The sequence below is a fragment of the Pseudophryne corroboree genome, chromosome 5 (assembly GCF_028390025.1).
Source record: "Pseudophryne corroboree isolate aPseCor3 chromosome 5, aPseCor3.hap2, whole genome shotgun sequence".
NCBI classification, from domain to species: domain Eukaryota; kingdom Metazoa; phylum Chordata; class Amphibia; order Anura; family Myobatrachidae; genus Pseudophryne; species Pseudophryne corroboree.
The window spans coordinates 260,274,916-260,419,094 of NC_086448.1; positions in this window are offsets into that span (position 1 = coordinate 260,274,916).

The window sequence follows — 144,179 nt, forward strand, 5'->3', positions numbered from 1 at the left end:
GTAAAGTGAGCCGTGCGGCGAATGTGCAGAAATACAAACGCTTTTGTGTTCGCAGTGGTCCAATGACAAAGAGGTGTGTTGAAGGCGGTGCGTGGGCATGGCTTCGCTAACTCGTGAAAAGGGGCGTAAAGGTGGGGGTCTACTGTGGGAGTGTGCTATGGGTAGCAGGTGTGTTTTTTTCGCCCTGCTGCAAAGCTGATAGTAGCTGATACACAACAAGCGTTCGCAGCAGGATCACAGCACAGGAGTAGGTTTTGAGCTACGTGGAGCTAGCGAACTCGTGCTACAAGAGGCTGACAGGGCGTAGCTAGCTAATAATTGCTAATAAAATGCAGCTGGTGAGCATAATTTGCTCCACCTGTGGACCTTTTAAAATGTGTCAGTGAATAATGAATACACCTGTGCACTTGCTGGGTTACCTGCAAAACATGCACTGTGTGTGGTCCTGAGGACCGAGTTTGAGAACCCCTGGTGTAGAATGTATGGCCATTGCCTAAGTATTTAAGCACACATTTTACTCTTAAAGGGGCAACCCACATACATGCCATGTTTTCAATAATCCAACCTTAGTTTTGTCACTAATATAACAACATTACCCACATAATGCAGGCTAACCTGTAATGTTTTTTACCTGCTGATGTACCTAATACATTGTTATGGCTGATTTGGCACACTTGTCAGTTGTTAAAATATAGCATGTTGCCCCTAGTAACTAAACAGCTTTGTGGCAATATATTGTGTTTTGAGGCACAGAAAAGTGTTGTGAATGCACTGCATTTAGAGATATGCGATATGCAATGATTGTGGGGTTTGTCCCCACAGGGGCGGAACTAGGATTTTCGGCACCCGGGGCAAGGCAGTAATTGAGCGCTGCCCCCACCCCCCTCCCCGGTTAAAAAAAAATAAAATAAAATAAATAATAAAATAAAATAAATAAAAAAATTCAAACTACGCCACACAGTGGTGCAAGTTTATTCTCATTACGCTGTACAATACTAGTACCCCCCACAGGGGAGAGTGGGGGAGAGAGAGGAGGAGGGTAAGAAAGGAGAGAGGGAGAGGGGTGAGTGAAATGGGAGAGAGGAAGGAAATGGAAGAGGGCAGAGAGAGAGAGAAAATATTACAGACATCCTTCAGACCGCCAGTAATATACACACAGTATATGCTTCATAACAATTTATATATATATATATATATAACACATATACTGTACTCCTGCCCGGCCTCCCCCCTCACATTGCCCACTTGCCGGCTGTCTTCTTCCTCTTCTCTACAGATGCTGCATGCCACTGGCTGTCTGCTGTGCAGGAAGGCGCTGGAAAGGCAGCCAGGCAGGTGGATTGGCAGTGGAGGTTGCCAGACTGTCAGGCAGTGGGAGGCTTTGCTGGGTGGACATGGAGAGGGAGGCTCTGGCGGGCGGTCAGGGAGAGGGAGGCTCTGGCGGGCAGTCAGGGAGAGAGAAGCTTTGCCGCGCAGACAGTGAGAGGGAGGCTCTGGCGGGAGCTTGCGCAGATGGATGCGCGGGAGGTGACAGATGCTGACGTGCAGCGGCGCGGGACTGTGACGGCATTGTTAACCTGACAGCACAACGCGCGGCTCCATAACAATGGGCCGGTTGCCCTGACTACGGGAGATCGTGGCGGGAGTAGTAGAGTAGCAGCTGGTCGAGGGAGCTGGACACGGTTCTCGGTGCCCCCTCAAACCCAGCGCCCGGGACATGTGACCCATTAGCCCCCCCCCCATAGTTACGCCCATGGTCCCCAAGCTTAATATTAGTGATACAAATTTGTATGTCACCCCCCCAAAAAAAAACCCACAATAATAAACACACAATATCGACACAAATAATATTTTGTTATTTTTTATTTTTCACGTAGCTTGCACTTTAAACAATTAAATAAACAAACATGGCATAGCAATAAACACCTGCCAGTGCACAAATTAGGAAGCCATTAGTCAGGGCCCCCCATCTAAAATGGGGAGAAAATACTAAAATACACTTCTGTTATGACCCTGGCTGAGGATCATGTGGGTCAAATTGAGGAAGATTCAGGCCACAATACCCCAACCCAACTAGCCACACCACGATATGCAGAGGAAGGTGGATCAAGTTCACAGGATAATGCATCACAGGCTAATAACAAAAAGAGAACCCAGTAAACCCCATTCAGCATGAGGGAGTTGGGGATTCTTGCCCCACAAGCCATAGAAAATACATTTTTAGAACAGAATAAACATGGGTGCTGGGAAATGTGTCCGCATCTGGAGAGAAATTACTTTTCTTCTTTTTACGTCCCACCTGAAGTGGATGGTCACTGGTTGGTCTGTGAAGTGGCCTTCGAGGGCCATGCCCAGTGGGATCTTCTTCCTGGGCAGGGGTAGGGGATGGGCCAGGTGTTGGTGCCTCCCTGACACTGTGAGAAATAAGGGCAGCGATGGCCTGTAGACCTTGTCCAACTGTGTTGTTGAATTGTTGGACAGAGGAGGTGATTTCGGATAGACCTTGCCTGATTTCGCCCACACCTTGCCGAACACAGGTGGTCTGATCAGTGAGCTGAAAGGACATCTCACGTACCTCCCGGGTCATTACACCATGGAATTGGGTGATCCGATCTCCATGACTGGAGATTTCCGTAAGAATTGCCGGGAGAGAGGGTTGGGTGGGAGGGCCAGTGTTTGGCTGGCCTGGTGGAATATCTTGGCCCACACTGGAGGTGTCACTACTTCCCCCCGCCTCAGCCTCCACAAGATGCCCCTCCTGTGACTCATCAAGCTGCCCCTCCTGTGCTGTGTTATGGATCAAACAGATATATTAATTTGAACCAAAAGGGAAGAAAAGAAAAAAAAATACTATCAATTTCAAAAATTAGACAGAAAACACTTGACTATATATGTTATGCAACTTACTGGGCAAGTCATATGGGCCTAATATCTCAGGCATGTCTGTGTCCATTTGGGACACACCAGCTACCTCCTCATAGGTCACACAGACCATCGCTTGCTCCTCTAGATCTGTATACTCCACAGTGTCAGGGGCTGGTCCTCCCCCTGTTGCCCTCAAAGCATTCCACTCTGCAGACATTTTCTGCTTCAGGCGGGACTTGAAGTCGGCCCAACTACATATGTTGTTTGGTTTGGGGGAGAGGTGAGGAAAAGAAATATCAAGAAATTTCACGCTTACTTTTTGTGCACGTCATGGTTTAGGTTGCTATAGGCAACCTCACATTTTTAAAAAAATGTAGTAGTTTTTGTAATTGTGTGTCAGTATGTACTTACCGTCTTCGTACTTCCTGTGGCATATGACAATTGGGCCAACCTCATTTATGCGGTTATCTCTCTCCAGATGCAGTCTTTTGTCGCAGCACCCTTGATTTTTCTCCAATAATGTATTTTCTCTATGGCTTGTGGGACCAAAATCGCCAACTCCCTCTTTGAAAATGGGGGCTGGCGCTTTCTCTTTTTGTTTGCTGCCTGTGATGCATCTGCCTGCAAATTGTCACCACCTTCCTCTTCACTTTGGCCATGGCTTGGCTGGGTTTGAGTATTGACCCCAGAATCTCCCTCAGTTTGTGTGTCATCTTCCTCTGGCAGGGCACTCACACCAGCCTCTTCTGTTTGGGGAACAGTAGATGGGGGGTTTGAGTACTGGCTCCTGCTCCTTCATCCTCTGCACTGGCAGGTGTTGGAAAGATACGTTGCTGTTGCAGCCTCTGTCTCCTCGTTACCATCTCCCTTATCTGCTGTTGCAGTTCAGCCACCTCCGCATCAATTTCTCTGATAGAAATGCAAAAAGATATATAATATATCAGGAAGCGCTATAGTCAAAAAGTATTAGTTTATTACATAGTATTCTAAAAACAATAATAAAAGGTAGACATATAATTCATAAAACTATAATAGATATATATCTCTCATAAGCATCTCCAATATTGTCCAACCGCACCAAAAACCCTTGATTTCAATGTTCTTTATATTCAGGATATGCGGTGCTTATATGAAACATAGAGTCTTAAATAGACAGTGAGTAACCCATTTGTCACTTAGCTCCTTAGACCTTATATTTGTTGTCAGTCAAGCAACAGCGTGAGGATTTTAGTGGCAGGCAAACCAACATGCAGTCATTCCTCCATTAATTGATTATTACCGCTGTATAGACGGTCTCAATTAAACCCATCCAGAGAAGCTGTCTCCACGGCTGTGTAGTAAGGACAGCCGATCATGGACAACACACAGCCGCCGCCTATACGTGAGTCCCTTGCAAAGACTCTACGGTGATTGTGGAATATACAAGTCCGGTAAGAGTGACCTGTTGTCCTGCACCATATACAACTGGACTCTGTCAGCCTCGGTCGGACACAGGTGTAGCATAGCGCCTGGTTACCATCACGTTGGCGCATGTTGGTTTGCCTGCCACTAAAATCCTCACGCTGTAGCTTGACTGACAACAAATATAAGGTCTAAGGAACTAAGTGACAAATGGGTTACTCACTGTCTATTTAAGACTCTATGTTTCATATAAGCACCGCATATCCTGAATATAAAGAACATTGCAATCAAGGGTTTTTGGTGCGGTTGGACAATATTGGAGACGCTTATGAGAGATATATATCTATTATAGTTTCATGAATTATATGTCTACCTTTTATTATTGATTTTAGAATACTATGTAATAAACTAATACTTTTTGACTATAGCGCTTCCTGATATATTATATATCTTTTTTGCATTTCCATTTTTTGTTTGGTATCTCAGTAGTACCACTTGGGAGCAGCTTAGTGATAATTTTTTAAAATACTAATTTGTGTGTAAAGTGAAAAAACGAGCAGGATAGTTGACCATACAAGCACCAGGGAATTCTTTGTTTTCTCTGATAGAAGCCATATTGGTGATGGCATGTGTATCTGAATGTGTGTTGGGTTTTTATACCTGCGTATGTATGTTTTTGCGGGAAATTGCACAGGTGATGCATCCTCAATTTTTGGGTGTACTTTGATTACAGACTATTTAAACGGCCTCCATGCGGCCTGTGTTTGTGGGTGTATGCAGGAGTTGTTGTGGAGTGTAGTGTGGTGTTGCGTGTAGAGGAGAGAGGAGACAAGAGAGAGATAGAGTTGAGAAGCAGGGAAGGCGTGAGAGGTAAGAGTTGTTTATCTAAGTTATTTCAGCTAACAGGCTTATCCGCGGGATCCGGTCTGAAGATCGACAGTGTCTAGGTCGACAATGTTTAGGTCGACCACTATAGGTCGACAGTCACTAGGTCGACATGGATGGAAGGTCGACAGGGTTTCTAGGTTGACATGTGCTAGGTCGACAGGTCTAAAGGTCGACATGAGTTTTTCACATTTTTTTTTCATACTTAACGATCCACGTGGACTACGATTGGAACGGTAAAGTGTGCAGAGCGAAGCGTCAGCGGAGCGAAGGCACCATGCCCGAAGCATGGCGAGCGAAGCGAGCCATGCGAGGGGACGCGGTGCACTAATTTGGGATCCCGGACACTTTACAAAGAAAACGACACCGAAAAAACAAACAAAAAAACTTCATGTCGACCTTTAGACCTGTCGACCTAGCACATGTCGACCTAGAAACCCTGTCGACCTTCCATCCATATCGACCTAGTGACTGTCGACCTATAGTGGTAGACCTAAACATTGTCGACCTAGACACTGTCGATAAAACGAACCACACCCTTATCCGCTTTGGATGCTGCGAATTATTGTAGTGCGTACGCCCTGCATTATTTTTATTAAATTATTTTTTTATTTTTTATTTGATTTATATTGTGCTCATTTATTTATACTATAGCAAGGAAATTAATGTTCAGAAAAACTGTTGTGGTGGGGTTGTCCTTCATTCTAATTTAAATGTGTTTCCCTTTATTCAAATGTCATCAACAGTATAAATCTAGTTGCTGGTAAGTATGTGCATGTTGCTTGCTGTGTTTTGGGTGGAGGAGTGTAGTTTTGTCTGTGTGAATTTACACTATTCTCTGAATCTGTTTGTTCTTCTGTAGGGTGCATATTTTGTTTCCCCCCCCCCCCCCCTCCCCCACCAAGTGAGGCTTTATTTGAGTTGGTTAGAGTCCTTTCTTCTTTTTGATGGTAAGTATGTGCATGTTGCTTGCTGTGTTTTTGATGGAGGAGTGTAGTTTTGTCTGTGTGATTTTACACTATTCTCTGAATCTGTTTGTTTTTCTGTAGGGTGCATATTTTGTTTTTTTCCCCCCGCCAAGTGAGGCTTTATTTGAGTTCGTTAGAGTCCTTTCTTTTATTTGCTGGTAAGTTTGTGCATGTTGCTTGCTGTGTTTTGTTTTGGTGGCTTTTGGGTTGTATGTCTTATTTAAATTACCCATGTATGTACTGTATCTTTGTGTGTAAATTCTTTGTTTAAGATAAGTATATGCCTGCAAAGTGTGTTTTTTCAGTGTTTGTGGTGTGTGTTGTATTTGTGGCTTATTTTGTGGGTTATTATTTATTATTATTATCCTTTATTTATATGGCACCACAAGGGTTCAGTAGCGCCCACTTACAGAGTACATAAACAAATAATCAAACAGGAAAACAGCAATTTACAGTTGACGACAATATAGGACAAGTACAGGGTAAATAAACAGCTACATCAGCAGATGACACTGAAATAAGTATCAGGTGGCAGAAGACTGCTGGATGTGGTGCAGTTGAAGATTATTAAAGTAAGAAAAAGGATAAGCACATGAGGGAAGAGGGCCGTGCTCGTGAGAGCTTACATTCCTAATTTTTGCTTTTTCTTGCCTCCTGGTGTCCGAAATTTAGATATGGATAATCATCCGGAAGTAAGTTGTATTTGTGGATGAACCATATATGTAAATGTTGAAATGTTGTGAACATTTTGGATGTTGTATTAATATTTTTTTGGTCATTTTAAAGATGCTGTTTGCCACATGTCTAGCCTCCGAAGCCATCCAACCCCAACCTGCCCCTCATCCTTGAAGGCAACGGAGGCGTGCAAGGCCTTGCATTTTCCGTACCCGTGTCACCCTTTTTGGTATGCCAGATGATGAGGTTGTCCGCCGCTATAGGCTGCCCCCTCATGTCATCCTAGAAACTTTCTCCATAATAGAGAGTGATCTAGATACATCAATTCTGTATCCTACAGCAATACCAGCATTGACACAATTCCTTGCTGTGTTACATTTCTGTGCCACGGGTTCCTACCAGCACGTCGTTGGGGTGCTGGTAGGAATCTCATAGGGGGCATTTACCAAAGTTTTGCATCGCGTCATAGCTGCTTTTTTCAAGCGAATCAAGCAGTTCATATCAATGCCATTGGATGCTTGGGCCCTAGCTGTGTTGAAGCGGCAATTCCTGGAAGGGGTAGCTGCTTCCCACATGTTATTGGGGATGTGGATGGGACACATGTTCCACTTGTGGCTCCAAAACATAATGAGGAAATCTATAGAAACAGGAAACTGTTCCACTCTCTCAATGTGATGGTTGTTTGTGGCCTGTCTCTCCAGATCCTGTCCCTGAATGTAAAGTTTCCTGGTAGTGCCCATGATGCCCATGTCATTCGGCAATCAGGGATCTGGCAAAGTTTAAGAATGATGGAAGGCCAAGACATGTGGCTATTGGGTGAGTAGTATTTGCATCATGTATTTGTGGTTTTTTTTTGGGTGATGTTCTTTACATTTGATACTTATGATTGTATTGTGTTTTTACAGGAGATCGTGGATATCCTTGCACCCCCTGGCTCATGACTCCTTACAGCACACCCAGGCTAGGGCCACAGTCTGAATTTAATTCTGCGCTTACTGCCACTAGGCAGCTGGTGGAGCGCACCATTGGCGTCCTGAAAGGACGCTTCCGTATGCTCCACTGCACTGGTGGTGACCTCATGTATTCTCCAGAAATGGTAAGTAAAATTGTTGTCCTGTGTGCCATCCTGCACAATATTGCTTTGAGGAGGCGGGTGGAGCTTCCTTGAACAGAGGAGTTGCCCAGAGAGAATGAGGAGCCAGGGGTTGGGTAGACATTCAGGCGAGGCATGGAGGCCCAGCGTGTCCATGCCGTTAGGGCAAGAATAGTGCGTCAGCATTTCAGGTATGCTTATGTCCTGCACACATTATCCAATTCTTTTGCTACTATTGTTTTGGTGAAATGTGAGTTTAAACATATGTCACTGTAATTTAGAGGAGTTTTAGAAATATTTTGTTATGGCTGAAATTTTGCAAGACATGGCTGTTATTAATTGGTAATGTGTATCTGTTTTGAGTACTATCCTGACTCTCAACTTCCTACGTCTGTAAATGGCCATTGAACAACAGTATTGTTGCGGGTTTACCTCATTATTTTTGTGTTCTGCTCCTTAACGTTTGGTCATCTTTAATTTTTTTCGGATGATAACATAGAAATGCAAACATTTTTGTTGTTGCTGTTCACATTTACCATGCAAGGTTATGATTTTTTTTTTTTATATACAACCTACCCATCTGCACACACTAATACTACAATCTGGGATTGATTAGCTGAATCATGGCTCCAAATGTGGTGAGTTTTCTCTATTTATTTAAAACAGTGAGTTTTTTTAGCAGTGCGACAGCCGTGAACAATCGCTTCTGCGTACACAAGGGAGGCCACACCTCTGTTGATGTAGTTATATTAATAAAGTTTATCAAGACTGATGACACCATCAAATTTTGGCCAATCAACATTTAGCACACAGTATAAATATTAGCCCTTCTTGATAAAATGCGATTGGCACCATGCGAGCTGCAGCTTTAAGCATGAGGGAGCTGTGGCTCCTCACAGCCATTATGGACCGCCGCGTAGGCCACGCGGGGCCATACATTCCTAATTCTAGGAAGTATGCGGCCTACGCAGCAGTTCTCAGAGTACTGCGGTCGAGAGTCCGCACTAAGCGGACCATCATCCAACTTGAGCGGTGGTGGTCCGACCTCCGCTGCTGTCAGCCAGGATTGCTGGCGCAGCTGCGCCAGCAAATCCGACAACGTGAGTAATCCACAATAACACCTTTGTTTGTGTATTTTAGCGTTTAAATGATTAAAAATATTTGCAAAAACCATTACACATAAGATTTATACTGTATGTTTAGAGACTGTGTGGGGGTAGGCCTTACAGGACACACTGGGGAACAGAGTGGGAGGGGACCATGTGTAGGGGTGTGGCCAGTCTCCACAGAGGCTGTGGACAGACAGCACTTTGGTTTGAGTAGTTTACAGTGCATGGAGTGTGGGCCTTCCTAAATATATACAGGAATTCCAGCAAGCAGGATCATCACAATGCATCACATTAAATTGGCAAGACTCCTGCGTTGTGTAACTAATTATATGTGTTAGGTATCATTAAAGTGGGCAAGCTGAATTTGGAAACCTATAGGGGAAGGTGGTAGGCCAATGCACAGTGGGCCGCAACACAACTCCCATGTACTCCTGTGGCACAGTACATTCGTGTGTGAGTGTGTGTGTGTGTGTGTGTGTGTGTGTGTGTGTGTGTGTGTGTAAGTTATAATAGAGTAAAAAAGGAAATGCACAATTTGGTGAAATTTAGTGAAAAGAAAACAATTCACACCAACATACAAAGCTCTTTTTATTGTAAAAAATAGAACATGACAAAGAACGCAATGGGACCATATGGCCAAAATATTTACACCACTACAAATGTATTTTATTTTCCTGGAGAAAGAGGAAGGAGCCACCCCCCCTCACCACCCTGAACCACATCCAACATCCTCATCCTTGTATCAACCACCCTCCCTCTCTCAACAACCCACCCCCCAGCAATTACCATCCTCCTCTTCCTCTGCCTCCTCCTCCCCCTCACAAAACCCCTCCCACTCAACAACCCGAACCCCAACAATCAGCTACCTTCTCTTCCTCCTCCCCCTCTCAACCCCCCTCCACCCATCAATCTCACCCCCTTTTCAATCCCCCTCACCCTCTCAATCTTACCCCCCTCTCAACCCCCCTCACCCTTCTCAATCTGACCCTCCTCTCAAACCCCCTCACCCTCTCAATCTGACCCCCCTCTCAAACCCCCTCACCGATCCAACCTCCATCCCCCTTTCAAGCCCCTTCCCCCATCCAACCTCTTTCCCCCATCCAACCTCCCACCCCCTTTCAACCCTCTTCCCCTAGCACAACCGATGAAGGAGAGTGGGCAGCAGAGGCCCCTGAGGCGGTGGAAGGTGCTGTTAATCCGTTGGGGAGAGTAAGTAATTTCAACCACAGAAAAGTATTTGTAAGCTGTTTGTAATTTAGAGACAGGTACATGTGTTTTAAAACTGTGACCCTGCAAATGCTGTTCTGAAACACATACCAACATTCCCTGTCTCAGCTTATGTATTAAGGCCTGCTATCACTGAGTCAGGATATGCTTGGATATCTAGTTCAACCAGCAGATGTAGAGACAGTCTGCTGAGACTGGGCCTACAACCGAAATGGTGTACACATCCCAGCATAGCCTGCACCAGTTTTTGCATGGCTATTTTTAGATTACATTGCAGCCCATGCTGGTATGTATAGTTCATCAACATCTGGAAAGCAAAACGTTCAACATCCCTGACGTACCTAGTGACCGGTTAAATTGTGCTTTGTGCCTTTCTTGTATATTGCATATTGTGATTAAGTAATTTGGTATTTTTTACATTAATTACAGATGCTGCAGTTGGAGATCCCAATGTGGGAATCCCACAAATTATTTTACTCATGGAGCACCACTGCTGTGGCCTCATGCAAGCCATTCAAATGTTGAAACAAAATTTTAAGTAATGTTTTTTTGAATGTCTAAAAAAAATTTCAAAAATAAATTTGTTTAAGGGCAAAATTGATGTGTTGTGTTATTTATAAAGGAAGTAACATATGTAGACATGTATCATCACTTTGAAAGGGATAAAATGAAGGGGGTCATTCCGAGTTGTTCGCTCGCAAGCGGATTTTAGCAGATTTGCTCATGCTAAGCCGCCGCCTACTAGAAGTGAATCTTAGCATCTTAAAATTGCGAACGATGTATTCGCAATATTGCTATTACACACCTCGTAGCAGTTTCTGAGTAGCGCCAGACTTACTCGGCATCTGCGATCATTTCAATGCTTGTCGTTCCTGGTTTGAAGTCACAAACACACCCAGCATTCGCCCAGACACTCCCCCGTTTCTCCGGCCACTCCTGCGTTTTTTCCGGAAACGGTAGCGTTTTTTCCCACACGCCCATAAAACGGCCTGTTTCCGCCCAGTAACACCCATTTCCTGTCAATCACATTACGATCGCCAAAACAATGAAAATGCCGTGAGTAAAATTCCTAAGTGCATAGCAAATTTACTTGGCGCAGTCGCAGTGCGGACATTGCGCATGCGCATTAAGCGGAAAATCGCTGCGATGCGAAGATTTTTACTTAGCGAACAAATCGGAATGACCCCCCGAAGAGTGAGAAATTAGTAGTTAAACAACTACTAACAGACACATTTTTAAAAAAAGGCGGTGACATGACAGTATTGAGCTGATTGTTTGGTACTTTCTCACTCCCTATTTTGCAAACGCTAAGCCGCCGCCCTCTGGGAGTGTATCTTAGCTTAGCAGAAGTGCGAACGAAAGGATCGTAGAGCGGCTACAAAATAAGTTTGTGCAGCTTCAGAGTAGCTCCAGACCTACTCCTAGCTTGCGATCACTGCAGACTATTTAGTTCCTGTTTTGACGTCACGAACACGCCCTGCCTTCGGCCAGCCATGCCTACGTTTCACCAGCCACGCCTGCGTTTTTATCTGGCACACCTGCGTTTTTTCACTCACTCCCTGAAAATGGTCAGTTGATACCCAGAAACACCCAATTCCTGTCAATCACTCTGCGGTCAGCAGTGCGACTGAAAAGCTTCGCTAGACCTTATGTGAAACTACATAGTTCGTTGTAAGAGTACGATGCGCATTGCGCTGCATATGCATGCGCAGAACTGCCTTTTTTTGCCTGATCGCTGCGCTGCGAACAAAAGCAGATAGCGATCAGCTCGGAATGACCACCTTAATTGGACAATCACATAACAAATCCTTAGCCTAATTGGTTTATTAATTGAGAAAGGATTGGGATGAATTGTTTAGCAAAAAACTCCCACAAAACTGTGCGAATATTTGCAAGCTAACGAAACATGTGTAAGCCTGCAAAGGTATTGCACATGTACGACAGTGTTACTAGCGATGCATTTGGCAGTCATGCGAATGGAACACTACCATGTGTGGCTAAATAATACACACCTACTTTGTGCATTGTTGCATGGTCGTTTGCAGTATTGCGTGGTGGGCGTTTGTTTGCAGTAGTGCGATGTGTTCGCTGCTGTGCGTATGCTGCTTGCGTGTGAACCAAATTGCGAACAACTCGGAATGAGGGCCTTTGTCCTCTTTTTAACTATTATAAGTAAGACATGAAAAAAAAAGATGGAGGGATAGAGCAAGACAAAAAGCATACGTAGATATGGGATCTTACATGTATACTATAAAGCGGTGGTATAGCTAGTCTTTCTAATTTGCATGAGTAGTACAATATGAATTGAACTGTAGAGGGCACAGGAACATAGTGTAGGGTTTAGCAAAGTGGTGTACTCAAATAAATTGTCTTACTTTGACATTTAAAATGGATTGTAGTGGGGAAAGATGGATGAGGGAAATAGCAGATACAGAGAGGATGGGAGATCGGAGATTGGATAAGAGTTTATGCAGCACCTCTGGAAAGAAAATGTGGTATTCTGGCAATATTTCTAAGGCAGAGGGGATAGGTCTGGTTGATATACGGTAATCTATGTGAGGAATAAAGCAGGGGGTTGAGTCAAGCGTGACTGCAATGCAGTGGGCTTTAGAAATTAAGGAGCAGTGAAAAATATTTGAGGGGAGAGGAGGAAAAATGACAAATTCTATTTTAGACATTATTATGACAAGAGGTCCTAATTAGAGAATTAGAGTAATAAGGCAAAAAAGTATGGCAAGTAATACATTTTCCTTTGCAGTTGGTTGGTCTGCCAATCAACAAGGGACGTGCGGTGAGCTTAATGGCTCAGGAGGCACTGTCTAGCACCACATCCAGATTTACACACAATATATGAGCCAAAGGATACATCTGTGCATTATACATAGCAGGGACGTGCGGAGAGCCTCACACCACCGCACGTCACTGATACACAGGTGCAGTAGTATAAACTCCTGGAAATTTTGTGAGTTTTGATCAGAGATGTGCAGAAAAAATAGGCACCTGCCATAGACTTTTTACTCCTGAGTTTTGGCTATAAAAATGATTAGAATAATGCAAAGAAGATATTTCAAACAAATTATTTGTATTTTTCATATACTTTATACAGTAAAAACTCTGGCACAAACGTTAGTATGACAGGAAAGGCTCTGCCTCACCTTCCTCACACCACCGGACGTCACTGCAATCAACCAATTATCCACAGAGAACTCTAAGCTAACTGATAGCAAACCTGGAGATATTGGAATGTTAATTAATCTCAAAGACATTGCTTCAGTTTTAGTTAATAAAATTACAATATACTATAAGTGTTATGATCAACAAGAGAACCCAAAGCTTATTGTCCTCCTTCCCCAAAATAGCCATTTCAAAAGTGCAAAATGTGTTACTCTTGACATACCTATATTAATTAACCATACAGCACAGGCCTGTACATTTCAAATAAATAAAGTTTGGACTGTTTTTGCCACACTTCAGCACACACATAATACATAGTTACTCCCTCACATTAGCATCTACCCCCGATTGCCCAACCAGGTACAGTAGGTGTATAATTTATATCCTTTTGATAAACTATTAATCTGCCAAATCTGTTACTTTGATTAAATAGATATACTGTCCATTTAATTTCTGTATAGTTGCTGTTACGCATTATATTGCATGTTTTATCTGTGTAATTCTCATCTTTACACTTGTATATGTTATTTACATGTTTTGTTATTATATATAATGCTCTGTACCTTGTTAAATTAAATATAAAATGTAATGTATTTGTTTCTGTTACTTTAAATTAACTTACAGGCATGTTATGAAAATAATTATTGCTTGATCATACTAAGCTACTGTATTTCTCTTTCTCAGTATGTGGTGCAGAAGCAGGTGTTTATGGATGCCAAAAACTGTTTTAGAGACTAGTGTAAGTCAACCAATCTGTAGCCTTTAGGTGAGTGAATGCAAGATTGAGTTAATTACTTTAAATCATGATATCAGGACATTGTAGTGTTCAGTGGTGGCAAATAAGTGGAAAATAGAGGTTCATTTATGTAAAATGACATTCACTGACAGAGATGATGAGCTTTTGCTAACATTGGGACACGGGCTATTGAGACAGCCACACTGAAGGACACATGGTGAAATATGGGAGGCATGGCCACACTCCCTCCAGAAGGAAATAATGAAAAATAATAGGCTCAGCACCAGGAAGAGGCACTCAGCAGCTGGCCTGGGCCCCCACCAGCCCCTCCATGAGGCCTGTACCTGGTTAAGTAGTACCCACTAACCCCCTCTTGGTGGCCCTATGATATACTGTACATGTGGTGATAACATAGAGAGAGAGAGATAGCACAGAAGCAGAGAGGTTAGGGGAGGAGAGATAGATTTGAGCATCAGTAGCATAGAGGAGGTAATGAGGCAGAAAAAAGGAACTGGTTCCTCAAGAAAATAGGTGAACAAAGAAAAGCTAAATCCTGAGAACAGACAGCTGCTGGACCATAACAGACATTGGGAGTAGATGAAGTATTTGTTAAAGATAGAGACACTAAAGTTTAAAAGTGAACCAGGAAATACTTGTGCCACAAATGCCAATGGATAGAAATATGTACAGGAGATCAGGGCAATCAGAGGTGCAAAAAGCAGTAGAGTGATCTGGTAGGATGAATATAAAGAAATGATCCACAGACTTTGCTATAGGTGACTCATTATTCACTTTTGAGAATGCAGTCTCATTGGAGTGCAGAGACAGACGCAGGTTTTACTGGGGGATGTTTCCTGGAACTCAGTTGAAATGTAGCAGCATGCTCTGGTGACCTTTCTGTAAATAGTAATAACTGCAAACCTGTGGACGGCACTTGGAGGCTCACATGGTGCATACATACAATGACACAGCAAGTTTGAATGCCAAAGTTTCAGAGCTGTGGCCCATCATCTTGATAAAAAGAGCCACAGTTCTGAAACATTGGCATTTAGACTTGCTGTGTCATTGTATGTATGCACCATGTGAGCCTCCAAGGGCACTCAGAAACCCACCCTGTGTGTGCTACTGGAGTGTGTGGAGCTGATGCCCAATTACATAGAGTCAAGAATGTACTGTAGTGAGAGGAGAGAAATGCAACAGATGGGTGAACATAAATCATTGAAGAGATATAAAGAAGAAGAAGTTAAGAGAAATAGAGTGATAGGAAACAACAGAGAGAAAAATAGTTCCCTTGGGTTTGGTGAAATGAGTACATGTTTAAAGAAGGATGAAAATGATTCTAGAAGTAGGCGGTCCACTTTATTAATAATATGTTTTCACTGCATTTGACTACCAATTTACTGGTGTATCTGGGATCTAAGTCCAGACAAGACAACTAAAATTTCCCAACTCACTGCTTTTATAACAGTGGCAAAAATAGTCATTCTTATACACCAGACCGGGCAATCCTCCCCTTCCCTTAATGAAGTTCAACAAAAGATGATGCAATTACAGTACTTTACTATGACTGATGATCAACCATACTTGACATCAATAAAAGGGTAGAGAAGTTCTATGCAAAATGGGAACTTTATATTAACATGTTGGATGTTTCTTCCCAGAACCATATAGCCACGCTATTTGAGAATACCGACTGTTACCTACTTAAACATATATTTTAGTAATGTAGCAAACATAATCTACCTCTAAATACCTTTAAGCTATATTCTACTTCTATCTCCACTGGAGTTATCTGATCTAAGCTGTTTATGAAGACCAGATCGTATATCTTCATGCTCTAGTACTCTTTCCCCTACCTTAAGCTCCGTACACATGGGGGAGGTGTGTGCTGAGCGATATAGCACAGACCGCTCAGCACAAATCTCTCCTCCCGCTCAGCACACAGCGCGGTGTGCTGAGCGAAAGGGGGGCCCTCTTTTCACCCAGCGGTGAAATGAGCTATGTGCTAGATTTGGCATGCAGGCCAAATCTAGAGCCAGCGATAGCGACGTGCTGGGCCACGCATCGCTATCACTATGGGCATACGCATGGAGAGTTCTCTGCTTAATTTCTAAGCAATCTAGTCAGATTGCTTTGAATTTAAGCACGGATCTCTCCGTGTGTCACCCCACTTTACCCGGTGTTGTTTTCCTAGTGTGTTCCTCCTCAATTGTCATCAAGCTGTCCTTGCAGAGTGTGCTCAGTTTAACAGACAGATGTTCACACAATAGAACATCTGAACATACTTTTGGCTGCTCAGAATGTCCATTGCAACTAAGCTACATACAGTACAATAAGGCAGTTAAAAGGTCTTGACACATCTACTTTTGACAAGCCACATCTTTAACCTCCCACACCCTCAAGAGTTTTGGTTCAGATTCAGATTTGGTTTTAGATTTTTATTTATTTTTTAAAACATCTAAAATCGTGTCATTTGGACATGTTTATCGGTCTAATTCAGACCTGAATGCTGTAATGCGAATTCACAAGGTGGACGACTATCGATCGACTGTGCATGCGTATGGATCGTAGTGCACACGCACAAGGCCAAACTGTGAAAAAATCCAATGTCTCTTTTGATCACTAGGCATACGCAAGTTGACTGACAGGAAGCCAGTGTTTGGGGGTGGTAACTGGCTATTTTCTGGGTGTGCCAGTAAAAACGCAGTCGTGCCCAAGCGTTTTCAGGGAGGGTGTGTGATATCAGCTCCAGCCCTGATCAGCCTGTTTCTATCACAATTACACTGTAGGAGTAGGTCCTGGCCTACACAAAGACTGCACAGACTGTAAAAATCATTGGATGGTGAGTGAGTTGCGAATGGATTTGCAGCTGTCCGGCGTTCGCAGAGATTTTTGCAAGGCGTACGCAGACTTACATGAGGAAGGTATTCACTCTGTCTGGGCAGCAACTATCTGATTGCAAACCTCTGCAAATTTGCAGAGGAGCAATCATGTCTGAATTAGGTCCTATGTCCCCATAGTATTATTAACATCCATAACATTCATTTCCAGCCATTTCCAGTCAATTTTGCCAACCAAAATGGCACCTAAAAAATTTCCAAAATGGAAACCAAAACTTTACTCGGAATTCCAAGAGCTCTGAATGAGGTCTTGGTTCAACTCGGTGCCCCCAAATTCAGGTGGATTTGGATTTTTAAAGAACCAAACTGCACATCTCTAAAATATAGACATCGCATCCACCTTTCAAATGAGGTTGAAGATAAATATTAGGTTTGTCAGAGAGCAAGAAGACCATGTTGGAAAGGTTATTTAAAATGTTCCTACTCATCATATAGATGGAACAATACTCAAGCTTCTTAATTAGAGTGGATTTTATCATGCATTACAACTTCTGGAGTATCTTCTTTAGAGTCTAAACCAAACATTGGTACTTTGTTAGTTGCTCACAGGATATCAAGTCTTGGAATTCTAATAGGCAAGTTATTCATACAGTATATGGAACTTCAAACATATTAGTGGTTGTACCCCCATTAGCTGGAGGTTATATATTATTGTATGTTGGAAATTTGCCTTAATTATAATCTAAAGTCCGAGATGAGCAATTTAGCTTTGTTCAAAATCGAACTCACCCGAACTTTGGAGATTTGAGTAGAGCCAAATCCTGACTCAGATCACTTTTGGGGATCCTAGTGGACCTAGTCCAGAGACAGATCTTCCCTTAAGCTTCAGAACTCAGATTTCAAAACTGAATCTGGGGTTTTGGATTGCATGTAAGTATTTCCCTTGTTATTTCAGGTACCATTTCACTCACTCAGGAGAGTACATGGCGAGGCAGGCAAAATTGACTGGAATTGACTGGATGTTATTGATGTTAATAAAACTACAGGAACAAAAACAAGTCCAAGTTGCATGATTAAAACTAAGGATGAACGGGGCCGAACCTCCCCCCCCCTCCCTGAACTTCACGGTCCGAGCCGGGATCCAAGTCCAGCTCGGGACTTCCATCCTTCCTCAGACCCCAAAACTAGGCAGAACGTCATTATCCAGCTGTCGGATTCTCACAGGTTCTGGATTCTATATAGGTCCCGGAGATCAGTGCCATCTTTACTCCAGCATTAAAGAGTAAAAGAGAGAGACCTCTGTCTATCTGTGGGTGGTGGTGTCAGGTGGGGTCACTGTGTGTGTGCTGTTAGGGGTGCTGTCCTTTATGCTGTTAGGGGTGCTGTACAGGTGTGCTCTTCTGATGTACTATCCTGTGGTGTCCTGTGTTGTACAGGGGTGCTTTTCTGTGTTGTTAGGAGTGATGTACAGAGGTACTGTACAGGGGTGCTGTCCAGTGCTGTTAGCGGTGATGTCCTGTGCTGTTAGGGGTGCTCTACTGGGGTGATGCTTTCCTGTGCTGTTAAGGGTTCTGTACAGTGGTGCTGCTGTCCTGTGCCATCCTGTGCTGTACAGGGGTGCTGTCCGGTGGTGCTGTCCTGTGCTGTTAGGGGTGCTGTTGTGTGCTGTTAGGGGTACTGTACAGTGGTGCTATCCTGCGCTGTTAGGGGTGCTGTAGGGGTACTGTACAAGGGTGCTACTGTCATGTGCTGTTAGGGGTGCTGTATGGGGTGCTGCCATCCTGTGCTGTTAGGGGTGCTGTCCTGTGCTGTTATGGGTGCTGTCCTGTGCTGTTAGGGTTGCTGTACAGGGATACTGTACAAGGGTGCTCTCCTGTGCAGTTAGGGGTGCTGTCCTGTGCTGTTAGGGGTGCTGGTGTCCTGTGCTGTAATGAGTGCTGTACAGTGGTGCTGTTCTGTGCTGTTAGGGGTGATGTCCTGTGCTTTTAGGGGCACTGTCCTGCATGCTGTAAAAATAAAGGGGTGCTGTCCTGTGTGCTGTAAAAATAAAGGGGCACTGTGGCGCTGTCCCATTTGCTGTAAAAATAAATGGGCACTGTCCTGTGTACTGTAATAATAAAGGGGCACTGTCCTGTGCTGTTAGGGGTGCTATAGGGGTCCTGTCCTGGGGTGCATTCCTGTGCTGTACAGGGGTGCTGTCCTGTACTGTTAGGGGTTCTGTACAGGGGTGCTTTCCTGTGCAGTTAGGGGTGCTGTCTAATGCTGTTAGAGGTACTGCTGTCCTGTGCTGTAAGGGGTGCTCTACAGGGGTGCTGTCCTGTGCTGTTAAGGGTTCTGTACAGTGGTGCTGCTGTCCTGTGCTGTACAGGGGTGCTGTACAGGGGTGCTGTCCGGTGGTGCTGTCCTGTGCTGTTAGGGGTGCTGTTCTGTGCTGTTAGGGGTACTGTACAGTGGTGCTGTCCTGTGCTGTTAAGGGTGCTGTAGGGGTACTGTACAAGGGTGCTACTGTCATGTGCTGTTAGGGGTGCTGTACGGGGTGCTGCCATCCTGTGCTGTTAGGGGTGCTGGCCTGTGCTGTTATGGGTGCTGTCCTGTGCTGTTAGGGTTGCTGTCCAGTACTGTTAGGGGTGCTGTCATGTGCTGTTAGGGGTGCTGTCCTGTGCAATTAGGGGTACTGTCTAATGCTGTTAGAGGTGCTGCTGTCCTGTGCTGTAAGGGGTGCTGTACAGGAGTGCTGTCCTGTGCTGTTAGGAGTGCTGTCCTGTGCTTTTAGGGGCACTGTCCTGTGTGCTGTAAAAATAAAGGGGGGCTGTCCTGTGTGCTGTAAAAATAAAGGGGCACTGTGGTGCTGTCCTGTGTGCTGTAAAAATAAATGGACGCTGTCCTGTATACTGTAAAATAAAGGGGCACTGAACTGCGTACTGTAATAATAAAGGGGCACTGCCCTGTGCTGTTAGGGGTGCTGTACAGGGGTCCTATTCTGGGGTGCTGCCCTGTGCTGTACAGGGGTGCTGTCCTGTGCTGTTAGGGGTGCTGTTCTGTGTGCTGTAAAAATAAAGGGGAGCTGTGGCACTGTCCTGTGTACTGTAAAAAGTAATGGGTGCTGTGGTGCTGTTCTGTGGGCTGTAAAAATAAAGGAGTGCTGTGGTTCTGTCCTGTGTGCTGTAAAAACAAAGGGGTGCTGTCCTGTTTTCTGTAAAAATAAAGGGGCACTGTCCTGTGTGCTGTGAAAATAAAGGGGTACTGTCCTGTGCTGTTAGGGTTGCTGTACAGGGGTGCTGTCCTGTGCTGTGCATGGGTGCTGCCGCCCTGTGCTGTCCTGTGCTGTTAGGGGTGCTGTACAGGAGTGCTGTCCTGTGCTGTAGAAGGGTGCTATACATGGGTGATGCAGTCCTGTTAATTTTTAACTAGTGCTAATATTAATTAGAGATGTGTTGTTTGTTTTTTATGAAATATGAACACATCTGAACTCAGGGGTTCTGAGTTAAATCAAGTCCCAGTTTGGAATTACCTTGGGGTCCCGAGTGGAACTGAGTCCCGGCTCAGGTCTGTTGTCAGTTCGGGACTTGGATTTAAAAACTGAACTCGGGTTTTGGATTGCATATAATCAAGTTGAAATTACATGATTTTAGCTGTTTTATCAATTTTTATCAATATAGAATCCAAAACTGAACCAAAAAACACATCCGAAGAAAAACAATTGAGAGTGTTTTTTTCCAAAACCAAAACAAGTGGGTCCATGCACATCTCTAATTTAAATAAGATGCCCCCTTGCTGTTTATTATTAAATGCTGACATTCATATTGAACACTATAGTCTAGAACAATTAAAATCTATTTTTTCTATGTATTTTGCTAAGCTTTCATTCAGAGTCATATTCAAATACCCACAGGATTTTGCCGGCAAAAACAATAAAAAAATCTTGTGACCAAATTTGAAGTACAGTGGGCAGGGCCGAAACTAGGGGGGGGCTAGGGGGGCAGGCGACCTGGGCGCCGGATTGGAGGGGGCGCCGAGACCCCCAAACACCGCCGCGGCACTTTTAAACCCCCTTCTCCCGAGTGCCCAGCTCGGGGGGCGGGGTTTCGCGGAATGACGCGATTGCGTCGTGACGTCACGGCGCAAACGCGTCATTCAACGAAACCCCGCCGGAGGAGGGAGAACTGAAGGGGGAGCCCGGAGCCGCGCAGACGAGGAGGGAGAGGCGGCTGAAGAGCGGCGAGAACCGCTTCAAATGTAAGTCAGCCCCTCTCCCTTCCTCTCTCTCTCTCTCTCTCTCCCTCCCTCTCCCCACCACCTGCCGTAATGTTTAAAATGGGGACCTGTGCCTGCGTACTGTGTAAAATGGGGACCTGTGCCTGCGTACTGTGTAAAATGGGGACCTGTGCCAGCGTACTGTGTAAAATGGGGACACTTGCCAGCGTACTGTGTAAAATGGGGACCTGTGCCTGCGTACTGTGTAAAATGGGGACCTGTGCCTGCCGCAATGTGTAAAATGGGGACACTTGCCAGCGTACTGTGTAAAATGGGGACACTTGCCAGCTTACTGTGTAAAATGGGGACACGTGCCTGCCGCAATGTGTAAAATGGGGACACTTTTTCCTGCCGCAATGTGTAAAATGGGGACACTTTTTCCTGCCGCAATGTGTAAAATGGGGACACTTTTTCCTGGATATGAAATTTATGTTAGAAAAGGCAGTTTTTCAGGTTAAAAAGTTCTGAAAGAGATATATATATATATATATATATATATATATATAATATTTTTATTCATTTATTTATTTATTTATTTTTTATTTTATTATTTTTATTTATTTATTGTAAAATAATTTTATTTATTTTTTGCGGGAGGGTGTCGGGGTGTCAAATGACTACCTTGCCCCGGGTGACAGAAATCCTAGTTTCGGCCCTGCAGTGGGTATGTGCTTCTGATACCCAGAGTATTACATTTTTTTTGTAAGTGTTTGTAGGTTTTTTTGCATTCAACATCCCATCAGGGCAATGGAAAATGCAGCAACGGAACACCGGTTACCCTGTCAGATCCCCCCCATGCTGAGTCATCCTTCCCGGATGTTAGGAGGAGAGGAGGCTGCTGGGGGTGGAGGAGGTTTATAGGAGATGTAGATCTCCCTGCTGCTGACACTGGACACACATCGGGGGTCATACATACACACACACACTCTGGAGGTCACACACACACAGCAGGGGTCTCACACACACTCACACACACACACTGCTACTGCAGAAGACCAGTTTGTCAGAATGTGGAGGAAGAAGACAGTGCTGCAGAAGGTGAGTAATTAAGAACTAATTAAGCTAATTGGAAACTTCCAATTGCTTAATTAGTCATTGGGGGGTGTCTTTGAGGTTCTGAAGTAAGTCCAGCTAATTTTAACTAAAAAGAAAGATTTTCTGAAAAGTTAATGGTGCTCAGGAGCTGCTCAAAATAATAATAAGAAATAAAAAATAGAGCTGCCAAAAACAATAGAAAAACCCCTCACCCAATTAAATACCAAATATCTTGCGGTGTCACATTTGTGGAAAACTCGTACCTAATAGAATATGCTTGTTTGTGTCTCAATTTCACCTGCAACAGGTCTTTTAGTTTGATTATTAGCAAGTGTGCCAGTAATTGAAAAATACTCACTTCTTTTCACATTTCCCCCTTCCCCCGTAACGTAAATAAGGAGCACTACTGTTAGGCGCAATGGGAATAAAGGGCACTATCGTGTGGCATAACGTGAATAAAGGATACTATTGTGTGATAAAATGTGAATAATGTTGCCTTAATATGAATTGTGGTTACTAATGTGTGGCCATGCCCCTTCCAAGCAAGAAAACGGCCCTTTTTTGCATTTGCCGTGCATTGTCCCTATTTCAGATATGAGAGCACCAATGCTATTTCTGGCATAAGGCACCAAAATTAGGATTGCTATGGGTGAGGGGTGATGGGTGTTGCTGGCTGCTGCTGTGATCTGTATTGCTTGGTGATGGTTGCTTTGCTGGGAGTGTGGTGCTGGATCAGAGGTGTGACTAGCGGTGGTGCTAGGAAGCACCATCCAAAATCTTGCCTAGGGCATGAAATTGGCTAGGACTGTCTCTGGTCCTAACTCTCGGAGTAGGGTCCCACCATAACTAAAAGGTCCATGCATTTTTCATGATACATAAAGTATAATGCTATCAGCTGTCAAAATTAGCATACTGTATACAGATGTGTCCACTTTGTGTGTTGCTGCATTTTCTGCTGTGATGCAGGTAATGCAATGCTACCCGAGGCAGTGCTCTGTTGCTACCATAGGTCTACCATGCTAAGCAATTGCTGGTCAGAGGCACTCATAGTGGACAGACACGCAAATGGGTTGCCGCTCATGGCCTGTGCTGATGTAGGGGCTGGCTGTTGGATGATCATGGATTCACTGTCAGTCCATAGCTGTCTGGCTACAGACCCCTTTATCATCGTAAGTTGCAGGCATAGCTGCCAGCAGTGGTATACTAATGAGACTCACAGTGAGTTATACTCTGCCGGCGACTCATCAATGAGTAGCGGGGGTAGTGGGTTTCGGCCAGGTGGTGGATGGATAGGATTCCCTCCCCTTCCTCTAATGTTGCTGGGGAATAAGATGTCACTTAGTTTCAGCTTGTAAAGGAATAGTGGAACTGCCCGAGTAAGGAGTACCATAGTGATGTGCTGCGTAATTGACAGTAATTTATGTCAATAAATATAAAATATTAATAATAATCAAATATAAATATATATAATATTAAATAACAATACATATTATAGTGGATTAAATATAAATAGTGCTATATATATATATATACTGTATATGTGTGTGTATATATATATATATAGAGAGAGAGAGAGAGAGAGAGAGAGAGAGAGAGAGAGAGAGAGAGAGAGAGAGAGATAGAAACCAATGGTAACCCGGCACTCCCTTTGAATAAATCAACGTGCTCCAGTGCCCTCCTGAAGTGAGTTGCTCCTATATATGCAATGGTGAAAGGCGGCACTCAGGAGACTGTCAGATGCGGTGAAAAATCCTTGTTTATTGCGACATGTTTCGGCTAAAAAGCCGTCCTGAGGAAAACAAGTGATAAGAGCACAGTACAAACATTTATACCCCCTGTGTGTCCAGGTGATTGGTTGCACTTACCTGCCATGCTCCCGCCGGTCGACAGCTCCTTCGCACCGCTTCGTCCTCACCGCCCTCAATGATGATGCTCCCGTCATCAGAGCCAGTGGCATTCTGCCGTGCGGGTCGATGACATAGTAACATAGTAACATAGTATCTAAGGTTGAAAAAATAAGATTTTAAACCTACCGGTAAATCTATTTCTCCTGGTCCGTAGAGGATGCTGGGGACTCCGTAAGGACCATGGGGGTATAGACGGGCTCCGCAGGAAATAGAGCACCTAAAAAGAACTTTGACTATGGGTGTGCACTGGCTCCTCCCTCTATGCCCCTCCTCCAGACCTCAGTTAGAGAACTGTGCCCAGAGGAGATGGACAATACAAGGCAGGATTTAGCAATCCAAGGGCAAGATTCATACCAGCCCACACCAATCATACCATGTAACCTGAAACATACATAACCAGTTAACAGTATGAACAAAAACAACAGTAACGGTCCAAGACCGATGTCACCTGTAACATAACCCTTATGTAAGCAACAACTATATACAAGTCTTGCAGAGTTTCCGCACTGGTACGGGCGCCCAGCATCCTCTACGGACTAGGAGAAATAGATTTACCGGTAGGTTTAAAATCTTATTTTCTCTTACGTCCTAGAGGATGCTGGGGACTCCGTAAGGACCATGAGGTTTATACCAAAGCATCCAATCGGGCGGGAGAGTGCGGACGACTCTGCAGCACCGACTGAGCAAACGCTAGGTCCTCATCAGCCAGGGTATCAAACTTGTAGAATTTAGCAAAAGTGTTTGACCCTGACCAAGTCGGCAAAGTTGTAAAGCCGAGATGCCTCGGGCAGCCGCCCAAGAATAGCCCACCTTCCTAGTGGAATGGGCCTTAACCGAATTTGGTACGGGCAATCCAGCCGTAGAGTGAGCCTGCTGAATCGTATTACAGATCCAGCGAGCAATAGTCTGCTTTGAAGCAGGAGCGCCAATCTTATTGGCCGCATACAGGACAAACAGAGCCTCTGTTTTCCTAATTCTTGCCGTCCTGGCTACATACATTTTCAAGGCCCTGACTACGTCCAGGGATCTGGAATCCTCCAGGTCACCGGTAGCCACAGCACCACAATAGGTTGATTCATATGGAACGACGAAACCACTTTAGGCAAAAATTGCGGACGTGTCCTCAATTCAGCTCGATCCACATGAAAAATCAAGTAGGGGCTCCTGTGTGATAGAGCCGCCAATTCTGACACTCGCCTTGCTGATGCTAAGGCCAGCAACATGACCACCTTCCAGGTAAGAAATTTCAACTCAACCTTGTTAAGCGGTTCAAACCAGTGTGATTTTAGGAACTGCAACACCACGTTCAGGTCCCATGGTGCCACTGGAGGCACAAAAGGGGGCTGGATGTGCAGCACTCCCTTTACAAACGTCTGGACTTCTGGAAGAGAAGCCAATTCCTTCTGAAAGAAAATTGGGAGGGCCGAAATCTGTACCTTAACCGAGCCTAATTTCAGGCCCATATCCACTCCTGTCTGTAGGAAGTGGAGAAGACGACCCAGATGAAAATCTTCCGTAGGTGCATACTTGGTCTCACACCAAGACACATACTTTCGCCAGATACGGTGATAATGTTTTATCGTCACCTCCTTCCTAGCCTTTATTAAAGTAGGGATGACCTCTTCCGGAATCCCCTTTTTTGCTAGGATTCGGCATTCAACCGCCATGCCGTCAAACGTAACCGCGGTAAGTCTTGAAATACACAGGGCCCCTGCTGCAACAGGTCTTCCCTCAGAGGAGGAGGCCAGGGGTCTCCTGTGAGCATCTCTTGTAGATCCGAGTACCAGGCCCTTCGAGTCCAGTCTGGGACAATGAGTATCGTCTGTACTCTTCTTCGTCTTGTGATCCTCAACACTTTCGTGATGAGAGGAAGAGGAGGAAACACGTAGACCGATTCGAACACCCACGGTGTTACCAGTGCGTCTACTGCTACTGCCTGAGGGTCCCGAGACCTGGCGCAATACCTCCGAAGTTTTTTTGTTGAGGCGTGACGCCATCATGTCTATTTGAGGAGTTCCCCAAATACGTTTTACGTCTGCAAAGACTTCTTGATGAAGTCCCCACTCTCCTGGATGGAGATCGTGTCTGCTGAGGAAGTCTGCTTCCCAGTTGTCCACTCCCGGAATGAAGACAGCCGACAGAGTGCTTATATGATTTTCCGCCCAGCGAAGGATCCTTGTGGCTTCCGCCATTGCGACTCTGCTTCTTGTCCCGCCTTGGCGGTTCACATGAGCCACTGCTGTGACATTGTCTGACTGAATCAGAACCGGTAGGTTTCGAAGAAAACTCTCCGCTTGTCGAAGGCCGTTGTAAATGGCCCTGAGTTCCAACACATTGATGTGTAGACAGGACTCCTGGTCTGACCAAAGACCCTGAAAAGTCATTCCCTGTGTGACCGCTCCCCATCCTCGGAGGCTCGCATCCGTGGTAACCAGGATCCAGTCCTGAATCCCGAACCGGCGACCCTCCAGCAGGTGAGCACTTTGCAACCACCACCGGAGGGACACTCTGGTTCCTGGGGACAGAGTTATTTTCCGATGTAAGTGCAGATGGGACCCGGACCACTTGTCCAGAAGGTCCCATTGAAAAGTCCTTGCATGGAACCTTCCTCGTCGGCCGCCACCATTTTCCCCAGAACTCGAGTGCATTGGTGAACTGACACCCTTTTCAGTTTTAGCAGGTCTCTGACCATGTTCTGGATGTCTTGGGCTTTCTCTATTGGGAGGAAGACCTTCATTTGTTCCGTATCCAGTATCATACCTAAGAACGGTAGTCGAGTTGTCGGAATCAACTGTGACTTCGGTAGATTTAGAATCCAATCATGTTGCTGGAGCACTCTCAGAGAGAGCGCCACACTGCTCAGCAATTTCTCCCTTGATCTTGCTTTTATCAGGAGATCGTCCAAGTATGGGATAATTGTGACTCCATGCTTGCGCAGGACCACCATCATTTCCGTCATTATCTTGGTGAAAATCCTCAGGGCCGTGAAAAGTCCAAACGGCAACGTCTGGAATTGGTAATGACAATCCTGTACAGCGAATCTCAGGTATTCCTGATGGGGGGCATATATGGGGACATGAAGGTACGCATCCTTTATGTCCAGAGACACCATAAACTCCCCCTCCTCCATGTTGGCTATTATTGCTCTGAGAGATTCCATTTTGAATTTGAATCTTTTTATGTACAGGTTTAGGGATTTCAGATTCAAAATCGGTCTGACCGAACCGTCCGGTTTCGGGACCACAAATAGGGTTGAGTAGTAACCTCTTCCCTGCTGGTGCAGGGGAACCTTGATTATCACTTGCTGTATACACAGCGTTTGAATTGCAGCTAACACTACATCCCTTTCCGATGTGGAAGCTGGTAGGGCCGATTTGAAAAATCGGCTCGGGGGCACATCCTCGAATTCCAATTTGTAACCCTGGGAAACTATTTCCAACACCCAGGGATTCAGGTCCGAACTGACCCAGGCCTGACTGAAAAGTCGAAGACGTGCCCCCACCGTGCGGACTCCCTCAGGGGAGTCCCAGCGTCATGCTGTGGTTTTTGGAGCAGCCGAGGAGGACTTTTGTTCCTGGGCACCTGCCGAAGCAGGTGCTCTCTTGCCTCTGCCCTTACCTCTGGCGAGGAAAGAGGATCCCCGACCTCTTTTGGACTTGTGCGACCGAAAGGACTGCATCTGATAGGGTGTTGCTTTCTTTTGCTGTTGGGGAATATATGGTAAAAAATTTGATTTACCTGCTATAGCTGTGGAAACCAGGTCCGTCAGCCCATCCCCAAACAATATATCACCCTTATAGGGTAGTACTTCCATATGTTTTTTGGAATCCGCATCACCCGTCCATTGGCGAGTCCATAAGGATCTTCTCGCTGAGATAGACATGGCATTGGCCCTAGAAGCTAGCAATCCAATGTCCCTTTGAGCATACCTCATAAATAAGACTGCGTCTTTTATATGGGCTAGAGTTAGGAATATATTATCCTTATCCGTAGTATCAAATTGATCTGTCAGCTCATCTGTCCAAGCTGCAATTGCGCTACACACCCATGCCGACGCAATCGTCGGTCTTAACACAGCACCCGTATGAGAATAAATACCCTTTAAGGTAGTTTCTTGCCTGCGATCTGCAGGGTCCTTAAGGGCCGCTGTGTCAGGAGACAGTAGCGCCACTTTCTTGGACAAGCGCGTCAGGGACTTGTCCACAGTGGGGGGTGATTCCCAAATCTCCCTGTCCTGCTTAAGGAAAGGGTATGTCATAAAAATTCTTTTGGGGATCTGCGGTCTCTTATCCGGAGTCTCCCAAGCTTTTCCAAAGAACTCATTTAATTCATGAGATGTGGGAAAATTAATAATCTGTTTCTTTTCCTTAAACATGTGTACCCTTGTGTCGGGGACCGAGGGTTCATCCACAATATACAACACATCCCTTATTGCCACAATCATACACTGAATGGTTTTAGTCACCCTAGGGTGCAATTTTACTTCGTCATAGTCGACACTGGAATCAGAATCCGTGTCGGTAGTAGTGTCTTGTGTTAAGGGACGCTTTTGAGACCCAGACGGGCCCTGTGAGTCGGTCCAATATGAGGATTGACCGCCTGATGTCCCCCCTAAACCAGCCTTATCAAGCCTTTATGTAAAGATACCACACTTGCATGCAACGTATGCCACATGTCCATCCAATCTGGAGTCGGCACAACCGACGGGGACACACCACTCATTTGCTCCACCTCCTCCTTGGAGAAGCCTGCCGCCTCAGACATGTCGACACACACGTACCGACACCCCACACACACAGGGATTAACCTATAAGGGGACAAAACCCCAACTAGGTCCTAAGGAGAGACAGAGAAAGAGTATGCCAGCACACACCAGCGCTTAACAACACTGGGAAAAAAATATATCCAGATAGCGCTTTTTTATATATATTATGTCAATTCCCACTCACTGCGTCGCCAAAGTGCCCCCCTCCTCTTTTTTCCAGCCTGTGTTCAGCAGGGGAGAGACCCGGGAGCCAGCGCTTTCTTTCTCATGCAGCTTCTGTGGAGAAAATAGCGCTGGTTAGTGCTGAGGATCAAGCCCCGCCCACCCGACGGCGGGCTTTGGTCCCAGTGATTTTTCAATAAAATGGCGGGGGATCAGAGATTTACTGCCTCCGCAGTCTAATCCCACTGTATTTGTGCCAAAATGTGAGGTTTATTGCTGCCCAGGGCGCCCCCCCCCCCCTGCGCCCTGCACCCTTCAGTGCTGCTCTGTGTGTGTGTGCCTGGGAGCAATGGCGCGCAGTACCTCATGAAGATCTGACGTCTTCTGCCGCCTAAGATGTCTTCTCTATCCGCTTCTACCTTCGGCATCTGTGAGGAGGACGGCAGCGCGGCTCCGGGACGAACCCCAGGTAAGACCTGTGTTCCGACTCCCTCTGGAGCTAATGGTGTCCGGTAGCCTTAGAAGCAGTGCCCAACTTGACAAGTCAGCTCTGCTTCTCTCTCCTCGGTCCCACGATGCAGGGAGCCTGTTGCCAACAGGACTCCCTGAAAATAAAAAACCTAACAAAATTCTTTTTCCACAGAAAACTCTGGAGAGCTCTCTGCAGTGCACCCATTCTCCTCTGGGCACAAGATCTAACTGAGGTCTGGAGGAGGGGCATAGAGGGAGGACCCAGTGCACACCCATAGTCAAAGTTCTTTTTAGGTGCCCTATCTCCTGCGGAGCCCGTCTATACCCCCATGGTCCTTACGGAGTCCCCAGCATCCTCTAGGATGTAAGAGAAAAGACAATTGTCCATCGAGTTCAACCTATTTGTGGTCTCCTATGCATGATTATTTTGTATAAAATTTTGACTGAAGTTGATGACTGCCGTTACGTTTTACCCCTCTTTTTTATAATAACCATAGTGCGTGACTATGCCCCGTAACCCTGGATATCCTTATCATTATGAATTTATCTAACCCATTCTTAAAGCTGTTGACTGAGTCGGCCATTACAACTCCCTCAGGCAGGGAATTCCAAACACGTATCGTCCTTACCGTAAAAAAGCCTTTACGCCGTATTGTGCGGAATCTCTTCTCCTCTAACCTGAGCGAGTGTCCACGAGTTCTCTGTGTTGATCTAACCAAAAACAGGTCCTGCGCAAGATCTGTATATTGTCCCCTTATATATTTGTAAATGTTGATCATGTCCCCTCTTAATCTCCTCTTTTCCAGTGTAAACATGCCTAGTCTTGCAAGCCTTTCCTCGTATTCCAGCGTCTCCATACCCTTAATTAGTTTGGTCGCCCGCCTTTGAACCTTTTCTAGCTCCAGGATATCCTTTTTGTAGTAAGGTGCCCAGAATTGTACACAGTATTCAAGGTGTGGCCTCACAAGTGATTTATATAACGGGAGTATAATACTCTCGTCCCTAGCATCAATTCTCCGTTTTATGCATGCTAATATCTTATTAGCCTTCTTTGCTGCAGTCCTACTTTGGGTACTACTGCTCAGTTTGCTATCTATGAGGACACCTAAGTCCTTTTTCAGTACAGAATCCCCTAATTTTTCCCCATTTAGTATGTAGGTGTTATTTTTGTTCTTGTTACCACAGTGCATTACCTTACACTTGTCTATATGGAAGCACATTCTCCATTTCGCTATCACCGGACTGCAGCGGCAGGCATTGGCTCCTGTGGTCACCATGGAAACCTGTATAAACAATAACACAAGCAAAAAATATAATGTAAAATCAAGAAGTGAACAATTAAAAATAATTACTGTAAAAAACAGATCTAACGTATCCCGGTTAGCATTAACCCCTAATAGACCAACAATGGTATATGACATTATATAATATTATAGCTACTCTAAGTTTTATATACACCAATATTTAAACATGTATTACAGGAATGCATTAAGGCCTGCGTATTCATTTAGGCCCCGTGGGGATATGGTATCTAATTGATGTATCCACCAACATTCTCATTGGAGAAGTTTCTTGCTTCTATTACCCCGCCTCCGGTCTAAAGGTATGTGGTCAATAATTTTTGCTCAAATAGAAGCTACACTATGACCACTTTGTACACAGTGTCGAGCAAACGGTTGCTCACTATTTCCTGAATTGAGGGCTGATCTGATGGCCAATCTATGATTGGCCATTCTTTCCTTAAATAAGCAGTTCATCTTGCCCATGTAGTACAAACCACATGGGCAAGACAGAACATACACGACAAAGCGTGAAGGGCATGTGAGAGGATACTTTATCCTTAACTTTTTACCTGTGTGTGGGTGTGCAATTGTATCACCCGTTAGTAGTGATTTATACAGGTTTCCATGGTGACCACAGGAGCCAATGCCTGCCGCTGCAGTCCGGTGATGTCATCGACCCGCGCGGCGGAATCCCACTGGCTCTTATGACGGGAGCGTCATCATTGAGACCGGTAAGGATGAAGCGGCATGATGGAGCTGGCGACCGGCGGGAGCGTGGCAGGTAAGTGCAACCAATCACCTGGACACACAGGGGTTATAAATGTTTGTACTGTGCTCTTATCACTTGTTTCCTGAGGACGGCTATTTAGCCGAAACATGTCGCAATAAACATGTTTTTTTTCACCGCATCTGACAGTCTCCTGAGTGACGCCTTTCACCATTGCATATATACATATATATATATATATATATATATATATATATATATATATATATTAGAGATGTGCGGCGGAGACTTTTCGGGTTCTGTGTTTTGGTTTTGGATCTGGATCTCCATTCGTGTTTTCCATCTGGATTGGTTTTGCCAAAACCACCTTTTCGGGTTTTGGTTTTGGATCTGGATGTTTTTTGAAAAAAACATAAAAACAGCTCAAATCAAAGAATTTGGGGGTAATTTTAATCCTACTGTATTATTATCCTTAATAACATTCATTTCCACTCATTTCCAATCTATTCTGAACACCTTACACCTCACAAAATTATTTTTAGGCCAATCGGCTGCACCAAGGTAGCTGGATGACTAAGCTAAGCGACACAATTGGGCGGCACAATCACGTGGCCCATTTAGGAGTGGCACTGCAGTGGCAGAGAGGATGATGGTTGTCAAAACTAGACCCCAAAGAGCACATAATGCAAAGAAAAAAAAGATGTGCAAGATGGAATTGTCTTGGGCCCTCCCATCCACCCGCTTGGGCCCTCCCATCCACCCTTATGTTGTTTAAACAGGACATGCACAGTTTAATAAACCCATAATTTCAGCAACAGGTGGTCACCCTGAAAAAGTTTGCCAATCTCTCTGAATCATAACTAGCTGCAAACAAACCACCTCCTTCTTTGATGACTTTTCACATTATGAAAAGAGGCAAGAGGAAGCAGACAGTGTCAAGAAGGTGATTAAAAATTAGAGAGGCACACGCAATCAGGAACAACACACCGGCTTTCACCTCAACTCCTATATTGGTGTGGAATGGAAAGGACTTCAACCAAGCAAATATATAATTAATTACCACATTACTGGACAAAATGAAAAACTAGGGGCCAAAGCCTCCAAATGTGCACCCCCTTCTCCATTTTCAAGGATTAAGATAATCTTGGATTTAATGATGGGATGCAAATAGTGTATACAGCAGGAAGACTGGATATTTTTCCCTCCATGGAGTCTGGAGGCTTATTTAGTGAAAATCTCGTGGGATTCTTTTTTTCCATTTTTTTTATTGCATTTTTAGTTACATATTTTGTGGGAGATGCTTTTTGTTTGTTTTTCACAGCTCCCAGTTACATGCATGTGAGCATACCTGTGTGTCCCAGTTGCAGCCCCTTAGATGCTTTAGCAGCCCCTCCTGAGCCCCCACAGCAGCCCCGGATAGGGCAAGTTGGGTTCGATACAGTACTAAGCAGGACTGTGCAGTAAAATTTTTGTTATTGAGCCCCTGCCCTAGTGGAGCTTACCACTCTACAGTCAAAAATCATTTCATACTACAAATAGGACTGTGGGAGGAAGCAATGGTAACCTCTTTGTCCACAGCCTGCCTCAGCTTGGCAAGCCTGACATCTTCCTGGCTTTAAAGCACCATGAGACTCCATACTGGGCCTTATTCAGTAACTGTTTGTACCTCACAGGAGCTCCTGGCCCATCTAGTGCTGCAGTACAATAGAATGCTGATGCAATGCAAGATAACGGGAACTCTGTTCTTCTTGCACCGCAAGGTCTTGCGATAACCCTACGCAGCCCTTAGGAAAAGTACCCTGTACAACAAATGTGCATCTTGTAAATAAATAATCCCAAAATGTGGAACATCAATAATAAATCACAATTAAGGTTGACTAATTGGAGCCATTCCTTTGAGTGAGTCCCTAACATGAAATAATTGAGAAGAACCTCTGTCTAATGCTCTGGCAGAAAATCTCTCTTTTACCTCTCCAGCAGTTGCACTGGATTATGATTCTGTCTCTTCTGAGATTGACTGTCTTTGGCCACAAATGTGGTCTCATTAGAAAACACTTCATCAAAATTGCAATTTCTACCTTTGCGGCTATGTTTTCACAAATCTGTTTGTGATGTTGAAGCTTGTGTCATATCTGCTCTAGGCTTTAATTTAAACCTATGATCAAGTACAGCATCACCCCTGGAATTATACGACAGCACCCCTTGATTTATACAGCATAGGCAGCACCCCATGAGAATTACACAGCAGAGCAGACAGGCAACAGCATCCCTCAACTTAAACGGCAGAGGGGCAGCACAACTGGACTGATAGGGTAGAAAAGACGTGCAAGACGTAATTGTCCTTGGGCCCACCCACCCACCCTTATGTTAAAAAAACAGGACATGCACACTTTCACAAACCAATCATTTCAGCGACAGGGTCTGCCACATGACTGTGGCTGAAATGATTGGTTTGTTTGGGCCCCCACCAAAAAAGAAGCAATTAATCTCTCCTTGCACAAACTGGCTCTACAGTGGCAAAATGTTGTCCTCATCCTCAGATTACCACCCCCCTTCAGTGTTTACATCCTCATTCTCACAGAGAAATAATATTAAAACAAACCAAATCATTTAGGTATCAGTGGACTGCTTATGCTACTACCCAAAGTTTCTGAACTTCACAATGTTTCTAGGTGGTTAACGTCCTTACAACTGTCTCCACTTGTGCCTTATTCAAACAAACCACATCACCATCAGAATCCTCATCATCAACTTCCTCCGCAGCCCCAGCTACACCCATATCCTCCTCATCCTTGTGTACATCTACAGTGACATCCTAAATCTCAATATCAGCAACTGGACTGGCAGTGTTCCTCCCAGCACTTGCAGAGGGTGTGCAAATGGTTGTAGCAGCCTCCTCTTCCCATACAGTGTTGTGAAGGTCAGGCCTAGACATTGCAAACGTGGTTAGTGCCAGCACCCCTGTATTTTCACAACACCACTGTAATTTTACAGCATACAAGACAAGGCCAGTGTACATTTATTTTCACTGCACCCCTATATTTTACAGCATACAGGGCCAATGTACTTTTATTTTAACAGCAGCAACCCTGTACTTTTACAGTATACATGACCAGTGTACTTTTATTTTAACAGCAGCACCCCATTATTTTTACAGCGTACAGGATCAATGTACTTTTATTTTAACAGCAGCACCCCAGTATTTTTACAGCATACAGGACCAGTGTACTTTTATTTAACAGCAGCACCCCAGTATTTTTACAGCATACAGGACCAGTGTACTGTTATTTTCACAGCAGCACCCAATAATTTTTACAGCATAATAGACAGGGCCAGTTGTCATTTATTTTAATTGCACCCCAGAATTTTTACAGCATACAAGACAGGGCCAGTGTACATTTATTTTAACAGCAGCACCCCAGAATTTGATAGTATACAAGACAGGGCCAGTGTACATTTATTTTAACAGCAGCACCCCAGGATTTTTACAGCATACAAGACAGAGCCAGTGTACATTTATTTTCATTGCATTCCAGAATTTTTACAGCATACAAGACAGAGCTAGTGTACCTTTATTTTTCACAGCAGCATCACTGTATTTTTACAGCATACAGTACCAGTGTACTTTTATTTTAACAGCAGCACCCCTGTATTTTTTACAGCATACAGGACCAGTGAATATTTATTTTCACAGCAGCACCCCAGAATTTTTACAGCATTCAAGACAGGGCCAGTGTACATTTATCTTCACAGCAGCACTCCAGTATTTTTTATAGCATACAAGACAGGGCCAGTGTACTTTTGTTTTCACAGCATCAACCCTGTATTTTTACAGCATACAAGACCAGTGTATTTTTGTTTTAACAGCACCACCACAGTATTTTTTTTACAGCATACATAACCAGTGTACTTTTATTTTAACAGCAGCACCCCAGTATTTTTACAGCATACAGGGGCAGTGTACATTTATTTTCAAAGCAGCACCCCAGAATTTTTACAGCATACAAGACAGGACCAGTGTACATTTATTTTCACAGAGGCACCCCAGAATTTTTACAGCCAGCACCCCTATATTTTCACTGCATACAGGAGGACAGTACCCCTGACCCCCTGTACAACACACTGACAGCCAGGATAGCAACACCCATGTACAGCTGCAGCACCCCTAACAGCACATGAAACACCAGTGATAGCCAGGACAGCACCCCAACAAAGCACACACTGACCCCACCCAATGCCCCCACCCACATAGAGATACAGATGTCTGTTTCCCTCACTCTCCAGTCCAGAGAGAAAATGGTGGTGACACGTGGCTGTTTATATGGAATCCAAAACCCACAAGATTCTGACAGCAGGATCATGATGTTTTGCCTCATTATGGTTTCCGAGTCTGGTGTGAAGGCCTGATCCGGACTCGGATCCGGACTCGGATCCGGGCTCGGAGCATGAAGTTTTGGGGGGTTGTATAATGGCGGATGTTTTGGTCCTTTAAGGACCTTTCTCAAGAACAACAACAATGCAGCAAAGACAGAGTGGGCTACAGGAAGACTCTGCTGCATTGTTTGTACTTGACAAAGGTCCATAAAGGACCGAAACATCAACATTATACAAGCCGTTTGGCTATATTTTTTTTGCTCGATTATTCAATAATGAGATATAAATCACAGAATGTCTACCCAATTAATTCAATTAAATAAATAGTTATTTATAAAGTAATATTTATGTCTTTCCATCTGATACTACTATACCTTTCTTGGTATTTGACATTAAATTGTCTATTATTGTGAGAATCAAATCTGCAAATTAACTATATGTTTGTATCTATATCTGGGAATTTGTACCCATATTGTTTAATAAATTAATATTTATTTCACTAAATTAGCCTGATGGTTATTTATAGCTCATTACTGAGTAATGAGAACTGTATCTTTGTTTGTTTCCAGAATGACATTCAGGTTCAGTTCTGTATTCATGTTTGTGAATCCGCATTATGGTGGTCATTCCGAGTTGTTCGCTCGCTGCTATTTTTAGCAGAATTGCTAACATGCTAAAATCCGGCAGTTCTGCGCATGCGTACGCACAGCAGGGCGCACACGGTAAGCAATTTTACACAAAACTATGCTATTTTACTCCCGGGCGAACAAAGCTTTTCAATCGCTCTGCTGATCGTAGTGTGATTGACAGGAAGTGGGTGTTTCTGGGCGGAAACTGGCCGTTTTCAGGGAGTGTGCTAAAAAACGCAGGTGTGCCAGGTAAAAACGCAGGAGTGGCTGGAGAAATGGGGGAGTGGCTGGCCGGACGCTGGGCGTGTTTGTGACGTCAAACCAGGAACTAAACGGACTGAGGTGATCGCAATCTAGGAGTAGGTCTGGAGCTACTCAGAAACTGCAAGGAAATACTTAATAGCAGAATTGCTAATCGTTCGTTAGCAATTCTGCTATGCTAAGATACACTCCCAGAGGGCGGCGGCTTTGCCTTTGCATTTCTGCTAAAAGTAGCTAGCGAGCGAACAACTTGGAATGAGGGCCTATATGCTGGTATCATTTATCATAGTCAGTGCCAGAGGATTATTTACTGTTATCCATTGTAGCTTATTTGCTACATTTCCACCAAGTTTTCAGGATCCCTCTCCATTAAGTGTTGCTTGCACAAATGTGGCCTGATGACCGCACATGTGCAATAGAATGCCAGGATGTTATGGGATAATGTAAGCTATTACTTTACTAGTTTGTCTTTGCAGGAACGAGCTCCCAGCAGTGCTTATGTCTCTGCAAGACATCTTTAATACTTTCCACCATGTTTTTTTCTTTTGGCTTCAATACGGTATGCAGTCAGTTTACCTCCAATCAAAATCCCGACGTTCAAAATCCCGACACCAATTGACCGATGGTCAAAATCCCGACATGGACAAAATACCGACATTTAAAATACCGACAAGGTCAAAATGCCGACATGTAAAATGCCGACAGGTCAAAATACCGACATGAGTTTTTCATGATTTTTTACATTGAAACCGACTTGTTCATACTTTACCATCCCAGTGGACCTGGAGGGGGAATATAATAGTGTGCCGAGTGTAGCGAGGCACCGTGCCCGAAGCATGGCGAGCGCACGCGGTACACTTTATATGGTGTCCATGTTGACTTATGTCGACATACACACAAAAAACAAGAAAACGTGTGTCGGTATTTTGACCTGTCGGCATTTTACATGTCGGTATTTTGACCTTGTCGGTATTTTAAATGTCAGTATTTTGTCCATGTCGGGAGTTTGACCTTGTCGGGATTTTGACCATCGGTCAATTGGTGTTGGGATTTTGAACGTCGGGATTTTGAACATCGGGAATTCATACCGATCCCTTCAATACAGTATGTACAGTAGCAATAAAAAAATTATTCTGTAAAATCTAGGACATAATAAAGATGCCCCCTAAATTTTACAATTACAAAAGTAAATTAAATTATATGAAATAATTTCATTTATTTAATAATAAATAATTAGTATAGTTTAGATTAAGAAGGTTGGCTTACTTAGGGAAACATGCACATAGTAGAGAACTAATTAATATGTACAGAATAAATACTAAAAATGTATTTATGGTCAATACAGATATTTCTCTAACAACTTTTTGAACCAGGGACAATACAGAGGATATTGGGTTGTGAAGGGAACAAAGCTAATTTCATCATCAGCATAGGAAAAGGTCAGTTGATTGCTAATGTTATCAACTGTCATCAGTTGTCTTAACATCTCATCATGATTGTTTCCACTTAAACTGTCTGTTTGAACCTTTTTCTTTTATACTATTTGTGCAAGTTATTGTTATTTTCCCTGTATGGTGCTGTGGAATCTTGCTGGTCCCATATAAATAAAATAATAATAATAATAATAATAATAATAATAATGATTATTATTATTATCCTTTATTTATATGTCGCCACAAGGGTTCCACAGTGCCCAATTACAGAGTACATAAGCAAATAATCAAAACAGGAAAACAGTGACTTACACTTGAAGACAATATAGGACATATACAGGGTAAATAAACATAGCTACATCAGCAGATGACACTGAAATAAGTATCAGGGTGACCGAAAACTGCAGGATTTGGGGCAGTTGAGGATTATTAAAGTAAGAAAAGATTAAGCACATGAGGGAAGAGGGCCCTACTCGTGAGAGCTTACATCTCTAAAGGGGAGGGGTGGACAGACAGGGGTGACACAGATGGGGTAGACCGAGAGTGGAACAGAGGGTTCGGATGAGATTTGGCCTGGTTTGGTAAAGAAGTGGGTCTTAAGACCCGTTTGAAGTTCTGTGGAGAGGTGGAGAGTCTGAGGGGGAGAGGTAGAGAATTCCAGAGTAAGGGAGCAGCACATGAAAAATGTTGGATATAGAAGTGGGAGGAAGTAATCAGAAGACAGGAGAGTTGGCATGAATTATTATTATTATTATTATTATTATTACAGGTTGAGTATCCCTTATCCAAAATGCTTGGGACCAGAGGTATTTTGGATATGGGATTTTTCCGTATTTTGGAATAATTGCATACCATAATGAGATATCATGGTGATGGGACCTAAATATAAGCACAGAATACATTTATGTTACATATACACCTTATACACACAGCCTAAAGGTCATTTTAGCCAATTTTTTTATAACTTTGTGCATTAAACAAAGTGTGTCTACAGTCACACAACTCATTTATGTTTCATATACACCTTATACCCACAGCCTGAAGGTCATTTAATACAATACTTTTAATAACTTTGTGTATTAAACAAAGATTGTGTACATTGAGCCATCAAAAAACAAAGGTTTCACTATCTCACTCTCACTCAAAAAATTCCGTATTTCGGAATATTCCGTATTTCAGAATATTTGGATATGGGATACTCAACATGTATTATTACTATACCCATTTCTAAAGACTTTAGCACATTTAATAACTGATGTATTGATGACCTAGGCTCCCAGTAGGGAATCAGTACGAGATCCCGCCGGATGGGATCCCGGCGGTTGGAATACCGACACCGGGATCCCGACTGGCACAATCTCAACAGGGGGGCGAGCGCAATGCAACCCCTTGCAGACTCGCTGTACTCACCGCGCTGCGGGCACATTGCCTCGCTACGCTCGGTACACTAATTTATTCTCCCTCTATGGGTGTCGTGGACGCCCACAGAGGGAGGATATTTCGGGATTGTGGAGGTCGGGATCCTGGTGTTGGTATTCCGACCGTCGGGATCCCGTCCGGCGGGATCTTGACCGCATCCCCCTGTAGGAAGCATACAGTAAGTTATTATAACACTAAGATACATTTGATGTTAAGGAACAAAGTACTGTAACAGCAACATTTTCACACAGCCAAGCCCCCCCCCCTCACCCCTTCCCCCCAAAAAAAATGAACCGCTATGATAATACACCTGCAAACTATTATTGCAGGATTAAAAGAGTAAAACAAAGAGGATTATTCAAACAATAAATATATAATTTTTAGGCCTCACAGATTAAATGATCAGAGGTCCTGTCTGTTTTCTGCATGAATTATTCATATGGATTGCTCAAGGCAGTAATTTAACAATACAAAAGAAGAAATACTATGTTTGCTAAAGCATTTAGAGGCCCTGACAATCTCTAGACTCAGTCATAACCCATAATTAGGTTTTGTCAGTTCTGTTATTATTTTTGTTCATAACTGTTGACTCATCATTATGTAACTGTTCCCATGTCTATTTCTGTTTTGGAGATGGCAGCATGAGGTACGATTTACTGTACTTATAGCATTTGATTCATGGTTGCCTTTACACACATACTTGTACATAACAGTGTTGGACCAGAGCGTGAAATACCATGAGTGAAGAGGCATCGTGTTGCTGAAGGAGCATTACAAGATATAACAGGGAGTATGTTCGGCCTCCAAAAGAGCTCTGGTAAGCCTGCAGAGATGCATGGCCAGCCACTAGAAACAAAAGATTATTTGCCTGCTTTAGATATATATATATATAGTTGTACAGTAGTTTAATATTATATGTAATACATATGGGAATAATGTTGTATCTGCACACTCACAATTAATTAGATAGAACTGTGGTAAAACCAAAACACTTTTTTTAGAATTATTTATTTATTTATTTATTTATTTATTTATTTATTAACAGTATCTTATATAGCGCAGCATGTTCCGTTGCGCTTTACAATTAGAACAACAGTAATAGAACAAAACTGGGGAACAGTAATAGAACAAAACTGGGGAACAACAGACAGACATAGAGGTAGGAAGGCCCTGCTCGCAAGCTTACAAACTATAATGCCCCTATAACAATATTTTATACTTACCATCAACATCGGGGGTACTACCAATTACAGAAAATAGCATATACAGAACAAAGAATAGGCTATAGTGTCGGTGCACAAAGAAAAAATGCTCCTGTTTTAAAATTTTACTTCTAATTCTATGTGAGTTAAAATGATGTGAAATTGATTCACACACTGATCATAGACCACAGCGAAACATAGAGGCTAAAATGACAAAGACATAACAAACATTAAAGTGCAATAAAGACTAATAAAGTGTAATTAAAGATTAAAATTTGTGTCCACGTGTTGATACTGTCCGGATGGTATGTAATGTTAATAACTTGGAGGTAAGTCCGCTTATCCCTTAGAAGGGAAATGTCTTTATGAAATGATAGAAACTAGAGATATATCCAGAGGCGTCGGAACTGGGGGGGCAAGGGGGCAGCTCGCCCCCACCAAAATATGAGAGGCGCGCCGCCGATATACAGGAGGAGCGATGTGCGGTCAGCTGAAATACCGCACATCACAACCTCCATGCAGGGACTGATCAGCAGCGGCAGGATGCGCCTGTGTGCAGACCCTCCTCCTCCTAGACCCAGTTCAATGGGGCTGGCCACTGCCCACGCCCCCCCCCCCCTTACCAGGGCTGGTTCACGGACCCAGAGAAGTGCCGCGATTCGCGGGTGATAAGGGGGCATGGCCTAATGCCGAGAAGTGCCTCCCTTTGATTACAGACCGGTGGCTAGGACTGGGTTGTGTCTGTCTGGTAAGAGTGTCTCACGCCCGCTCCCACTCCCTCTCTCTCTCTCCCTCTGGCAAATGCAGGATTTGTAAGGGGGAGGGAGGATCCATATATGTACGTCATATTAAAGAAGAAATATATATATATATATATATATATATATATATTGACTGAAGTAGATCCAAGCCTCCGCATGTCACAGACCTCTCTCAAACTAGCAGCCAATCAGGATCAGCCGCGCAGCCGCACCTGATTGGCTGCCAGTCCATGGCAGATTTGAAATAGTAGTGGCAGTCATAGGAAAGGCACCAAAGGTCGCCGACCACAGCCGCCTCCTCTCTTGTACCGTCGTCGCCCTCTGCCTTCTCCGCTGCATCACCGCCGCCCTCAGTCCCCTCTGCACCTCTGCCAACTCCCACAGCCTCCTCCTCCGCATCATCTCCAACGCCCACAGCCTCCACAGCCACGCGCCGACCACAGCCTCCTCATCCACCGCACCGCAGAGCACAGCCTCCTCCGCATCGCTGCTGCTCAATAGGTAATTTGACTCTGCTGCCTTTCTCTCTCCCTTTGTCCCTCCTGTCACTCTCCCAAACCCTCTCTCCCGGTCCCTCTGTCACTCTCCCTGTCCCGCTCCCTCTGTCACTCTCCCTGACCCTCTGTCACTCTCCCTGCCCCTCTCCCGGGTGGGTGGTATGTAGGTTCCCGGCTGTTGAAATCCCAGCACACAGTATACCGGTGCTGGAATCCCAACACCTTTTCTCCCTCTTGGGGGTCCACGACCCCCCTGGAGGGAGAATAGACAGCGTAGCACGCCACTGTGCCTGCAAAGGGCTCATTTGCGCTCGCCCAGCTGTCGGTATGCCGGCGGTCGGGATTCCGGCGCCGGGAGCCCTGCCACCGGCATACCATACTACACCCCCCTCTACCTGTACCTACGTCCCTGCTGTCATTATCCCTGAACTGTGTCTCATACCGTGTGGTATAATGTGAATTTCGGCTCATACCGTGTGCTATAATGTGAAATTAGGCTAATACCGTGTGCTATAAATGTGAATTTTGGCTCATGCCATGTGCTATAATGTAAATTTCGGATCATACCGTGTGCTATAATGTGAATTTCGGCTCATACTGTGTGCTATAATGTGAATTTCGGCTCATACTGTGTGCTATAATGTGAATTTCTGCTCTTTCTGCATGGTATAATGTGAATTTCGGCTCATACTGTGTGCTATAATATGAATTTCGGCTCATACTGTGTGCTATAATGTGAATTTTGGCTCATACTGCATGGTGTAATGTGAATTTCAGCTCATACTAATGCCTCATATTACTGTATATATATATATATAAGAGTCACCGGCCGCACACGAGGCGGGGTGGTCACCCGAAGAAGGGGACGAAGGAGATGACGTTAGATTCCGTGTTCAATCTATCGGACTATCGACTAAGTGATTCTGAAGTTGCACTTTTGTCAAAGGGTCTGACATTTGTTCCAACGACTAAACACAGTAAGTTCCAAAATACGGTTGAACTATATAGGTTTAGTCATAACCTTAGGTTGAAGGAATTTTTTGGTAATAAACCACTAGACACTGAGGCATCAGTGTTTAGATCTAAGTCGCAGTTTGACCCGATGTCTGCTAATGCTAGTATCAAAACGTTCACACGTGTTGTCCAGAAGGACATCAATGAATGTCAGGTTCCAAGAATCTATGACAATTTGTCTCCAGATGAGCGAGATGCCTTGAATAAACTACGAGACAATCCCCATATAGTTATCCGTCCTGCGGATAAGGGGGGAGTGGTGGTGGTCCAGAACTGGACCGATTATGATAATGAAATTTTATCACAACTCTCTGATTCTAATACTTACCTGAAACTTGATCATAACCCAGTGATAGGGATCAAGTCTCAGGTTGATGGTTCCTTGAAACGAGGACTCGATAGTGGATGGCTGGATTCAGAGTTATATGCTTTTCTCACGGTTGATTTCCCAAAATGTCCCATTATTTACACCCTCCCCAAAGTACACAAAACCCTAAATAAACCACCTGGGAGGCCCATTATAGCGGCAGAGGGGTCAGTGTTACAACCGTTAGCCATATACATTGATAGTTTACTTCAACCTATAGTATTAGAGAGTAAGAGTTATGTTCGAGACTCTAATGATTTCCTCAGGTCTATTCGGGTTTATACTCTGTTGGATGAACCATTGGTACTGGCTACAATGGACGTGTGTACCCTATACACAATTATCCCGCATGACAAAGGTCTGGAGGCAGTGAGTGTTGCTTTACAAAAATCAGTTTATCTGAAACAGCCCGTTGAATATATCTTGGAGTTGGTCAGGCTTGTTTTGAGTCTGAACCATTTTTCATATAAAGACTCATTCTTTATGCAAAAATAGGGGACAGCCATGGGTTCGAACCTGGCACCGTCATATGCCAATCTATATATGACACAATATGAAGAAACATATATTTATCCTAAATATATTAGCTTTATACGTTTGTATAAGCGATTTATTGACGACGTTTTCATATTATGGGCAGGTTCTGAACAGATGTTTGTTAGTATGGTTGAAGATTTAAACCAGTTGGCAAACCCTGTTAGATTTACGTATACGGTATCAACTGACGAGATCAGTTTTTTGGATATTAGGGTAGTAGTCCGAGAGGGGAGATTAGTGACAACACTTTCGGAAGGCTACTGATCGGAACACTACATTGAAAGCCAGTAGCCATCATCCACCATCATTAAAAGATAACTTGCCAGTATCTCAGTATCTCAGGGTTATGCGTATAAATTCTGAGACAGGAGCGATGGATGCACAGCTTGCAGAAATGACTGCCAGATTCATTGAAAGGGGTTGTAAGCATAGGGTCCTTAAGGGATGCTTAAGGAAGGCAACGAGGATATTTAAAGGAGAAGTTGGAGCTAAACGAGTAAATACTAACAGAATGATATTCTCCACCACATATAATGGTATGTCTGGTTGTGTCCAAAGATCTATAAATAAGCATTGGCCAATTGTGACCTCTGATGTAGCATTGCCCTTTACTAATATGCCTAGACCAATGATGGCATATGGTAGGGGACCTAACTTGAAACAGCTCCTGATGCGCCCTACTTTATACCCTGGTGATAACTCTGATACGACCCTTATTATGAAAAAGAAACCTGGATGTTTCTCTTGCGGGGGTTGTGTGACTTGTAGGTCCATGGTGGTGGGTCCCAATGTAATACATCCTCAAACTGGCAAGAAAATACGGATCACATATCATCTGCATTGTCGCCTTGATCACGTTATTTATATATTAATCTGTTCCTTTGGTTTATATTATGTGGGGCTCACCACGAGGGCCTTTAGAGATCGAATGGCCAACCACCGCACCACCATACGTGCAGCTTTTGATGTCGGGTTCTCTGATAAACCAGTGGCCCGACACTTTTTTGAGAATAGACATCAGGTCTCCAGCTTGAGGTGTAAATTGATAGACTGGGTCCCACCTAAACCGGGTGGGGGAGACAGGGTGCTCGCGCTTAAACAGCGCGAGAGTTATTGGATTTACACCCTGGACACTGTCGCACCTAAGGGTATGAATGAATATAATCCATTGAATCTTTTATTAGGAGGTAAACTCCCTTGGGGCTCATTTTGGCGATTATATTCCATCATCTCTCTGTCTATCTTTGATGTTTATAGATCGGTAGATGTACCTACTTATATGTCTAGAAGGGTAGAAGTAGTCCCTGTGATAGTGAATCATCGACCAAGTATCACGACCCTATCTGGAGACGCATGTCCTTACGGCATATGTCTCTGGTTTCGCCTTCTGTTCCATCTCTTTGAAATTTTGAATATTATATAAAAACGAATTGAAATGTATAGAATGATTTTTATATTTTCATATTCTATGCAGCATTAAATGTATGACTCATGTGTCACACCTTGCGGAAATGTACATGGATTGTGATATATAAATGTTGTGTGTATATCTTGTCTACTATGAATTTGTGTTTTGACAATGTGTTTTCCGTGTAAGTCTCTGGGAGGTGTGAGATCCTCTTTGGGGATCCATGGTCAGTGGATTATCTGTATGAATTTTTTATTGTTATATTCAATAGATGGAATATTGATTAGTGTATACATAATATTGATTTGAACTGTTAAATCCTCAGGCTTGGGTCCAGAGGGCGGGACAGGCGGGGGGTACGCCCCACACTAAGTCCTCAGGTCCTGTTGTTGCATTTTTTTTATAAGAATATCAAATAAGTTTTTCACACACATTTATATTTTATATAAAAATTTATCAAACTAATAAAAATATAAAAAAACTATAATAAAGTAAAAAAACAATGCATGGTTATTAAGTATGCACTCCCTTTTGGGAATGCAATACTCACTTTATTTGTACATTATTTTTGTTAAGCCCAGTAAGTATATCTTGAGTGTTCTATTATTGATCTACATTCTATTTTGTTACATTGATCCCGGTATTGGGGTTACCTTGTTGGTATCAAGGTGTAGATGTTGGCCGGTAAAACACCTGTGGGCATCTTTAGTTTTAAGCCCTAGTTGAGTGATGATTGAGTAGGAAGCGATGCGTCTCACCCTGTTTCGGTGGAACGCGTGATCTGCTTCCGGGAGGCGGTACGCATGACGCATCCTGGACCGTGTTGAGGGTGGTACTTCCGGTCCGTGGAACGCAAAGTGCATCCCGGACCGTGACACTGATGGACCCGGTGAATGGGTTAGCTATACTGGAGGGATTTAAGTCCTAATGGCTAGCGACATTATTTAGAAGTGGGGAGTTAGCCCGGTAGATATTTAGTGGTTTAAATGTGAATTTTTGAGAGATCGATTGAACGGAAGTGATGTTGTTTCCACTTCCGGGTGCTCGGGTTTATAACTCCTGGCGCTGAGACAGCGTTTGTGTAGCCATGTGCAGGATGACAGTTTGACTTCGGCTGTGTGAGTATCTACTTCAGTGGTGGTGTTTACTATTTATCGCCTTGTCTCTGGTATTTAAAGGCTAATATATAGTGTTTTCTATTTTAGTGTTCCTTATGACCTATTTGAAGATCTACTAAGTGGCTAACTTGGACTTATGCAAAATTTGGTCTGATAAGGCCATGTTGATATAGTGAGTGGTTGGGAGTGATTAACATTAGCATTTTTATGTCTATTAGGTGTATATATTTAGTGATCGGCTAATGTTCTCCTCCTTTTTTGTCTTTAGAGAAAGCCTAGAGTATTAATTAAAGGAATAACAGGTTGACTGATGAGGAAGCACGGTTATCACAGTATGTGGTCTTTCGTGTCCTTTTTTGGGATTTAATTTAGTGATGTCCTCTTTCTATATAGCTGACGCTTTATACATATTGATTGTAGATGTTTGCGGACTGCCTACCTATTGATTGGACAGGCGCTGTTTGGACTTCTCCCAGAGAGAGTTATGTTCATGTAAGCCTTTGGTATATTGACTCCTTATGGGTGGCCACGGCAGTATGTTTGTGTATACTCACTGGGCTTAATGTGTAATGGATGACTGTGCCTATAGTTGTAATTAAGTGTTTGTTTTGCAACAATGGGGCCTGGGAGGCACTGAGTGTGTCTTTTATGTTCTATGTCTTTTCTAGATCTCTACTGATGTTGTAACATTAATGTCTGTGAATTCTTTGAATCTTCACCGAATCTGCCTATCTTGAAAAAGACCCAGGATTAGGGTCGAAACGTTGATTAAGGGCGAGTTGGTGTAACAGAAGATCCAACAATTAAACTATGAAATTTTATGAAATGTGATTCTTTGTATGATTTTTTGAGATTGTGAGTGCCCCTTCCACCTTTGTGGAATTCCGGTTCTGTATTTGTGGCTGACTTGGTCAGTTCCACTGGGTGCACCCAAGCATGTGTTTGTTTATTTTTGATGTGAGTGCGGATTTCCAATGATATATATATATATATATATATATATATATAATATTACAGTTTATATATAATATAGGTAAAAAAAATAATAATATTGCCTCCATAGACTGGCAGCACAGGCACGAAGACCCCCACCCTCCCCTCCAGGGACTGATAGCACACAGGCACCACAACCACCGCATAGACAGTAAATAGGCTCGCACCATGATCATTCCTCACTATCCTTCCCCCGCCCCCCGCCACAGTCCCTGCACTCATGCTGGTCAAGGAGAGCTTAATTCATTATTAAATACCGGTGGCCACCCGCCCTTGCCATGGACACCTCACCTTGCTGCTCTGAAGTCAGTGCTGTGGCAGGGAGTGAAGATACGGAAGCCTGCACCACTACCATGCGCCAGGCTCTCACCTCTCAAGCTCCACCATGGAAGATTAGCCTGAGAGGAGTCCCCCTACATGCCATGATCAGTGGTATGGGGGACTTTTAGGTACTTAGAACTAGAGATGAGCGCCTGAAATTTTTCGGGTTTTGTGTTTTGGTTTTGGGTTCGGTTCCGCGGCCGTGTTTTGGGTTCGAACGCGTTTTGGCAAAACCTCACCGAATTATTTTTGTCGGATTCGGGTGTGTTTTGGATTCGGGTGTTTTTTTCCAAAAACACTAAAAAACAGCTTAAATCATAGAATTTGGGGGTCATTTTGATCCCAAAGTATTATTAACCTCAAAAACCATAATTTACACTCATTTTCAGTCTATTCTGAATACCTCACACCTCACAATATTATTTTTAGTCCTAAAATTTGCACCGAGGTCGCTGTGTGAGTAAGATAAGCGACCCTAGTGGCCGACACAAACACCGGGCCCATCTAGGAGTGGCACTGCAGTGTCACGCAGGATGTCCCTTCCAAAAAACCCTCCCCAAACAGCACATGACGCAAAGAAAAAAAGAGGCGCAATGAGGTAGCTGTGTGAGTAAGATTAGCGACCCTAGTGGCCGACACAAACACCGGGCCCATCTAGGAGTGGCACTGCAGTGTCACGCAGGATGGCCCTTCCAAAAAACCCTCCCCAAACAGCACATGACGCAAAGAAAAAAAGAGGCGCAATGAGGTAGCTGTGTGAGTAAGATTAGCGACCCTAGTGGCCGACACAAACACCGGGCCCATCTAGGAGTGGCACTGCAGTGTCACGCAGGATGGCCCTTCCAAAAAACCCTCCCCAAACAGCACATGACGCAAAGAAAAAAAGAGGCGCAATGAGGTAGCTGACTGTGTGAGTAAGATTAGCGACCCTAGTGGCCGACACAAACACCGGGCCCATCTAGGAGTGGCACTGCAGTGTCACGCAGGATGTCCCTTCCAAAAAACCCTCCCCAAACAGCACATGACGCAAAGAAAAAAAGAGGCGCAATGAGGTAGCTGTGTGAGTAAGATTAGCGACCCTAGTGGCCGACACAAACACCGGGCCCATCTAGGAGTGGCACTGCAGTGTCACGCAGGATGTCCCTTCCAAAAAACCCTCCCCAATCAGCACATGATGCAAAGAAAAAGAAAAGAAAAAAGAGGTGCAAGATGGAATTATCCTTGGGCCCTCCCACCCACCCTTATGTTGTATAAACAAAACAGGACATGCACACTTTAACCAACCCATCATTTCAGTGACAGGGTCTGCCACACGACTGTGACTGATATGACGGGTTGGTTTGGACCCCCCCCAAAAAAGAAGCAATTAATCTCTCCTTGCACAAACTGGCTCTACAGAGGCAAGATGTCCACCTCATCTTCACCCTCCGATATATCACCGTGTACATCCCCCTCCTCACAGATTATCAATTCGTCCCCACTGGAATCCACCATCTCAGCTCCCTGTGTACTTTGTGGAGGCAATTGCTGCTGGTCAATGTCTCCGCGGAGGAATTGATTATAATTCATTTTAATGAACATCATCTTCTCCACATTTTCTGGATGTAACCTCGTACGCCGATTGCTGACAAGGTGAGCGGCGGCACTAAACACTCTTTCGGAGTACACACTTGTGGGAGGGCAACTTAGGTAGAATAAAGCCAGTTTGTGCAAGGGCCTCCAAATTGCCTCTTTTTCCTGCCAGTATAAGTACGGACTGTGTGACGTGCCTACTTGGATGCGGTCACTCATATAATCCTCCACCATTCTATCAATGTTGAGAGAATCATATGCAGTGACAGTAGACGACATGTCCGTAATCGTTGGCAGGTCCTTCAGTCCGGACCAGATGTCAGCATCAGCAGTCGCTCCAGACTGCCCTGCATCACCGCCAGCGGGTGGGCTCGGAATTCTGAGCCTTTTCCTCGCACCCCCAGTTGCGGGAGAATGTGAAGGAGGAGATGTTGACAGGTCGCGTTCCGCTTGACTTGACAATTTTGTCACCAGCAGGTCTTTCAACCCCAGCAGACCTGTGTCTGCCGGAAAGAGAGATCCAAGGTAGGCTTTAAATCTAGGATCGAGCACGGTGGCCAAAATGTAGTGCTCTGATTTCAACAGATTGACCACCCGTGAATCCTTGTTAAGCGAATTAAGGGCTGCATCCACAAGTCCCACATGCCTAGCGGAATCGCTCCGTGTTAGCTCCTTCTTCAATGCCTCCAGCTTCTTCTGCAAAAGCCTGATGAGGGGAATGACCTGACTCAGGCTGGCAGTGTCTGAACTGACTTCACGTGTGGCAAGTTCAAAGGGCATCAGAACCTTGCACAACGTTGAAATCATTCTCCACTGCACTTGAGACAGGTGCATTCCATCTCCTATATCGTGCTCAATTGTATAGGCTTGAATGGCCTTTTGCTGCTCCTCCAACCTCTGAAGCATATAGAGGGTTGAATTCCACCTCGTTACCACTTCTTGCTTCAGATGATGGCAGGGCAGGTTCAGTAGTTTTTGGTGGTGCTCCAGTCTTCTGTACGTGGTGCCTGTACGCCGAAAGTGTCCCGCAATTTTTCTGGCCACCGACAGCATCTCTTGCACGCCCCTGTCGTTTTTTAAAAAATTCTGCACCACCAAATTCAAGGTATGTGCAAAACATGGGACGTGCTGGAATTTGCCCATATTTAATGCACACACAATATTGCTGGCGTTGTCCGATGCCACAAATCCACAGGAGAGTCCAATTGGGGTAAGCCATTCCGCGATGATCTTCCTCAGTTGCCGTAAGAGGTTTTCAGCTGTGTGCGTATTCTGGAAAGCGGTGATACAAAGCGTAGCCTGCCTAGGAAAGAGTTGGCGTTTGCGAGATGCTGCTACTGGTGCCGCCGCTGCTGTTCTTGCGGCGGGAGTCCATACATCTACCCAGTGGGCTGTCACAGTCATATAGTCCTGACCCTGCCCTGCTCCACTTGTCCACATGTCCGTGGTTAAGTGGACATTGGGTACAACTGCATTTTTTAGGAGACTGGTGAGTCTTTTTCTGACGTCCGTGTACATTCTCGGTATCGCCTGCCTAGAGAAGTGGAACCTAGATGGTATTTGGTAACGGGGGCACACTGCCTCAATAAATTGTCTAGTTCCCTGTGAACTAACGGCGGATACCGGACGCACGTCTAACACCAACATAGTTGTCAAGGACTCAGTTATCCGCTTTGCAGTAGGATGACTGCTGTGATATTTCATCTTCCTCGCAAAGGACTGTTGAACAGTCAATTGCTTACTGGAAGTAGTAAAAGTGGGCTTACGACTTCCCCTCTGGGATGACCATCGACTCCCAGCGGCAACAACAGCAGCGCCAGCAGCAGTAGGCGTTACACGCAAGGATGCATCGGAGGAATCCCAGGCAGGAGAGGACTCGTCAGACTTGCCAGTGACATGGCCTGCAGGACTATTGGCATTCCTGGGGAAGGAGGAAATTGACACTGAGGGAGTTGGTGGGGTGGTTTGCGTGAGCTTGGTTACAAGAGGAAGGGATTTACTGGTCAGTGGACTGCTTCCGCTGTCACCCAAAGTTTTTGAACTTGTCACTGACTTATTATGAATGCGCTGCAGGTGACGTATAAGGGAGGATGTTCCGAGGTGGTTAACGTCCTTACCCCTACTTATTACAGCTTGACAAAGGGAACACACGGCTTGACACCTGTTGTCCGCATTTCTGGTGAAATACCTCCACACCGAAGAGCTGATTTTTTTGGTATTTTCACCTGGCATGTCAACGGCCATATTCCTCCCACGGACAACAGGTGTCTCCCCGGGTGCCTGACTTAAACAAACCACCTCACCATCAGAATCCTCCTGGTCAATTTCCTCCCCAGCGCCAGCAACACCCATATCCTCCTCATCCTGGTGTACTTCAACACTGACATCTTCAATCTGACTATCAGGAACTGGACTGCGGGTGCTCCTTCCAGCACTTGCAGGGGGCATGCAAATAGTGGAAGGCGCATGCTCTTCACGTCCAGTGTTGGGAAGGTCAGGCATCGCAAACGACACAATTGGACTCTCCTTGTGGATTTGGGATTTCAAAGAACGCACAGTTCTTTGCGGTGCTTTTGCCAGCTTGAGTCTTTTCAGTTTTCTAGCGAGAGGCTGAGTGCTTCCATCCTCATGTGAAGCTGAACCACTAGCCATGAACATAGGCCAGGGCCTCAGCCGTTCCTTGCCACTCCGTGTGGTAAATGGCATATTGGCAAGTTTACGCTTCTCCTCCGACAATTTTATTTTAGGTTTTGGAGTCCTTTTTTTTCTGATATTTGGTGTTTTGGATTTGACATGCTCTGTACTATGACATTGGGCATCGGCCTTGGCAGACGACGTTGCTGGCATTTCATCGTCTCGGCCATGACTAGTGGCAGCAGCTTCAGCACGAGGTGGAAGTGGATCTTGATCTTTCCCTAATTTTGGAACCTCAACTTTTTTGTTCTCCATATTTTATAGGCAGAACTAAAAGGCACCTCAGGTAAACAATGGAGATGGATGGATTGGATACTAGTATACAATTATGGACGGACTGCCACGGTTAGGTGGTATAAAAAAACCACGGTTAGGTGGTATATATTATAATAATAATACAATTATGGATGGACGGACTGCCTGCCGACTGCCGACACAGAGGTAGCCACAGCCGTGAACTACCGCACTGTACACTGGTTGATAAAGAGATAGTAGTATACTCGTAACAACTAGTATGACACTATGACGACGGTATAAAGAATGAAAAAAAAACCACGGTTAGGTGGTATATATTATAATAATAATACAATTATGGATGGACGGACTGCCTGCCGACTGCCGACACAGAGGTAGCCACAGCCGTGAACTACCGCACTGTACACTGGTTGATAAAGAGATAGTAGTATACTCGTAACAACTAGTATGACACTATGACGACGGTATAAAGAATGAAAAAAAAAACACGGTTAGGTGGTATATATTATAATAATAATACAATTATGGATGGACGGACTGCCTGCCGACTGCCGACACAGAGGTAGCCACAGCCGTGAACTACCGCACTGTACACTGGTTGATAAAGAGATAGTAGTATACTCGTAACAACTAGTATGACACTATGACGACGGTATAAAGAATGAAAAAAAAACCACGGTTAGGTGGTATATATTATAATAATAATACAATTATGGATGGACGGACTGCCTGCCGACTGCCGACACAGAGGTAGCCACAGCCGTGAACTACCGCACTGTACACTGGTTGATAAAGAGATAGTAGTATACTCGTAACAACTAGTATGACACTATGACGACGGTATAAAGAATGAAAAAAAAACCACGGTTAGGTGGTATATATTATAATAATAATACAATTATGGATGGACGGACTGCCTGCCGACTGCCGACACAGAGGTAGCCACAGCCGTGAACTACCGCACTGTACACTGGTTGATAAAGAGATAGTAGTATACTCGTAACAACTAGTATGACACTATGACGACGGTATAAAGAATGCAAAAAAAACCACAGTTAGGTGGTATATATTATAATAATAATACAATTATGGATGGACGGACTGCCTGCCGACTGCCGACACAGAGGTAGCCACAGCCGTGAACTACCGCACTGTACACTGGTTGATAAAGAGATAGTAGTATACTCGTAACAACTAGTATGACACTATGACGACGGTATAAAGAATGAAAAAAAAACCACGGTTAGGTGGTATATATTATAATAATAATACAATTATGGATGGACGGACTGCCTGCCGACTGCCGACACAGAGGTAGCCACAGCCGTGAACTACCGCACTGTACACTGGTTGATAAAGAGATAGTAGTATACTCGTAACAATTAGGATGACACTATGACGGTATAAAGAATGAAAAAAAAACCACGGTTAGGTGGTAGGTATATAATAATAAATAATACAATTCTGGTCGGACGGACTGCCTGCCGTGTGCCGACACAGAGGTAGCCACAGCCGTGAACTACCGCACTGTACACTGGTTGATAAAGAGATAGTAGTATACTCGTAACAATTAGGATGACACTATGACGGTATAAAGAATGAAAAAAAAACCACGGTTAGGTGGTAGGTATATAATAATAAATAATACAATTCTGGTCGGACGGACTGCCTGCCGTGTGCCGACACAGAGGTAGCCACAGCCGTGAACTACCGCACTGTACACTGGTTGATAAAGAGATAGTAGTATACTCGTAACAATTAGGATGACACTATGACGGTATAAAGAATGAAAAAAAAAACACGGTTAGGTGGTAGGTATATAATAATAAATAATACAATTCTGGTCGGACGGACTGCCTGCCGTGTGCCGACACAGAGGTAGCCACAGCCGTGAACTACCGCACTGTACACTGGTTGATAAAGAGATAGTAGTATACTCGTAACAATTAGGATGACACTATGACGGTATAAAGAATGAAAAAAAAAACCACGGTTAGGTGGTAGGTATATAATAATAAATAATACAATTCTGGTCGGACGGACTGCCTGCCGTGTGCCGACACAGAGGTAGCCACAGCCGTGAACTACCGCACTGTACTGTGTCTGCTGCTAATATAGACTGGTTGATATTTAAAGAGATATTAGTAGTATACAACAATACTATACTGGTGGTCAGGCACTGGTCACCACTCCTGCAGCAAAAGTGTGCACTGTTAATTAATATAATTGTACTCCTGGCTCCTGCTAACAACCTGCAGTGCTCCCCAGTCTCCCCCACAATTAATTATAAGCTTTTAATTTATACATTGATGACTGTGCAGCACACTGGGCTGAGCTGAGTGCACACAGACTGAGTCACACTGTGTGACTGACTGTGCTGTGTATCGTTTTTTTTTTCAGGCAGAGAACGGATATAGCAGAGAGAAGTGAACGGATATATTATATTAAATAAAAGTTAACTAGCAACTGCACTGGTCACTGACTGTGGTAAACTAACTCTGTCTGCGACTCTGCACAATCTCTCTCTATCTAATCTATCTATCTCTATTCTAATGGAGAGGACGCCAGACACGTCCTCTCCCTATCAATCTCAATGCACGAGTGAAAATGGCGGCGACGCGCGGCTCCTTATATAGAATCCGAGTCTCGCGATAGAATCCGAGCCTCGCGAGAATCCGACAGCGTCATGATGACGTTCGGGCGCGCTCGGGTTAACCGAGCAAGGCGGGAAGATCCGAGTCGCTCGGACCCGTGGAAAAAAAAGTGAAGTTCGTGCGGGTTCGGATTCAAAGAAACCGAACCCGCTCATCTCTACTTAGAACCCCCCTGCGTGCACGTATGCTCGCTCTCCCTAACACTCTCTCTCCTCTTGCACCTCTCTCCCTGACACTCTGTCTCTTGCTCCTCTCTCTCTCTCGCCGACACCCTCTTTGTTTCTCTATCACTCCCCTGTCTCTCTTGCTACCCTAAGGGGAATTGTAGTGGCAGTAGATGGGGATGTATGGGGTCGAGGTGGGGAAGGGGGCCAATATATATCTGTGTACTGGGCCCCAATATTTCTGTTGCAAACCCTGCCTGCTCCCCTGAGGTCCTGGGGGCCAGCCTCACCTACACAATGGTGCTTGCCAGTGCAATGCTGCAGTCCCAGGCTCCTCCTTTCCCCTTGCAGCACCTCCATCAGTGGGACTCCCGGCCTCCATCTACATGGTGCGGCCTCCTCCCCACCGTGGTGCTGCCTCCTTTTCATCCCCATAGTATCGCCTCCTACTCCCTGGTGGCTCCACCCCCAGGGGAGCCAAAATGAGGATCTATCTTGCCCCCCCCCAGCCTATAAATGTTCTGAATTCCCTGGATATATCTATACCTCTCTTTGGTGTGGACTGAGTTAGTGTCCATGGATTCACTAGGTCTGGATCCAAGAATTGGCCTCAAATAAGGGGTAATACTGTATACAGTATCTCCCTTAATTCCCCTGTCACGTCAAGGATTGATTAGTTACTGGTCACCTTTTGAGGCTTAATGTTCATAGAAAATTCCCTAGAAGGAAAGCACCTTCATTATAATGGGTAAAAGACACAAGCTAAGGTGACCCCAGTAATTCCATTCGATATTGTCCTATGGGAGAGTGTAAGGAGTTATATTTAACAATAACCCCACATTAATGTATGAGTGTCAGAATCTTAGGCCAAGTAAATATGCATCATGTTTAGGGCGTCCATATATTCTCTTTTATCTAAGCGTGAACTCCCCTAATTTATCAATAATGTTCAGAATGTAACCATCTATGTCATTTATTCTTCAGATGATAAGGTGTGGAGAGGGGAATAATCATGTCTATGGCTTCCTTAATACAAAATGAGTCATCATATCCTTGAAATGCAGTGCTGTCCCATCATCTTTGATATACAAATAGTTCTTTTAAGATGTTTAAGATGTTTAAATGACTGTGGTGTTCTTTCAAATAATACTACTACAAGAAATTGTCTCCTGGCGCTGATATTTTAAATAGATTACCTTTTTACAATCCAATATTTTAATAAATGGGTATTTTTTCTAAAAAAACAGCTGCAGAGTGTCAATTGTGCCTGTGTAAGCACAATAAAGGTATAAACAATCCTATTTATAAAACAGGAGAGTAACTGCCATAAATTCTAGGTCACTCTGCGCTTATTTAATTTATCTTAGGTTTTGAAATGAGTGAAGTCACATGAATATATATATATATATATATATATATATATAAATTTAATACATAAAACACTAGAAACAATACACAATTGTAATCAAGGTACCTTGTATAAATTTGCTTCTTATCCTTACATGCATGCAATAAAAATTTCAATATTAATTAAGCTTTTTTAAAATGTGTATAAATACACCAAACCGCATTCAATTACTTTTTTATATGGAGGTGGATCAGTGCAATAACAACCGTGATAATAAGTGAACAGTGTGTTAAATAACCACAGTCTTTCATTCACATAAACTAGAGTAATTATATTCCTGGAGCAGTTCTGTTCCTGGGTGTTTAAATGGAACTAGACACAACGGTCACAAATGTATCGAAGGAATGTTTGTTTCCCGTACCAATATTTCACCCATAAAGATATATTTGCAATGAGACTGGTAGGCAATTGCCTGTGATCAAAACAAGCTCACCATCCAATAGGTAGGTGAGTCAAGCTGTGGACATCCGTACGGTGATGAAGGATGCGGCTGGGAGGCGCCGGACGTCTCCGTCTTCCCAAATGAACGTGCCGCTGCAGTGTCCTGTAAGCATTGTAGTAGGGGCTGCCGGCTAGTGCTCGATGCAATGCCTCTGTAACGGGGTCCACAGCATTATGGTAGCAATGTCACCGGTGTCCTCTAACGCGTTCCGCTCATTTTTTTGAGCTTTTTCAAAGTTCTTTCAAATAAAGAAAAATTAATCTCAAATTAGATGTGCATTGTTATAGTCTCTCTAGCAGCTAAGGTTATGATGATTAGTTACTGTATCACAGGAGACCAGTCTGACACTCTGAGAGCTCCCCATTAACTGCTCATCGGGCTAAATAAACAATTGTTGCAATGTGTTAGTGCTCAAATACAAAATGTGTGATATTACTGTTGTAACTAATTATACATGTCAGTGTCACGTTACCGAAAAGGTTTGAAACATTTGTAATATAGGGGGTAACATTTGTAAATTTGTTAGCAGTTGGGCAAAACCATGTGCACTGCAGGGGCGGGGGCAGATTTAACATGTGCAGAGAGAGTTAGATTTGGGTGGGTTATTTTGATTCTGTGCAGGGTAAATATTGGCTGCTTTATTTTTACACAGCAATTTAGTTTTCAGTTTGAACACACCCCACCCAAATCTAACACTCTCTGCACATGTTACATCTGCTCCCCCTGCAGTGCACATGGTTTTGCCCAACTTCTAACAAATTTGCTGCTGTGAACAACTCTGAATTAGTCCCATAATCTGTTATTATTACACGTGATTCATTATCTCTTATATATTGGGTTTGGAGTTAAACTGTATTATGGATGAATAATTAAATCTAGGGCCATTGAATATAACTTTTATTGATAATAAGACTAATCCCTGATTTGAGAGTGTAATATCCTACAGTGTTGATAGTCACACTGCTTTTATATACCAGAAAGGATAGCAGTGTGCTCATATATATTTGAGCAGCAAAAAGTTATTATTTCAGTATGTGATTCTCCAGTACAGTATGTATGTAATAATCATTACACCCTTACTGTATCCATCACAATGTCTTGAAATTAGTATCAAAAGGTTTAACAGCTCTTTTGATCAGTAATTAAATTAATCTCCTTTCCCTTTTCATAACTGAGGTCAGACACGTGCATAGTGATCTAAGTTTAATGCCTCATTCCTATTCCTTCCCTTGCCTATTTTTCCATATATTAAACATATGTAAATGGCTGGTGACATATCACGGACACAAACAAACATGGACACAACGATGCCCACACGCATGTTTCGCTGTACCGCTGACCGCTTCGTCAGGGCTGAACACAATTCAATTAATTAGTGCAACATAGGTGATGGCAATCATAAATTAAGAGGAAAGTCTAGGAGTAGAGCATTTTGTCCCTCCTGGAATGGGTCATATTGCATAGTATGACAGTGCACTAGAGAAGGTTCACCTACTGGTGTATCAATAATGGAGTCCGAGGTAGGATTCTTTCAGGTACTTGGATGTTGCCTGATGAGATGCCTTCTTTATCCCTGAGGCATGCTATGTGGGCAAGCATCAAGGTGCTCTAGGGACAGTGATGGTCCCTGCTTAGGGTACACAGGCATGGTGGCCTCACTGTTACTGCTCTATGGAAGATGGATAACATGGGCAAAATGGGCTGTCCTTTAGTGTTGATGTTGCACTTTAATAAAAGTAATAATAATAATAATAATAATAATAATAATAATAATAATAATAACAAACACAGTGCAACATCCAACTGAGGATACAACCATCATCCACAAGCCCAGGTTACACTATGCCATGTGGAAGCATTCTCAAGGTTCTCACTGAGCCACCACATGGCCTAGCATGTTCTGAGACAGTTAACAATATCAATAACCAGCCAGGCATTAAATAACCAAAATTATAAACACAGGACGAACACCGGGATTTGAACCAATGACCCTGACATCTCTATGTGCAGGGAACATTAACCTACTATGCTAGGAAAGCTACGGAGCCTACCAATGTTTATGCACAGCAGAGAGACTTTTCTCAATGTGTATTCTGTGGTATTTTGCACTAGATCAGTTTTTTGATTGATAAAACTTCAAAGAGTCTTTGCCGTCATCTGTGGTAAAACACCTTTTTTTATCAATTAACTAGGGCAACACAGGTGATGGCAATCATAAATTAAGAGGAAAGTCTAGGAGTAGAGCTTTTTGTCCCTCCTGGAATGGGTCATATTGGATAGTATGAAAGTGCACTAGAGAAGGGTCACCTACTCGATTAGCAATGATGGAGTCCCAGGTAGGATTTTTTCATGTACCTTGGATGCTGCCTGATGAGATGCCTTCTTTTTCCCTTAGACATGCTATGGGGACAAGCAGCAAAGTGCTCTAGGGACAGTGATGGTCCCTGCTTATGGTACCCAGGCATGGTGGCCTCACTGTTACTGCTTTAAGGAAGATGGATGACAGTGGAACATCCAACTGAGGATACAACCATCATCCACAAGCCCAGGGTACACTATGCCATGTTGAAGCATTCTCAAGGTACTTACGGAGCCACCACATCGCCAAGCATGTTCTGAGACTGTTAACAATATCAATAACTAGCCAGGCAGAAAATTACCAATACTATAAACATAGGTCAAACCCAGGATTCGAACCAGTGACCTTGACATCTCTGTGTGCAGGGAACATCACTGTGGGCATGGAACTTAACCACTGGGTAACGGAGCCGCTGAACTTGGACAGCATTACATTGGTTAATATGGTTAATAAATGGGCAGAAGTGCTTGGCTTTGATTGAATATCCAATCAGTCAGCCTTCACAGAAAATATCAAACAAAAGGTCACAATTTTTGTTAATTAGTTAAATACTTCAAGCTTTCTCTTAACTGAGTTTTATTGTGCAAAACTCATCAATTACAATAACATCACATGTCTATGTTATTGTGCGTGAATCATTAGTCACAGTAACATCACATGTCTGAGTCACCAGACTTAAAGGTCAGGCTGATTAGACTGCAGGTGCATGCTGTTACTTGGCTCTATAGAAGGATCTGCAAATGCCCTAGACCAGTGATGGGGAACTTTGGCACCCCAGCTGTTGTTGTACTACACATCCCAGCATACCCTGCTACAGTTTTGCTATTTGGCCATGCAAAAACTGTAGCAAGGCATGCTGGGATGTGTAGTTCAACAACAGCTGGAGTGCCAAGGTTCCCCATCACTGCCCTAGACAGTCACTGTGTTATCCAAGCATCACAGTGTTGTACAACAGCCTTGGAGAGATTGATACCTAATAATATTGACTGTTCTTTGTCTTCTGTCACCTGTATCTAGTTATCTTCACTAAAACCTGCTCTCATTTGGTGTCAATGGGGGTCATTCCGAGTTGTTCGCTCGTTATTTTTTTTCCCCGCTACGGAGCGAATAGTCGCAAACTGCACATGTACGCAGAGCGCCTGCACCAAGTAAATTAGCACAAAAGTTTGGTAATTTACTCACGGCGTAACAAAGTTTTTTCATCGCTCTGCTGATCGTAGTGTGATTGACAGGAAGTGGGTGTTTCTGGGCGGAAACAGGCCGTTTTATGGGAGTGGCTGGAGAAACGGGGGAGTGGTTGGGCAAACGCTGGGTGTGTTTGTGACGTCAAACCAGGAACGAAAAGGACTGAGCTGGTCGCAATGGCTGAGTAAGTCTGGAGCTACTCAGAAACTGCGGGGTAATCGTTACGAGAAAATTAGCGAAGCTTTCGTTAGCAAATCTGCTAAGATAAGATACACTCCCAGTAGGCATAGGCTTGGCGTGTGCAATGCTGCTAAAAGCAGCTAACGAGCGAACAACTCGGAATGACCCCCAATATGTGAACTAACCTCCTTGCTCAAATTTGCTATGCTCCAAACAACTTGTAGGAATATGTCAATACCAATATCATGCAATATATGTGCATTCTTGATGATCTGACCAGATTTTCTAGTTTTTATTCTGATTGCCTCATCCTGCTTGTGGCTGCACCAGGGCCGGTTCTTGCCCTTGCGGCGCCCCGGGCAAAAGTTAGGGGCGTGGCTTAATATGGGGGCGTGGTCAGTCACGCCCCCCATTTGTAGCGCCGCTGAAAGGAAAAAAAAAAAAAAAAAGTATACTTACTGTACCCCGCTCCTGTTTCCAGACCCTGCAGACCGGCGCCGCTCTTCTCCTCAGATCTATGGGAGAGACGTCAGTCATGACGTCTCTCCCATAGCACAGCATAAGCGCTAGAGGTCAATTATGACCCCTAGCGTCTGTGCCACAATGCTGTGCGGTGCGCGATGACGTCATCGCGCACCGCACACCAAAGGTCCTCTCCATGAAGGGAAACTAGACGCTTAGCGTCTGATTCCCTTCAGAGCGGGGGAGGACCAGCGCCACGAAGGGAAACCAGACGCATAGCGGTTGGTTCTCTTCTCACAGCGGGAGGGGGGGCACAATGGGGGGACACTGCTGGGGCGCACACTGACAGTGGAGGATCTTGCCATGGTGCGGCGCCCTCCGGATGGCGGCGCCCCGGGCAAAAGTCCTGCTTGCCCGTGGCAAGATCCGCCACTGGGCTGCACCTATGCAAATTCAGTGTGGGGTTTACCGCAGTTGTCAGAACCTTCCAGTGGCTGAAAAATTAGCCCAGTTGTCAGTTCAATAAAAAGATGACATAGTGTGTACTTAGCTTAAGTCTGTCTTTGATTACAAACATAGTGGCATCATTCTGATTGGTTAGACCATGAAATCAACACTTTTGGAACATCCATAACTGGAAGAGTTTGTCATCTGATCCCCTTGAGTAGGGGTTTGAGGCCACATTAACCTTCTTTCCTGCCTGTTTTGCTCTTTTCCACTGGGCAAAAAAGATGTGGGTAATAAGCGTCCCTCCAGCTGTTGTAGAACTACACATCCCAGCATGCCATGCAAGTGTTTTAGCATAGCCAAATAGAAAATCTATGGTAGGGCATACTGAGATGTGTAGTTATACAACAGTTGGATGGCCACTTATTGCCATCCCCTGCTCTAGACCATGTGATTCTGCCACTGAGAATATCATATAATCATAAAGAAAATTTTGATTTGCATAACAATTATGAGAGATGTTATAACAAAGAAATAGAGATGAGCGGGTTCAGATCCCTGAGATCCAAACCCTACCGAACCTCCCTACCCGGGACCGGATCCGAGTCAGGCTCAGGTTTTCCCGCCTGACTCGGAAACCGGAACAAGGCAAAATGTCATCATCTCGCTGTTGGATTCTCGCGGGATTTGGTTTCCATATAAGGAGCAGCGCGTCCCCCCCATTTTCACTTCGGCATTGGAGAGTGTAAAGAGAGGACGTGTCTCCATTCTCTCAGTGTCCTCAGTGTCCCTGTCTTGTGCTACATCTGTACAGTCACAGTGGTTGTGTCCTCTTGCTGCCATATGTCCAGTGCTGTTGTATAGGGTGCTGTTTTGTGCTGCATCAGTTCAGTGGTGGTGTACTGTGCTGCATCAGTCCAGTGGTAGTGTCCTGTGCATCAGCCATCAGTCATTCCAGTGACCAGTCACAGTGGTATCCTTTGCTGCCATATGTCCAGTGCTGCTGTATAATAATAACAAATCCCTTACAGTGTTGCTGTGTTGTCCTGCATCAGACCAGTGGTAGTGTCCTGTGTATCAGCCATCAGTCATTAAAGTGACCAGTCACAGTGGTATCATCTGCTGCCATATGTCCAGTGCTGCTGTATAATAATAAGTGCCTTACAGTATTGCTGTGTTGTCCTGCATCAGACCAGTGGTAGTGTCCTATGCATCAGCCATCAGTCATTCCAGGGACCAGTCACAGTGGTATCCTCTGCTGCCATATGTCGAGTGCTGCTGTATAATAATAACAAGTCCCTTACAGTGTTGCTGTGTTGTCCTGCATCAGACCAGTGGTAGTGTCCTGTGTATCAGCCATCAGTTATTCCAGTGACCAGTCACAGTGGTATCCTCTGCTGCCATATGTCCAGTGCTACTGTGCTGCATATTGTGTTATATAACTCCAGTAAAATAATGGAGAACAAAAATTTGGAGGATAAAATAGGGAAAGATCAAGAACCACTTCCTCCTAGTGCTGAAGCTACTGCCACTAGTTATGACATAGACGATGAAATGCCATCAACGTCGTCTGCCAAAGCTGATGCCCAATGTGATAGTAGAGGGCATGTAAAATCCAAAAAGCCAAAGTTCAGCAAAAGACCCAAAAAAATAAATTTAAATCGTCTGAGGAGAAGCGTTTACTTGCCAATGTTCGATTTATGACACGGAGTAGCAAGAACGGCTGATGCCCTGTCCTATGTTCATGACTAGTGGTTCAGCTTCACATGATGATGGAAGCCCTCATCCTCCCGCTAAAAAAATTAAAAGAGTTAAGATGGAAAAAGCACAGAAAAGAACTGTGCGTCCTGAGATTGTATCACAAATCCCCTAGGAGAGTCCAAAGTGTGTCGGCAATTGCGATGCCTGACCTTCCCAACACTGGATGGGAAGAGGTGGCTCCTTCCACCATTTGCACGCCCCCTGCACAAACTGGCTTTACTTTACCTAAATTGCCCCCCCTCCGGTGTGTACTCCGAAAGAGTGTTTAGTGCAGTCTGTAACCTTGTCAGCGATTGGAATAGGAGGTTACTTCCACAAAATGTGGAGAAGATGATGTTCATCAAAATGAATTATAAATTCCTCCAGGAAGACCTGTGATGGTGGATTCCAGTGGGGACGAATTAATAATCTGTGAGGAGGGGGATGTACACAGTGAAAGGGGTGAGGAATCAGAGGATGAGGATGAGGTCGACATCTTGCCTCTGTAGAGCCAGTTTGTGCAAGGAGAGATTGATTGCTCCTTTTTTGATGGGGGCCCAAACAAACCAGTCATTTCAGCCATAGTTGTGTGGCAGACCCTGCCGCTGAAATGATTGGTTTGTTAAAGTGTGCATGACCTGTTTATGCAACATAAAGGTGGGTGGAAGGGCCCAAGTACAATTCCATCTTGCACCTCTTTTTCTTCTTTGCATCATGTGCTGTTTGGAGACTATTTTTTTAAAGTGCCATCCTGTCTGACACTTCCGTATATGTCCAGTGGTACTGCCATATAATTCCAGTGATATTGCTGTATAATTCCAGTAGGAATTCTTTGTGCCGCTTAGTGAGACAGCTACCTCATTGCACCTCTTCCACATCTTTGCATGAGGTGCTGTTTGGGGGCTAGTTTTTGAAAAGTGCCCTCCTGCCTGCCAGTGTAAGTGCCACTCCTAGATGGGCAAATTGTTTGTGTCGCTTGGCTTAGTCATACAGCTACCTCATTGCACCTCTTCTACATCTTTGCATGAGGTGCTGTTTGGGGCCTTTTTATATCTGTCCTCCTGTCTGACACTGCAGTGCCACTCCTAGATGGGCCAGGTGTTTGTGTTGTCCACTTGTGTCTCTTAGCTTAGTCATCCAGCAACCTCGGTACAACCTTTTTGTCTAAAAACAATATTGTGAGGTGTTCAGAATATACTGAAAATGAGTGGAAATTAATGTTATTGAGGTTAATAATACCGTAGGATCAACACTACCCCCAAATTCTGTGATTTTAGCTGTTTTTATGTTTTTTCATAAATCATCCAGATTCAAAACCGAAACCAAAACACAAAAGGGTGGTTTTGGCAAAACTAAGCCAAAACCAAAACATGAAAGTGGAATTAGAACCAAAACACAAAGAAAAGTGCCAGCCGCACATCTCTACAAAGAAGCAGTGAAGCCTTATATGGTCATGGAACTCCTTTGCAATTGTTGATACTTGCAAAAAAACATATTTACTTTTTAATTTTAAAATGATAAAGTACAGTGTAAATAATGTGTAATTTGTAAGCGTTTGCTCTTCTGTTATACATGTAATGACAACAAGAATTATTTTTTGCATTTCCAAGTACAAAATGTCTGGCTGCGTGAAAAAGTTTTCTGTGAATTATATTGGTAAATAACTGTGGAGATGATTATGATGATAAATTTTGATTAATTTATATAACACTTTTCTTTAATAGTCAAGAGTGCAGGGAGATACCTTTAAGAGATTATAAAATTGATTGTTGAGAAATAATTTAGACATCACTTGGCCCCTGGTTTATTCTGTTTACTACCCACCATACTAGGGTTTCCATGTCTCATAATTTGCATTTGTTATTTCCAGTGGAATTTTTAAATTGTAATTAATAAAATCCTAGACACCAGCCACCTGTAACTTTGTTTTACATTTTTTTGCAGGTGTCTTTTATTTGATGTTGTAGAGATTAATGGGGGTAATTCAGAGTTGATCGCAGCAGGAACATTGTTAGCAGTTGGGCAAAACCATGTGCACTGCAGGGGGGGGGGCAGATATAACATGTGCAGAGAGAGTTAGATTTGGGTGGGTTATTTTGTTTCTGTGCAGGGTAAATACAGGCTGCTTTATTTTTACACTGCAATTTTGATTGCAGATTGAACACACCACACCCAAATCTAACTCTCTCTGCACATGTTATATCTGCCTCCCCTGCAGTGCACATGGTTTTGCCCAATAGCTAAAAAAAATCCTGCTGCGATCAACTTGGAATTACCCCCATTGGGCGATGCAGAATTGTACACATCCCAGACGCATCTACACTTGTGACTGAAGGCTAAATTCAGAGCTGGCATTTTGATGGAATTATAGGCTTTGCCTAGTGGTCTGCCTCCCCTGCAGTGCACATGGTTTTACCCAACTGCTAACAAAGTTCCTGCTGCGATCAACTTGGAATGACCCCTAGTGTACAGTATTTGGTATGTCTGGCAAACTATAACAGACAAGATGATTGTCACTGCAAAAGCATTGTGCAGTTGGAAATAAATAAATATATATTTAGTTATTATAGTTACTAAAAGTTGATTTTGGGTCAATTTAAAATTGTCCAGAATAGAACCAACATCCCATAAAAATTGACCAGAGTGTTTCTATTCAAAATGGATCATTTACTAAGAGTTGATTTTTTTTTTGTTAAATTCTGTTTTTGATGGTGCATTGGTTTCTACTTGAAGTTCTATTTGCAGTTCTAAGTATGTTCTATTCACCCTCAATAGATCCAATAAACTACTCAAAATCTGCATCATTATACAAAAGCTTTCCTATTGGCCGAAACATGTTAAGTTCACTGTATTACCCACAAACACTTTTATTCCTGGGTTAATTTACATATCCACATTTTTTCAAATCAATGCTGTGCCTTTAAATGCAGTGATTTATGAAGCCAGAGTGAACCCACATGCTTCTCTCACATGTTTTGTCTTTCAAATTGAGGTTTCAGACAATTCACATAAAGTCAAATAGAAATGTTTCTGATGGTTCTATTGAAAATGGTGATTTTTGGTTCTATTGAGGTTCTATTTTCAAATTGACAGTAAATGAGCTTTTCCCATTGATGTCTATGGGAAAGTACCGATGGTCTATTTATAGTTCTATTTGTGTGTGAAGTTGAATTTCTGGTGATTTTGAGATGGTTTTGCATTTAGTAAATACCTGATTGTCAAATGCAGGCCGTAACTACGTGTGTGCCAAGTGGGCTTGGCACACAGCGCAGTTGCCCTGAGGGCGCACGGCCAGCGGCATGTAATGAGTCAAATTGACTCATTACATGCCTCTGAAGTCTGTGCCGTGTGCCGCCGCCACGCTGTGGAGGAGAGCTACAGCGCCGGGCAGGTGAGAAGGAGGAGGAGGGATGTGGACTGGAGCCACAGCAGCGCTATTTCATTGGTAGTAAGCGCCGCTGCAGCATCCCCCTCTCCTTCCGTATTGGCTGCCCGGCGCTGCTGTGGATGCTGGGATGCGGTTCCTCCATCCCAGCATCCACAGCAGCGCCGGGCAGCCAATACAGAAGGAGAGGGGGATGCTGCAGCGGCGCTTACTACCAATGAAATAGTGCTGCTGCAGCTTCAGTCCCCCTCCCTCCTCCTCCTACTCACCTTCCTGCACTGAGGGAGCTGCACGAGGAGCCTGTCAGCGGGGAGATGGTAAGTATGTCTCTCTCTCTCTCTCTCTCTCTGGGGGACACCGTCTGCCATAATGTGTAAAAAGGGGGTCTGGCTGCCGCAATGTGTACAAAGGGGGCCTGGCTGCCGCAATGTGTAAAAAGGGGGCCTGGCTGCCGCAATGTGTAAAAAGGGGGCCTGGCTGCCGCAATGTGTAAAAATGGGGACTGGCTGCCGCAATGTGTAAAAAGGGGGACTGGCTGCCGCAATGTGTTAAAAGGGAGACTGTTAAAAAGGGGGACGCTGTCTGCTGTTATGTATAAAAGGGGCTCTACCTGGTGTAGTGGCGCTACTGTGCAGCGTAATTTGAATAATGTAGACTACTGTGCACCGTAGTACGAATTGCTATTATTTTGTGGTCACGCCCCTTCCCCATGAAGCCACGCCCCTATATATTTTTCACACGCCTACGGCGCGCACTGCCCCTATCTTACATGGGGGGGGGCGCCAATGTCGTTTCTTGCACACAGCGCTAAAATGCCTAGTTACGGCACTGGTCAAATGCACCACCAAATCACATAAAAATCACCTCAAAATGAAGTGAAACTGAAAATCAACTTTTAGTAAATATACCCTCAAGAATCCTTTAGTATTATAAAAGAAGCCCTAATCTGTTAGGCCTGCCCACAAACCATTATATCACACCTCTCCACTCCCTTGTTCCACCCCTTTAATAAATCTGCTTTAAAACAACTGCAGTTCTAAGTTATGGATAGTTTACATCACCTCTACTTCACTTATACAATCACATAGAAGAATATGTCTCCATCCCAAGCTTATTAAATTCAGCCATTTATCCACTTCAGACACACAACTAAGGATGCAATTCAGATTGGATCACAAACCACGATCCAACAGGTATTATTGCGATTGCACCGCAGGAACATGCGCAGGGCCCGTACTGTGCATGCACCCGCATTTACTGTGGGTGCCCCGCAGTAAATGTGAAAGCCTCTGCCTGTCAATCAGGCAGCGGCAATTGCAGGGTGGGAGGGGGGCCGCAATGCTCCATTTCCATGGCGGAGATGGAGCGTTGCGGGTTCGGCGTCAGGGAAACGGAGGCATGGCGGTGCGAATGGGGTGTGTAGCATGGGCGTGATCAGGGCTGCTGCGGGATGTCACACACAGCTGCTGTGATCAGAAGATGGCGGTGGGCCTACTGCGGTCACAGCCAGGCTGCGCTGGCAAAAGGCTTACCTATTTTCAGCGGTCACGCTGAAATTGTGGTGTGACTGCAATTTTAGCATGGTATCAGAGGGAGGCCAGCAGATAGCATGCTGGGCAGCCTTGCCCTGCTATGGGCGGCCCCCAGCATGCGATCAAAAGGATTGCAAATTCTGCTAATAAGCAGAATTTGCAATCATATAAAAACAGTCAAGCGAGTTCTTTAGGCGCAAAGCTGCCTGTAGACTTCTAATGTCAAAATAAATGTCACCACATTTATAGAACACAAATATACACAAAAAGTAGACACTAGACTGTGTCCTAGGCGCTTAAAAGAAAACCATAAGTTATGTATACAATACGTTCCTTTTAGGGAAAGAAGACCTCGGAGTTGGTTCACTCAATAAGGAAGAATCGTAATTTCATCCAGTTATAATATGTCGTAGTTATTCATACATGTAGGATAAAAAATAATAACATGCAATGTGTAATATTGTTTATAATCCAATGTTGACATAAATTGTAGACAAATGGTATATTTTGTAGATAGTAGTGATCTTGTGATGTCTTGCGTACCCCACTCACACTGAAATAGGTGTTGGTGTGCCCATAAAGGTATCTTTTACACAGTGGTATTCACAGCTTCCAGGTAACCAGATATCAAATTATAATAGGTTAATCATACACAGGCGTACCCAAAACTCACACGGAGGATGTGGAGGGCACTCCTTAAAAGGTATCTTTATACTTAATATTCTTCATATAAATGAGGCGTACCCCAACTCACACTGGAACTGAATATTCCGCTCCTATCAAGGTATCTTTGCTCTATGGTGGTGCTGCTGACAGACTTCGGTGGTTTGATTCAGTAGCTCACCCGACACTCTGCAAATCTCTTTGCCAGATGATCGCTCAGGAGGCCTGATTCAGATGCGGACGCAGAGCTGCTGTTGCACCAAGTGACTCAATGGTTTTTCACTGTGAATGCGTGTAAGCTGCACTGTGCATGAAATGAAATCAAGCTCACTTAGAGAATCCCATCAGGTGCAACAGCAGCTCTGCGTCTGCATCTGAATCAGGCCCCCTGAGCGATCATCTGGCAAAGAGATTTGCAGAGTGTCGGGTGAGCTACTGAATCAAACCACCGAAGTCTGTCAGCAGCACCACCATAGAGCAAAGATACCTTGATAGGAGCGGAATATTCAGTTCCAGTGTGAGTTGGGGTACGCCTCATTTATATGAAGAATATTAAGTATAAAGATACCTTTTAAGGAGTGCCCTCCACATCCTCCGTGTGAGTTTTGGGTACGCCTGTGTATGATTAACCTATTAGAATTTGATGTCTGGTTACCTGGAAGCTGTGAATACCACTGTGTAAAAGATACCTTTATGGGCACACCAACACCTATTTCAGTGTGAGTGGGGTACGCAAGACATCACAAGATCACTACTATCTACAAAAGATACCATTTGTCTACAATTTATGTCAACATTGGATTATAAACAATATTACACATTGCATGTTATTATTTTTTATCCTACATGTATGAATAACTACGACATATTATAACTGGATGAAATTACGATTCTTCCTTATTGAGTGAACCAACTCCGAGGTCTTCTTTCCCTAAAAGGAACGTATTGTATACATAACTTATGGTTTTCTTTTAAGCGCCTAGGACACAGTCTAGTGTCTACTTTTTGTGTAGAATTTGCAATCCTTACTGAATAAAGATGCTGTGAGTAAAGGAAAGGCGTGACATACAGTTGAATTATGCACTGTCACTCAAGCCATTCAAAGAGGAATATGACCCCACTTCCCAAATGTAACTTTAATTACCACTGAATAAGTATGAACTTGCTCCATGAACCAAAATGAAAATGTAAAAATTCAGTCAAATGTACAGTATTTGACATTTTAATTAGCTTTCAATATTCTAACAGTTCAAACATGATTAAGCTTTGTCAAATTGGTTTAACAGAGCTCAATCAGGACCAATGTTTGCCATATTTATGTTCACTGTGGATCAAAAAATATTTGTGGTTCAAAAAATGCATTAGTGAATTGACAAACAGATTTGACTTACAGTTTGACTTACAGGTAGCTGAATGAATTCAACTTCCTGTTGCCATCTTAAATTGACAGAAGACTGAGAGACTAGTAAGGAGAAGCACAAAAGTAATGTCAAATGAATAGGATAGAGATACTACACAGATATACCACAATGACAGGAGCCAGGAGCTGATATGGCATGAGGAAAAATAACCTGGGCAGTAGATATTCAGAGGTGCAACAGATGTTTAATATACAGTAGGTATAGGTAGTATGAGGATGCAAAAATAGTGTGCAATAGACAATGAGGATTGTCTAGACCAGTGGTTCCCAAACTTTCTTAAATCATAGTACCCTAGAGAATCAGCATTTTATCACATCAACCCTAGGCCAAAAGTTTCTTATTGAGAAATTCCACTAAAATTATTAAATTAAGTAAGCTGTGCTTATATGTTTTCCTTAGGTTCAATTATGTAGTGGTAGACGGGCTGTGCTTTTTTGTCCAGATATTTTTTTGCTTATCACATGGATCATTTGAGATGGTCCTGGTCACCAACTCATAACACCATGGCACTGAGTTTGAGAACCACTGGTCTAATAAATTCCTGGTGCACAAATAGTCAATTATGGCAGTAGTAAGGGGCCAGGCAAAAGTGTGGTGAACACTGGTTCCAGAATGATTTGATACACAATATGGGTATATAATAACAAAGTTTCAGGTAGAAGTGTGGTTATTAAATTCAGCAATGATCAGGAAGAAGCATTATGGGGAGTCTGGAATGTAGCATGGATCTAGCGCACAATATGGACAGTCAGTACAGAGAAAAGTCAGAAAGTGTAATTGAGAATACAGAGCAAAATAACTTTGCACAGGAAAAGTTTACAGAGAGCAGTGACCAGTAGCTATTAGTTTTGCTAAATAATGACCTAGCAAAGTTTGCTAGAGCTGAACATCTTTTAAACTAAAAAAAGGAAAAATGGAGAGACAAACCACACTAGACCTTTCCTGTCCCTAAGGGTTCCCCTAAAGAGAAGGGGGGAAGTTATAACAGGAGAACTACCTAATATTCAAAATAAACCAACTACCTTCAATTTCTAGAAAAAGAGAATGATCAATAACTTAAGGGTTGGCGGTGCTCCCCAGAGTCAGAATTAACATAAATTGACACAAGAAAGAAAAGAAGACTGGGGGGCACTCATTCTAAATATTATAAGACTCAGAGCAGTGCCAGTACTCAAAATGTAACTTTTAATGTATAACTACCTGGGACTATAAAGCTTAGAACAAAATACACATATCAATTTAAACAGCGCTAACAGCAATGGGGTTGTACCTTGCTAAATTAAATTGGGTGAGTGTAAAGTACAGATCCCAATGTGTGTAAATTTAAATTTAAATTCTAATAATCTCAATGCAGGAATGAGAGTGGGCTGGAAAAAGAAAGAAGGATGTACCTGTGCTTGTAACAATGGGTCAAGGGGAAAGGTGCACAGGGCAGACATGTGGGTCCATATAGAGCTCCCATGGGCTAGGAAACCAGCTGTAGATAACGCATTTCGTCAGCAGGCTTGTTCACATCCTGTCACTAATAGCATCTGTTAGTGACAGGATATGACAGGATGTGAATAAGCCTGCTGGCAAAACGCATTATCTACAGCTGGTGTCCCTGCCTGTGGGAGCTCTATATGGACCCACATGTCAGCCCTATGCACCTTTCCCCTTGACCCATTGCTTCAAGCCACAGGTACCTTCTCCTTTCTTTTTCCAGCCCACTCTCATTCCCGCATTGCGCTGCGGCACCCTGCAATGTTGGGCTGATATCAGGATGCCGTGTGCGCCCTAACAGGAATAGCAGAAGGGCTACTCTCCTTCCTTCAAACCAGCGGGTCACCAGTTACTCTCTCATCCACCATCCGCTGTTTGACTTAGGCGGTATATCAATTGTGATGGTGTGACAGCAGAAGTATTAGGGATTTCTGACTTGCTGGCCTGCTCCAATCTTTTGAACACTTTCCTTGATTATACACAACCTAATTAGGATCTGACGACAAGTATATGGCTTTGTTCTATCTCTGACCAAGAGCTGTGCTGGGAAGGGATCCATGATACCTGATTCTGCTCCGTTTTCTATTATTGTGACATTCATTACACTGGAAGTGTTTATTTTAATTGATTGTTTACATTATTGGTCTAGGAAGTAGTACCATCCAATTTAGGAACGTGGCAGATTGGCTTTCCACATCAGGCTCTACTCATTGTGGTACTTAGCATAGTAAAAGTTTTTAGTTTAATGCTTAAACATTACATGCACAAAAAAATACAACATACTTACCAGTTTACTATCATCCAAATAAATAATGCTGCAGATAAGCAAAAAATATATCTATCTTGCATCAGGGATTTGGTACAGGTATAGCACTATGCTTATGGTGTAATGGCTGCTAGTTACATCATACTTAGCAGTGATTTATTATTAACCAATTAAGGAACGCTAGGTTTTTTACATCTGGCTTTATTCACTGTGATATTAAGCTTATTTCCTGCATCAATGTTCAGATGTTACTTGTATTAAAACCGGACACACTGTTTCCTTTACCATACCTCCCAACATGACCCTCTCCAGGAGGGACAGAGTGCTCTGCTCCTGGACTTCCCTCTTAATTTATGATTGCCATCGCCTGTTTTGTACAGAGTAATGGATAAGGAAGGTGTTTCACCACAGGTGATGGCAATCAGAAATTCAGAGGGAAGTCCAGGAGCAGAGCATTCTGTCCCTCCTGGAGAGGGTCATGTTGGGAGGTATGCCTTAACTGCTTAATTGTATCATGTTTAGTATGTAACAGTATTTCCAATTCTGAACAGGAATTTATTCACAGCATACTTACCAGTCAATTACCGCTCAAATAAGCTGCAAACATTGTTTCTATCCTGCACAAGCGATCTCGTAATGGTGATTTATGCAGTGTATAATGCTGGTCGAGTCACCTAATATGCAATAAGGACATTGAAATATTGATATTGTTTAATTTCAGATGTTTTGTTGTACTGGCCAACACAACACAGTATCTTTGGAAAGGTGTGATCATTAAACGGCGACACGGGATATAACCTGATAATTTAATCATTTAATTGAGTCCGTTGAGACTATTAGAATTTAAATTTAAATTTACCCACATTGGAATCTGTAATTTGCACTCACCCAATTTATTTTAGCAAGGTACAAACCCATTGCTGTTAGCACTGTTTTAATTGATATGTGTATTTTGTTTTAAGCTGTATAGTCCCAGGTAGTTAATCTTAATATATACATTAAAAGTTACATTTTATTTGAATACTAGCACTGCTCTGAGTCTTATAGTATTTCAAAAGAGTGCCCCCAAAATAGAGTCTTCTTTTCTTTCTTGTGTCAATTCATCTTTTAAACTACACTGGACAGGGATCATGGTTACAAACTGCAATGCATGCACAGTACACTCTTCAGGATACCAGAGAGCATTTATGGTATGTTCATCTCCAGCACACTTACTTTAGGTATCGCTCAACCACAGATGTGAGCTCCTTTTTGTTACTATTCTCCTGAGGGGCTTGACAAACAATTGATTAAGAAAACAGGTATTGGGTCTGGGTGGGTAGGGAGAGAATACATTTAATAAGCTAATAATTGTAATTAATTTAGTGGTTACTTTTTTACAGTGAAAAAAATAAAATTTGATAGAGCTTGACAAAAAAATTCTTAAGAGGAGGGACTTTGTCTACTTCCCTCTGAGCTGAGTCAACTCATTATAGAAGTAGGAAAAGGGATGAAAAATTAAAGGGTCTTCTTCTATAATTTAGATTGATGCAGAGACCAGCACTATCAAAATTGTTTATAGTGATTCAGCAAGCTGCATGCTACAGCGCTAACAAAGTTAGAACTGTTTGCTGTGTGTTATCTTAGAGAAACTGCCTCACCACTTTAAAGTAAAATAGTTTGCTAACATATTATTAAAATTACATTTGTATATTATCTCACAGAAAAAAAACACTTTTGCAGTAATAAGATTTGTATCATAAAGTTTTAATGAGCAATAAATGCCTATTCCGAATAGTATCAGTAATAAAGAAAATCTCCTAAGAGTATCTAAATGCATAAATATTAATTTAAGAGCACTTACAGGATCTCAATCTGGAAAATATCTTTATAAAGCGATTTCAGAAGTTTCAATTAGTAGAGGCAGTAAGTGTCAGCAGCTGCAAGTGTTCACTCTGAAAAAGGTACCCACATGATTTATGAGTTTGTTTGGATGGTCTGAATCAATTACACAGTCCAGGCGACCAAAGATGCTCACATCTTTGGTCACCTGGACTGCATGGTTTTAAGCAAACGGTCTTAGGCATAAACAAGTGATCAACGGCCAAATCAAAACACAGGATTAGACATTAGAGATTCTTAAGCATCTGTAAATTTCAATTTTCCTTATATACTCAATCATATCCATTGCACTTTTCAAACTGTAACTCTCTCCAGTCTTTTAAGAGTGATTGTTAACTCCCTTGCTCTCCTCCTGCTTCCTTACTGTCCCTTCCCTTTTTGCTTTTTATATTCTATTTTTCCTTTCTGATTCCATGACCAGGATGTAATGAAGTACGAGTTTGGCAGCCGTGCGGGATGCCAGACAAACTTGATGTGTTTTTTTTTATAGGCAATCATGTACAAGGCATGGTTTAGCCTTGTACATGATCACCCCTTTAAAAAAACATCTGTGTTTGGCCGGCATCACACATGGCAACCAAACTCGGGCTTCATTACATCCCAGCCCATGTATCCATTTCTAGGATTTGCCTGCTGATCTTAGTCCTCCATCTATCTCTCTGGGAGTCGACTGATCTCCAGAGGTGGATTTTGTAGTCAGTAATTTCCCTAATGTCAGCAGTGGACAGTCTAAGTCTACTTCTGACATTAGGAAAATATAGGAACAAGAGAGCAGGTGCACCATACAACCATTATAATTATAATACATTTAATTATACATCATATCTGAGATTCTTGGTATACATAGGCCAATATATAAGCCTGCTCACCAATTATCAAGGTGACCTCATTGGACATATCCCTAACATTATAGGGGTTTGCCTCTGGGGTGCAGGGCACCCCCAAACCACCATAGGCCATGACACAAAATAAGGATAGAAGTGAAAAATCACAGTGTTAGACAAGTGAAAGTAGCAGCTGAGTATTAGAAATAGGACAGTAGTAAAGTGTCAGAGCACTAGAGTTCTTATAATTGGATAGCTACCTTGCTGGGACTTATTACCACAGGTAATTTGTATATATATTTTTATTTAATTACTTTTACACATAGATACTTGCATGGATCTTGCTGATCTGTACAGGCTTCTGTCAAACTTGCACCTTGTAATTAAACTCACAGGGTGCAAGATTAACTACTATTAAATTCACAAGAACTTGCATGCCAGTAAAACTCTCACCTACCAACTTGAACCCTTTTATATAGTGCGAGTTGTCATACAAACTCGCATTGAACTCACAGTGAGTAGGTGCAAGTTTGTTTTTTCATACATTATCTAGCACCCTATTACATTTAACCACTAGTCTTTGGACATTAGTTCTCCATGTATGTTCCTCATTCAGTCTCAGTGTACTTATCTGTTAGCAAACCAGACACATCACTGCCTCCATGGTTCACCAAATTAAAAAATGACACTTCTCATTATTTTTAGAAATGCAATATTGTTAATACAGTGTGACTACTTTCTATTTATGGGGCTGGACCAACTCTATTAACCACAAACTGTGAAACTTGGTAGTCTTACAAGAAAATGCAAATTTTCTACAGACAAAACAATTAAAATCTTCACTGACTCAAGATGTTTTTGGAGTAATCCATGTCTTTGGAATCTTCTGACTTCCAATGGTACTCCTGTAGCATTTGCTACCCTATAATTCATTGTGTTTGAGAAAGAACCATGACAAGATGATTCTAAGAGAAACAACACACATAACTTTTACCGAGAGACTATTTCAGGTAATCCAAACAGACTTCAGTTTTTTAATGGTAAAACAATTGCAATAGTTATTAGTATGTGTGGGCATGTTATCAGGATGGGTTGAGGCTTATTCTATCTCCAACAATACAGCAGTTGTCACAGCAAAGAAAATAGTAGTTATTTGTATGCAGATATGATATAGTAAAACTGAACAAAAATGACCAAGGTACTCAATTCACAGGCAAATCATTTAAACTCAGGTGTCACATTATGGACATTACAATCCTTATAGCCCAGCACAAAAGGAAGGGAACTTCTGCACTAGTTCAAATTGTATAAGTATGCTGAATTTATAGTCCTGTTTTGATTCTCTTAAGAACTCAGGGGTCTGCTGCCTATTACAATCAATGAAACATAACAGACAGGGAGAAAAAGGATTGTCTAATATGGTGCACAAACAAAATATAACTTTTAATAAATCTCAATAAAATATATCCAGTGAAAAATGATTAAAAGAAAATATACATAGAAACACTTACATACAAATTGTGTAAATAAAAAACAGAAATGTGAATTTAAAACTAAAGACTCACAGGGGGATATTCAATTAGTCCCGAAGAGACATCAGGTGTAAAATCCCTAGATAGCGGTCAGGCTATTCAATTAGCTCCCAGAAGCGAGCAATTATCAGGCAAGACCACCAAATATGATAGAACGTGCCCACTTGTCCGCAATTTCTCCAGCAGAGGTTTGTGGTGTTGGAATAGATTCTGTGTAGTCACTCTGGTACTAAATACCATCGTGTTTTTTTTTTAAATCTCAAAGTTTTATTAATAGAACAATCGAAAACAGTACATAGAAAACATGAATACGGTTAAGGTAGAGCGTGAGAAAACAGGAAGATATAATAAATTCTCAGCAAGATGCTCTGGATTACAGATAAAATCAAACTATAACAAGGTAGATTGTGAGTGTATAAAAATCGAATGTATCGAGAGAGAGAGAAAAATTAGTAATAGACAGGAAACCAAACACAAAACCAAAGAGAGAAGGAAAGAAGACAGGGGAGATGAGAAGAACTACTCGCCAGGGCCAGCCAGTGGAGCATCTGGGAGAGTTTAGGAAGAAAAAAAATGAGAAAATATAAGAGAGAAATAGGAGTGAGAGAGAAAATGAGGGGTAGGAATGAGTGGAGAGCATCTTGTGTATATTTTTTATGAATTTTCACAGATAGCCACACTGATGGAACATCTCGAGATCGTAGAACGAATAGTATCCCACTCCTCATCTTCAAGGTTATGTCCCAGATCTGTGGCCCAGGCCAGTTCGTGTAGTTCGAGGGGGGGAGGTACAGGATTCAGGACGGATTTATATATGAGAGAGATGGTACCCCTGTCGGTGAATCCATATATACACCGCCTTTCAAAAGTATAGGGGACTGGTAATGGGTACGTTAAGTGCAGGGAAGAAATATAATGACAAATTTGTAAGTATTGATAATGCAGGGAGTTGGGAAGATCATATGTATCTTGTAGGTCAGAAAACGATTTGATAGCATGAGTCCCTGTAAAGTGGTGAATTCTAGTGACACCTGTGGAAATCCAACGGCGAGACATTCCTGGAGAGAGCTGGAGAGAGCCCCAGGGGAAATGCAGAGTTGTTCCAGATAGGAGTTAGGGGGGAGGGGTAAGTAGATAATTTAATTTTCTATTTAGAGACTCCCAACTTCGGAGTATTAGCTCTACTGTGGATGAAGAGTAATGGGATGGAGGGAAATGTTTGCGAGATAGCCAGGGTAGGTAAGAGATTGACGGGATGCCTATTAGATCGCTTTCTAAATCAACCCACCTTTTAGCATGCCTTGGGGTGTGCCAGATGACCATTTGGCTCATCTTAGCCGTGTCGAAGTAAAGCTGGAGGATGGGAAGGCCCAAGCTGCCGTTCTGGGAATATTTGGCTAGAATATCACGTCTGAGTCTAGTTTTTTGTGATTCTATATGAATTTACAAAGTAAGGATTTGAGAGTATTAAGTGTTTGCGAGGGGACCTGAATTGGGAGTGTCTGAAATAAATATAGGAGTTTGGGAAGTGCATTCATTTTTATTGCATTGATGCGCCTGACCCATGAGAGAAAGTATGATTCCCATTGCTGAACATCTTTGAGGATAGAGGCAATAATCAGAGGATAATTATCTCGATAGAGAGAGTTGTAGGATTTAGTAATGAAGACCCCCAAGTATTTAAGCGAGTGTCTGAACCAGGAGAATTCAAAGTTTGTTTGCAGTTGGGACTTAGTGCGTTTGGGAATGTGTAGGGAGAGAGCATCGGATTTTATCTGATTGATTTTATATCCTGATAGATTACCATACATACTGTAGATAATTCTCTAAAGAGATTTAGAAGGGAAATATTTGGGTTCGTCAATGTAAGAAGAATATCGACAGCGAATAGAGAAATTGTGTATTGAGTGTGGTTAATTGAGACTCCAGATATGTCTGGGTTGGCCCAGATGCGACTCACGAGGGGTTCAATTCTAAGTGCAAAAATGAGAGGAGATAGCAGGCAGCCCTGTCGGGTTCCATTAGAAATTGTGAAGTGGTCTGACAATAAGCCATTTGTATGCACCGATGCCGAGGGGTTATGATATAGGGCCTATATGGCCTGGAGGAATTTGCCTTGGAAACCGAAGTGCTGCAGGGTTTGCAGCATGAAAGGCCAGGATACCCTGTCAAAGGCATTCTCCGCGTCCAGAGCAAGCACCAGAGATGAAATTTTATTGAGATCAATGTGATGAATGATATCGACAACTCGTCTGGTGTTGTCGAGCTCTTGTCTGGATGGAACAAAGCCCACCTTATTAGGGTGTATTAGAGTGGGGAGGATAGCTAGTTAGCTAGTAGTTAGAAATTAGTTGAGGGTCTTTATTGGGTTTTGGAAGTACGGTAATAGTAGCTTTAGTTGTTTGGGAGTAAAAGGGAGAACCGTCTAATATAAGGTTAAATACTGTTGTGAGGTGAGGAAGTAGAGAAGGATGAAAAGTTTTGTAATATGACATCGGGAAGCCGTCCTGGCCTGGCGCTTTAGACTTTTGATGGCAAAATGTATTTCTTCCCCTGTAATAGGTTTATCTAGATTTGATGAAGTTATTGAGTCTATGCGGGGTAGGTCAGAAGATGTTAGATAGTCAGGTAAAGTGTAAAGTTGGTCGTAATAAGTCTTAAAGAGTGAAATAATAGTGGCAGGGTTATATTGGAGGGAACCGTTTTTATCTGTTATAGCTGGAATAGCAGTTTGTGCTCTCTGAGCTTTCAGTCTGTTGTCCAGTAGTGAATCCGCTTTGTTGCTTTTTTTCGTAAAATCTTTGTTTTAACCAACGTTTTTTTCGGCTAGTAGAGCATTCAAAGCCGCTCTGGCAATTGTGAGTTGTGTATAGAGAGAGCGCGAGGGTTGTTTTTTGTGTTGGGTTTCCAGATTATGGACTACTTCTGTAAGGGATGATAATTTTTGTTTATGTTCCTTATTTCTATGAGAGGCATAGCTAATGATGTGGCCTCTTATAACAGCTGTATGCGCTTCCCAGATTAATGGGGTACAGAGAGAGTCAGTGATATTTAAAGAGAAGTAGTCTGCGATAGCTAGTTTAATTTTTTCTTGGAACTGAGGGATCTTTAGAAGTGTTTTGTTGAGCCGCCAGTTGGGGCGGGTTGTCGGGGTATCAAGGAAATCGAAAGTGGCCGTGATGATGGAATGGTCAGACCATGGATTGGTAATAATGGATAAGTCTAGAATGTGTTTGGAGGCCCGAGTACTGCAAAAAAAGATCGAGTGGGGATGAGGGCTCGCCAGACATCGAAAAGACCGGATTCCCAAATATGTTTGATTAAGGAGCGGGAGGAAGAATCACGCTGCAGACGAGATGGACAGGAAGATTTGTCTAGACAGGTATCTGGGACAGTATTAAAATCTCCCCCCTAGTATTAAATAGCCTTTCCTGAGTTTAGTTAGTTTGGAAAAGAAGGAGTTAAAGAAAGAGGGTTGTCCAGAGTTTGGGGCATAGGCAGTGGCGATTGTGCATTCCAAGTGACCAAATGTGCCTGTTAAGATAATATAGTGCCTGTCTAGGTCTGTGTGAGTGGATTGTAGAGTAAATGGGGTTATAGAATTTATCAAAATGGCCACCCTGTTATGTTTCGATTGGCTTGAAAAGTAGAAGGCTGTCGGGTATCGTTTGGTAGTCAGGGTTGGGTGTGACTGAGCTTTTAAGTGAGTCTCCTGAATGAACACTATGCCCGCTTTAAGAAATTGAAGAGAACGAAATAAGGATGAACATTTCTTAGGGGTGTTGATACCCTTGGCATTCAGGGATGCCAGTACCAGGGGCATCGTGAAAATTCATTAAGAAGTGAAAGAGAGAGAATAAAAAGGGGAGGAGGGGGAAGTAAGAAGGGGTCCCTGACTCGTTGGGAGGAAGAGAGGAGGAGAGAAGATCGAAAGGAAAGCGGTACTGAGAAGGAGTGTTAGAGAGGGGAGGGACCTGTGTAGGGGTTCCTCACGGCCAGCGAGGAGGAACAGACACAGAGATTAGGATCAGCTGATCTGAAAGTGGGGTAGTGTCGCGTGTCAACCGTACACCCACCAAGGGAGTAAAGTGTGTGGGGGGGGGAAAGTGGGCTTAATTGTAATAATTCAATAGTACAGATTTGTGATGTGGAAGATGTTGGCGGGGGATGTGTCCCTCCAGTGATGAGGTAAGTAGAAGGGTTATTGGTAATGGCTAAGGGGTAGAGGTTATGACATAGAAAACACAGAAAATTTTAAAAGTTAGCAAACAGTTGCATCGATAAAAGCTAGAGACAGGTCGAATGGGAGGAACCAAACACTGACAATGGTTAAAGGAGCACCATACAAATGGCAACAGGAAAGTCACCATAGATTTCGTTAAGGTGTCTTAAATTATGTACTAAAACATATCGTGTGAGAGAGCAGTGTGATACCTGTACTGATTTAACGTCAAATAGCTTGGGTGTAGAAGAGTGAGAAAAAAAACAAAAAACACAAAAAAAGGGGGGGGGGGAAACCCTGTAACCAACATGGTCAAAGCAGCTGCATCAAAAACAGCCGCAACCAGGGCCCAAGGAAAAGTAATAAACTGCTCATTTAAAAATATTGACTAACTTGTTGCAACGATATGTCTAACTAATTTTGATGAAGTGGACATGTGCATTGGAATACAGTGTGAAAAACAAGGAAAACCTGCAGAGGAGTAGGAGAAAGTGAGTAATACTGTATACGTTGAACATTTAAAAGTAGACAGTATAACGTGTCAGAACATTTTAAACAGTTTGCAGAACATCTGGACCATTACAGTTTAAGAAAAAATATAAGTGACTTCGAGATTGGTAGGGTTAGGCTGTCTGGGAGTCAGATGCTGTAGCGGGTGGGGGGACAGAGTCCTCCAAGTGTGACAAGAAATCCCCACCCTCTCTCTGGTCCTTAATGATGATCATTTTACCATAGAAATCGACCAACAGCTTAAAGGGGAATCCTCAGCGATATCGGATCCCGCGTGTGCGAAGAGCGGAGGTCAGATACCTGAGTTCTCTTCTTTTGATTGTTGTAGAGGGAGCCAAGTCCTGAAAGAACTGCAGTTTGGCATGTTCATACAATATGTGTGGTTTGCCCCGGGATGAATTAAGGACCAGTTCCTTGTCCTTAAAGTTGAGGAAGCATATAATGACATTTCTGGGGGATCACTATCTTGCGGTCTAGGCCTGAGGGCCCTATGGGCTCTTTCTAAGGGCAGTTCTCGAGAACCCAGGGTTGACACGATGGTAGAGAATAATTTATGTAGGTAGGCCTCTTTAGCCGCAGGGGGAATAGACTCTGGAATATTATGTATTCGGAGATTATTTCTTCTTTTGCGATTTTCTAAATCTTCATTTTTGGCGTGTAATTCCGAAATATCTTGGATAAGATGGTCGATATCTCTGATGGTCTCGTGTTGTTCTTTTTGAAGAGCATCTTGTCGGGACTCCAATTTGGAGGTTCTAGAGGACAAGGACAATGCATCTGACCTAATTGAGGTAACCGCTTTATCCAGCTTGGACTCCGGCGATTCTTTGAAATCAATAATGAGCGATTTCAAGGCCAGGATATCTTCTTTGGTTGATAGAGCGGGTGAGGAAGATGGGTTGTCTCTATCTGATGATAAGAGGCTAGGTGAGGGGGTGCCTGAGAGGGAGGGTGGTTTGTCACCTTTGTCGGCTCTGGTAAAATGTTGGGAGATGTCCGTCCCAGCACGTTTTCTAGCGGAAGTGGAGGATTTGGAAATGATTGCACCCCAGTAGTTGGGTCAGATTAGTAAGGGTTATACAAGGTGCTGGAGTAATTGGTGAGAGTGATCAAGCAAGATGGCTGGAGAAAGAAACACTGGAGGGCAGGGGTGAGGCATGATCAGTGAAGCATGAGGGCCCTTCGGCGTTAATATAGAAGGGATATCGCTGGTCACAGGGTTAACTGCTTTTATTGCATCTGCGGTCAGAGCAGTATATATGTGACAGCACTGGGAGTAACTTTACAGCTCCACGTAGTACTGCAGCAAGCTGTAACAATAGCTGGTGCAGCACTACATAGGACAGAGCTAAGGGGATGCAGGCACCAGGGGGCATACAATGATTGGCAGCAGAGTAGGGATCAAGCAGTCATTGCTGCACCAACTAGAGATCGAAGTAAGGGCGCACTGCCAATAACTAAGATGGCGCCGCCAGGCCTAGATAGGATAGCTCAGCAGAACAGGCTCCCTGAGGCCGTAAGCTGGGCAGCCAGAGATGGATGCAGTGGCGGGCTCTATGCACAGGCTGGTATCTCCCAGCTCCATCCAAGTTTGTGCATATACTTTTGTTAAATAGCTGAGTGCCACACATTAGATTGATTTTATCTATCTATCTATCTATCTATCTATCTATCTATCTATCTATCTATCTATCTATCTATCTATCTATTTATCTATACATACTGTATATAAAACACTTAATCTTACCTGTAGGAGGTCTTGTTAGGGTCAGATCATTAATTAGACCATGCCCACTAATGGGTGTATGGAATGAGGCAGAGCCAAAATTACACCTGCAAATTATGATATTAAGCTGTGAGGGTGTGGGGCTCTGATTCTTGTCAGCCAGAGGGAGTTGTATCATGTAGCATCTTTGTAAAGTTATGGTATTTAGCAGTGGCATATGCAGCAGGAGTTCCTGAGTACCTACAAATCCCTCTGGCTGACAAGAATCAGAGCCCCACACTTTGTTCTTAAATATTTGTTATTTGAGGAAAAAAAGAAACAAAAAAGTGTTTTTTTTTTGTACGGTACGACGCGTGTGTGCAGTAGGTGCTGTGCCACTACATTAATAAATATAAGCACTAATTCATTATGAATCATGATCAGTCAACAGAAGAGCAGGAGCAGCAACCAATTACTAGTGCTGTGGCTGCTACCAGTGGTGATAGCACCACAACATCTACTAAAGGTGGTCCATAGGACAGAAAGTTTAGGTAAGAACACCTGAAAGCTAAATCTTTCTCAATGTTAAAAAAGGTGTAAAGGTGTCACATTAAAAACCAACAAATCAGTGCCTCAAAAAAAGAACACTGAGGCTGAAGAACAAACTGTGTGTTTACAAATCCCTGAGAAGAGTCTAGGGGTTTCTAGTTTAGCAATGCATGAGTCAGACATTTCCCACACTGTACTCATAGTGAAGCCTTCTTCATCTCTTTTCACCATTTCTGCACCATCTGCAAATGTGGGTAGCGGTACAAGTAAATATGTTGATGATGACATAATAGAAATTGAGGATGCTAGTGGGGAAGTGAAACAGAATGAGGGGAATATGTGTGTTTTATCTGATGCTGATGAGGATGAAGTATGTTGATGATGTTGTTTGCAGAAGTTAGCTACCAGTGGCAGCAGTTCTTGCCCATGATAAAAAGAAATTCTTTGTGATGCCTGGGCACAAAACAAAAAAGTCACCTCTTGGGTGCGGGATTACTTTTACCCAAATTGTTACATTTGTGAAGGCATTGGCTCTATTTGTAAGGCCATAGTTAGTAGAGGTAGGGATTTTAACTATCTAGGCACCTTCTCCATGTTATGTAATTTGTTGCAAATTTATTAAATTAATTTTACAAAATTAAATCAATTTGTTGCATTTAACACCCTCATCATCAACCTGCTCATTAGTGATCAGAGGTGGTCCTTCAAAAAATTGTTTTGTGTGGCCTCAAACAAACCAAGTACTTCAACTACATAAAAAGGTAGTTGCTGACGTGAATGGTTTGTTATACTGTGCATGTCCTTTATAAAAAGGGGTTGGGAGGGCCCTGGGATGATTCTTTCTTATACCACTTTTCTTTTCATAATGGGCTGTATTTTGGGGTCAAAAATTGGGGTCTTTGCATTATTAATTTACAACACATTTTTTTAAAGAAATTATGTGGTGCCTCATACATGTTAATTTTAATCAATCAATCAATCAATCAATCAATCAATCAATCAATCAAATTGATTATTCTTTTACATTCCTTCCACTATATACTCCACCTCCATTTCCCTGTATGTCTCTTGGTTCTCTGAACTAGTTCTTCAATATTAAAAACATTCTTGGTTACTTTCTATTGGGTCATTTAGTTTATTGAACTGCCATATGTCTGTGCCACCCACTGCTGCCGCTTAGCTCAGTCAGTAAGCTAGCTCAGTGCAACCTTTTGACCTAAACTGGATAAAACTATTTTGTGAGCTGTGAGATGTTCAGAATTCACTGGAAATGACTGAAAATAATGTTATTCATGGTAATAATACTGTAGAACCAAAAAAGGTAAAATTATGTGATTTTAGCTGTTTTTTTTTAATTCATTTTTGAAAAACAAATACAGCTCCAAAACCAAAACACAAAGTTGATATAGATCCAAAACTAAAACAAAAACATGTGGGTTAGTGCACATCTCTAAGTATTATTACTGCACTATACAGTATCACTGTTCACCAGAAACAGACTAACACCTTAGAATGAATAGACAAATGTTTCTTTGACCTCAGCAATTATTATGTGAGCAAAACAAAAATCAACAATAAAACAGAACTCAAATTTGTGCTGCTTTTACTATTCTACAACAAGGTCCAAACCAGCACTTGCCACAACCAATTACCTCAAAATCCAGCAGTAAAGCCAACATCTGCTTCAACTAGCCCACCAAGACGGAGTTTGAGGACCCATGGACAACAAAGACATGGAAGTCTAGATGCTCAGATTTTGGGGAGCATTCAAATAACAATAAATAATGTTGGGTTATCTACTTTATATATTTGAATATTTCTGTGTATTCCATTTCGATTGCAGTAAAAGTGAGTGTTTACTCAAATGTTGCATGTTTTCCTCTATAAACCTTATAGAACATACTTTATTAATAATAAACAAACATGTGATTCATTTTAAAAAGTTCAGAACATACAAATTTTCATACAAAATGAACACTTAACCAAATACAGGGGAGACTAGATGGGCAAAGTGATTCTTAACTGCCATCAAATTCTATGTTTCTATGATTAAGTCCGCTACCATAACAGTTTAACTGGTAGAGCACAACTAATTGAAATATTTGTTGTGAAACCGCTTGTGGCTGGTATCTATATGGATTTGAATGTGTTGTGAGAGACATTGAATTTCAGATCTCATCAATCTCGCTGCCCTGAGAGCTGTCTATTGTATAGAAGTTGTTGTGGTGCATTTCTGGTAAATTTTTAACTCACAGACCATTACATACACGTTACTCAGTGGTGTATCAATAATGGGTGCAGTGTGTGCATGCACATGGGCACCCAGGGTCCAGGGGGGCCCTCACCACACACCTTACACCCATTTTTTCAATACTCACCTCTCCGGATCCCCTGCTGGTGGCAGCATCTCTCCACAAATCTCCAGGTAAATGGCGCGGTGGCCAGTTTCATGAAGTTTTGCACATGTGCAGTAAGGAAATCTCTGGGAAAAATGTCCGCTGTGCAATTGCCACAAAATTTTGCACATGTGTATTAGAGTCTGTGCCCCTCTAGTGCTCAGACTTTTTTGCACTGCCAGAAGTCGGCTGCAGAGGAGGGGTCCCGGATGGAGGATGCTGCACACGGGCCTCATCCTCTGATGTTACTATATTTAACATTAGAAACATCTGGAGGGCGATTTGTGTCATGAGTAGATTCATTGTGGTGCGATTCTGGCTAGTTTAATTATAGTTTCATTATTTTACATATGGTGAATTGAAAATCGCTCAAAGTATGCCAGAATCGACCACATATGCAAAATTGCAACCTACAGGTATTATATTTGGCCTTGTGTATTTATAGAATGTTCTTCATAATTAAATCCTGAAGCATACTGGAGACTCTGTTTTAATTGAAACCTTGACTAAACTTGCTGTTTAAATTATATTAATGTGGCGAAATGTTGATCAGAATGAGCAGAAAGCTGTTTTTCTTGCATTAATAGTTTTTGACTTTGAATTCTTTTTATCTCAGTTACTCTATTTTAATCTTCAAATTAAGCAGCACCCGTAGGATAATGGTGCTCTATACTAATTAAATTTAAATCCATGTATAGTATTTGTCTAGTTTCAGTTTTATTTTCCCATAAAAGGTCACAAGTAGAAATATTAGATAGATCAAATAACCATTGCTATTTTAGCAAGATATAATATTGAACAAATCAGTTTTGTATTTGCTTTTTTGTAGAAATATGTTTGAAAGCAATATTTTTATGTTGACTTAGAAAAGTAATGGTAATATCAAAAGCAATAAAAAATCCAGTGTGCTCAAATCCTAATCTAAAAGTCCTACAAAGTTTTATTATTTTCCATGATTAAGCTTAGCCTGTGCTTTGGAATGATTTGTAGTTAATTTTAAAAACAGGACATATACCTACTGTAATGGATGTAGAAGCTACAGTATTATAGTATATCTGTACTCAGGAAACAGCGAGACAGGTGAACTGAATGTTAAAAATGTCATCCTATTCAGCGGAGAGTTCATAAAAGAGTATGTGGGATTTCTGGAAAAAGATTCACTAAGGCAAAGGTCATAGAACGTGTCTATAATGCATTTATATTTTGCTGGGTACTATGAGAAAATATTGCCATCATGTTTGCTTTCATAAGGGTGAAAGGCCCAAAAAACCTATTTGCTTCTAAGATATCAATGATTTACTATGATTGGACTAAAAATCTTTTTACAGGAAAATAGAACCACCAAAAATGTATCTTTTCTATAATCAGATAGAAATTCATTAAAAGTTACTTTTGCTTACATACAAGGCTATTAACCAAACTGTGTACATCTCTTTGCTCATCTCAAAATTTCTCCCTACTGACCTCTCATCTCTGCACAAGATCTTTGTCTCTCATCCACAAACATTACTTGCTCCTACTCAAAATGACAGGACTTTTTCTGGGCTGCACCCACTGTGTGGAATGCTCTCCCATACACAATAAGAATCACTTATAATCTCAAAATCCAAGTCCACCTTCAACGTCTCCATTCTAATTACATCCTCACTGTACAGTCCACACATAACCTCACATATTTTGGCTTTCTTCACTTTTACATCATCCTGACCCTTGGTCAACATTGCTGGGTGATCATATCATGCAGCCCATTAAGAACCTTTGCAATCTGGCTGGACTATTATGCAATAGGTAGCACCTATCCTTGTGTACCAATGCCTATATCCCTATAGATTGTAAGCTTGCGAGCAGGGCCTTCCTACCTCTAGGTCTGTCTGTTATTAGCTAGATTTGTTCTATTATAGTTATTCCAATTGTAAAGTGCAAAGGAATATGTTGCGCTATATGAGAAACTGTTAATAAATAATAGAAAGAAAGAAAGAAAGAAAGAAAGAAAGAAAGAAAGAGAAAGAAAAAGAGAAAGAAAGAAAGAAAGAAAGAAAGAAAGAAAGAAAGAAAGAAAGAAAGAAAGAAAGAAAGAAAGAAAGAAAGAAAGAAAGAAAGAAAGAAAGAAAGAAAGAAAGAAAGAAAGAAAGAGATTCTAGGTAAAAAAACTATAAGGCTAGATGTAATAGGGTGAGATTTTTTAGGTGTCTAAAAAATCGTACCAAATCGCATGTTTGTAATTTGCTATTTTTTACTAAAAATTGCAAATGTAATAGGGTGTGAATTTTAAGGTTAAAACGGAATTCTCATGCAATTATTTGCAGTTTTAAGTAAAGGAAATATGCGGTTTTTAGTAATAAAAACATGCAGATTTTAGGTCATGTTTTTATTACTTAGTCAGAAGCATGCACAGATCACTGAGATCTGTGCATGCTTCTGTCTTTGAAAGTAAAGAAAGTGTTAAAATATATTTAAAAAACAACGTGCAGGTCCCCCCCAAAAGCATAACCAGCAACAAGCTCTTTGATCCAGTCCTGGTTGCAAAAATACAGGAAAAAAATAGATTGGGGGTTCCCCGTATTTAAACAACCAGCACCGGACTCTTGGACCGGTCCTGGTTCCAAAAATTTTGGGGGGAAAAGAAGTAGGGGTCCCCTGTATTTTTTAAACCAGCAACAGGCTCCACTAGCCAGGGAGGTGATGCCGCAGCTGGGGAACAATTTTATATAGGTCCCTATGGTGGGAATCCTGCGGTCTGTGGTAGACCGCAGGATTCCCACCATAGAGTATAATGGAGAGTGCGCTCCTCCATTATACACTATGGTCTCCACTTGACTGACAGTCCATAAGCACTCAATAAATCAGGAGAGCGCTATGATGTAGCGCTCCCGGCTTGGCTGCTGGGTCCTTTAGTGACAGGAGTCACGGGGGTTCCCAGCATTCAGGGAAAAGGGATCCATGTGTAAACATGGATCCCCTTTAGTGCGTTGGACTGGGTTTCTCATTTTTTTATTTTTTTTTAACCCCTGGGATGCCTACAGGGAAAGAAGAGGACTAGAGTCAAGGGGAAGGGGAGTTTTTTTTTTTACAGCGATCGTTGATTCTACGGGACAAGTGGACGTGAATGGCTACGTTGGATGTAGGTAAGTATATGTAAGTGTGTGTATGTTTGTGAGTGTGAGCAGGGCCGACGACAAGAGGGATCAAAGGTGCCATGCCCCAAAGTATATGCCCCTTAGTGCCTGACAGGCTGTTTTCTTTTATAACAATTGATTTGAAGGGCTCATACTGTATAATCACAAGTACTGTAATATGAAAATGTAGTCATGCCTTTCAGCCTATGTAATAATCTTTCAGTTTTTCAAGATTTTATTAATGAGATTTTCATTGACTTTCTGGGAAAATTTGTAGTCATGTACTGTACTGATATTCATATATTGTCACCTTCTCCTTCACTTACTAAACCCTATAGCCATGTTAAAATGTGAATTTGAGGTAGAAAAGGCCAGGTTTCAGTATGGTCCTTATCAAGGTACAAGCAATCATTAACCGGTCTCTGCCTGCTAACTTTAAAGTTTTTCAAAGATTTTTTGGGGGCTCTTATTACTGCATTAACTAAAAATGGGGCAAATCATGCAGAGCGGTGTTGTGATATCCTGTCAGCCTTCAGATCCTTGAAAACAGCATTTAGTACAGTTTTTTTTTCAATATTATGACATCAAGCTATCTTACATAATTGAGATAACTGCATTAGAGATTGGAGAAAACTTAAACTCAAGATGGTAAGTTACATTTCTGTGTTTTCTTTCTTGAGAAAACAATTGCTTTGACAGGGATTATTTACATTGCTGGGAATTTTGAGTTATTGCCCATAAAGTGGGAATCTGAAAAAGGGAGACATTAATTGGAGGGTTTTGAATGGACATACTGTATGTATCAAAGCCTCAAGAGAGATAAAGTGGAGATAGAGTACCAACCAATCAGTTCCTAACTGTCATTTTTCAAACACAGACTGTAACATGGAAGTTAGTAGCTGATTTGTTGGCATTTTGTTCTCTACACTTTATCCCTCTGCAAGCTTTGATACACATGCCCCTGTATCTCATTGTGGTCTATGCTAACTACAAACATCTGTAATATATTGAGTCCCTAAGAAGTTAAACCATAGACATTTTGGGTACTTTATTTCTTCAAGATTTTTCTTTGGAAATCACACACAAATGATCTCAGTACCCATACCTTATGTCAATAGATGCCCTTACATGTAAATATTGTAAAGTAATCGACCATGGATTCATTTATTCATGGATTTGATTGTAGAACAATCTCCTTCTAAAGGTTTAAATATAATTGGATAGTCGTGGGTCATTTCAGAAAAATTAGGGCCTGATTCAGACTGGGACCATACAGATTCCGGATTATTGAGAATCTGCGGCTGTACTAGATCCATTCTGTACATGCTCAGAACAGGCACTGCTGTGTTGTACAGACTTCCCCTATGCCGCTGCCTGATTGACAGGCAGTGGCATTGAGGGTGTGGGAGGGGGCAGAGGGAGGACTGCATTCCTAGAAACAGGGCATGAAGCTTGCCTATTCTAGGAGGGGAGACCCATCGGTCTACTGTATTTGTCACCATGCAGACTTCCTGGTCCTGCAGCCCCCACCACTGTTGGCCAGCTGTGCAAGCTGCGGCTTACTCAGCTGGCCTTGTCGGCCTCATTGGTCGCAGTGCTGGAGATGTCTCTTTTACTGAGATGTCTCCTGTATGCCCCTCCATGAGAACTGACAGAAATTCAATGTTACTTGATTCAGGACCTTAGTCAGTTTGTGCCTGCTGGATTACCTACTGCTAAAAACCCTTGCCTTCAATTACTAACTGCAAAAGGACTCTGATATACAGTATGCTAATAGTTCCAATTTTCAGAGACAGTAAACAACAGTAAGACGGAAGGAAGATGAGCAAGAAGCCGTGACTTGAAAGGAGAATATTGAATAGGAATGTGATCTGTTGGAATGTGTTCGGTTTTAATTAATAGAGGGAATTGCCAATTCTATCCTGTATGGTTTATGATAGTTAACCTGCAATTACTGTATATTGTATGAGTACAAGACATAGGGAAAGATAGCCTGCTTCTGTAGTGGACGTGCTTATGGTCCATCAAGTTAAAATAACAATATAATATTGGTTTAAGAGAACAGAGGAAGATAACATTTTATACATAGAAGCTTATAATGGCAAACAATTTACTGCCACTGCTATTTACTTATTAACAGTCATTTATATTGCACAAACATATTATGCAGTACTTTAGAGATAAATAGGAATTATTCACATCAGTCTCTGCTCCAGTTACAAGCCCCAATTCCCTACCATATGGACACACATACACATGTAATACCCACTCACCAGCTGTCGGTGTAGGTAACAAGGTCACTTAATACTGTTGCTTCTTTCTAGTCTATTTAATTCCTTTATGACTATTGCTCCAGGTAAGTAGGGCCAGACAAAGGCTTTTGGGGGCCCAAGACACTTAAGATAGGGCACATTCTTCTTGTCAGCACCACCCTCCCACTTTATACCTCTTCTTTGTCTCCTACCTCCCTGCATAACCCTTCTCATAGGCCCTTACATCCACCTTTCCACTACCCTATTGGTCACTTTTGCTGTAATGAATTCAGATTGCCTCATAGCAGAGCTTTAGAAACTGATTGGGCAGAAAAGAGCTGGCTGGATATGAGCAGAATTGTCCCCAAATAGCAGAGCAAGTGTTCGGTCAGAGCAGTTCTGGCTACAGGGGATGGGGCCCTAAGAGAAATGACACCTTGGGTACTCACCCCCTGTGTCCCTCTAAATCTGTCTGTGCACCCAAGTGTTGCCTTTGTTGACTGCAGAGCAGATTCACCAAGGTTCAGTGTGGGGAAATCCTTGTGGCTATTGTGTAGATGTGCTGAACCTTGTTCCCTTCCCCACCCAATGAGATAACACACAAGTACACAGATTAGAAAAAATAACCCAAAAAGACAGGAGAAGTATAAATTTCATGGTTTCATGTAAATAACAATGTAAGTACAATAACCAGAATAATCCTTAGCCTCTATAATATTATTTCCTGGGGTTTCACCTATCATATACTGGTCAAGAGTATATAGGAATATAATATCAGTTAGTTGACTAACACTACCTTTCTTAAGTATCAAACCAAGATCAGTGCTAAATACTTTTAAAGGTATAACTTATCAAACTCTTCAATATACTTATAGCTTATATATTCCTATCCCATGAAACATTTCACTTGAAATATACACAAACTGGATACCTCCGCTTTTGAACACTGAAACAAATACTGGAACTTCACTACTTAAATTCTCTCTCAAATAAAGCAAACAAGCCCTTACTCCCTTAAGAGATCCTTCCCCTGCAGAATGGTATGTTCAATTATCCTTACCCAAATTGTCACTATGGGGATGATTCAGAGATGGTTGCCAATAGCATCACTGGTCCATTTTTAGACACAGCAATGATGCAAAAATATGCTAATGCTCCAGGAGGTGTCTGTTGGAAAAGATGCCTTCTGCCAGCATCGTAGATCGAGGACACAGCATTAGATCACCCCCGTGACTAATGGTCACGATAGTAGCATTCATCACCCATCTGAGTAAGTCTAAGCTTACTCAGGATGGGTGATGGAACTCTTGTGCTGGGGCCTGGAAATCTGCAGACCATGGCCACTGTGCATCTACAAAATGGGGGGGATACAGTCTCCACTGCGAGTGATCTCACAGACAAAGATTGGCACATACACAGTCTATAGTAGATTCTGCGCATGTGCCAATCTGTAAACATTAGAGTTGTGCGTAAACCATCACTTTTGACTCTAAACAAGCCCTACATATGCCCTATTTCCCTTTACCAATAGTCGGAGCCATTTATCAAACGTTAGACCCATCAACACACTCAACTTTCATACACTCAAATTTTTCCTAATAAAGTTGAATAAATTTGAATATTAATACAATAACAATCAACATTTTCTATTTTTTAAATATCTATTATTTTAAATAATTAAGCATTTCTATTAAACTGTATAACTGTATATATTGATGTTTCAACTTATTTTAATCGGCATGCAATGATTCACGTTGTATTGTGTAAATAATGCATATTGGCCACTCATAAATTTAATATTGTATGCAATGTCTGTAAACACATTTTCTAGAAATTTAGTCATATATTATTTCAGTCCATTACTATTATATTAATAAACAATTTGTATGTGTCTCATTGAGGGAACAATTCATTTAATGCTGAGAAGAGCCAACTCTGCATTCAAGCTCTGAGACAACCCTCTGTCTACTCTAGGTTATAGTAAAACAACAATATGGAAAAGAAGACATAGAATACAGTATATGGGGATGGTTTACAGAAACTGGAAGTTTGCCATGCAACTGTATGTATATATGTATGTATGTATGTATGTATGTATGTATGTATGTATGTGCAATGTGGTTAAATAATGGCTATTGTACAAATAGAAAAAGCATTGCCAAGACATTTATTGCTAATTGAGAACAGATTTATAGAAGCTGTACATGTTCCCAATTATGTGTTCTGCAAAAATGCTGTAGATAAATTGGTTGAGGTACAGTATACACAGGACAGGGAAATTAAAATCAAAGAAAATTAACAGAATGCAGTTTTTTTTTTTAGCTAAATCTGATACAGTTAATGCTCTGTTCCAAACATGTGGGAAGATATCTTGTTTTTGTTTCATATCTGAAACGTCCATTTTTGTTCTTTAATGGAGCAGCTGCAGACGAGGGTATATCTGAATAGAAATGTTCCCAGCATGGTAGCCACTACCATGGAGGAGACATGGTGAATTGATGCAAGGGACAAGAGTATTATACTCCCATTATATAAATCACTAGTGAGGCCACATTTTGAATATGGTGTGCAATTTTGGACACCATATTACAAAAAGGATATCCTGGAGCAAGAAAAGGTTTAGAGGCAGGCGACCAAACTAATCAAGGGCATGGAGATGCTGGAATACGAGGAAAGGCTTGCAAGGCTAGGCATGTTTACATTGGAAAAGAGGAGACTAAAAGGGGACATGATCAACATCTACAAATATATAAGGGGTTAATACACAGAGCTTGGGAGGGACCTGTTTTCTATAAGATCAGCACAGAGAACACGTGGTCACTCGCTTAGGTTAGAGGAGAGGAGTTTCCGCACATTGAGGCAAAAAGCTTTTTTCACAGTAAGGACAATACGTGTTTGGAATTCCCTGCCTGAGAGAGTAGTAACTGTGGACTTAGTCAACACCTTTAAGAATGGGTTAGATAAATTCCTATTGGATATAGATATTCAGGGTTATGGTGCGTAGGCACGCATTATAGTTAATTTAACTAGTCCTAACATAAAAATAACTAGTCCTATAATAAGACAGCATAGGAGACCACAAATAGGTTAAACTCGATGGACAATTGTCTTTTTTCAACCTTAGATACTATGTTACTATGTTACTATGTTACTATGACAAAACAACTGACAATATGGATTAACAAATACATGGGAACACAAAGAAGCATCATGTTTAACAGAAGTCAAAGAGAAGGCAACAGCATGTCTGCAGGATATTCGCACACCAACTAGCACACTGAGAAACTTCAGCTGACAGTGGTGAGGCAGGGTTAGGGTAAGGGTTTATATATATCGGTGGCAGAACTACCGCCAGTGCAGCCAGTGCGTTGCACTAGGGCCTGCAGTAATGTACAAATAGTGATTCAGCGTCACTCATTATAGTATGCTGCCAAGTCACTGTGGCCACATAAGCAAGGAGACAGTAGCCTGGTTGGAGGAGAGGGGGCCTGGGACACATACTAAAGTACAAGCACACCCTGTTATCTCACTTTACTCTTCTCCCTCCCGTCCCATCCACAAGACCTGGACCACCCCTTCTGCCCCTCAGCCCAACCCCTTCTTCCCATTTACCTTGCTCTCTCCCACACATAGAACCACGCCCACCCCCTTCTTCCTCTAAGCCCCCCTTATCCTGGTGAAGGCAGGGAGAGTAAAATAGTATGACAGTTTATCAACTGCCCATTGAAATAAGGACTTTCTATATCCTTCACAGTAGACATTGAGGTGGCCTACTTGCACTATGTTATGTGTTGTAATTTTAAGTCATAGTTATATTCATGCTTTATACCAGTATTAGGGTGATCATTATTATTCAAGACTTTATTTAGAGGTCTCATTTAACTTAAGGATTTTTTTTTACCACTTTTTAGCAGTGATTGAGAATATATAACTTTAGAATAAAGTAACCTGTTTTTTAAATATATATTTTTGTGAATTTAATGATTACTGCCAGTGTAAGCACTGAAATTCTGGTGGTTTATGTATATGATCTGTTGTGGAGCCACTTAGTGCATCCACCTTCTTAGCATTGACCCGTCAGAAACATTTAACCCCTAGCGTGGATACAGTAAATATATAATGTGTGTTAAAATAAATGCAGGACAACAAGAAATGGGTTATGTTAGGCTTATTTTCTGTAAAACAAAACTGGAAAGAACACAGTTGATGTATGGAATATCCAAAGCATTTACTGTAGAAGAAAAATAAAATGCTGAACATTAAAAGCAGTTCCTGCAGTAGGAATGCATCAAAGCATTTTTAGCAAATCAGCAAAACAGTTCTAATTTATGTCACAGTTCACTAAATGTTCCTTCTTCAAAGAGTTATGTTTGGCAAGATGAAGTGATATTCATAAATAGTATCTAAAGACTTTACTCCATACTGGAAAACCTTAAATTATTAACTAATATGTAAGATATAATGTTTTAAACAGCAAAATCTAGAGAAAAGTAAATACTACTTAAATCATTATAGTACTGCATATTTGTAATAACAAACAGACTCTTAAACATGATGATAATATATATTTAATGTCGGGATCTAATGTCGGACAAAATCAGACTTTTTTTTTTAAAGGGGCACAAGGCATGGTTTAGCTTATAAAAAATGTTTGGACTTCATTGCATCCCGGACAATATAATTTAAATCACCACAAACCCTAATTGCAGTTTAGTGATGAGCGGGTTCGGTTCCTCGGAATCCGAACCCCCCCGAACTTCAGCCTGTTTACACGGGTCCGAGGCAGACTCGGATCTTCCCGCCTTGCTCGGTTAACCCGAGCGCGCCCGAACGTCATCATCCCGCTGTCGGATTCTCGCGAGGCTCGGATTCTATCGCGAGACTCGGATTCTATATAAGGAGCCGCGCGTCGCTGCCATTTTCACACGTGCATTGAGATTGATAGGGAGAGGACGTGGCTAGCGTCCTTTCCGTTTAGAATAGAAATAGATAGAGAGTGAGAGTGAGACACTTGATTTACTGGAGCTTAGGAGTACTCAGAGAGTGCAGAGTTTACTAGTGACTGACCAGTGACCACCAGTGCAGTTTTATTATTATTTAATATAATCCGTTCTCTGCCTGAAAAAAAATGATACACAGTGACACAGTATACCATATCTGTGCTCAGCCTCAGTGTGCTGCATCATCTATGTATATCTGACTGTGCTGAGTGCTCACTGCTCACACAGCTTAATTGTGGGGGAGACTGGGGAGCAGTTATAGCAGGAGTACATTAACAGTGCACACTTTTACTGCCAGAGTGCCACTGCCAGTGTGACTGACCAGTGACAATTGACCACCAGTATATTGTGATTTTCTGCCTGAAAAAGTTAAACACTCGTCGTGTGGTGTTTTTATTCTATAAACGCATTCTGCTGACAGTGTCCAGCAGGTCCGTCATTATATAATATATACCTGTCCGGCTGCAGTAGTGATATATATATTTTTTATATCATTATCATCCAGTCTATATTAGCAGCAGACGCAGTACGGTAGTCCACGGCTGTAGCTACCTCTGTGTCGGCAGTCGCTCGTCCATCCATAATTGTATACCACCTACCTGTGGTGTTTTTTTTTTTCTATCTTCTTGATACTAGTAGCTTACTTTAGGAGTCTGCAGTGCGGACAGTGTCCAGCAGGTCTGTCATTATATAATATATACCTGTCCGGCTGCAGTAGTGATATATATATATTTTTTATATCATTATCATCCAGTCTATATTAGCAGCAGACGCAGTACGGTAGTCCACGGCTGTAGCTACCTCTGTGTCGGCAGTCGCTCGTCCATCCATAATTGTATACCACCTACCTGTTGTGTTTTTTTTTTCTTCTATCTTCTTGATACTAGTAGCTTACTTTAGGAGTCTGCAGTGCTGACAGTGTCCAGCCGGTCCGTCATTATATAATATATACCTGTCCGGCTGCAGTAGTGATATATATATATTTTTTATATCATTATCATCCAGTCTATATTAGCAGCAGACGCAGTACGGTAGTCCACGGCTGTAGCTACCTCTGTGTCGGCAGTCGCTCGTCCATCCATAATTGTATACCACCTACCTGTGGTGTTTTTTTTTTCTATCTTCTTGATACTAGTAGCTTACTTTAGGAGTCTGCAGTGCTGACAGTGTCCAGCAGGTCCGTCATTATATAATATATACCTGTCCGGCTGCAGTAGTGATATATATATATTTTTTATATCATTATCATCCAGTCTATATTAGCAGCAGACGCAGTACGGTAGTCCACGGCTGTAGCTATCTCTGTGTCGGCAGTCGCTCGTCCATCCATAATTGTATACCACCTACCTGTGGTGTTTTTTTTTCTATCTTCTTGATACTAGTAGCTTACTTTAGGAGTCTGCAGTGCTGACAGTGTCCAGTAGGTCCGTCATTATATAATATATACCTGTCCGGCTGCAGTAGTGATATATATATATTTTTTATATCATTATCATCCAGTCTATATTAGCAGCAGACGCAGTACGGTAGTCCACGGCTGTAGCTACCTCTGTGTCGGCAGTCGCTCGTCCATCCATAAGTATACTAGTATCCATCCATCTCCATTGTTTACCTGAGGTGCCTTTTAGTTGTGCCTATTAAAATATGGAGAACAAAAATGTTGAGGTTCCAAAAATAGGGAAAGATCAAGATCGACTTCCACCTCGTGCTGAAGCTGCTGCCACTAGTCATGGCCGAGACGATGAAATGCCATCAACGTCGTCTGCCAAGGCCGATGCCCAAGGTCATAGTACAGAGCATGTAAAATCCAAAACACCAAATATCAGTAAAAAAAGGTCTCAAAAATCTAAAATAAAATTGTCGGAGGAGAAGCGTAAACTTGCCAATATGCCATTTACCACACGGAGTGGCAAGGAACAGCTGAGGCCCTGGCCTATGTTCATGGCTAGTGGTTCAGCTTCAAATGAGGATGGAAGCACTCAGCCTCTCGCTAGAAAAATGAAAAGACTCAAGCTGGCAAAAGCACAGCAAAGAACTGTGCGTTCTTCGAAATCACAAATCCACAAGGAGAGTCCAATTGTGTCGTTTGCGATGCCTGACCTTCCCAACACTGGACGTGAAGAGCATGCGCCTTCCACCATTTGCACGCCCCCTGCAAGTGCTGGAAGAAGCACCCGCAGTCCAGTTCCTGATAGTCAGATTGAAGATGTCAGTGTTGAAGTACACCAGGATGAGGAGGATATGGGTGTTGCTGGCGCTGGGGAGGAAATTGACCAGGAGGATTCTGATGGTGAGGTGGTTTGTTTAAGTCAGGCACCCGGGGAGACACCTGTTGTCCGTGGGAGGAATAGGGCCATTGACATGCCTGGTGAAAATACCAAAAAAATCAGCTCTTCGGTGTGGAAGTATTTCAACAGAAATGCGGACAACATTTGTCAAGCCGTGTGTTGCCTTTGTCAAGCTGTAATAAGTAGGGGTAAGGACGTTAACCACCTCGGAACATCCTCCCTTATACGTCACCTGCAGCGCATTCATCATAAGTCAGTGACAAGTTCAAAAACTTTGGGCGACAGCGGAAGCAGTCCACTGACCAGTAAATCCCTTCCTCTTGTAACCAAGCTCACGCAAACCACCCCACCAACTCCCTCAGTGTCAATTTCCTCCTTCCCCAGGAATGCCAATAGTCCTGCAGGCCATGTCACTGGCAATTCTGACGAGTCCTCTCCTGCCTGGGATTCCTCCGATGCATCCTTGCGTGTAACGCCTACTGCTGCTGGCGCTGCTGTTGTTGCTGCTGGGAGTCGATGGTCATCCCAGAGGGGAAGTCGTCAGACCACTTTTACTACTTCCACCAAGCAATTGACTGTCCAACAGTCCTTTGCGAGGAAGATGAAATATCACAGCAGTCATCCTGCTGCAAAGCGGATAACTGAGGCCTTGGCATCCTGGGCGGTGAGAAACGTGGTTCCGGTATCCATCATTACTGCAGAGCCAACTAGAGACTTGTTGGAGGTACTGTGTCCCCGGTACCAAATACCATCTAGGTTCCATTTCTCTAGGCAGGCGATACCGAAAATGTACACAGACCTCAGAAAAAGACTCACCAGTGTCCTAAAAAATGCAGTTGTACCCAATGTCCACTTAACCACGGACATGTGGACAAGTGGAGCAGGGCAGGCTCAGAACTATATGACTGTGACAGCACACTGGGTAGATGTATGGACTCCCGCCGCAAGAACAGCAGCGGCGGCACCAGTAGCAGCATCTCGCAAACGCCAACTCTTTCCTAGGCAGGCTACGCTTTGTATCACCGCTTTCCAGAATACGCACACAGCTGAAAACCTCTTACGGCAACTGAGGAAGATCATCGCGGAATGGCTTACCCCAATTGGACTCTCCTATGGATTTGTGGCATCAGACAACGCCAGCAATATTGTGTGTGCATTAAATCTGGGCAAATTCCAGCACGTCCCATGTTTTGCACATACCTTGAATTTGGTGGTGCAGAATTATTTAAAAAACGAGAGGGGCGTGCAAGAGATGCTGTCGTGGCCAGAAGAATTGCGGGACACTTTCGGCTTACAGGCACCACGTACAGAAGACTGGAGCACCACCAAAAACGCCTGAACCTGCCCTGCCATCATCTGAAGCAAGAAGTGGTAACGAGGTGGAATTCAACCCTCTATATGCTTCAGAGGTTGGAGGAGCAGCAAAAGGCCATTCAAGCCTATACAACTGAGCACGATATAGGAGGTGGAATGCACCTGTCTCAAGCGCAGTGGAGAATGATTTCAACGTTGTGCAAGGTTCTGCAACCTTTTGAACTTGCCACACGTGAAGTCAGTTCAGACACTGCCAGCCTGAGTCAGGCCATTTCCCTCATCAGGCTTTTGCAGAAGAAGCTGGAGACATTGAAGGATGAGCTAACACTGAGCGATTCCGCTAGGCATGTGGGACTTGTGGATGGAGCCCTTAATTCGCTTAACAAGGATTCACGGGTGGTCAATCTGTTGAAATCAGAGCACTACATTTTGGCCACCGTGCTCGATCCTAGATTTAAAACCTACCTTGGATCTCTCTTTCTGGCAGACACAAGTCTGCTGGGGTTCAAAGAACTGCTGGTGACAAAATTGTCAAGTCAAGCGGAACGCGACCTGTCAACATCTCCTCCTTCACATTCTCCCGCAATTGGGGGTGCGAGGAAAAGGCTCAGAATTCCGAGCCCACCCGCTAGCGGTGATGCAGGGCAGTCTGGAGCGACTGCTGATGCTGACATCTGGTCCGGACTGAAGGACCTGACAACGATTACGGACATGTCGTCTACTGTCACTGCATATGATTCTCTCCCCATTGAAAGAATGGTGGAGGATTATATGAGTGACCGCATCCAAGTAGGCACGTCAGACAGTCCGTACTTATACTGGCAGGAAAAAGAGGCAATTTGGAGGCCCTTGCACAAACTGGCTTTATTCTACCTAAGTTGCCCTCCCACAAGTGTGTACTCCGAAAGAGTGTTTAGTGCCGCCGCTCACCTTGTCAGCAATCGGCGTACGAGGTTACATCCAGAAAATGTGGAGAAGATGATGTTCATTAAAATGAATTATAATCAATTCCTCCGTGGAGACATTCACCAGCAGCAATTGCCTCCACAAAGTACACAGGGAGCTGAGATGGTGGATTCCAGTGGGGACGAATTGATAATCTGTGAGGAGGGGGATGTACACGGTGATATATCGGAGGATGATGATGAGGTGGACATCTTGCCTCTGTAGAGCCAGTATGTGCAAGGAGAGATTAATTGCTTCTTTTTTGGTGGGGGTCCAAACCAACCCGTCATTTCAGTCACAGTCGTGTGGCAGACCCTGTCACTGAAATGATGGGTTGGTTAAAGTGTGCATGTCCTGTTTATACAACATAAAGGTGGGTGGGAGGGCCCAAGGACAATTCCATCTTGCACCTCTTTTTTCTTTCATTTTTCTTTGCGTCATGTGCTGTTTGGGGAGTAGTTTTTGGAAGGGCCATCCTGCGTGACACTGCAGTGCCACTCCTAGATGGGCCAGGTGTTTGTGTCGGCCACTTGGGTTGCTTATCTTAGTCACACAGCTACCTCATTGCGCATCTTTTTTTTCTTCTTTGCGTCATGTGCTGTTTGGGGAGTAGTTTTTTGAAGGGCCATCCTGCGTGACACTGCAGTGCCGCTCCTAGATGGGCCAGGTGTTTGTGTTGGCCACTAGGGTCGCTTAGCTTAGTCACACAGCTACCTCATTGCGCCTCTTTTTTTTTGCGTCATGTGCTGTTTGGGGGGTGTTCTTTGGAAGGGCCATCCTGCGTGACACTGCAGTGCCACTCCTAGATGGGCCAGGTGTTTGTGTCGGCCACTAGGGTCGCTTATCTTAGTCACACAGCTACCTCATTGCGCATCTTTTTTTTTTTCTTTGCGTCATGTGCTGTTTGGGAAGTAGTTTTTTGAAGGGCCATCCTGCGTGACACTGCAGTGCCACTCCTAGATGAGCCAGGTGATTGTGTCGGCCACTAGGGTCGCTTAGCTTAGTCACAGAGCTACCTCATTGCACCTCTTTTTTTCTTTGCGTCATGTGCTGTTTGGGGGGTGTTTTTTGGAAGGGCCATCCTGCGTGACACTGCAGTGCCACTCCTAGATGGGCCAGGTGTTTGTGTCGGCCACTAGGGTCGCTTAGCTTACTCACACAGCTACCTCATTGCACCTCTTTTTTTTCTTCTTTGCGTCATGTGCTGTTTGGGGAGTAGTTTTTGGAAGGGCCATCCTGCATGACACTGCAGTGCCACTCCTATATGGGCCAGGTGTTTGTGTCGGCCACTTGGGTCGCTTATCTTAGTCACACAGCTACCTCATTGCGCCTCTTTTTTTCTTTGCATCATGTGCTGATTGGGGGGTGTTTTTTGGAAGGGCCATCCTGCGTGACAATGCAGTGCCACTCCTAGATGGGCCAGGTGTTTGTGTCGGCCACTTGGGTCGCTTATCTTAGTCACACAGCTACCTCATTGCGCCTCTTTTTTTCTTTGCGTCATGTGCTGTTTGGGGGGTGTTTTTTGGAAGGGCCATCCTGCGTGACACTGCAGTGCCACTCCTAGATGGGCCAGGTGTTTGTGTCGGCCACTAGGGTCGCTTATCTTAGTCACACAGCTACCTCATTGCGCATCTTTTTTTTCTTCTTTGCGTCATGTGCTGTTTGGGGAGTAGTTTTTTGAAGGGCCATCCTGCGTGACACTGCAGTGCCACTCCTAGATGGGCCAGGTGTTTGTGTCGGCAACTAGGGTCGCTTAGCTTAGTCACACAGCTACCTCATTGCGCCTCTTTTTTTCTTTGCGTCATGTGCTGTTTGGGGGGTGTTTTTTGGAAGGGCCATCCTGCGTGACACTGCAGTGCCACTCCTGGATGGGCCAGGTGTTTGTGTCGGCCACTTGGGTCGCTTAGCTTAGCCACACAGCTACCTCATTGCACCTCTTTTTTTCTTTGCGTCGTGTGCTGTTTGGGGAGTAGTTTTTTGAAGGGCCATCCTGCGTGACACTGCAGTGCCACTCCTAGATGGGCCAGGTGTTTGTGTCGGCCACTTGGGTCGCTGAGCTTAGTCATCCAGCGACCTCGGTGCAAATTTTAGGACTAAAAATAATATTGTGAGGTGTGAGGTGTTCAGAATAGACTGAAAATGACTGGAAATTATGGTTATTGAGGTTAATAATACTTTGGGATCAAAATGACCCCCAAATTCTATGATTTAAGCTGTTTTTTAGGGTTTTTTGAAAAAAACACCCGAATCCAAAACACACCCGAATCCGACAAAAAAAATTCGGTGAGGTTTTGCCAAAACGCGTTCGAACCCAAAACACGGCCGCGGAACCGAACCCAAAACCAAAACACAAAACCCGAAAAATTTCCGGTGCTCATCACTATTGCAGTTTAGACTTTTTTCTGTAAATACACCAATTAGTCTGTTCCAATGTTTGAGCCACAATGTGTTTAAGAACTCATAGGAGTATGGGGTCACTGTGGCTGACTTCTTCTCATACATAACAATTATACAATACATTTAAACTTATGGGGGTATATTTACTAACATTCGTAATTTTCGGAAAAAGGTCAAAGTTCAATCACGAATGACATCGACAGTGTAAAATTGCAACTTTTTGAATTGATTACGTCTAATTTACTAAGCTGCCGTATTTTGCCTTTTCGGGTTTTCCGATGCCGATGTCATTCGTTTTTCATTCTGTTTTTTACGGCAGTGATTAGCAAAACACTGCCGACTTTTTCAAAATGAATCTCGGCCGGATCTGTGTGATCCGTGCTGGGGTTCATTTTTTTTTTTTTTTTAAAATAAACACTGTAAAACTTTTAAAAAAATTGCGTGGGGTCCCCCCTCCTAAGCATAACCAGCCTCGGGCTCTTTGAGCCGATCCTGGTTGCAGAAATATGGGGAAAAATTTGACAGGGGTTCCCCCATATTTAAGCAACCAGCATCGGGCTCTGCGCCTGGTCCTGGTTCCAAAAATACGGGGGACAAAAAGAGTAGGGGTCCCCCGTATTTTTAAAACCAGCACCGGGCTCCACTAGCTGGACAGATAATGCCACAGCCGGGGGTCACTTTTATATAGTGCCCTGCGGCCGTGGCATCAAAAATCCAACTAGTCACCCCTGGCCGGGGTACCCTGGGGGAGTGGGGACCCCTTCAATCAAGGGGTCCCCCCCCAGCCACCCAAGGGCCAGGGGTGAAGCCCGAGGCTGCCCCCCCCCCATCCAATTGGCTGCGGATGGGGGGCTGATAGCCTTTTGTGAAAATGAAAAGATATTGTTTTTAGTAGCAGTACTACAAGGCCCAGCAAGCCTCCCCCGCATGCTGGTACTTGGAGAACCACAAGTACCAGCATGCGGCGGAAAAACGGGCCCGCTGGTACCTGTAGTACTACTACTAAAAAAATACAGTAGAATCCAAGGGGTACCTGTTGAATAAATTAGACTCACCAGCTCCTGGGTCCCAGGCTCCTCGTAGCATCCATTTGTAATCCACGTACTTGAATAAAATAAAAAAACGGACACCCGAGCCACGCACTGAAAGGGGACCCATGTTTGCACATGGGTCCCCTTTCCCCGACTGCCAGAAACCCACTCTGACTTCTGTCTAAGTGGGTTTCTTCAGCAAATCGTCGTGGCACTCTCCTGATTGGCTATGCGCGTCTGAGCTGGCAGACAGCGCATCGCAAAGCCGCTCCATTATCTTCAATGGTGGGAACTTTGCGGTCAGCGGTGAGGTTACTCGCGGTAAGCCGCAGGGTGGCTGGAGGGGGGGACACCTTGATTTAAGGGGTCCCCACTCCTCCAGGGTACCCCGGCCAGAGGTGACTAGTTGGGGATTTAATGCCACGGCCGCAGGGACCGGTATAAAAGTGTCCCCCGGCTGTGGCATTATCTCTTCAGCTAGTGGAGCCCGGTGCTGGTGTAAAAAATACGGGGGACCCCTACGCTTTTTGTCCCCCGTATTTTTTGCACCAGAACTGGACGCAGAGCCCGGTGCTGGTTCTAAAAATACGGGGTATCCCCTGTCCATTTCCCCCCCGTATTATTACAACCAGGACCGGCTCAAAGAGCCCGAGGCTGGTTATGCTTAGGAGGATGGACCCCACACATTTTTTTTTCAGAATTTTAATCCATTCCCACCCCTTCCCACTGAAAATCATGCTCTCTCTATTTTAGTCAGTTAAAAAAATAAGAATTTACTCACCGGTAATTCTATTTCTCTTAGTCCGTAGTGGATGCTGGGAACTCCGTAAGGACCATGGGGAATAGACGGGCTCCGCAGGAGACTGGGCACTCTAAAAGAAAGATTAGGTACTATCTGGTGTGCACTGGCTCCTCCCTCTATGCCCCTCCTCCAGACCTCAGTTAAGGAAACTGTGCCCGGAATAGCTGACACAACAAGGAAAGGATTTGGAATCCAGGGTAAGACTCATACCAGCCACACCAATCACACTGTACAACTTGTGATAACCATACCCAGTTAACAGTATGAACAACAACTGAGCCTCAGTAACAGATGGCTCATAACAATAACCCTTTAGTTAAGCAATAACTATATACATGTATTGCAGAGAGTCCGCACTTGGGACAGGCGCCCAGCATCCACTACGGACTACGAGAAATAGAATTACCGGTGAGTAAATTCTTATTTTCTCTGACGTCCTAGTGGATGCTGGGAACTCCGTAAGGACCATGGGGATTATACCTAAGCTCCCAAACGGGCGGGAGAGTGCGGATGACTCTGCAGCACCGAATGAGCAAAGGCAAGGTCCTCCTCAGCCAGGGTATCAAACTTGTAGAACTTAGCAAATGTGTTTGAACCCGACCAAGTAGCAGCTCGGCAAAGCTGTAAAGCCGAGACCCCTCGGGCAGCCGCCCAAGAAGAGCCCACCTTCCTTGTGGAATGGGCTTTTACTGATTTAGGATGCGGTAACCCTGCCGCAGAATGAGCTTGCTGAATCGTGTTACAGATCCAGCGCGCAATAGTTTGATTTGAAGCAGGAGCACCCAGCTTGTTGGGTGCATGCAGGATAAACAGCGAGTCAGTTTTCCTGACTCCAGCCGTCCTGGCTACATAGATTTTCAAAGCCCTGACTACATCCAGTAACTTGGAGTCCTCCAAGTCCCGAGTAGCCGCAGGCACCACAATAGGTTGGTTCAAATGAAACGCTGATACCACCTTAGGGAGAAATTGGGGACGAGTCCTCAATTCTGCCCTGTCCATATGGAAGGTCAGATAAGGGCTTTTACATGCTAAAGCCGCCAATTCTGACACACGCCTAGCCGAAGCTAAGGCCAATAGCATGACCACTTTCCACGTGAGATATTTCAGCTCCACGGTCTTAAGTGGCTCAAACCAGTGGTATTTCAGGAAATCCAACACAACGTTAAGATCCCAAGGAGCCACTGGAGGCACAAAAGGGGGCTGAATATGCAGCACTCCCTTAACAAACATCTGAACTTCAGGCAGTGAAGCCAGTTCTTTTTGAAAGAAAATAGATAGGGCCAAAATCTGGACCTTTATGGACCCCAATTTTAGGCCCATAGTCACTCCTGACTGTAGGAAGTGCAGAAATCGCCCCAGCTGGAATTCCTCTGTTGGGGCCTTCCTGGCCTCACACCAAGCAACATATTTCCGCCATATGCGGTGATAATGATTTGCTGTCACATCCTTCCTAGCTTTTATCAGCGTAGGAATCACTTCATCCGGAATGCCCTTTTCCGTTAGGATCCGGCGTTCAACCGCCATGCCGTCAAACGCAGCCGCGGTAAGTCTTGGAACAGACAGGGCCCCTGCTGTAACAGGTCTTGTCTGAGAGGCAGAGGCCATGGGTCCTCTGAGATCATTTCTTGTAGTTCTGGGTACCAAGTTCTTCTTGGCCAATCCGGAACGATGAGTATAGTTCTTACTCCTCTCTTTCTTATTATCCTCAGTACCTTGGGTATGAGAGGAAGAGGAGGGAACACATAAACCGACTGGTACACCCACGGTGTCACTAGTGCGTCCACAGCTATTGCCTGAGGGTCCCTTGACCTGGCGCAATATTTTTTTAGCTTTTTGTTGAGGCGGGACGCCATCATGTCCACCTGTGGCCGTTCCCAACGGTTTACAATCTGCGTGAAGACTTCTGGATGAAGTCCCCACTCTCCCGGGTGGAGGTCGTGCCTGCTGAGGAAATCTGCTTCCCAGTTGTCCACTCCCGGAATGAACACTGCTGACAGTGCTAGCACGTGATTCTCCGCCCATCGAAGAATCCTTGTGGCTTCTGCCATCGCCATCCTGCTTCTTGTGCCGCCCTGGCGGTTTACATGGGCGACCGCCGTGATGTTGTCTGATTGAATCAGCACTGGTTGGTTTTGAAGCAGGGGCTCTGATTGACTCAGGGCGTTGTAAATGGCCCTTAGTTCCAGCATATTTATGTGTAGTGAAGTCTCCTGACTTGACCACTGTCCTTGGAAGTTCCTTCCCTGAGTGACTGCCCCCCATCCTCGGAGGCTTGCATCCGTGGTCACCAGGACCCAGTCCTGTATGCCGAATTTGCGGCCCTCGAGAAGATGAGCACTCTGCAGCCATCACAGCAGAGACACCCTGGCCCTTGGGGACAGGGTGATCAATTGATGCATCTGAAGATGCGATCCGGACCATTTGTCCAACAGATCCCACTGAAAGATCCTTGCATGGAACCTGCCGAAGGGAATTGCTTCGTAAGAAGCCACCATCTTTCCCAGGACTCGCGTGCAGTGATGCACCGACACCTGTTTTGGTTTCAGGAGGTCCCTGACCAGAGATGACAATTCCTGGGCCTTCTCCACCGGGAGAAACACCTTCTTCTGTTCTGTGTCCAGAATCATGCCCAGGAAAAGAATACGCATCGCAGGAATCAGCTGCGACTTTGGGATATTCAGAATCCAGCCGTGCTGTTGCAACACTTCCCGAGAGAGTGCTACGCTGACTAACAACTGCTCTCTGGACCTCGCCTTTATAAGGAGATCGTCCAAGTACGGGATAATTATAACTCCCTTCTTCCGAAGGAGTATCATCATTTCGGCCATTACCTTGGTAAATACTCTTGGTGCCGTGGACAGACCAAACGGCAACGTCTGGAATTGGTAATGACAATCCTGTACCACAAGCCTGAGGTATTCCTGGTGAGGTGGGTAAATGGGGACATGCAAGTAAGCATCCTTGATGTCCAGCGACACCATAGAATCCCCCTCTTCCAGGCTTGCAATAACCGCCCTGAGCGATTCCATTTTGAACTTGAACTTCCTTATATAAGTGTTCAAGGATTTTAAATTCAGAATGGGTCTCACCGAACCGTCTGGTTTCGGTACCACAAACATTGTGGAATAGTAACCCCGTCCCTGTTGAAGGAGGGGAACCTTGATTATCACCTGCTGGAGGTACAGCTTGTGAATTGCCGCCAGTACTACCTCCCTTTCCCTGGGAGCAGCTGGCAAGGCTGATTTGAGGTAACGGCGAGGGGGAGTCGCCTCTAACTCCAGCTTGTATCCCTGAGATACAATTTGTACAGCCCAGAGATCCACCTGTGAGCGAACCCACTGGTTGCTGAAGTTTCGGAGACGCGCCCCCACCGCACCTGGCTCCGCCTGTGGAGCCCCAGCGTCATGCGGTGGACTTAGAGGAAGCGGGGGAGGATTTTTGTTCCTGGGAACTGGCTGCCTGGTGCAGCTTCTTTCCTCTACCCCTGCCTCTGGGCAGAAAGGATGCGCCTCTGACCCGCTTGCCTTTCTGAGGCCGAAAGGACTGTACATGATAATACGGTGCTTTCTTAGGCTGTGAGGGAACCTGAGGTAAAAAAGTTGACTTCCCAGCTGTTGCTGTGGATACGAGGTCCGAGAGACCGTCCCCAAACAATTCCTCACCCTTATAAGGCAAAACCTCCATGTGTCTTTTAGAATCAGCATCACCTGTCCACTGCCGAGTCCATAATACTCTCCTGGCAGAAATGGACATTGCATTAATTCTAGATGCCAGCAGGCAAATGTCCCTCTGTGCATCCCGCATATATAAGATGACGTCTTTTATATGTTCGATGGTTAGCAAAATAGTATCCCTGTCGAGGAAATCAATGTTGTCTGACAGGGTATCAGACCATGCTGCTGCAGCACTACACATCCATGCTGAAGCAATAGCAGGTCTCAGTATAGTACCCGAGTGTGTATACACAGACTTCAGGATAGCTTCCTGCTTTCTATCTGCAGGCTCCTTTAGGGCAGCCGTATCCTGAGACGGCAGTGCCACCTTTTTTGATAAGCGTGTGAGCGCCTTGTCCACCCTAGTGGATGTTTCCCAACGTAACCTGTCCGTTGGCGGGAAAGGGTACGCCATCAGTAACCTCTTAGAAATCACTAGTTTCTTATCGGGGGAACTCCACGCTTCTTCACACAATTAATTTAATTCATCAGATGGGGGAAAAGTCACTGGCTGCTTTTTCTCCCCAAACATAATACCCTTCTTGGTAGTAACCGGGTTAACATCAGAAATGTGCAATACATTTTTCATTGCAGTAATCATGCATCGGATGGCCTTTGTAGACTGTACATTTGTCTCATCCTCATCCACACTGGAGTCAGACTCCGTGTCGACATCTGTGTCTACCATCTGAGCTAGCGGGCGTTTTTGAGCCCCTGATGGCCTCTGAGACGCTTGGGCAGGCGCGGGCTGAGATCCCGGCTGTCCCAAGGCTGCTGCGTCATCGAACCTTTTATGTAAGGAGTTGACACTGTCTGTTAAGACCTTCCACATATCCATCCAATCCGGTGTCGGCCCCGTCGGGGGCGACACCACACTTATCTGCCCCTACTCCGCCTCCACGTAACCCTCCTCATCAAACATGTCGACACAGCCGTACCGACACACCGCACACACACAGGGAATGCTCTGACTGAGGACAGGACCCCACAAAGTCCTTTGGGGAGACAGAGAGAGAGAGTATGCCAGCACACACCACAACGCTATATAACACAGGGATTTACACTATAATGAGTGATTTTTCCCAATAGCTGCTTATTATCCTATTTGCGCCTAAATTTATGTGCCCCCCCCCCCTCTCTTTTTTACCCTTCTCGTACAGGATACTGCAGGGGAGAGCCTGGGGAGCGTCCTTCCAGCGGAGCTGTGAAGAGAAAATGGCGCTGGTGTGCTGAGGAAGAAGGCCCCGCCCCCTTAGCGGCGGGCTTCTCCCGCGTTTTGTATAGCTTAAAGGCATGGGTTTTTACACATATACAGTTTCCCAGACTGTATTATGTGTATTTAGTGCCAAAAGGTATTCTTATTGCTGCCCAGGGCGCCCCCCCCCCCCCAGCGCCCTGCACCCTACAGTGACCGGAGTGTGTGGTGTGCAGTGGGAGCAATGGCGCACAGCTGCAGTGCTGTGCGCTACCTTAATGAAGACCGGAGTCTTCTGCCGCCGATTTCATCTCCTTCTTCTGTCTTCTGGCTCTGCAAGGGGGACGGCGGCACGGCTCCGGGAACGGACGATCGAGGTCAGGCCCTGTGTTCGAACCCTCTGGAGCTAATGGTGTCCAGTAGCCTAAGAAGCACAAGCTAGCTGCATGCAGGTAGGTTTGCTTCTCTCCCCTCAGTCCCACGTAGCAGTGAGTCTGTTGCCAGCAGATCTCACTGAAAATAAAAAACCTAACAAATACTTTCTTTCTAGCAAGCTCAGGAGAGCCCACTAGGAGCACCCAGCTCTGGCCGGGCACAGATTCTAACTGAGGTCTGGAGGAGGGGCATAGAGGGAGGAGCCAGTGCACACCAGATAGTACCTAATCTTTCTTTTAGAGTGCCCAGTCTCCTGCGGAGCCCGTCTATTCCCCATGGTCCTTACGGAGTTCCCAGCATCCACTAGGACGTCAGAGAAAAAAATATTATTTTAAAAAATATATAAATAATAGTTGTGTGTCCTAATAGACAAACCAAGTACCTAATCCCTTCTAATATAAATAGATATGCTATTAGCAATAAAAAACACACAAAAAAAACATGTTTTTAATTTTTTTTATTAGATTCCGCCAGCATAGTGAGGCGGAATGAAATTGATGAAATTACTGTCAAAAAGCACTGTTGTCGAATCGAAATTCTTCAATTGAATATACTTTTGTCGAAAAGTCGCATTTTTACCATTGCAGACATGTCGAATTTGACAACTGTCGAATTTTAAAAAGTCAAATCTGAAAAGTCCTTTTTTTTTGTCGAAAAGTACTGTATTGCATTGTCGAATATTTTTTTTGTGTTGAAAATGCCCCGTTTTTCGACATTTGCGGCAATTCGACCGCAATTGCATATACCCCTAAACATTACATATTGAGGCATTGGGGTAAATTTACTAAGATTCGTGTTTTCCCGTTTGAGGTCAAAGTTCAATCACGAATGACATCGAAAGTGTAAATATGCAACTTTTTGAATTGATTACGTCTAATTTACTAAGCTGCCGTATTCTGCATTTTCGGGTTTTCCGATGTCGATGTCATTCGGTTTTTTTGGCAGTGTTTTACGTGAGTGACTTGTAAAACACTGTCGACTTTAATACAATGAATCTCGGCCGGATCTGAGCGATCCGTGCTGGGCTTCATTGTGCACTTTGTTAAAAAAAAAAAAAAAGTTTAAATGTAAAAAAAGAATTGCGTGGGGTCCCCCCTCCTAAGGCAAACCAGCCTCGGGCTCTTTGAGCCGATCCTGGTTGCAAAAATATGGGAAAAAAATGGACAGGGGTTCCCCCATATTTAAGCAACCAGCATTGGGCTCTGCGCCTGGTCCTGGTTCCAAAAATACGGGGGACAAAAAGAGTAGGGGTCCCCCGTATTTTTGAAACCAGCACCGGGCTCCACTAGCTGGACAGATAATGCCACAGCCGGGGGTCACTTTTATACAGTGCCTTGCAGCCGTGGCATCAAATATCCAACTAGTCACCCCAGGCCGGGGTACCCTGGGGGAGTGGGGACCCCTTCAATCAAGGGGTCCCCCCCCCAGCCACCCAAGGGCCAGGGGTGAAGCCCGAGGCTGTCCCCCCCATCCAATGGGCTGCGGATGGGGGGCTGATAGCCTTTGAGAAAAGTGATTGATATTGTTTTTAGTAGCAGTACTACAAGGCCCAGCAAGCCTCCCCCGCAAGCTGGTACTTGGAGAACCACAAGTACCAGCATGCGGTGGAAAAATGGGCCCGCTGGTACCTGTAGTACTACTACTAAAAAAATACCCCAATAAAGACATTACACACACACCTTGAAAGTATAACTTTAATACATCCATCCACACCTCCATATACACATACTTACCTTATGTTCCCACGCAGGTCGGTCCTCTTCTCCAGTAGAATCCATGGTGTACCTGTAGAAAAAATTATACTCACATAATCCATGGTTGAAGGCTCCTCGGTAAATCCTTTTGTAATCCACGTACTTGAAAAAATAAAAAAACGGATCCCCGACCTCGCACTGAAAGGGGATTCATGTTTTCACATGGGCCCCATTTCCCCGAATGCCAGAAACCCACTCTGACTGATGTCTAAGTGAGTTTCTTCAGCCAATCAGGGAGCGCCACGTTTGGCACCCTCCTGATCGGCTGTGTGCTCCTGTAGAGTATGTCAGGCAGCACTCGGCAGTGTTACAATGTAGCGCCTATGCGCCCCATTGAAGGGGTCCCCACTCCCCCAGGGTACCCCGGCCTGGGGTGACTAGTTGGATATTTGATGCCACGGCCGCAAGGCACTGTATAAAAGTGACCCCTGGCTGTGGCATTATCTGTCCAGCTAGTGGAGCCCGGTGCTGGTTTCAAAAATACGGGGGACCCCTACTCTTTTTGTCCCCCGTATTTTTGGAACCAGGAACAGGCACAGAGCCCGATGCTGGTTGCTTAAATATGGGGGAACCCCTGTCCATTTTTTCCCATATTTTTGCAACCAGGATCGGCTCAAAGAGCCCGAGGCTGGTTTGCCTTAGGAGGGGGGACCCCACGCAAATTTTTTTCAGATAATTTAGAACATTTCCCCCCCCCTTCCCACTGAAAAACATGCACGGATCTCATGGATCCGTGCATGCCTATACAAACACGGGATAAAAAAGCAGGTCTGTTTTTTTTTTTAGCACTTTTTCACGATTTGTATTTTATCACGGCAGTGTTTGGCAATTGTCGGCAGTGTTTGTGTTTTGCACTTTTTAGTAAATTCCCGATTTCTAGCAAATTGCAGGCGTATTTGACCGATGGTGTATTGATTCGTGATTTTTTCCTAGGACTTCCAAAATATTACGAATGCCCTCATCACTGCCGTGATTTTTGCTTAGTAAATTACCGAGATGACACTTTGAAGAAAAAACGGCATCTCGGTCAAAATCGGGACCTTAGTAAATATACCCCTCTAAGTCTGACACCAGCAGAGTTAAGTAAATAGGAGAAACAAATGCTAGATCAGCCAACAACATGTCGTATGTGCACTGCTAGATCCAAGTTTTCATTTTCATTAGCAAAAGAGTTGTCTAGAAACATAGAAACATAAACATCATAAAACAATAGACTAAAGGAGTGGAAGGAAAGGAAAGGAAATGGAGTGGCTATGACCATTGAAAGAGAAGGGAAAAAAGGAAAGGGACAGAAAACAATTGAGAGAGAAAAAGAAACAAACTAAAATGATAAAATGGTTTACGTGAAAGGAGAACTAGCCTTAAAGAAGGTCTGCCAGGGGCCCCATATTTTGTAAAAAGATTTAGAAGAATGTTTAATGACACTGGTCATAAATTCCATGCGGTGAACTGACCAAACCCTGGTGATAACTGAAGTGACAGTGGGTGGGAGGGGTTGTTTCCAATCAGCTGCCAGTTGACAAGTGGCTGCTGAAAGGACATGCTTAATACGTTTATTCTGGTGGTATATAGCTTCTGGGAAAGGGAATGGTAGGAGCAAAAATTTTGGATCTAGGGGAAGCGAGATTTGTAGGAGTGAGGAGAAAAGGTTCCTAATATCTGGCCAAAGAATGGAGATGGGGCAGATGTGAAGAAATGAGCCTTCCAATCTCCAACCTCACCAGCATTGATTAGAGGACTCGGGGAATATCCTAGCTATAAAGGAGTTTACGGAGAAGAGCAATTTTTGCAGTGTTAATACGGCCTATCCAGGAAATAAGTTGATGGGACCGGGACTCCAAATCTAGTTTAAGTTGGGAAAGAAGGCGGTGAAAGTTGTCCTGGAAAAGCTGATGCTATCTTTTGGTTATAAAAATGCCCAAATATTTATCTTCTGAAGAGGCCAGTTTAATGGAAAAAAGGCTTTCTAGGGATGTGAAATCTTCAATTTTTAAATATGTAATAAGACAAATCATGCAAAGTGATAACCTGTGATTTTTAAAACCATATATCCAACCGTTAGAAATTATTATTATGTGCTAATCCATGAAAGCAGCACCGTTTCTACTGCACACTTAAGGCATTACATTTTCCAGGATGCACATAATTGTGCATCATAATAGATGCCCTCATTAATATACAATTTCTTATTGCCCCCAATAAAAATCTATTAATATTGCTGAAATAATTATAGATTTATATTGCCTTGATAAAATAATAAATTTAAATTGGAACCATATTAAAATAATACATTAATATTCACTACTTATTAAATACTGTACATTATTATTGTGACCAATACTAAAATATCAATGCTAAAAAGGATCTGAATGCAAGAATAAGGGCAGGTATTAATTTTTGCATGTAAAGAATAAGATACTGATCTTTGGGTCAGTGGATGCATAGTATACAAACCAAGTGAAAGAAAATGTTTTTCTTGTAAAATTAGCTGCAAAATGGCAGCTCACTTTACAGCACCAGAGGTCACAGCAAGCAAGGAGCCCTAATGACCAGCAGCTGTCCAGAAGCTCCGATCACCAGTTCCCATCTAGTGAGTATGAGTCAGAGGTGGGGGGGAGTTGCAGAACGTGCGGGGGGGGGGGGGTTATGTGATGGGGGGGTTGACCTGCTGGTGGCGGTAGCAGCGATGGCAGCAGCAGTGCATGTACAGCATATACTCGGGGTATTTGTTATGAAAAATGCCCCGATAATGATGCAGAGATGCATTGCAGCAATTATTATTATTATACTTTATTTATATGGCGCCACAAGGGTTCCGCAGCACCCAATTACAGAGTACATATGCACATAATCAAAACAGGAAGACAGTGACTTAAAGTTGAAGACAATATAGGACAAGTACAGGGTAACTAAGCATAACTACACTAGTAAATGAAAGAGATAAGTTCCAAGGTGGCCACAAAACTGCGGGATTTGGGCAGTTGAGGATTATTAAAGTAAGAAAAGGATAAGCACATGAGGGAAGAGGGCCCTACTCGTGAGAGCTTACATTCTAAGGGGAGGGGTGGACAGACAGGGGTGACACAGATGGAGTACATAGAGAGCGTGGAACAGAGGGTTAGGATGAGATTTGGCTGGGTTTGGTAAAGAAATGAGTCTTAAGAGCCCATTTGAAGTTTTGTAGAGAGGTGGAGAGTCTTAGGGGGAGAGGTAAAGAATTCCAGAGAAGTGAGCAGCACGTGAAAAATCTTGGAGATAGGAGTGGGAGGTAGTAATCAGAAGACAGGAGAGTCGGCGTGCATTAGCAGAGCAAAGACGACGGGTGGGAGAGTAAAGGGAGATAAGGTCAGAGATGTAAATGGGAGAGGAGCGGGTGAGGGCTTTGTAAGTGAGTGTGAGAAGTTTGTATTGGATTCTGAAAGGGAAGTGAAGCCAGTGAAGGGCTTGTAGGAGAGTGGAGGTGTACGTTGTGCGTTTGGTGAGGAAGATGAGCCGGGCAGCAGCATTGAGGATAGATTGGAGTGGAGCGAGGTAATTGTCAGGAAGGCCAGTTAGGAGGAGATTACAGTAGTCCAGTCTGGAAAAAATCAGTGAGTGAATAATGATCTTAGTGGCATCCTGGGTGAGAAAAAGTCTGATTCTGGAAATGTTTTTGAGATGAAAATGACAGGTTTGTGAGAGGTGCTGAATGTGTTGTTTGAATGAGAGGGAGGAGTCAAGGATTATGCCAAGACAGCGTACCTGGGGGCTAGAGGAGATAGTCATGCCATCAATGGATAATGAGATTGTGGAAGGTGAGGTTGTGTGGGAGGGTTGGAAGATGATCAGCGCAGTCTTAGACATGTTGAGTTTAAGTAAGCGCTGGGACATCCAGGAAGAGATAGCAGAAAGACAGTTGGAGGTACGAGCGAGGAAAGCGGGGGAGAGGTCAGGGGAGGAGAGGTAGATTTGAGTGTCATCAGCATAGAGGTGGTATTGGAAGGTAAAAGAACTAATGAGTTCACCTAAAGAGGACGTATAGAGTGAGAAAAGGAGAGGACCAAGAACAGAGCCTTGGGGGACACCAACAGTTAGTGGAAGTGGGGGTGAGGTAGCATCATGAGAGGAGACAGAGAAGGAACAATCAGAGAGGTAGGAGGACAGCCAGGAGAGGGCAGTATCACGCAGACCAAGAGAGTGAATGATTTGCAGAAGGAGAGGGTGATCCACAGTGTCAAAAGCAGCAGAGAGGTCAAGAAGAATAAGCAGAGAGCAGTGGCCCTTAGCTTTGGCTGCATAGAGGTCATTGCATACTTTTGTGAGGGCAGTTTCAGTGGAGTGGAGAGAACGGAAACCAGACTGGAATGGGTCAAGCAGTGAGTGAGAGGAAAGAAAGGCAGTGAGGCGATTATAGACAATACGCTCTAGAAGTTTGGAGGCAAAAGGGAGGAGAGAGATGGGTCGATAGTTGGAGACAGTGTTTGGATCAAGGGTAGGTTTTTTAAGAATAGGGGAGACAAGAGTATGCTTAAAAGCAGAGGACACAGTGCCTGATGAGAGGGATAGATTGAGAAGGTGAGCAAGATTGGAACAGGCAGAAGGAGAGAGGTAGCGGAGGAGGTGGGAGGGGATAGGGTCAAGTGGGGAGGTTGTGGGAGGGAGGAACGTATGAGGGCCATGACTTCCTCACCAGATACATGGGAGAAAGATGTCAGAGTTGGTAAGAGGGAAGGGGAGGGGTGGCAAGGGAAAGGTGGTGGCTGGTTGCTGGTCTGGTGGGATGTGATGTCCTGATGTATGGAGTCAATCTTGGATGTGAAATAAGTGGCAAAGTCAAGCACAGACAGTGAGGAAGGGAGAGGAGGTGGTGGTGGGCAGAGGAGGGAGTTAACAGTGTCAAAGAGGCGCCGGTGGTTGGAGGACTGAGTAGAGATTAGGATTTTGAAGTATGATTGTTTAGCGAGGGAAAGGGCAGTACTGAAGGATGAGAGCATACATTTGAAATGGAGGAAGTCTACTTTAGAGCGTGATTTCCTCCACTGTTGCTCGGCAGTACGTGAGCATTTTTGAAGATATCTGGTGCATTTGGTGTGCCAGGGTTGAGGTGTTGATCTGCGAGGGTGAATAGTGGTTGGTGGAGCTACAGAGTCAAGGGCAGAAGTAAGAGATGCATTGTATAGGGTTGTGGCTTGTTCAGGGCATGTGAGAGAGAAGAGGAGAGAGAAGTGAGTCAAACAGGGAGGATAGGGATGAGGCGTCAGTAGCCTCAATGTTACGCTTAGTGATGGTAGCCTTAGGAGGGAGAGATGGGGAAACAGAGATAGATAAGTTGAAAGAGAGCAGGTGGTGGTCAGAGAGGGGAAAAGGGGAATTGGAGAAATCAGAAATATCACAGCAGTGAGTGAAAACCAGATCCAGTGAGCTCCCGTTCACAAGGGAGGGTGAGGTGGTCCACTGGGAGAGACCAAGTGAAGAGGTGAGGTTAAGGAGTTTAGAGGCAGGTGATTTTGTGGGGTTATCGATAGGGATGTTGAAATCACCTAGAATAATGGAGGGAATGTCAGGAGAGAGGAAGTGAGGTAGCCAGGAAGCAAAGTTGTCGAGGAATTTGGAGGAAATGCCAGGTGGACGGTAAATGACAGCAACTCGAAGATTAGTAGATTGGTAGAGGCGTATTGCATGGACCTCAAATGTAGAGAATGTGAGGGATGGTTCTGGAGGTATAAGTTAGAATGTGTAGATTGAGGGTAAAAGGATCCCAACACCACCCCCATGGCGACCCCCGGGTTGGGGTGTGTGTGTGTGAGAATGTGAGGCCACCAGCAGAGAGGGCAGCAGGAGAAGTGGTGTCATAGGGAGTAATTCAAGTTTCTGTAATGGCTAGGAGGTGCAGGGAGTTGGAAATGAAAATGTCATGAGTGGGGGCCAGTTTATTGCAAACAGATCTGGCATTCCAGAGCACACAGGATAGGGGGTAGGAGTTTGTGGGAGAGATGCAAATGAGATTATCAGGATTGCTGTAGTGTTGAAGTAAGATTGATGTGGAAAGAAGGGATAAAGAGGGTGTAATGATAGAGCTGGGGCCTTGGCTAGGAAAGGAGACTGCAGGAGTGAGGCAGGGAAGGAGTGTAGTATGATACTGGTGAAGGAGAGGTGAGGTGACAGGCAGAGGAGGGAGAGAGCAGGGTTGAGTGGTGGGGTAGAAATGGTGTGAAGGGGCAAAAGTAAATTGCAATGGGGAAACAGAAGAAGAGGGGAAGGGAGGCAGAGTGGAGGATGGTAGACAGAGGAGAGAGGATGAGATGTATGAGACTGGGAGACAGGGATATAGGTGGTACCAGGGGACAGAATAAAGGATTAGGAAGACAAGGATTAATGGGGGTTGCCAGCCTGGCCATAGTGTGGATGGGGTAAATAGTGGTAGTAAAATGAGAATAGGAGGAAGATTGGGGCTGAATGAGAGAACAGTGAAATATGCAGAAACAAGTACGATTTGCAAGTATGTAATATATGGTTATTGCATACAGGTTAACAGTAAATCAAATATTTTGCTGCTGTTAGATGAAAAATTACACAATGTTAGCAAACCGTAAGACAGTGCTACTTCATTACAATGCTTCTTAGTGAAACATTTGTTTTCCAGGTATTTGCAGGGTTTGAGTCAAAGTTGCATTGCAGGTGTTTTTGCAGAAAGTGAATGTATAGTTTCCTGAGTAAGTGAGGAGTGGAACATATGAGGAGTGGTCAAACATTTGTAGCTGCAGTCCAAGTATTGTTGGTTTGTGGAGGTTTTTTTTTTTGCTTGCCTTTATTTGGTGTTTCCTTTCAGTTTTCGTCCAGTTAAAGTCCAGTATAAGTCATAAACGGCACCCTTAGAAATTTTCACCCTTTGAAATCTTTCATCCCACACCTATTCAGCTACGCTGATTCAGCTAGACTACACACTAATATCAAGACCAACAAACATGTGTATGTAAGCACATTGATTGATTGGACCCTCCCCTAGCCCATCACCCATGTGAAGCAATAAAACTTACACAAACAAATGGTGTGTGGAGATGAAACCATCACACATTCCCCAAGTAACTAATAATAAAACTTGCTTCAATCTGTTAATAACAATTAATACACTGGTCATACTTATAGCTAAGCATTCATGGTATTCATATATGATAATTAGCAGATGCAGTACAGCTTGCTGGTAATTGTGGTCCCACTGGTCATACCTATAGCTAAGCATTCATGGTATTCATATATGATAATTAGCAGATGCAGTACAGCTTGCTGGTAATTGTGGTCCCAAGAAGGAGCCATGCTTTGGATATAGCTAAGATGGCTAAGATGCAGCTGACAATGACTGGAGAATCAGAGGTGTAACTCTGGGAGGCAACAGAGTCATCTGCCGCCGGGCTCCTGCTCTGAAGGGGGGCACCTCTCCTCCCATTCTGTGACTCCATTGAATTGTTAATTGATACAGTAGCTGCCGCTAGATTTTCAGTGGCCGACTTCCTCACTGGTCCATGCACCTTACAAATCACACCCTTTTTATTATACTGTAGATACACATTTTACAAGTGTCATACCCAGGATTAGAACCCACGACCTGTTACACTGGAAGCAGACACTTTACTGATGAAGCTATTTGCTCCTGTATAGGAAATATGAGAATTCTAACAATACGAATTTACATCTCTGACAATTACACGTAACTTCATATAGTTAGAATTCTCATGCTTCCTGTACAGGAGCAATTAGCACCTTCAGTAAGGTGTCTGCTGTCAGTGTAACAGGTCATGGGTTCTAATCCTGGGTATGACTGATAAGAGATACAGTATGTGGGGGCACCCATATGTATCTTGCCTCCAGGCAACTGTGACGAACTTACGCCACTGTGGAGAATACTGGGGGAGAAATCAAAGCGTCTTTACAGAGAGAGCCCCACTGAGAGGGGGAACCCCAGTCTGATGGATTTAAGTAGCCTAAAGAGGATGATGCATTTCAAACCTTCCTTTTTGACCCCTGGAGAGGACAGTTTGCAGAGGGACGCACGCTTTGGAGGAATGTGAGATAAGTAACAGTTTACAGTGTTATGTTTCTTGCTAAGACTGACAATTATTAGCTAACAAAGTGTGTGATTTCACCAAGACTCAGTTTGTGGAACTACAAGTACCAGCGTTGCTGAAAGTGCCAATTGGAACCCTTTAAAGTACAGTTTCTACAAGCCATAGCATGCAGAAGAAAATGAACTCTGAATTAACTGTGCACTATAGTGGGGGATGTATTGTCTAATGCTGAGTGTGGTATGTGTGAAATTCCTTATGATACTGCTGTTTAAGTTGTCATTACCCAGTCAGTGATTGCAAAGGACAGGGTGTTATTTGCATACAAAAGGAAAGTTCAGGAAGGGACAGACAGACAGACAGACAGACAGACAGGAGAAAGCAGATTCATGTGTTATGTTCATTTCTTCTTATGACTGCATTATACACCCTTTAGATATGTGTGTGCGTTACTGACTGTTCAATATGTTTCTATGTCTATTTAGTATATGTCCTCTTTTATTGATCTTACTATAGTACCCTGTATATAAATGCATAAAAGCAATTGCTATCCCAGACCCTTTAATAAATGTGCCTGGGTGGCTTTTGAGGATTAAGGATAATTTTTGTTAACTGATTAGTGAGAAGATTAAGGGGGAATTCAATTAGCCATGGTAATTTACCAATGGCTAATTGATCCCTCAGGGCTAATTAATTATCACCAAAGTCAACCCACCAGCTGTACTCATCTGGGATATTTAACAGATGGAAAAAAAGTCCCATTAACTAGTAGGTTAATGGGTGCAGTGACCCTGTTAATGCATGAATCCATTCATTTTTCAGGGATCTACGTACAGTATTATCACCCATTAACACATGTTAACACTCATTAACACGTTAAGTTAACAGGTGTTAAAAAGGGGTATCCTCAGGTGATAATGCCCAAGGCTACCATCCTTTTCCACTAAGGGTGTGCGCCGTCCCAAATCTTGGGTTTGGGGTTTTGGTTTCTGTTTTGGATCTGATTTGGTTTTGCAAAAACTGCCCTTGCAGGTTGTGGTTTTGTATTTAAAAAAATAAATAAAAAAAAACAGCTAAAATTACAGAATTTTTTTCATACAGTATTATTAACCTCAATAACATTAATTTCCACTCATTTCCAGTCAATTTTGACCACCTCATAATATGATTTTCATCCAAGGTCGGATCTTGCAGGTTTTGGATTCCATATAAGGGAGCCGCAGCCAGGATTTGGCGCAATTTAATTCCCTTTCCGCCAGGATGTCTGCAAGTGGAAAAATGTTTAATTAATACAAAAATGAGTTGTGCATATTGGTCAAAAACACACATATTTATTTACATGGTACATGTCTTGCATAAAACTGGCTAAGGCAACCTGAGGCACTCCACTAATTGTTGCCAAATTACTCCAAGCAGGAGAGCCACAGGATCCTTTTCCAGGTCAAAGATGCCTTTCAGGAACTGATCCTACATTGAAGCTGAAAATAATCTTTCCAGATGATTACAGTATCTACAAATATATATTGAACAATATATATTTTTCATTTATTGTACTGTGGTCAAATTTGCATGGACATTAATGTTATTGGGGTTAATAATACTCTAGGAACAAAAAAAAAGCCAAATCATGTGATTTTATTTTTTTGTGTAAATTAAAAAAATAAATGAAACCAAAATCAGCAAAAATGGGCTGACACATATCTTTATTAAAAAAACTAGATCAGGGGCCAAGGGAGGTAGAGTAAGTATGTAGAGGAAAGAAGGATTGATTAGTTATTTTATTTATTTATTTTTATTCTAAAATTTAAATAAATCGTTGGGGCACTGGTGATGGTTTTTACTGCATATCCAACAATTTTTATCGTTGATTGCACTTATCCAACTTTACTAATCCAACTTTTATTTTTTTCTTTGATTTTACATGCCCTAACTTAATATGTCTATGCCCTTGGGCATCAGCCTTAGTAGATGACGTTGACAGACTTGTATCATCATGACTGGTGGCAGCATATGCAGCACTAGTATGTGCTTCCTGCTCTCCTCTCAATTGTTCATCCTCCATATCTATCAACAAACACGAACCAAATGGGGATCAGCACACACCACAATTTGTACAAAAAACATACCACTTGTACCACCTACAGTGTCACAACATGTGTATGAGTCATAAATAATAATCTAACACTGCTGTTTAATTTCATCAACAGTGTCGCACAATACATGTATGAATACGAAATAAAATATATTATTGTGGTACTACCTTCACCCACAGTGTTGCACAATATGTGTAGGAGTACAAAATAAAATATATTACTGTGGTAATACCTTCACCCACGGTGTCGCACAATATGTGTATGAGTACAAAATAAAATATATTACTGTGGTACCACCTTCAACAAGTGTTACACAATACGTGTATGAGTATGAAATTAAATATATTACTATGGTACCACCTTCACACACAGTGTCACACAATACGTGTGTGAGTCAGAAACAGTAATCAACACTGTGTTTTAATTTCACCAACTATGTCCCACAATAAATGTATGAGATTATACACTGCAGTCTGACCTACCAAGAGTGTCGTAATATGTGTATGACTGACTACACTGCGGTCTGACTGGCAGTGTCACAGAAATATAATAGTATAGTACACTGGGATTTAGCACCCCCAAAAAAATCTATATTATTTTTAAATGGTATATTATTTAACTGGTGCAGAGCACCCGTAGATTGGCAGAGGACCCCTCTTATGTATTTCAAAGAATGAACCACCAACAGTGTCACAATATGTGTATTCTGATTTACAGTACACTGTACACTGATTATTTTACAGCAGTCCCAGAAAGAGTACCCCTGAACACAGCAGCCTCAGCCCCTTGATGAAACACAGCACTCCTGGAGGACCCGCACATCTCTATTTTTCACCCTTGTTTACTTAATGGGGCTTATTGAATTCCCTACAAAGATTATTAGTCCTTAGGAATGAAATATTTTTTTTTAATCTACCAAAGGTGGTAAAGGAGAGGGTGATGAAAAAGGAGCAGCTTGGTCTTATGAGCAGGCCATGTCTGTCTTCTCATTTACACGATCATGTTATCTCAAAGTCAAAGTAGTCCCTAAAAAGGTAGCAAATAAGTTTATAATAAATGGGAGTTGGTGCACTATTATAAGGAGACTAGTGTTTCCATTTGCAGCAATACATCTAGGAGGTACTGCAATCCAAACTTTATTGTCATCAATAATTAACATACACAAATAGTCAATAAAAGAATAAGAGGTGCAGTCATAAAAAACATGAAAACATTTCACTGTAAAACCTACTCAAGAACAATCAGTACAATCTAACATTTACCACTGTTGGGTAAAAGCTAGATCTCAGTGGACTAGTATGGCATAAAATAGATCTATATTGTTTGTGTGATAGCAACAGAGCAAGCATTCCATGAATCGGATGGGGCATGTTTCCCAGTATGCTTTGTACTTTATAAAAAGCCTTTCTTCATATTCCTCTTGAATACTTGTTAAGTGTAAACCAATCACTTTACCCCGCTGATTTAACAACCCTTTCAAGAGATTTGTGGTCACCAACTTTGTAGTTATCAAACACACAATAATTCCATAGGATAAAACACTTCAAATGATACAAAAATAAAAATTCTCAAATATTTCTCTGTAAGCTCCTAGAAAAGTTCCTCTAATGAAACAGTCCTCCCCCATTGACCAAGAAACACTTTAGGCGCTTTTATATTATTCAGAGACTTTGCCATATGATTCTGACAGCTGCTTTCCTTCTAAATTGGTGGTTCTCCATATACTGTAGCAGCAGGTTGCACTGTTGCGTCATACCAAAGGTCTCCAATTAAAAACCACAGTCATCTGCTACCAGCAGCACTGAACAGACGTTTCCATATTGATACTGGAGGACAGGCTTTGCTCCCACACCGTGGCTGCCAATATAAATCCTGCAGCTGCACTCCGTCATGTCTCAGCAGCATTGCTACCATTATACCGGCAAATTAGTCTGCAGAGTACCCAGGGCCGGAATAACAATGGGGCGGATGGAGCTGCAGCTCCAGGCCCACCCATCAAAATAGGCCCACTGCATCTACTGTGCTGCGGCTGTAGACAGGAAACATTTTTCCTGCTACAGCAGCCTGCAATTGCCACACTCCGACCTCCTGCCCTCCGACAGTGGGCTGTAACTTCCCTTCCTCCTTTGGCAGCTGCGCACAAACATCACCGCAGACACAAACTTCAAACACACGGTAGCGGAGTGGAAGGGGTCACTAACCCTTTCTGCGCCGCACAGGCAGTGACGTAACTGAAGTCAGTGTTTCCTCCTCTCTTCCGGAGTCCAGGATAGCTCCGCCTCCAGCCAGGTGCTGTAATGCCATACAAACAAAAAGAGAGGAAATACTCTTTTGCTGCGCCTGTGTTTATCTGTAAACTAATCAGTCTCGAATAAGATAAACCTAGAACTGATGGTGTGGAACCACGTTCGCCACTATAAGGAGATATGCGAAACTCCTATGAAATTTAACTAGATGCAAAGAATTAATAGAGGCGCTCATGAAATCCACACACCATGTTTTCACAGTTTCAAAAAAACAACCAAAGAATCAATTAAATAAATAAAGGGTATATATATTTTTATTTTTCACAATAATTAATAAATTACCTTCTAATATAGATAATTATTAATAATAACTCTCTAAATTACCACATGCATATGTTTATAGGTATATAAAATTACATAAATTAACTAGGCTATAACCATTATTATGTATAGTATTCAACTTCCACTGAACTAAATAATTTAAAAGTTCACAATGTAACAGTGTGTTACAATCCTTTAGATACAATGTTGCTAAAATTTGGATATAGTTCCAGGATATGTCACAGTGGCTGCACGTTTAAAACCTGGGCTTCAATAAGGATTAATGGCATAAATTGACGGTGTGGAAATAAAAGAAATACCTCTCCAAAAGGGCTGGTGAACCCGAGCGTCCCCGGGTGAGTCCAAATTTTACCCTATAAATTGTGCAACTGGAGGGTACGTGGTGTATCTGAATATATCCCCTAGCCGCTGAATTTTGCTCAGTTGAACTGATAATTGAGCATCCAGTGTATGTCGTGCAGACAAGGGCAGGCGGCGGACGTGAAGCCGTTCGAGTATAAGCCGTCCACAGAGATCAGGCCGCACTATGATGTTTCCTTTCGGACTGCCTGGACGTGCCCCGTCCGCCGGCAGTCAGCAGTATGGAAGATGACAGGGCCAGTAAGTGCCGCCGTGCAGATCACACAGTTCGATTTTTGTGCAAATGAGTGGTCGCCCGTCACTGCCGCTAATGGAATGCCGGCAGGGAACCTGCGTCCCAAATTTACCTGGATAGGTGTTCAATGGAAAAACGTGGGGGAGGAGTCCTGTGCAAACAAGGGCAGGCGGCGGGCGTGAAGCCGTTCAGGTATAAGCCGTCCACAGAGTTCAGGGCGCACTGTGGTATTTCCTTTCGGACTGCCTGGACGTGCACCGTCCGCCGGCAGTCAGCAGTATGAAAGATGATAGGGCCAGTAATTGCCGCCGTGCAGATCCCACAGTTCAATTGTATGCAAATGGGTGGTCGCCCGTCACTGCCGCTGATGGAATGGAGGTGCTGTAATGCTGCATGCTAGGGTTTTCTTCATAAAAATGGGCGTGGCCATGGGTGTCCGTTGTTAGGCCACGCCACCGAATTTGCTTGGCTCCTGGCAGTAGTCTGCGTGTGGCCTGCCCCTAACTGCTTCCTCTGTGGGGACTTGGAGGTGACAGGTATAGTATACATGTGTGTTTGTGTGTGGGGGGAGAGGGGACAGGCTGTATATATGTGTGGTGACTGGGGGTAACAGGCTGTGTTTGTGTGTGGGAGGGGGTGACTGGGGGTAACATGCTGTGTGTGTGGGAGTGTGTGTGTGTGTGTGAGGGGGTGACTGGGGTAACTGGTTGTGTGTGTGAGAGGGGGTGACGGGGTTTCATGCTGTGTGCGTGGGAGGGGGGTGTGACTGGGGGGTAACCGGCTGTGTGTGTGTGGGGGGAGGGGGTGTGACTAGGGGTAACAGGCTGTGTGTGTGGGAGGGGTGTGTGACTGGGGGGTAATGTGTGTGTGTGTGTGTGTGTGTGTGTGTGGGGGGGGGGGTGACTGGGGGTAACAGGCTGTGTGAGGGGAGGGGGGATGACTTGGCTGGAGGTAACAGGCCCTGTGTGTGTGTGTCGAGGGGGTGGGACTAGGGGGAACAGGCTGTGTATGTGCGGGAAGGGGGTCTGTGGCTGCAGGTAACAGGCTGTGTGTGTGTGAGGGACGGGCGGGGGGGGGGGGGGGGTGACTGGGGGGGAACAGGCTGTGTGGGGTGACTGGAGGCACTGTCGGACACCCCATGTTGTTTCTGCCATTTTTTTTTTTTTAGCAGGGACCTACGGCAGTGTGGTGCCATGAAGGGCAATGCAGCAGTACTAGCAGGAGGAGGTGGTCCTACCAGTCCAGCCGCACTCACCTTTTTTACCACTCTCTGACGCTGTTGCCCGACAGAAAACAGAAGAATGGACCCACTGCTGCCGGAGAAGAAAGGGGACCCGCTGTTACCGTCACTGATGAGAAGGGGGACACACTACTGCCCGAGGTACACAGTGCCGTTTCACTGAAGGGAGGGAAGCACAGTGTCACTTGTACTGGGGGCAGGGGACAGAGTGAAGTACACAGGGCCATCTGTACCCCCTCTCTCTCAACCCTCATCTGTCTCACTTCTCTCTTTTTCTCTCTTTCTCTATCTCCCCTCTCTCTCAACCCTGGTCTCTCTCACCCCCACTGTTTCCCTCTTTCTTTTTCTTTCATTCTATACCCCCCCCTTTGTCACTCCCTTCTCTCTCTCTCTCTCTCTTTTTAACTCTCTCTCTCGTTCTCTTTTCTTTCACTTATTTCTCTGTCTTGCTCTTTCTTTCTCTCTCACTTTCTCTGTCCCCCTCTCTCTCTCTCTATACCCTGCTCCCTCTTCTCCGACCCTCTCCCTCATTCATCCACCCCTATTTCGCTCAACTGTATCTCTCATCCTCCCTGTCTCTCTCTCTCTATCTCTCTCTCCCCTGCTCTCCACCCCATCCCACTCTCTCTCAACCCTCTCTCTTACACTACCTCTCTGTCTCACCTTTCTCTCCCTCATACTTTCTCTCTCTCTCTCCCTCACTTTCTTTTGCTCTTTATCCCTCTCTCATCTCCCTCCCTCCCCACTCTCTCTTACACCCTGCTCCCCCACTCTAACAACCCTCTGTCTGTCTTCTGTCTTTTTTCTTTCTCCTCCTCTCGCTACTTTCTCTACCCTGCTGTCTGTCTCACCTCTTTCTCTCCTCTTTCTCTCTCTCTCTCTCACCCACACTCTGTCACCTCTTTCCTCTCCCATCTCTCCCTCCCCTGTTCTCTCAACCCCTCCTTTGTCTCACCTCTCTCTCTCTCTCTCTCTCTCTCACATTATTTTCTTTCTCTCTTGTTCTCTCTCCCCTGGCTCCTCTCCCCCACCCCTCTCTCGCTTTCAAACCTCTCACCTTTCTTTCTTTCTTTCTTTCTTTCTTTCTTTCTTTCTTTCTTTCTTTCTTTCTTTCTTTCTTTCTTTCTTTCCCTCATCTCTCATCCTTCCTCTCTGTCTCCACTCTCTTTCACTCTCTTTATGTCTCTCTCTCTCTCTCTCTCTCTCTCTCCCCCTGCTCTCTCCCTTCACCCCTCCCTCTGTCTTACCTCTCTCTCTTTTTCTCTCTCTCCCTATCTTTCTTTCTTTCTTTCTTTCTTTCTTTCTTTCTTTCTACCTATCTCTCTTTCTTCTGTTCTCTTATCCCTCCCCTCTTACACCCTGCCCCTCCTCTCTCACTCCTCCTCTCTCTTTCTCCCCTTCTCACCTCTCTCTTCTCTCTCACCCTGTTTTCTCTACCCTGCTGTCTGTGTCCCTTTCTCTCTCCTCTCTCTCTCTCTCTCTCTCTCTCTCTCTCTCTCTCACCCCGCTGTCTCTCTATCCCTCTCTTCCCCTTTATGAGGGGTGATGTGTGTTGCTGGCTGCTACTGTGATCTGTACTGTTGGGTGATGGGTGCGATGCTGGGAGAAGGGTGCTGGTCAGAGGCGGAACTAGTGGGTGATGCTAGGGGCCACCAGCTAGAATCTTGCTTTGGTCATCAAACTGGTTAGGGCCGGCTCTGAGTGTACCGCCTTGCCACCACTACACCAGGAAGCACTGGCAGCATTGACAGCAGAATTCTCCATGAAGGTGGCCCAGGCCTGGCAGGCTGACTGATCCTCCTGAGGTGAGGTGAGGCGTCAGCATTGCTGGCTGCGTGAGAGCTTATATAATAACAGTAACTGAGGCACTGGCAAACTATATATATTATATAATATACTGTAAATATATAATTATATCACAAATTGTCACTCTCTGAATAAAATCAAGTGTCTGAGTGCCTTTGCCAGATATGTAATGTTGACGTGTGAAGTCCTAGCATGTGGCATGGATACAGCACGGTAATTCAGGACTTCCAAAAATATGAATACTGGACCCCTGTCTTCAGGCGTACATAATGAATGTATGTATGTATGTATGTGTGTGTGTGTGTGTGTGTGTGTGTATATATAATCTCTCTCTCTCTCTCTCTCTCTCTCTCTCTCTCTATCTATCTATCTATATAGGAATCGCAACCTATATATATATTTATATATATATATATATATATATATATATATATATCATTCTTTTTTTCGGTATGGCACTCCCAGTAACAGGTTAAGCTTCACAGATGCCCTCACAGCATAGTATATATGTGTGTATATAATATGTATAACACATATCTATTTTGGATTAGACATACTGTGTCCTTTGACATATGCCCTCATTCCGAGTTGATCGCTCGCTAGCTACTTTTTGCAGCGCTGCGATCAGATAGTCGCCGCCTATAGGGCACTGTATTTTCGCTTTGCAAGTGTGCAATCTCATGTGCTGCCGAGCGGTACAAAAACGTTTTGTGCAATTTCTGAGTAGCCCAGGACTTACTCAGCCGCTGCGCTCACTTCAGCCTGTCTGGTCCCGGAATTGACGTCAGACACCCACCCTGCAAACACTTGGACACGCCTGCGTTTTTCGTACCACTCCCAGAAAATGGTCAGGTATCACCCGCAAACGCTCTCTTCCTGTCAATCTCCTTGCCTACGGCTGTGTGAATGGATTCTTTGTACAATCCATCGACCAGCACAGATCCTCTATGTACCTTTATGACATGCCTGCGCATTGCGGTGCATACGCAGTTCTGACCTGATCGCAGCACAGCAAAATATCCTAGCGTGCGATCAGGTCTGAATGACCCCCTTAGTGAGTTTAATCCAATTGTTTTTTGCATGCCCATAATTAATGGCAGCTTGACAGAGCTATTCAATTGTAATGCAAATGAAAGTGAGGTCCGTGGGTGTCTAATGCTTATCACTTAGAAGCACTTGGTAAAACTGCATAAAGTGGCTAAACCGGTCTAAAACTATTGGTCATGCTGCCAAAACAGCAGTTTGGGCGATCCAACAGCCAATTTTTCACAGATTTCTCTCCCCATCCAACTTTTTCATTATTGTGGCAGGGTCTCCATCTTAGTGATCTAAATGACTTTAAGGGGTTAACAAGATATTGACTGTTTCTGGCTCCTTATTTTATTTATTGGAATCACCACCCTATATCCAGAACAAGCTGGATCAGCCAGAAGATTTCACAAATTAGTATTTGAATAGTGGGGGGTATTCAATTAGCCACAGGGTTTATCCAATTAAATAGCCTTTTTCATGCGCCTAAAAATCGGAATTCAAATGAGCAAACTCCTTTTTAATTCTTTTGCTGTCAGCTGGATGTTTTTTAATCATTTTTCATATGCATATCTGTATTTTATATTTTTATGATTTTAAGTTATAAAGTAAATATAACACATTCCATATATATACTTTCCATATTTTAAGTATTAAAATATATTCATAAGGTAAAGGGGGCGATATAACTGTGCAGTTTTCTGATAGGTATATCTGCTGCCCACTTCAATTTTGGGAAGGGTCCCCCAACCCCCTACTGAGATAAAAAGTACAGAAAAGAGAATGGTGGCGCTAAATGTGATCTACAGTATTGCTATTTGTATATACATATACTTATGTATATACCAAATCCATTACCAGTAGGATTATGGAAATATTCAGCCCTTGAACCGTATGTAAAAATAGAATTTATTTTATATATATACAGGTTGAGTATCCCATATCCAAATATTCCGAAATATGGAATATTCCGAAATACGGACTTTTTTGAATGAGAGTAAGATAGAGAAACCTTTGTTTTCTGACGGCTCAATGTACACAAACTTTGTTTAATACACAAAGGTATTAATAATATTGTATTAAATGACCTTCAGGCTGTGTATATAAGGTGTATATGAAACATAAATGAATTGTGCAAATGTACACACACTTTGTTCAATGCACAAACTTACAAAAAATATTGGCTAAAATTACCTTCCGGCTGTGTGTATAAGGTGTATATGTAACATAAATGCATTCTGTGCTTAGATTTAGGTCCCATCACCATGAGATCTCATTATGGCATGCAATTATTCCAAAATACGGAAAAATCCCATATCCAAAATACCTCTGGTCCCAAGCATTTTGGATAAGGGATACTCAACCTGTATATATATATATATATATATATATATATATATATATATATAAAGAAAGAAAAGCCTGCATCCTGTGCACAGCTCACTTTATGGAGCTAATGTCACTATTATGCACAAGAGATCTATAACTACTACATTTCACAGCCTAACTACAGTACCTGTCAGAGAGTGCCCAGGAGGGACCAGAACAAAGGCTGCCTATTAGCTCTAGTATTTGGCAACTCAAATCACATTACCTGTGTTACATATATTTGTCAACAGAAAGTTGAGCTCACCTACAGCACTGCGGCATACTGTATGTTCTGTGCATTTAGTATGCTTATATGTCTCATCTATTTAAATTGATTTTTATTATATTTATTTATCTCTCATCATTTAGTTTTGTTTTATGTACTGTACTTTTGCATGCTTTTCTTTCTTATGTATATAAAATAAATTATATTTTTACATATAGGGGCTGAATATTTCCGCACATCCTACTGGTAATTGCTTTGGTATATACTTAAGTACAGGGTTGGATTGGCCCACTGGTGTACAGGGGAAACCCCCAACGGGCCCCACTTCCTGAAAGGCCCACCTCCTCCTCTAGGGATCAGATATGATCACTGTGCTGCGATTTTTGCTGTCCTGCGTTCAGATAGTCGCCGCCTACAGGGGGAGTGTACATTCGCCGTGCAAGTGTGCGATGCTATTTGTATGCCGAGCTGCTAAAATCTACTTTGTGCAGTTTCTGCGCAGCCCAGTACTTACTCCTCCAGTGCGATCACATCAGGCTGATCGGGGCCAGAGCTGATGTCAGACACCCTCCCTGAATACACTTGGGCACGCCTGCATTTTCCCGAACACTACCAGTAAACGGTCAGTTGCCACCCACAAACGGCTTCCTCCTGTCAATCACCTTGCAAATACCCGTGCGAATGAAAATGTTGCACCATCCCATTGCTGACCGGCGATGCCCATTGTTGTTGTCCAAAGAATGCGCATTGCAGAGCATACACATGCACATTTAGCACCCGATCACCTGCTGTGTGAAAATGCACAGTAGCGATCAGATCTGAATGACCACCCAGGTTCCAGACAGTGCACTTGAATTATACATTATACGTATGTTACCTTGTACTGCACAGGACTGTGATGTATTTTATACAGGGCATTGCTGTTACTTATCTGGTACATACTGCACACAGTAGCAGTATTTACTATATACATCTATCAAGGGCCTAGCCGCTGCATTTCCCCGGTGGGCACTTCATTCCCCAGTCTGACAGTGCTTAAGTAAATCTATTAAGCTTTGTATTTACTTATAATTATACATCTCATTCAGCAGCACCATTCTCCTTTACTGTCCTTTTTTTTATTAAAATACATTCATTCCATTTTCACTACCTTCTTGCTTTATTTTTTGTTTCTTCACTCCTAAGGAGATCAGCACCTCCTTTGCTAGGTAGCAGCATTTGGTCGTTGAGCCTGTGATTTGAAGCACCTGGTATTATTTTTTGTATTTTTCTGTGAACAAGAAAAGAATTTGATAATTGTACTCAGGTGACACATAATAAACTAGCTGATAAAATTAACAATTTATTATAAAACTTTAACTGACTGCAGTCAACCCATAAAAACAATGAATTATTTAAGAAAATACAACTGCAGTAAATAAGAGCCGATTTGTTTACTACAGGATTGTAATTTCCCTATCCAATATGACATTTCACCTTTGGGACAAATACTGGTACAGTAATTATAAAATTACATTCTTTCATGTATTGATCAAAGTTTCAGTTTGTGTGCATATTAATTAGCACGTCAATTAATGGTTTCTAGATATTGTAATATATCCAGCATAATACATAATATTGTATTGTGTATTGAATGTGCTTTTTGTATTATTATGTTTTATGTATTAACTGCTGTCAGTTTAATGTTTTTGTAATAAATTGTTATCACATCAGCTTCTAGTTTATTACGTGTATCACCTGAGTGCAATTACTAAGCTCATGTCGATTCAGCTTTTGTCGTACCCTGAGCTGGCGATGAAGCAATTCGAGAACATCCCTTCAGGGTCATTTGTCTATCTTTCAAGGAGGCATTACCTTTGCTTAAAGAACAGGAAGTTGGAGATTTCATGGGTAAAATTGTTGACATGAAGTTGGCATTTTATCTTTTTTTCCCTGCTGCATAATATGTATATGTGTTATCTTTGAAACATTTACTGTATTTCATTCCTACATTGATACATTCAAGCCAGGAAGTAGCAAACTATTTGAACAATATTTTGCTAGTAGGTCCGGCCTATTCTACAAAGGGTAAGGATCTTTTATTTTTTGTTCAAACATTATTTGGTGAATAAAATGGAGGCTTCAACTGTACTAAGTTGTTGAATCTGGTACAGGTTGAGTATCCCATATCCAAATATTCCGAAATACGGAATATTCCGAAATACGGACTTTTTTGAGTGAGAGTGAGATAGTGAAACCTTTGTTTTCTGATGGCTCAATGTACACAAACTTTGTTTAATACAAAAAGTTATTAAAAATATTGTATTAAATGACATTCAGGCTGTGTGTATAAGGTGTATATGAAACATAAATGAATTGTGTGTATGTTCACAAACTTTGTTTAATGCACAAAGTACATTATAACATTGGCTAAAATTACCTTCAGGCTGTGTGTATAAGGTGTATATGAAATATAAATGCATTCTGTGCTTAAACTTGGGCTCCATCGCCTTGATATCTAATTATGGTATGTAATTATTCTAAAATACGGAAATATCTGATATCCAAAATACCTCTGGTCCCAAGCATTTTGGATAAGGGATACTCAACCTGTAATTAAAATAGATAAGGTGAAATGTTATTGTAGAGTGCCTGGGGATTCAGGGGTCTATTTACTAAGCCTTGGATCTAGATTCAATGGATGGGGATAAAGTATCAGCCAATCAGCTCCTACAGTAACTGTCATTTTTCAAACACAGCCTTTGATATGGCAGCTAGGAGCTGATTGGCTGGTACTTTATCTCTGCCTACTTTATCTCCATTCAAGTCTTAGTAAATAGACTCCAAAGTGTGAAAGTTGTGTGATGTCATTACCTTATTCAACATTGTGTTTAAAGTCACATGGAGTACAGTAGCTTTAGTTGTTGCTGGGTCTGCTTAATTTTTCTTGTAGAGTTATACCTATTGGTAGTACTTTTAGCAGAATGTGCAGAACAGCTGCATTTTATCAGACCTGTATGGCTCTTGGCATAGATGTTTACTAATGTATTAAATGTATAAATCATTCGGTATGCTACAAGGGTTGAACTACCAGTGGTACATACAGGAAGTGCTCTAATTTGCTTCTTATTTTAAGTTACATAAACCTTGAAATATTTTAGCTAGGAGATGTAAATGTTGCACGTTCACTGAAGCTGACGTTGCGTTAAAGGTAGAATTGTTTGTTTACTATAAAAAAGGCACATTTGTAGTGTGCATGCCCACGGCTGTATACTGATTTGTTTGCTTTTGACATGTGCATCAGGGAAGGAAACGTGCAGCCAAATGCATTCTGAGTAAGCGAAGTGTGTTCACATAATTGTAATTGAGGGAGACCTACATGGAGATGCAGATAGGTCTGTCAGGAGCAGTATTATTTACAGGTATCCACTTATTATACCAATATTAATAATCCTCTTACCTTGATCACCACTCTACTTTCATTTGGATCATTTTTCTTTATTTTTACAATTTTCAATTTGTCTGTTCCTTCTATTATACCCTTAGGGGGGTATTCAATTACCCACACTCACTGCTCGAGTGTAAAATTATCACCAGGGAGACTATTAAATTATCCCAGATAAGCCGGTGTGTGCCACGGCTTTTTGTGGTATTTTTTCCACCTGCCTCCGGCAGGCGAAGAAAAATTCCAGAAAACAGCCCCGTTTTCACTCCAAAATGGGGCAGTTTCTACTGAAAAAACACACAGGTTTCGCTGAAACTGCATGTTTTCGGGTGAAAAGGATGTTTTATCTGTGTGAAAAACATCGATGAAACAGCTTCAACGACAGTAATTGAATAACCCCCTCGGTGTTAATATATCTTAACCTTTCTATTCCATTTGATCATCTGTGATCACCTGGTATTTTATTCCATTTTCACCTCCTGTTATAATTATTCTCTTTTCCATCTTAACTCCTAACCCTATTCCTGAGTCCCCTTATCACTCTACCCTCTCTTATCATTTGTTTGTATTATATAATATAGCTGTCCCATAACAGACATATTTGCTCAACATAGACCTCTTTGTTATCTCTTCGCAACAAATTTCATCTTCCCCCTACAAGAACATACAGACCGATGGCGAAGGGTGCACCAAATGAATACATAAGACTCTATGCCCAGCTCTCCATGGCAACCCACATCTAAATACATTATTTATTATCAGCTAAGTACATCAGTAGATCCATAACTCCTGTGTCACTTGTGGATGCCTGAAGACTTGTGCAAATATACACTAATGATGAAGATGGTTGGCAGTTCTAGTCACTTCTCATTGGTTGATTGACCTGTGAAGCTACATTTGTTTGATAGCATATATGTAAAATGATTTTTGGGTATGTTACAGAATGATTTTTTAGTATGCTGGACGTATGCTTATCTGTAACGCAGAGAAATAGATTAGGATTTTTAGCAGCAGTGATGTTTATATGCTCTCAAATATGTAAAAGATCTATTAAATGCACTCACTTTAAAGCAGTAAAGATGTTAAACACGTTTTTGGCTGCATCACCTTATTTTATACCACGTGCTGGCAGGGCATACATGAGAACCCTTTTCCTTTAACCAGTCCCAGATAATCTATCATTCTATCATGAGCATCATGCGACTTAATCTCACCACACATTCAATATCCCCCCCACCCTTTCTGCAGAGCAACATGGTTTTACCAAGGTGCAAATGTGCTCCTTAATTCACTTTGCTCCTTACTCCAAATTAGGTGATTAATCATTTAAATTTGTGACAAAATTGACCTCCAAGAATTTTTCTTGGTGATCCATGGACACATCCCTGTTTGATCTAGAATGTGGAATATTGCTTCTTGGTGACAGCTTGCCATCTAGGTCCATTTTAATCCTTCTGGCTCTACCAGAGGGGGCTTTAGTACTACTGCCCTCTGATCACCATATGGGGAACGAGAATGTAGTATGTCAAGCCCTTCTGCAGCAACTTGCTGTGAATAATTCTGCTTTGCAAAAAAAAAAATCAGTACATTTACACCTTTTTACTTTTTGCAGCATATACAATTTACACATAAGTACAAAGTAGTACATTTCTCAAATACATTGTTTGACATGTGCAGGTAGGGAGTGAGTGGGATCTAGTAAAGGTTTGGCATTTTCACTACCAGTTACCAAATGGGTTGTGGTCAGAAAGTAAAAGACAAATGACTTGTTCATACTACTTTTATAAGGAACACCTAAGCAAAACATGTAAAAACAAATATTGCTTTATCCGAAAATATTACTCATACATACCTAATAAAGTATAACATAGATTACGATGGCAAGCCATTCTCACCAGTAGGTTTTATTTTGTCCCCTTGGTCCTGTCACCTGAAAAGATTATCACATAACTGATTTGCTAGTAAGACTATGTTATTTGTGGAAGGTATACTGTATGCCAAATGATTCACACTTGCAAAACTCCTGACATAACAGTACACAATAAAAATAAGATTTGAGCTTCTCTACAAGGTCCAAGCATAAATTGTGCTGAGGGAGCTGTGGTATGCTAGCAATAGATCAGCCTCTATAACTTATATCAGAAACAAGTATCACATTCAACAGCTGAGATCAGGAGATGCTCACTTTATGAACTGTTTTAGCAGTTTACAAATATACATTTTATGTAAGGACTTCCTTGGGAGAGACCATGAGCACAGAGGAGCGGAGAAGAGAACAACATGTTTTAACAGATTATTTAATACTAGGTGATTCCTCGCGCCCTACAGGCGGTCTTCACAACATCGTAAGGGGCTACGCCCCCTTAATCCTTGCACGCCCTTGTGGCATGCAATATTTGTATTATATGGAGTATTACCTCCAATCATAATTGTATGAGTGGTTAAATATTGCATGGACAAAGGGCGTGCAATGGTTAAGGGGTCGTGTCTCCTTGCAATGGCGTGAACAGCGCACGCAGGCACTGATGAATCACATAGTAGGTGCTGTGGTTGGGGGAGTGGTGGGTGTGGGTGAGGCACAGATGGGGGAGGGGGTCTGGGGGTGCTGCGGATGGGGGAGGGGGTCCGGGGGCACCGCGGGTGGAGGAGGGGCAGTTGCGGTGGTGCCGCAGGTGGGACTGTTTCGGGTGGGGAGAGGCAGGTGCCTGTGTGCTGCAGGTAGGGGACAGGGTCTTGAGCCACCGCGGGTGGGGGAGGAGTGTTTGCGGGGGTGTCACGGGTGGGGGGGGGGGGCGGGTGCGGTGGTGCCGTGGGTGGGAAGGTGTGGGAGCGGGGGTGCTGCGGGTGGAGGAGGGGGTCTGGAGCCACAGAGGTGTGTGTGGTGGTGCCGTGGATGGGTCTCGGAGGTACTGCGAGTGGGGGAGGAGTGGGTAATGCTTCTTCTCCTTGAAGCACCTAAGCTACAGTCCTCCCTTTGGCAGTGGCTCTCCCAGAGACTCGCACAGCAGCCAAGCAGCCAGTCACTATTGTTAGCGCCGGTGTCCCAACGCGCTGCATTACATGAAAGAAGATGCACTCAATAAACTACAGCTCCCAGCAGCCCTTAGTTCCAGAATGCTTTGGCGCTAAGGGCTGCTGGGAGCTGTAGTTTATTTAGTGCTTCTACTTCCCTGTAATGTGACGCGTTGGGACACCATCGCTAACAATAGTGACTGGCTGGCAGAACTGACTGACTCGCAGAATCAATGTAAAAGGTCAGAGTGCTGTGCAGTGTCAGTAACACTGCACACCCACTGCACTGCACAGCACTGTCACCTTTTACATCAATTCAGCGTCCAGACGTTACCCTCCGTGATATCACCCACTCTATCCGTTACATTAGCCATCTCGGGGCTTCCAGGCTGGCAGCCCAGGTGCTGTGTTGCGGCGTCAGGGCTTTTGGGGATCTGGGCGCGGCTGTGGCGGGGAGGCACTTCTGTGACATCACGCACAGAGGAGGCTCCGGGGCTCAGAGAGTATGCGGCACAGGGAGGGCTCTGAAAGCATTCCACTGCATGGCTTTCATACACATCTATGCCAGTGGCCGCAGCAGCTTTTGTTCCACGTGCGCCACAGCTAGGGAGTGGGGATTGTTGATGCCCGAGGGGGCAGGTGGACTGACAGCAGGACATAGGGCGTCATTCCGACCTGATCGTTAGCAGGCTACTTTTAGCACTGCTGCGTTCACGTAGTCGCCGCCTACAGGGGAGAGGGGAATTGCTGTGCAGGGCTGCAAACGCTTGTGCAGAGAGCTGCACAAAAAAAGTTTTTGCAGTCTCTGCACAGCTCAGGACTTACTCACCCGCTGCGATCATCCAGGACGGAGCTCATGTCAGGATCCCTCCCTGGAAAACGTCTGGGCACGCCTGCGTTCATGCGAACACTCCCTGATAACGGTCAGTTGATGCCTCCAGCCAGCCTCTTCTTGCGTTCGCCACTGTGAATGCTCTCTTCATTATTCTCGTCGCTGCCCAGTGACGGCCATCGCCAGGCAGCGACGCACCTGTGCATTTTCGCCCATGCGGATACGCAGTTCTGACCCGTTCACACGGCTGTGAAAAAGTGCAGCGTGCGAACAGGTCGGAATGACCCCCACAGAACGCTGCAGTAAAAGGATTTCTTTTTTCTACAGCAGAGATTTGATGCAGATGCAGTGGCATACCCTCCAGCTGTACCTTTTTGGCAGGTACAGTACCTTTTTTTATGGTCTGTACTGATTTTTGGCTCTCCAAACTCCCATTGAAAGTATAAGAAAAAGGGCGTGGCCACGGCACTTTACCTGTGGCCATGCCCCCTTTTCGAATTTGTAGAGATTTTTATATGTAAATTGTTGGAGGGTATGTTGCTGCAGATGCAGTGGGCCTATTTTGAGGTGTGGACCTGGAGCTGCAGCTCCATCAGCCCCATTGTTAATCCTGCCCTGGGAACACACAGCAGCCAAAGGACAGACCCTCCCATTGGATGTAACCTGTGTGGGAGGGCGTTTCTCGCCCAATCAGCTGTGGACTGGTTGTGATAGACCTGCTGCTAACCCAATGAGAGCTCCTAGCCACGCCCAGCATTAGACACACAAGCACAGAGTCACAGATATGGGCTATTATATAGGAGATTTCTCACGTGATTGCAATCTGTTGATATACAACAAAGTACAAAGTGTTACTGAAATGACTCAAAATTAAGCTACAGTAGTTACCCACTTTTAGCTGTAATAATTGTCAGGACATCTTGCTTCATGGTGTTGAAAACGGGAGTTACTCGATATACTGGCTGTCGGTATCCCAGCGCTCAGCATACCAGCGCCATGATCCCGAATGCAGGTATACCGACACCTAATCTCCCTCTTGGGGTGTTCACAACACCCCTGGAGGGAGAATAAATAGCATTGTGTGCATAGTGCGCCACCATGCCCGCAGCGTGGTGAGCGCAGCAAGCCCGCAAGGGGTTTTTTTTGCGCACGCCCCGCTACCGGCATTTCGGCACTCAGGATCCCAGCACCGGTATGCTGGGCGCCGGGATCCAGAGCACCAGTCACTCGTAGTACACCCATTGAAAACAGAGCAGTGTCTCCTACTAATGCCTTCTTCCATAGGTTTCTGTAATTGGAGTTAACCTTTATGAAGAAATGCTATTCTAGTAGGAAGGGTAAAAAGGCTGATAGTGGATCATTGCTGAAGACAGAGCAGTGGACATTTTTTAAGTTGTCTCATCTTTGCCAAGGTCACTGGAGTTCATTAGCAGATGCCTGAGTAACAGTCCCAATCCCTTCTATTTCCATAATGTCCCCAGGGCAAGCTGCTTCTTAAATGCTCTGTGTCTGTGGAAGCTGTACTGTATATGTAAAGTTGTATGCACACAGTAGTTACAAAGAGACAGGTATGAGGGATCCACACAGGAATTCTCCCTTTTTTGTGTGTGTCTAGCTCAACTAGCAACACAGCGAGTCCCCAGGGAGAAGTATTTAGCCGAAACCAACTACCACATATAGGAGCAAATTCAGTATGAATCACAAGTAGCGATTCGTACGGAATTTTTGCTGAGGGGCCATGGACTCATGCGCAGCAGGCCCTACTGCGCATGCGCCCGCATTTTATGCGGGATCCCGCAGAATATACGATCGCTTCTGCCTGTCAATCAGGCATAGGTGGCCGCGGGGCGGTAACGCTCCGTTTTCTGGGTGGTAACGGAGCGTTGCGGGGGGGTGCCAGCCCAAATGGCGGGCTGGTACATGCGAATAGTAGCGTGTCGGGGGTGCGGCAGCAGCAGCTGCGTGACATCACACACAGCCGCTGCAACAGCAAAAATGGTGCCGGGACTCCTGCGGCCGCAGCTAAGCTGCACCGGCAGAAGTCATCCTTAATTTCTGCTAACAAGCAGAAATTGCGTGCTGTTCGCAATTTCTGCTTGAAGCAGGGGGGAGGCACCTGTCAGCATGCTGGGCGGCCTTGCCCAGCACTGGGCGGCCCCCAGCATGTGTGCTAATGGTTAGCAAATTCTGCTGATTAGCAGAATTTGCTAACCTTACTGAATTGGCCCCATATTTTCCAAAGTAGTGTGAGTACGTTAGTATATTTCAGTGGGACGGTGGTGCTCCCCTTAGTCTGGAATACAGCAGAAAAGAGGACTCTTTTGGGGGCACGTATAAAAAAGATAAATACAGTGACGCTCATAAAGTAATGTAAGGATTGTTAGGTTATTAAATCTTATATAAGAAAAAGATATCTAGAAACGTGATATCAAAGGAAGTTCAGGGACTATGAGACTATATATAACAGCACAGTGCTGAGTCACTTAGAATAGGATTCCATGTGGTAAGTTATAGTACTAATGTTCAGTAATGACAAATAGAACTCCACATGTGCAGGAGCCCAAAACAGTGATGGAGTTTAGTAATTACATATATTATATTTAAGATCAAAGGCTCATATGTAGCCTGATACAAAGTAACAACAACTTTGTCATTTTGCCAAGGTAGATTAATGTACTGGCAAGTTTTTTAAATAGATTTGTAACACTATTTGCATATCACTGGTGTCAGCCTGATATTATAGTTTAGTTAATGCACAGTTAGGTTTTGCCATATATAAATGGATATTGGATTGGTACATAAAGAGAACACTGTTTGAAGATCAGCGCTGTCAGCCTAATGTTACAGATTTTGATACACATTGGGTTTTGATAAATATAGACAATGTTGCAACTTTAATGTAGTAACAAGTATACAGTATGTGCAAATTTTGAAGGAGTATACACAGTATCTTTTAATGCTACTGTTAGATAATTCTCCCTGCCACAAACTGCTCATATGTCAGAAATTGTCCTTAACAAAAATGTACATTAAGGTAAGCATAAACAAAAATTTCTGTTGGTACGCATGTAAAACAATATTTGCTGTACAGTATACCATTATCACAATAGCTCGTTAACAGCAGAAAGGAATAAATCATTAGAGTTTTGTGTCACAAACAGATATTAGACAGGCTGATAGGACACGCATATTACTAATCACTCAGTGAGGGTCATTCTGAGTTAATCGCACGTAGCAACTTTTTGCTGATCGTGCGATCAACTAGACGCCTAGTATGGGGGAGTGTATTTTAGCATAGCAGGGCTGCGAACGCTTGTGCAGCCCTGCTATGCTAAAAAAAGTTTCACTCAAAACAAGACTAGCCCTGCAGCTACTTACCCAGTGGGAAAGATCCAGTGATGAAAATCCCAATCCTGACGTCAGACATCCGCCCTCCGTTCGCATGGACACGCCTGCGTTCTTCTTACCACTCCCCGAAAATGGCTGGACACAGTGAGTATCCGCCCTGGAACGCCTCCTACCTGTCCATCTTCTTGCGATCGCCACTGTGATCACATTTGTCGCTGGCGGTGTCATTGCCCACCGCGCATGCACACTTCTGACCCGTTCGCACCGCAGCGAAGAACCGCTGCATGCGAACGGGTTGGAATGACCCCCAGTGTCATTTACATAATCCTTATGACCGTGTTCTGTAAGCTGATTCCTCTATACACAGGTAGTAAGTACATAATTATGCTTACTAATTTTCACAGCCTTACTGGCTGTTTAGGAGTTGTTTGTAACTTATTTCACTTTGGGCCATATCACCACATTGCCGCCTTTGGCCTCATTCCGAGTTGATCACTCGCTAGCTATTTTTTGCAGAGCAGCGATCAGATAGTCGCCGCCTCTAGGGGAGTGTATTTTCGCTTTGCAAGTGTGCGAATGCTTGTGCAGCCGAGCGGGACGAAAAAGTTTTTTGCAGTTTCTGAGTAGCTCTGGACTTACTTAGCCCTTGCAATCACTTCAGCCTGTCCGGTCCCGGAATTGACGTCAGACACACGCCCTGCAAATGTCTGTATACACGCCTGCGTTTTCCCGCTACCACTCCCAGAAAACGGTCAGTTGACACCCATAAATGCCCCTTTTCTGTCAATCTCCTTGCGATCAGTTGTATGAATGGATTCGTCGCTAGAAGCATTGCACAGCAACAAAGTTGTTTGTACCCGTGTGACACGCGTGCGCATTGCGGTGCATATGCATGTGCAGTAGTAATCTGGTCGCTGTGCTGCGAAAAACGGCAGCGAGCTATCAACTCGGAATGAGGGCCTTTGTCCGAGGGCTTAATTACCACGTCCTGCCAGCTTTTTATGTTCTTTATGGACTCCCTCTCTTCTCTAGCCAGACGGTGATGTTTTTTGTGAAAGTGTTGATTGTGGTAGAGTTTATTAAGTGCCTAATTCAAGATTGATTGCAAAAGCAAAATCTTCCTCTAATGGGCAAAACCATTTTAGATTTGGGTGGGTTATATTGTTTCTGTGCAGGGTAAAAACTGGCTGCTTTTTTTTTACACTGCAATTTAGATTTGAGGGGATGATTCAGACCTGATCAGGTCATAACTGCACATGCGTATGCACCGCAATGCGCACGCGCATCGGACAACAACAATGGGCATCGCTGGTCAGCGACAGGATGGTGCAAAAATTCCTATCGCACGGGTGTTCGCAAGGTGATTGACAGGAAGAGGCTGTTTGTGGGTGGTAACTAACCATTTACTGGGAGTGTCCAGAAAAATGCAGGCGTGCTCAAGCGTTTTCAGGGAGGGTGTCTGACGTCAGCTCCGGCCCCAATCAGCCTGTTCTCATTGCACTGTAGGAGTAAGTCCTGGGCTGCGCAGAGATTGCACACAGTGAAATTTTGCAGCTCGCCGTACACATGGGATTGCACAGTTGCAGAGCAAAGTTAGCAGGCCAGTGATCAGGTCTAAATCACCCCCTCAGTTTGAACACACCTCACCAAAATTTAACTCTATCTGGACATGCTATATCTGCCCCCCCCCCCCCCCCCCAGCAGTGCACTTGGTTTTTCCCATTAGAGGAAGATTTTTTGCTCTTGCGATCAACCTTGAATTAGGCCCGAAATTCCTTAGAAATGAGGTCAGTGAACACATTCACTTCAGAGCAAATAGATTCTGCCGGAAAGGAGGAGGATTATTTCTTTAAACATGTGGTTCTTCTGGTTTCATTACCTATAGTTGTTCCTTCTGATTTTAGATATAATTCCTCAAGTGTAGTCTACTGCATTAATTGTAGAGTTCGGATTTACTCCGATTTACCTGAATCTCCTTATTGGCTCACAGACGTCA